The sequence below is a fragment of the Cryptomeria japonica genome, chromosome 6 (genome assembly GCF_030272615.1).
Source record: "Cryptomeria japonica chromosome 6, Sugi_1.0, whole genome shotgun sequence".
In the NCBI taxonomy this organism is placed as follows: domain Eukaryota; kingdom Viridiplantae; phylum Streptophyta; class Pinopsida; order Cupressales; family Cupressaceae; genus Cryptomeria; species Cryptomeria japonica.
In genome coordinates, this window is record NC_081410.1 from 1,536,682 (window position 1) to 1,680,860 (window position 144,179).

Below are 144,179 nucleotides of genomic sequence, written 5' to 3' on the forward strand. Positions count from 1 at the left end.
ATGTATGTCAAGTGCCGGAGTTTGGTAGATGCTCGTAAGGTGTTTGATCGCATGAAAGAACGAGACTGTTTCACATGGAATACGATTCTTACAGCATACCGAAGACATGGGTTTCCTCAGGAGGCAGTCACACTGTTTCACCAAATGCAACGAACAGGTCTCCAACCCGATCAATTCACATTTGCCAACGTACTCCCAGCCTGTGCCAAAATCGGAGCTTTGGAACAGGGTATGGACATCCACCAAAGCATAAAGGAAAGAGGAATTTCGTCAAACGTTCTAGTTTCAACTGCCCTGGTAGATATGTATGCAAAATGTGGAAGCATAGACAAGGCACGTGAAGTCTTTGACAATATGCCTCAAAGAAATGTAATCTCATGGAATGCCATGATTGTAGGATATGCACGAAATGGATTTGTTGAACATGCTTTAGAAACTTTCAAGCAAATGCAATTGGCAGGTGTAAAACCAGACTCCGCAACCTTTGCTAGCATCCTTCCAGCCTGTGCCAAAATGGGAGCTTTGGAACTGGGTATGGACATCCATCAAAGCATAACCGAAGAGCAATGTGTGTCAGATGTTGTTGTTGCAACTGCCCTACTCGACATGTATGCAAAATGTGGAAGCATGCACAAGGCACGTGAACTGTTTGACAAAATGCTTAAAAGAGACGTGGTCTCATGGAATGTGATGATTGCAGGATATGCACAAAATGGGTTTGCTCAAAAGGCCTTAGAAGTTTTTAAGCAAATGCAACTGGCGGGTGTAAAGCCAGACACCATATCATTTGTCAGCATCCTCTCCGCCTGTGCTCAAATGGGGGCTTTGAAACTCGGTACCGTCATCCATCAAAGCATAATTGAAAGTGGATTTTTTTCAGTTATTATGGTTGGAAATGCTCTCGTAGACATGTATACAAAATGTGGAAGCATAGACGAGGCACGTGAATTATTGGACAGAATGCCTCAAAGAGATGTCGTCTCATGGAATACCATGATTGCGGGATATACACTAAATGGATTTGTTAATAAGGCTTTAGAAACTTTCAAGCAAATGCAATTTATAGGTGTGAAGCCAGATTCCACAACATTTGCCAGCATTCTTCCAGCATGTGCCAAAATGGGAGCTTTGGAACAGGGTATGAGCATCCATCAAGGCATAACGGAAGGGGGATTTTTGTCAGATGTAGTTGCGACTGCCCTGCTAGACATGTACGCAAAATGTGGAAGCATGGACAAGGCCTGTGAAATGTTTGATAAAATACTTCAAAGAGACGCAGTCTCATGGAATGCGATGATTGTAGGATATGCAAAAAATGGATTTGTTGAAAAGGCCTTTGAAACTTTTGAGCAAATGCAACTGGCGAATGTAAAGCCAGACTCCACAACCTTTGCCAGCATCCTCTCTGCCTGCACACAAATGGGAGCTCTGGAATTGGGTACAGCCATCCATCAAACCATAATTGAAAATAGATTTTCTTCAAATATCATAGTTGGAAATGCACTGGTCGACATGTATGCAAAATGTGGAAACGTGCACAAGGCATCTGAACTATTTGACAATATGCCTCAAAGAAATGTGATCTCATGGACCACGATGATTGCAGGATATGCACAAAATGGATTAGTTGAAAAGGCTTTAGGAGCTTTTGAGCAAATGCAATTGGCAGGTGTAAAACCAATTTCCACAACCTTTGCCAGTATCCTTTCAGCCTGTGCCAAAATGGGAGCTTTGGAGCAGGGTATGGATATTCATCAAAGCATTAGGGAAGGGGGATTTTTGTCGGATGTTGTAGTTGCAAGTGCTCTGGTAGACATGTATGCAAAATGTGGAAGCATAGAAAAGGCACGTGAGCTGTTTGACAAAATGCCTCTGAGAAATGTGGTCTCATGGAATGCCATGATTGCAGGATATGCACAAAATGGATTTTCCAAGGATGCTCTCAAAATCTTTGAATTAATGAAGTACTCTGGGACACGTCCTGATATTGTAAGCTTTGCTTCTGTTCTATTTGCGTGCAGCCAGGCAGGTTTAGTGGATGAGGGCTGCACATACTTTAATCACATGAGTAACCTTTATTGCATTATACCTACAGCTAATCATTATGTTTGCATGGTTGACCTTCTTGCCCGTTCTGGCTATCTCGAGGACACCCTAAATTTTATCATTAAGATGCCAATTAAACCTGTGGCGAATGTGTGGATGAGTTTTCTTGGTGCTTGTAGATCACATATGAATACAGGCTTCGGAGTATTTACAGCGACACTGCTTTTTGATTTGGATCCTGAAAATACTGCGACTTATGTTCTTCTCTCAAACATCTATGCAGAACTGGGCAGGTGGGATGAAGTTCGAATGGTAAGGACATTGATGAAAGATAGAGGAGTTAAGAAGATCCCTGGATGTAGTTGGATTGAAAGCCATAAAATGGTACATGTTTTTTGTGTAGGAGACAGATCACATCCACAGACACAGGAGATCTATGCAACGTTAGATAAATTGGCTTGGGAAATGAAGGCGGCAGGGTATTTTCCAGATTCAAGGCATTCAATTAATGATGTGGAAGAGGAGGAAAAAGGATTATTTCTCGGCCACCACAGTGAAAAGTTGGCAATTGCATTTGGGTTGTTAAACACACCCCCTGGAACAACTATTAGAGTTGTAAAGAACCTTCGAGTATGCGCTAATTGTCACACTGCAATTAAATTAATCTCCAATATTGTTACGAGAGAGATTGTTGTGAGAGATGCAAACCGTTTCCATCATTTTAAACAGGGACAATGTTCTTGCAGAGATTATTGGTGATGCTACATGAAACAATCTCAAAATTAGGCTTGCACTGAACTAAGGTGCACCATATCATTGTTAGGAATACGGGACTATCTCTCCGACTTTGTCTGATTCTGTAAAGGAAATAATGCACAATGGAATTTCCAGACACCCGATTCAATCACCATTACTATTGAGTTATGACTACATGATGGATGATCAATTGGGGAGAGACTTAATGTCGAGTTGGAGCAGGTGCAAACTATGTGTAGAAGAATTGAAAACAAGGTGATAAATGTTCGATTGTCAAAAGTTTCCTTAGAGGGAGTGCTGGAGAGCAATGTCGAGAATCTAGAGGAGTTAATTGATTAAAATCACAAAATCGTTTCGTCGTCCGTGAGGCCTGAGTTTTATGTGGGGATTTTGTCTTTTGTTGACAAGGACCAACTCGAGCTTGGCTGTGCAATTCTCACCGCAAATAAGGCTCTTTCTGTCGTTGGTCTTCTGCAAGATGAGGTAGCTCTCATGGTGTTTAAGGAAGATGACAGTCTTTTAGTTTTTCTATTATGGGAGCAGAAGAGTAGGAGACTATGAGGAAGGAGTGTATTTTGCACCTGCAGACGGTGGTGTTCCTTATTATGGATTACCGGGTGAAGTAGTTCGAGAAGATTTTTTAACTCTAATTTGAATTGGAGATGACTCATTTGGAGTGTGCTGGAACAAAGTCTGGCGAAATTGAAATTTTCTCAAGGTCTGGTGCAAATGTAAGATTTGGAACGGAAATGCAGACAGTGCATGGCTGTGCCAGTTGGACTTCATGGGGGAGATTGTTGGGAATATGAAGCCCAACAGTCACATGATCATTCGTCTTCTCCAGACTATTCGTTTCATGGCTGAACATGTTTATAAATGGCTGTGTGCAGCCCATGTATGATGTACTGTGAGATTGGATATTGATTAATATAAGTTATCCCTGCTTGAGAGTGGACATAAACAATTTGGTGAATCACTATAATTCGCTGTGTACTATGTTATGTGTCTGCTTTCTGTTGTTTTGTATTATTCATATGGTTTTCTCTGCTTGTTTAATTTTACAATCATAACTGCGGCAATAAGGTTTGATTTATAGTGCACCATATCATAACTCCGGCAATAAGGTTTGATTTTCACTTCTATAAAGTTTGTAAGTTTTTTTTTGTTTTTATGTGTTGTTGGTTATCTAAAATTAGATGCATAGTGTAATGTGGATTGCTAATTGTATACGCACTGGAATATCTATCAAAGGTGTGTTTTATGATAACATGATTGTTTTATTGAATTGTTTTCAAGGAAATATGTATATATGAAATGAAAAGTTGGAGGTGGTGGTGGAGAATGGGAAAAAATAAAAGGTGAGGAATACTGAGGTAAATGAAAAGATGTTTGATCGATAGAAAATGGGAGAGGAGGGTTCACAATCAGCCCTTATAATTTATATAAAAAAATTTAGATTAATTTTATTATCTGTTGTTTATAATTTGCGATTAAATATGTAATTGTATCTAAGTGTTGTAGATTTTGTCTCTTTTATGGTTAGATATTTCTAATACTGCTTTACGTCTTTGCTTGGTGAGATAGCTAATAGATTTGTGACTTCATAAATAGTTTTTAATTTAATTTGATTTCAATATTTTTGGTTTCAATTAGAAACAACCTATTATAATTTATACATGTAGAAGTAAAAAAAGTACAATTGCACCTATGTTCTAATTAGTATAGAGGCATGCATTTGAAAAACCTCACATAATGAGATTTATAGATTGATGTTAGTGGAAAAAGAATAACATTTGCCTATGTAAACATAAAATGACAATTTAGATTGCACTATAAACATACATTCATTCTATTGCAAGGTTGGCATGATGAGATTTATAAATTCATACTAATGAGATGAGGGTTTGAAAGTAGTTGGGAGAGAGCTAAATAGGCCATTTCATAAGTATTTGGAGTGACCAAAGATCTAAAAACAAATTAACTCAAAAGAATAGGAGCTAAAAGAATTTCAAATAAACACTATGGGTGACATCTATAGGCTTAAAAAGAAAATAACAATTATACTCATGATATGATCAAGTTGACTGTGTTATCCATGTGCGTTAAACCTAACAAATCGTAATAAAGGTTAAATTTCATTTGATAAATGAATTGAATAATTTTGTCTTAGTTTCATACCTATCAAATGTTGGTACTAAATTCCATATGCTATATCTAAGGTGTATTTATAATCGTTAATTAAAGCTACATTAAGAATCTTGACTTTTTATACTTATTGAATGTTAAAATCTTATAATATTAGATTCAATTTTTTATGACCTATATTTGTTTTTTACACACATAATATTTAGAGACTTATGAATAGTGTGACTAAGAATGTTTATTAGTCATTTTAAAAATGGAATATTATCATAAGCATGCATGTATGTATATGATGAAGATGGGAAAATGTAGCTTTTGAAAGGAATCTAAAATGAACTTTAATTCATTCTCCCATACAAATGCATTTGATAATTTTATTCTTATAAGGAAACATGCGTTTCTAATTCATTATAAGTTGTTACAATAAATTCATTAATGTTAACAATAGAAGAATAGAATTTGTTATAAAGTACCTTCTATTCTTATAAAAGCTAAATCAATTTGCAACTATCATTAATCGAATCACATCTAAGGACTAAGGTCTCAAGGTACATCCAAATTTATAAATGAATATTTAAATATACATGCATTATAATGGCATGGAACATTTGAATGAAATAAACTGTTTTGTGTTGTGTTGTGTTGTTTGGATTTTGTCTCAACAATTCTTTTGCCTATGCATAAGGTTTTTAGGTCTTCTCGAAATATGCTTTTACCCCTTAATAAAAATGATCATTAATAATCTCATTAATTACATTATAAAAGTGGGCAATATGGTAGCAGTTTTTAAATTATAGGATTTATGTGCCATCACCAACAACAATTACTATCAAGAAAATCAACAAAAAATTGTCAATATTTAGGTCATAAAAGATGATGCTAAAAACGTGTGGAAATGCATACCAAGCAATCACATTATAAATCACAAAATGTGTGAGCAACATAAACACCACAAATCTTAGTTTGAGTTTCCTCAATAAGTTCAAAATGGAAGATTGTGGTTTTCATCTTCTCCTTGACATCAAAAGAGTATTTAGAATTAATCTCATCTAATGTCATGTTTCCTAATGTGAAGCTCTACCAATGAACATGAGAATTTAGCATTGATGATTGTCCTTTGGTTTTACATTGCTTTTCTTATTGGAACAAAGGGGGACTATTTCTAGGGAAACCATCCTTAGGCCATAAGGAAGCATCTTGATCATCATTCATGTGTCTAGTGACAGGTTCACTGAGAGCCTGAATTTTTTATTAGCAAACCTTTTTCAGATTGTAACCAACCAGGTACAAGGTTTTAGCTGATAACTACACTCAATTGACATTTTGACAACCTTTGTCATTGACGTCAAAGGGGGAGTAGTAGGAAGAGAACAATCCAACGACATAGAGATCATTTGCTTAGGGGGAGCACACAATTTTGGTAAGATTTTTGGACTTCAATTTTTGGATACAATTTTGAATTTTTCTCATGGATGTTGCCATCAATGCCAAAGGGGGAGATTGTTGGCATTGCCCACTCCAATGAGAATTGTAGATGATTGAAGGTATTGTCATTGATGACAACCTTGCAATCCTATGGCACCGGCACCGACAGACTCTACACTGGCAGATAGATCACCAGCAGCGACAAAGATGATTACCGACATCCCAGCCAACAAGATTTTAATTATTGTATTTTGTATTTATTTGTAATATCTTTTCGTAAGCCAACAAGGCGTATTGTAATAAGACTCATATATATGTATGAGATCTTGTAGATCATTTAAGATGCAGACATGGGAAGATTATTTGCAGAAGTAATGTGGGAATATTAAGGCAGATTTTGAAGTAAGGTTTATGGTTGTTATATGAGCTTAAACTAGTACTGAACCTGGCATAGCAAATGCTGAACTAAAGCAGTACATTATAGTGGATTTGCATAATCCATTTTGTAAGTCAGTGAGACTTCCTTTTGTAATTAAGCAGTGATCTTTAGGCAGTTGGCCTTCCTGCATGTGCAGACCCCTATTGTAAGTAATATCCATTCATTGGCCAGTGAGTGAATATTGTGGGTCACAAATCCCACCAAGGTTTTTCCCACATCGGGTTTCCTCGTTAAAAATCTTGTGTTATGGTGTGCTTTCTATGTTGTGTTTATTGTTCATATTTACTGCATTGATTCTTGCTTGTCGATACACTGTTTTGGAATGCAATTTATTTAATAAGGTCAGAAAATCTATTTACCGGTTAGATATTGATTCACCACCCTCCCCCCCCTCTCAGTATCTTTGGGAATCCTAACAAGGTCATCTTGAATCTTTGATGTCAAAATTATGATCGGATATACGAAATCACATAGCAATCTTTCAACCTAATTTAATTACATATCACTAAAAAAATAACATGATGATAATATTTCCACTTACCCAAATAATTGGTATAAGAATTTATATGTCAAAACATGTATGTATGATAATAAGTCAAAACATTGTGAAGTCCAACTCATAAGTTGAAAATGAAATCAAGCTAGAGTAGAACATGTATTTTGTAATTTTTTTATTTTAACCTATAGTTCATGTAACAACTCAAAAATTGGCACTCCCTTCTTAGAGTAGTCTAATAATAAAACTAGAGAACTATCTAAGCAATGAAACTTTAATTTTACTATGCTTAATGTATCTATTAGACTATAAACTAATCATTCAACCTAAATCATGATATTTATCTAATTTTGATTTTATTTTATTTTTTTAAAAGACTTGTGTGAGTATCTTAAATCAGGGTCCTGTAAATTTTGATTTTTGAGATTGTTTAAGAAATTTAGGTGTAAAATATTTTGTATATTCACATATCTTACTATTAATTCTAAGTCTACGTTGACTTTGGATTATAGGAGGCTTATTAGATATATGCTCACATACTTTATTCTTATGTTTTATTATGTTCTCCTAATAATAATTTATGTCATTTTATTATATACTTTAATCACACCAATTATGGGTGGTTAAACATTAATGGTTGATAGTAGGTTATGTCACTTTATATTTGTGTGTACTCTTGTACATTATTTATAATATCAATAATATGTTAAATTTGTGCATTAGTGTGTATTCCTCTTCTTTTCTTCTTAATTTTTTTTGATATTAATAAGAAAAACCAAGGTGTTGTCCTTAGAAACAATATCCCAAAGGGCATTTAAAGTTAAGAGTAAAAGGAGCAACACAATAACAATCAACTAACATAAAAAAACTAACCATCAACAACACCCAACGAGCTATCTAAACTACTTAAAGTCTTAACAAAATGTCACCTAGAGCCATAAACATAAGCACTAACTATATTAGTAAAAGTCTTAACATGGGATCGTTTTTGGCCAAAAACAACATTAACAACAAAAAATAAAGTAAAATTATCCCTAGCGACCATCCTTGAATTTGCGACCAGCCTGGCAAAGGACTTTTGACCAATCTTCGGTGAGGAACTTATTCTTCTTAATTTGTTAATCTTGAAATGTACTAATAAATATTAGGAGTATGAAATAATTTTTTTTTAAATATTTGGATAATTTGATTTAAGTGTGTAGATCACATGTTGCACGAAGATTCAAATGATCAAAACTCTGCTAAGTTACAAATGGAAAAACTGAAATAGAAACATTTTTGTAATCATTTTCCTGCTTAATAATTTAATTTTCGTGGTACTCTATAATTGCTAACTACCTAGGGCTTGCAACTGTGGAAGAGATCGTACTTGAATTATTGTCTATCATAACTTACTTTAGATTTCTTTAAAGGAGAATTTAATTTCTAATGCTATATTTAATGTTGAATAAACCAATTAAAAGATTTAAGAGTACACAACATCTAACAAGCCTTATAACGTGTTATTTCAAAGGTAATAAAATCTAAAAAGTGTGTGAAATTTATTCATGATTATACAAGTACTAATGAATTATTGCAACCACCAATTATATGATATTTAAATAATAATACCAAACCATTTTTTACTTTAAAAAATAATATAAAATAAGTATTCATTTCTACAACATATATATATATATATATATATATATAATCCATTTTCCCATTTACAGTGATACACAATACAACTTATTTTTTCATTACAAGTGATAAGTCATAACTAGGGATATATTACCCTTTCTCAAATCACAAAATAGTGTAGAATAATGCATTGAGATATGAACCTATAACAAGGTAGAAATCATAACTACTACTTCATCAATATCATACTACATATTCAAATAAGTAGATTATTATCAACTCAAGACAAACTTATACCTCCATACTAAACCTATATATAACATCATGGTAAACTGAAATTGAAAGGCCAAAAATAGAGAAGACGATAAGAGCATTTTTTATGCAGAGGCTCGGGTTCAACTCTCAACAACATGAAAACATTTCAATGCCAGTCAGGCATATTTCACAACAAAGGACTTCATTCCCTTCACTAAACTCAACACAAGGCTTCTAACATAGACCTCTTGATATTCCAACTTCTCTAAAGCATAAAGACTCATCAAAGATCAATGTTCAACAACAACTCTCACCATACCTTCACAAACTCAAAACTCTACAAGTCAACACCTTGAGACACTTTTGGAATGCTAAATGTGACATGACGACCACACATGGTCACCAAGAATGTAAAAAAATCATATAATAGCTTTCTGCAACCTTCCTGTAGCAGCAGATGAACTCACATAGGGAATGACATGACAATTTTTAGAAATTGGCTCATTTGACCCCTCCAATAATAAGATGATTTTTTCTGATAATAAGGAATTGTGTTCACAACTTCATAATCTATCCACACACCAAGTGTCAAGTCCTTACTCTACCATACATAATTGTACCAACACATTTCCTAACTGTAGATTTGGAAAATCATTTTTAGAACAAGCTATCCTTAAGACAAATGGTCATAAATTACTCATTTTTTCATGAAAATCAATGAAACTTGAATAAATTTAAATTTATTTCATTTACCCAACAAATACAAGTGGTTTCATACCAATACTAAGTTGTATATGTCCATAAAACTTGTTGCTCCTATCTTCACCAATATGATTTTCACTATGAATTGTAACAAATAGTCATTAATAACTTTTGAAATATTTATCATGAAGCCAGTCTCTCTAATAGTATTATAGATTACCTAGTTGTTTAAATTTTCCCCAAGTTATAGCCATATCCAACAATTAAACCAAAAGTTATGAGGAGTTTACCAAAACGGGCAACCCTTGGCAGGGTTTTGACAGTTTTTGGAAAAACAATCATATCTCACAAAATACATCATAAAAATGCAAAAGAATGGATTAATATGAAATATATTTCATTATATATCTTCCTAAAACCATTAAATGTTGAAATTACATCATTTTTGAGCACCCATGGCCCTGCAACTAGTCACAGACCTCCAAAACCATGTGACAGTCAGAGGGTTTGATGAATGTTCTTTGTCAAATATCCTCTAAACCTGTCCACTACCCCAATTTAGACCATTAATTGGTTTTATAAACCATTTTAAACTCCCTCTAACTATTGTAACTACCCCTAGGACCAAACTCTTTCCCTTTTGCATCGTTTTTTTAACTTGTTTTTGCAATGTTGCAATATTGCAACTTTTGCAATTTTTGCAAATTTTGACAAAATAATACCAAACCTTGTGAAACCACTCCTGGACACCTCAAACACCCTAAAATGGACTAAATAAGTCTTGTTACAACATTTACAACCCCTTTTTGGACATTTTGCACCCTTTGAGCACTTTTGACTCTGTCAGGACCTTATAGGTCTATTTGGACAGAATGGCTCTTAAAGCCTTACAAAATGAGTTGTTTTGATTCCAATGGTCCTTGGGACCTTACATAACATGGAAAACATTACAAAATAAAGACAAATACAAATTAACCTTTAAGAGGCATTTCAAAGGCTAGGTGCTCCTGCACCAATTTTTCACCAACCATAGAGCCATATAGGCTCCCACATATGTTAATTAAAAGGTATGACCCTCCCTTTCATGAATAGGGTCACAAAGTGCACCATATTGGAATAATCAACTATGAAGTTCCTATAAAACATATTAAACCAACTCAATAAATAGAGAGATAGAGAGAGAGGGGGTGGGGGATAGAAGACTTATCATTCCACCAAGTAATCTATGGGATTAACACAAGCTTAAGAATGGGAGAACAACACTATAACTTTTGCTTGTATTATTTTGAATAATTTTGAAAAATGGATGGGGCTCCCATTAGTCTTGCTAGTTTCCTTATCATACACCATACTATCTCATAAAGATATAAAAATCAAACAACACAACTTGAAATGACAAAAACATATACTAATAGTTTGCTGGTTAAGAAAAATGTTTTTCAATCAACCTACAAAGGGCTCTTTAATGTTTGTAATATGAAAAATTATAACAAGACACATATTTCTCTCTTTTATTTCGAAGTATAATACTAATTTTCATCTGTTAATCCCAACCTCCAAAAGCTCATATTGCTCAGAGTAATCCATCATAATACAATACAAAATCTTAATCATGGGCATTATAATACAGTAATATCCTAATTTTATGTATACTATCATATATGAATAGTATCAATTCTAACAATAAACTCAACTAAATTGTCAATGTCATCACACTTAAATGAACTAAATTCATGTTTCAATGCACAACACATTGATTTTTTTTTAATTATGGAAAAATTCAAACCACAAGGTTGAACATATTCACATACAACAAACTTAGCACAGTTGGGTTGTTGCCCATACTTGTAATTCTCCCTAAGATGTTTACAACATAAATTGACAAAATCATAAGATTACAGTTTCTAACATGAAATAATAAAAATCTTTAGGATTCTTGAAGTAAATCATCCCTACACAATTTGTATTTCCTAAAGCTTATTACTAAGCATTCTTTCCCCTTTCAAACATAATATCATATCAACCTAAAAAAATGTTCTATGTCTTAATAAACATTTGACAATGAAAATTATTATGAAAGTAATAAAGGTAAAAAGGATAATATTACTCCATAGTGTTTCCAACACAACTCACACAAGGTAATAGATGCACCTACAATGTCAAATAAGATCACATAGAAGCCCTTGCACACTAAGAAACATAACCAATTTACAAGGGGGAATTTAAATTGTTGACTCAATTCAAAGGTTCAAACCAAAATATTAATGGAAGTAACTAATCTTGATATAACATTGAACTATGATCTCATTCTACTACTACAAAGAGAAAAATAATAATTTTAACTCTTTCCAAAACCTACAACTAATAAGGACACAATGAAATATAGACATCAACAATGTTTAGTTTTCTCACTAAAATGGCTTACTACTTAATTGTCAAATATTCACAGTCTCTTATGCTCAAGATCACTTCATTCTATTAAACTTGTGATTGCTAGTAGTAGGAATGGAATGGTAAAATCCCTAACATCTTCTCCTGTGAGAGTTGGTAACGACGGAGACTTTGGTGTAATTATAGATGAGGGCAAGGCTGAAGATAGTGATGACAATGGGGATGGTGATGGAACACTATTGGATATTCTTTTGGAGGCTTGTTTTCCTAGTCTGGTAGGTGGGAGGTGAGCTTGAGTTCTTCTCAACTGTGCGAGTGTGTAAGGATCTCCATAATTTTAAATTAATATAAATCACCAAATACACAAATTTAAGCATAAATTATTGCCATGTGTTCAAATATACATGATAAGAGACATCAAATTATATTTCAACAAAATATTTTGATACATAAGCCAATAACAAGGCATATACTTAAGGATGCATATTCTTTTACAATAGACCACAAGGTTGAATGCATAAAGAACAAGACATGCAGACCACCATGCAAAGAACTTCCAACATTTGTCTCCCTAGAGCACATCATAGGCAAGAATATTGTTGGAATGCCTATCCACCCTACAACAAATCTTTCATGACATGAAAGATACCCAACCTGGCACAAGGAAGACTAATAATGCAAATTTGGCAAGAGTAACAGAATTTGTGTAGAATGATATATCTACATCTGACACTAATGTAATAGTATCATGTGCACACGAGTCTCATATGACATGTACATATGAAGAGATGAGCAACAATATTTGCTTCGCTATGTAAAAATCAATTTGAGATCTTACTTCCATCTCAAACACATTTATTCCAAGAGGTGAGCATAACATGTATTTATCTTAAACATGGAGAAAGCAAAAGAATGCCTATAAAAATATACATAGCTTAAATGAGCATAGAAGTGCATTTAAGAGCATACAAGAACACAATTGAGCAAGCAAGTGCATGAATCCATGCATATCCACAAGTCTACTTAACAAGGATTGAATTCGTTTCCATTCATTGTTTCTTCACCATTCATGCATAGAATTATAATAACATTCATGGGCATGAATTCTCAAAAGAGATCTTATCACAACTAGGATCTCTAAAAAATAAGTGCATCACATTTAAAATCAAGCATATATAACCTCATAAAAGCACATGTATGCATTCAATGCATAGATAAGCATATGACAACTCCATCTTTACTATAAACTGAAAATCTTGAAACATTAAGAGAAGCTAGCAAATCAACCATGATCATGAAATATTTCCCTATCTTATACTCTTCTTATAAAAGTAATACACATCAATCTCCAGAAGATGAACAATCTAGAACTTTGCTATATCATACATATCATTGATTAATAAATTATCATTATTTTCCATTAATCGAATACTTCAACTTTAGTCATTAGCACAACTATAGAGAGAATTTAATACAACATATAGTGTGTTGTTCAACTCCAAAAGTCGTGCTTAACAATGACCACAACTTGCAAAACATTCACTCCAAGAGGAAAAATGAGTCTCAACTCTTGTTTTATGTCCAAATTTGATTGAGACAAACTCCTTCACGTCGTATTAAGGGTTAAGCACACAAAATAAATAATTCCAAGAAACAAAATCGAGGAATCAAATCCCTTTATAAACCAACACTCTACTTGCCCTACAATGAATTCATCAATTTTGACAAGAAATTAACAAGCATTCATCATAATTTGGATGAATTTGTTGTTGTGATCATTACTATTATTGTGGTGTTTCCAAAAATCACCATGGTATATTAGTGTATGTCATGGCATTTGGTAATTTTGCTATTTGTGACAAACTCTAGTTCCACTAAAATTCAAAAACCACTATCTTCTTACACTCATTGCAAGTCCACCTTCTTTCCTAGGATGCTCCAGATTATCCCAACTCTTCAACAATCCTATTACAAGTTCATGATGCTTGAAACTAATTAAAGGTGACCTCTCCTATGAAGGAACTCCTAAAATTAACCCTTACTTAATTAAATGGATAATCCTATGGTTGTTTTGATTTTAACAAGGATTCATTTTCCAATCAAACATGTTTTATGTTAATATTGTCCTAAATCCATATATTTAAGGTTCCTTTATATTATCATTTGATTGATTACATTATACCTAAATATTTTATCAAAATGCCTTTCCATTATTCAAACCAAAGCCAACTAGGGCAAGTTTTGTCATGAACAATGACATTGCCCTTGAATTTTTTGAGAGAAGAACTTGAAATAATCACACCCACGTAGAAGCTTATGGAACATACTTCATCAAAAAGACATAAATTTTGAATTCACTATCAACTTAGAATGAGGAGATGCATGAGATCTAATAAATCCATTTTCATAAAATCCAAGGCAACTTTAAAATTATAATTTAAAACTAAACCTAGGTGCCTATTGAAGATAAACTTCTTACACATGGGGTCTTAACCATACTTTTAACTTCACCTACAAGCCATCACTTTAGAAAGACACCAAAGAAAAAGAACACATTGCTTATACCTCCTAAACACTCTACTATAACACACCCCAACATTGCACCAATACTAAGCATTGTTAAGGGAAACAAATAATAACATCATACATACCAAATAAATGTTGTGACAAACTCACAAATACATTCCCAAGACATTTCAAAACTCAAAGCAATCCAACCACTTATCAAAATCAATACAAACATTATCAAATGCAAAGGGGACCATAAGGTCTATAAAAATTAAAATATAGCTAACTTAAAGGGTTGTGAACCTTATAAATGTTTGATCCCTTCCCAAGAAGGGGGAAGATGGTTGTACAACACTATAATAGGGTCCTAATCAACCCCAACATTAGCTAGGAGATCTTTAATAGTGTCTTAATCAACCCCAACATTAGCTACAAGATCTTTAATGGATGTGCATATTTTGGCTCCAAAACGACAGTACAGATTGACTAACACGCGTGTTAGTCGCATGTTTTACATCGTCGATTTTGCATTTAACAGCTGCGATTGACTACCCTGTTGCTAACACGATGTATGAAAGGTCTGTTTTGGAGCCAGAATAGCCGCAATCATCTTTAATAGGGTCTTAATCAACCCCAACAGTAGCTAGGAGATCTTCCATGGAATTCATCTTCCTTCTAACATTAAAATCCAACATTTGAGAAATTCAATCTAACGATCAAGACCTCTTCTGCATGACTTCTTAATCTCCAATTTAGGCAAGTTCCTTTCAACGAGACGTTTATAACTTGCATATAAGCACTTAGTAAAGTTTTATCTTCATCCCTACTATTAGAGCTTCCTACTTCGACCAGCCTTAAACCCCACACACTAAGCAACATATTAAGCCTAGAGAATGTCAACTAACTCTAAGTATTTAACATTTTTAAACCTAAAAATTAAAACTTAATGTATGTGATTTAAGTCATATGTCCTACTTACCTAGTTATTGATTTTGTCAATAAAGAAAAAGGATCACCATATACAAAACCACCTTTTTGAGCTCCATAGGATGAAACTTGCCCACACTCACCTTATATTGAATAAAAGAATATTTGTCCACCGACTTGAGACAAGAGTGGAGCCCTTGCTTTTGTTCCATGGTCAATGTTGCACCATAAAAATAATAATAACAAAGTGATTTCCATCGAAATTCCTTTCTAATGAGAAACTCCGTGCAACTTTCACACCAGTAGCCCGGAAAGAGATGGAAAGCTGATAATGATGTGATGATGATAATGTAATGAAAGGAAAGCTCTTACTTGTTTCCACAGACGTCAATATAGGAATCTCAAACAATAAAACAAAGAATGCTTCTATAATACTAACATACGTACTTTGGCCTCTATATGTCGAATTGCTGCTCATTCTCATGCCATGCTATCTTTTCGCATATTCTTCCAACTCAGTTCTGTCATTTGAGTTGACTGTGTAATTTAATACTATAGAGCTTGCAATTTAATATTCTATCCAATACGCATTGCCCTAATTTAAAAATAATATTTATATGGATAGTCCATTATGGAGATCTGTGCTTATATAAATTAAAATAGACACTTAAAGGATCACGCACGTAGGTCTACGTCTTTGTCTTTTTCTCTTTTTTTTTTTAAAGATTGGTCCTAAAAATTGTTAGGTGGGAGGAATTTATAACAACAATAAAATTATTGGACGCGTCTATTCTGGTTTCAAAAAGACAGTACGGTTTGACTAACACGCGTGTTAGTCGCACGTTTTACACCGTCGATTTTGCAATTAACGGCTGCGATTGACTAACCTGTTACTAACATGTTGTACTAAAGATTTGTTTTGGAGCTAGAATAGTTTTAGGATGAGGGTAGAGGAATTTATTCCTTAAATTCATTTAGGATGTGGTTCTAATAGAGAGAATTTTCTTTAGTTCTAAAGGAATTTGAATTTTTTTAATTATAGAGGTAAAAATGTATATTAATAGATTAGATGGTAAGTTTGTTAGTTTTGCAAAGATTTATGATATATGAACTTTAAAATTATAAAAAATTAGATTGATTGGTAATAGATGATTTATAAAAAAGGAAGAGTTTTTGAAATCTCACATACAAGGTATAAGCTTTTATTATCTTGAAAATTGTATATGTTCTTAGTGGGGGAGGTAATATTTATCTTTATGTTAGAAAGACAAAACTAACAAGAAGACCACTTAAAACAAATAGGAATAATATTGTAAACCATGCAAGTACCAATAATATTTAAGAAAAACATTGTAGTTAGCACTTACAAGAGTGCTCAAATCTCACATAGGATAATCTTCCAATTTCAATCTTGATACCATTCTAGTTGGAAGTTGATTTACTTAAGATATTAAAAACCTAATTTTCTTCCCTTCGGTTTTGCTTAAGATATTTATAGTTTCAATTACCTTGAAAATAGTTCGTCTTACTTTTATGAGAGCCCTTTTGCTACAAGAACACTATCTTGCCATCATTTTATGTTGTAAATTCCTTTGGGAATACTAGTGTGAAACAATCATGTACCTACGATAGGACCCCACACACTTGTATCCCATTCATTACAAATGTTTTTTTATTGCCTAAACAATCACTCATCTTGAAAAATATTAGCTAAAGTGTATTTTATAATGATAAATTTAGCAGTGTGCATCATTATTTAAATGAACTTTTCAAAAAGGAAAAATAAGATCATCTAATTTTTGGTTTTTTGTAATAGCAACAACTCCTTATTTTCAATAAAATAGCATAATTTTCCTTCTTAGCACTTCTTGTACTGTGTTATGGATGAATGATTTGATGTTATTATTGTGATTTGTGCTTAAATCCTTTAATATGTCTCATTCAAATATGATTGGTGTGAGTAGTTACATGATGGGTGCAGATTGTGCTAGTTGATTTTAGTAATTTGTAGTTGTGAAAACATATTGTTTTCTTTCAGGCAAGCTCTAAATTCAATCCTTTTTATGAAATATTGATGCATTGCATGTTTAGTTGAGTTGTGAGATTTTGAGGTCTACTAGTTGAATGATTTTGTGAGTTATTTAGGTTGCAAGTCTCACATAAAACATTTGGTGCATCACCTCCTAGGATAGGTTTCAATTTATGTTATGCTTCTATCCATTTATCCATAAAGTTAGTTTGCAGGAGATTCATCGAGGAGAACCAGCTCGCTCTGGAGATTGATCCTCAAGATTAGGCAACCCACAGGCTTGAGGATCATTCGATGTTTCACAAGACTTTTGAGTTTTAGACTTAGCATTTAGGTGCAATCCTCCGTGACAACAGAAAGTACAAACAAGGGGCTTGATTGAGGTAAGTTCCTAAATGTGCAATTCACATGCTATATTTTCTCTTCAATCTTCTAACAGATTTTATAGCATAAACAAATTGTTCTACAACACTAGAGATAGATATTTACAAGTGTTTCTTTATGAAAATTGCATAGGGAACATCTCGAGTGCATGCCATCAGCATTCCCAAGGGACATGACCACATTGTAGAAGACATGATTACACCCATTAGGATATGAGTAAACAAATTAAGTCACCATTAACTATGTTTATTGTCATAAACTTTCGAAACACATTTTCATTAGTTTAGAATCTCTTTCAATGAACTTTTATCCAACTTTAGCATCCACAACCATCAATTTAAACACATTTACCTAACTTTATCCCATTTCCTTTTTCCTATTGTTATTGTTATCTTAACTCGTGCATTTTATTTTATTGGTTTGCAATAAAAAAAGTAACTAGTATTATTTTTCTAGTAAAATATGATTTAGCAAGTGGATAAATGCAACTTAGTAACCAAATTCAAATAATTTCCTTATAGCTATTTATTTAATTTGAATTTGATAATCAAAGTTACAATAGACATAATCTTATTCAACAAAATTTATTTGGATTTTAAATTTGTTGAAAATTGAAGCCACCATTTTAAACAATATGAATTGAACATAACTTCAACCTTAGCTATTTCATCAAATTTTACGAATTCGATTTACTTGACTTAGATCATGACATGGATTGAATCAAACATCAACTATATCCACTTACTAAAACTCACAACTTACATCAATAAAAATCAGAAATTATGTAAGAATAGAACCTAATTATCAACACACCAATTTCATCAAAACTACATATGAATCATATCAAGATTCAAGCACACTCATTTCATGAAAATTTACTAGAAATGTAACCTAACCTCAATCACACCTACAAAAATAATTTTATTCAACCTCAAGTTTACTCGAAAATATTAAAATTAAAATTAAACACAATATCCTTATACACATTTCAACTGTTTTCTAAAAATAAATCTCAACTTTAAACACATCTAGCAAATTGTATTGGTGGAAACACATATTCATTGCCTTTTTTCTTTTATTCTAGACTTATAACAACTAGGTTATATTTTATGCATTAAATAATGTGCAACATGGTATATGTTAGAAGGAAGTTAGTATATAATGTTTATTAGGCCCATCCCCAAGATCCAAATCTAATATCACCTTGGTTCATATCCATGGGTGCAAGATAGACCCAAGTAATCTTTCTAATCATAGATTTAAACTCCACACTTTTAAATTTAAATTGAGTTCATGATTATCTCCCTTGTTAGTTGTTATGAGATTTCTAAAGTGTAATTTATTATAAATCATACTAGGGTGGTGTAATTAAAGACTAACCCCAATTTATTTAGATATCACAAGAGAGGGAATAATACATTAAACAAACATATAGTCTAATTATAATAGAATTTATATATTTTTTTATCAAAATACATCATCATTCTAGAAACATATTGCATGTTTTCTTACTACCATTGGTTTTTGGTTTTAGTCATTGAGTCAATTCATCTAGAGGTTTAACCGGGGAGAATACCCTCACGTTTTAGTGGGTTTCTAAAAGGTTTGTAAAAACATCCTATTCCTTACTAAATTCAACATCAAAAGATCAAGGTGAATATATTTAGATATTAGTTCATTCTCATATGTATGAGTTCATGTTTGCATGCTAGTTTTTTGCAAGCATAGATATGAAGCAAAGTAAAGTACAAGACCAATTTTCAAATTTTAAAGTAGCGATTGATTTGTTCATGGATTCTTCCACAATATATTATCTTCATTAATTTTTGATATAATTATTATATTAACATTTATTTAATTTATACAGTCAATTCAATATTTAATCATTCTAGTCCCAAATGTCTTGAAACTGGTTTGGTTGTTTATTTAGTCAACTTAAATATTCTTGTCCCAACCTTCTTAAATATAGTTTGGCATTTCATTAATTGCTTATGTATATAAATAACCCAAATATTTATCAAGTGAATGTGAGGTATTCCCTTGCAATCATAAAATTTAATATGACCTTATTTATATCAAACAAGAAACAAATTAAGACCCAACATGAATAAATCACAAAATTAGCCTCACAAAAAAATTAGACCTAACATTGGTAATATTTAATGCAAATAATAAGCATTGAATTAATATTCAACATGAAAGGATCACAATAAGTTAATCAAATCTAACCCCACTAATCTTTAATTCAACTAACACGAACTGAATTAATACCCAACGTGAATGAGTCACAATAATAATTAAACCTAATCTAGATAATCATTGATGCACACAATAACAAATTTAAACCATGGTAAAGATTTTGCGACAATAACTTTCTTCTAACTAAAGTCTAACCTAGAGAATTGAGATTTATCTTTTAAAAGATAAGAAGCATATATTTTATATTTTTACATAAACAAAACCTCTATTTGTTGAGAAAATCTTGTAATCATAAAATTAACATACCCATACCAAATCCCATTTAGTTTGCTTCACATTTTGATGGAATGTCTTAATATAATTATATATCACAAAACATGACATATTCTTATGCTAAATTTAATTTATTTCTTTGTTCATGTTAGATATTAAAGTGTCCTAACCTTTACAAATTTATTTATTTAATATTTATCATTCCCCCTATTCAACATTGAAAATTATCATATTTTATTATTATTTGTGCTACACCAAAATGGAGAGTGAGGTGTTGAGTCAGCATCATATGTCACATGTTGGTACTTTATGAAGTGTTGTAAAATGTGTATAAAATGTCTATCTATAGTAGGCTTATCTATAGTAGGCTTGGATTCCTAGTTTGACAACATATGACAAAATCTTATGATACATACAAGCCAACAATAGGGACATATACTTTAGAATCTCAATGGGAATATGGTAGGTTTTATTATTTGTCATAGAATGTTTACTTTAAGATAGGGAATAATAACAAGTTTGGTACCCATGTTGAGTGGGTTGAATTGGAAGTTACATGGTAATAAAATTTGTTATTTTTAGCATATTATGAGGTATCTTTAAGGATGGAATTGTATTTTGTGTTCAAGTTGGACACCATCTTTTTGTGGGTTTAGCTCATAGTTTGGAAAATAATTTTTGGTTTCCATCTTGTTCATTTTTCTATAAATTGGTAGTTTATAGTATGGGGATTTGTAGGTACATAGTGTTAGAAATACAATTATTGTTGCATCAAAAGATCGCCCTATTAATGTTTGATACAACCACTAGACTTATAGAATCCATAGGAGGTGGTAAAGCCATGTCATAAACCTGAGCACTGCACTACATTGCACATCACAAGGAGACCAAGGGTGCACACCTTGCAACAATCCCCTCCTTGGCACAAGTGAGGGGTTTGAACTTGTGACCCAGGCTCTGATACCACTTGTTAGAAGTATGGTTGTTGTTGCACCAAAAGATCAACTTATTAATGCCCGATACAACCACTAGACTTATAGAATCCACAAGAGGCGATTAAGCCATGTCACAAAGCCGAGCACTATGCTACAAACACAAGGAGACTAAGGGTGCACACCTTGCAACACATAGGTGTAGTTGGAATGCTGCCAAAAAATTCTCAAGCTTAATTGTTGGTGAAATACTCCTACACAAACTTAAATTATAAGTGTGTTGTAATCTCTAAAAACATTATGTTGGTTTTGAAGTGAGTTTTTTTCTCACAAAAGGGTTTTCCCCACATAAACCATTATTTTATGGTATCATTATTTATCTATTTATGAATGTGTTTCTTTAATTTCTATAATAAGCTTGCATTGTTTTATAAAATTATTTGTACAACACTCCCTTCAAGATCAGTTTAGGATTTTATTTTTGCATATCTTGTTTCCTGACAAGTGGAATCAAAGCTTGATTAACTTTAGTTCTAGTAGTATTGTAGAGGTTTTTGTGAGCTAACCTATATTTGAGTGGGAGCTTGTGTGAAAGAGCTTTGTGATCTTTATTACAAGAAATAAAGATGGCAAGCACATTTGGCAGGGCTGAGGTGAAAAAAGTTAATAGGCACAAAAATTTAGATGTGGATGTTAAAAATTGATTTTGATGTAAAAATGCAAAGGATTTAATTAGATTGTGTTTTGTAGATCCTATTCTTATTAATGTCCATGAAGAATGCACTTCAAAATGATAATGAAAGAAACTTGGAAAAATCTACGAAGCAAAGTCTTTAGTGAACAAAATAATCTCGAGGAAGGAGCTCTAGTCCTTGAGGATGGAAGAAGATGGACAAATTATAAACTAATGAAAGAAATTTGAATGTTGGTGACTCAATTAAAATCCGTGGGTGTGAAGATGGCAAAAGAGGAAAAATGTCCATTTTTTTTTTTTTTGCCAAACTCGTTGGATAGCCTAGTCATGACCATTTGGAGCACTTCTATCACTCTAACATTCTTTTCTTTTTGTTTGTTCTTTGCCTTTTGAAAAGATTGGTCTGAATGTCTCTTTGAATGCCAAAAAGTCTTTTAGTGTTTGAGGAAGACTAAATAAATAGGTAGAAAAAGAGACAAGCAACATAGAAGAATATTTAGATCTTCTACAAAATGTTAAGCCATCTGTTAGAATTGCATTAAGCCTAGTCACTTGCATAATGAATACAAAGTTTAAAAAAAAAAAAGTTTATTCTAAACAAACTATTCTTTATCCTTAAAAAAAAAAAAAACTGTGATCTAAATATAAAACATAGTTAAATGGAAAAATAACCACACCCATAGGTAATCACATTTTATTGACTAATATAATATTGCGTCCCTATAGTTAAAGACAAGAATATTCACCCTTGTTTTTGTTCCTTGGTCAAGTTGCACAATAAAAAGAGTGATCTTCTTAGAAATTCCTTTCTAATGAGAAACTCATACAAGTTCACATTAGTTCTTCCCAAAGAGATGGAATGATATCATGTCATGCAATGAAAAGAAATAACTTGGAAATCCAACACCTCACATGCAATATGGAATTGTCAAAGAGGAAATTGGAATAAACAAAGTATGCCTCAAAAATAGTGACAAGTGTACTTTTAAGTCGAATTGCACATGCTATCTTTTCGCATATTCTCTGCACTTAGTTTTGTCATTTATGGTTGACTCAATAATTATAAGACTATAGAGCTTTGTATTTTAATATTCTGATGCGTACGCATTATCCTAAATAAAGTTATTTAGGAGGAGCTTAGAGGAATTTATTCCTAAATACCTTTTAGGATGGCACTCTAATAGAGATAATTTTATAAATTTTCTAAGGAGTTTTAAATATAAAGTTAAAGAATATTAAATAATATAAAAGTACATTTATTATTTTTTAAAAGATTAAGATTTATTGATTTCATGAAATTAACTTTTTCTAAATTCTATAGACAAGGAATAATCGCTTGTTTCTCTAAATATTGTGCATGCTCTTAGTGTTGAAGGTAATGTTTGTCTTTGTGTTAAAAAGACTAGACTAATAGGAAGGCTACTTAAAAAAACAACAACAATAGTGTAAATCATGGGAGAATAAAGAGGAGGATACACAACACACGAACCAACACAATAACAAAAGTCAAGAATATAAGAAATCATTATAGTTAACAGTCACAAGAGTACTAATGTTACTACTCAAGTTGCGGGTAGAGTAATCCTAATTATTTCCTATTTCAACCTTGATATAATTCTAGTTAGAAGTTGATTTAGTTAAAGATATCAACCTAATTTTGTTTCCTTCTAGTATGGTTTCACTTGAGAACATTGAAACCATTAAGGAGGATGTCGATATATTTCTTACATTAATTCAACTATCACCCTTAGAAGTAAGAGAAATATTGCCATTTGAAGTGATCAATCAAGATTTTAGAGTTAGATTCCATATAAGTATAATTCAATGGTTTAGCTTTGCTTCTAAAAGAGCTTGGTGAATGCTCATACGGTCAACAAAATTATTAGAGCCAACACCAAGACTACTAGCAAACCAAAAAACAATCTTTTCATTATGGTCACAATAAACCCTCTCATGTCAACATTTCTAGGATTGTTGTTTGAAGCATTGTGAAATGATTACATTAACTAGGCTCAGAGGAGAACATTCCCATTTACTAAGTTGATCTTTCATATATTATAGCAGAGGCAGAGGAAATACTAAATCTCATAAAAACTCTAATTTCTCACCAAAACTATCCACTTCCATACCCAAAGTTTGCAACACTATGAAAATGATGGAAAATGACTAAAATGATTTGGAGTAGGGAAGGATTAAAGGTTGGGATGGGAGAAGGGAAAATGAGAGATCATTATAGGGCACAAAAGTTTACAATAGATGAAATAGGGATCTGTGCAAAAATGATGTGGAAGTGGAGGCTGGGATTAGATATAGGAAAAATGTTTGGATCCACCTTAAAATCACATAAAAATGGGAAGCAAATGGTAATGAAGGAACTAGTACCTCAAGGGACTATGTGAAACTTTTGTGCAAAATTGGATACTAGATTTTGATAATTGGTTGAGTGAGAAAATATCCACTTCCACACCTAAAGTTTGCAACACTACTAAAATGATGGGAACTGACTAAAATGCTCCTAAAACTAATATTTACTTAGATTTTTACAATTTATATTATATGATAGGGGTATGGAAGATAGTTAGGAACCATATTTAGGTGATTTTGATCAATGGAGCTCATTTGAAAGTTTCTTAAATTAATTATAATTGATGGACTAGAAAATAGAAAATGAACAAAAAAAATTGAGCTTAGGAAAAATTGAACACAATCAAATAAGGTGCCAACATAATACACAAAAATAAATGGTTAGTTAGGAATCTCTTAATTCCTCTTCTATCTCACTACTTCCTCTTGATATCTCTTCTTAATCTTCCTCATTCAACCTTTTATGTATAATAACTTTATTTCTACACACTCGTGTTCTCTATTGTATTTCTTGTCTAGTTAAAACATAATCCCTTTGTCATTTTTTCTTTAATTTATTGAGGAGTAAATCTAGTAGGTTAAGGAAATGACTGTGCATGATTGTTTCTCTCTTATATTTACTAAACCTTGCCATCTATTGGTCATAAATTTGTTCTCTACTTACCTTCCTATAATCATTGCTTAGTAAAGAAAAGTTGGATTGGATATACATACCTTACATTTGATGTGGTCCTTCAAAACCTCTAGAAATCATTCATTAATTTTTTTCTTTTTAACACACTCCACTCTCAAAAAAGATAAAATTTAATTTTTTTTTATTACAGTCCTTGATCATTTATGTTTTCTTTGGCTTGGAAATTTGGTTAAAGTACCTAGATCTATAAGATTGTCACTATAATGCGTTGTGAGTTCCTATTGGAAAAAAAAACCACATGACAACACATCCCTTCCTTTTCTTCTCTCCACATACCAAACGATACCTAATGAATTATTTTGGTTCTAAGAATAAATATTCCATCACATCCTTCTATTAACATGGAACATGATGAAGATCAAAGAACTAGTTCATTTGGAAAAGTAAATGGTTGGATATCTACCATCAAAATTTCACATATCCATGTTTGACATGAAACTTGCCTAGCTATAGATTTATTTGAGTGAAAATTCATGTATTAGATCCATTTCAAGCTTTAAAGCATTGGATATTCCTTAGAAAACATGTTTTCTTCTATAATCGTTTGATGATATTATGCCTTAGATTCCACCAAGATCACAAATATTTTCGCTGATTCCTTGGTATCTTCTTTCATAAGAAACCCTTTCAAATCCTCCCCTAATACCAAAATACCATCCTTAAACTTGTTTGTTTCTTCCTTAAAAAAATCCTCATTTATGGAGCTTATCTCCTCACTTATTTTATCATTCTTTTTTGGATATTTTCTAGGTGTGGCAAGATTCCTTCCCTTGTTCTCTGTTGAAGACCCCATCATGATGCAGAAACATAATTTTGTAATAAAATACACAAAACAAATTTGAATAATTTAAAATTTATATTGTAACTTACCAAGGCCTAGATCTCAGTTGTGAAGAGAAATCTCTAATAAATTCATTGATTTGGAACCTTAGGAGAAAAAAATGTGGATACCCTACTTCTCAGCAATTCCTTCATTTTTTTCTCCAAATTACCTCAAGGTTAGACCAGAACAACTTCTCTATGTCAATGATTGACCCTCCAAATAAGATTTTTTCCCAAATCAAAAGAGAAATGTGCTTCACAATTTGATCACTTGAACAAAAAATAACTTATTCCTTGCCTTTTGGATGCTAAAATCATGCTCTAATACCACTCGTAATGAAATACTTATACGAGAGAGAACAAATAGAAAATATGCAACAAATACTTCAAATTGCTTAAGAATAATAAATCATTTTGAGTGGGTAAGCTTCCAAAAGTCTCCAAGAAGAACATGATTCACAATATGGTAATCATAAACTAACCACTAGCTTCTATATATGCTAAACTTATGCCTTAGTTGTGGCCTAGTATGACTTAAGCTATTTATACAAAACTGCATTGATGATCATATAACTTAATTAAGAGTCAAGGTAGCCACAAGAGAACTATTCATAACCCCATGAACACCATAGCATTAAGGGCATAACAAAATACCAAATACTCCTTCATAAACATTAATAAAGAAGCAATAAATTTGGGTCAAGAAAGAAGTTCGTAATTTTCCACCAATTGATAACGTGTTTGTCAAACATGCAAAGAACTATTAGAAAGAAACAAATGTAATGAAAAGGACACTTCATGAAAAATAAAATGCAATAATCAACGAAGAGAAGTATAATGATACTTGAGATGATGATCTTCTAGATTTATTATACGACACAAACATACATACATACAAACATGCATACATATGTATATATCCATATATATCCATATATATAAATATATAGACATATGTATATACATAAATACATAACCCTAATAACCTTCCAATTCCTAACCAACATCCATTTTTTATCCCTAAATAATTGAATTAATGTCAAATGCTCAATGTCCTCCTTTCCTTATTTTATTTTCAAAACAAAATAACAATTATTTTACAATTATCAAGATACCAAACTAAATTAAATTACTTGCGAAAAGTATTTTGCCTCGATGACTCCCTCAAGCGTAAATATTTTGGTGTAGACTGACGTGGTCACATGAAAATCGTGCTTAGTGGAAAAATACGACGATTAAATAATAAAAAACGAAGCTTCTCGTCTGGGATAGTCATTGACCAAGCTTTTTTTGACAGCTATGAGTTGTGAGGTAGTTTTGACACCGGTAGGTATTGGGCATAATTAAATATAGATTTTGCCCGTAGTGGCGCGTCTTTTCAAAATGTGTAAGGTGCAGATTCATTCCAGAGAGCTTGGACTGCATTTACACCGTTCCTAATAATATCTGTACAGGAATAGTAGTTATACCAACTACAAACGTACATAAAACCAACTACAAGCATACATAAATGGTTTTGTGCCATTTAATTTCTGCGGAATTTTTTTTTTTTTTTTTAATGCTTTATTTACTGATGAAAGCAACAGATGTGTCACTGAAATCCCCATAAAGAATCTGTCAACGACGTACAGTAAGGACCTGCCTTTTCTATTCAGTCACTCGTCTCCTTGTTAAGTAGGGCCAGCCAATTTATTTTCAGTTTCCATCCAATTAGTCGTCCTGAAAACGAAGTAGAGAGTGTATCCTGTTTAAAAAATGGGGACCCTATTTTCTACTCAGAAGGATAACCACGAGAAAGAACTCCAAGCTGAAGAGGTAGATGCAGCGTGTTTGAGAGAGAGTAAAATGGAGAACTCAAGTAGCATACAGGAAATTTGTGAAGTAGAGGGTTCAAGCAGCATCCAGACAGATACAACTGTAAAAGAGAAAGACACAGAGAAAGACAGAGAAAAAATGGAGGGTTCAAGCAGCATCCACACAGGCACAGCTGTAAAAAAGAAAGACATATGCAACCAAACAGAGATAAGAAGATCAGTTGTGGAAGCAGAAGATGTAGGCATAATACAGACATTGGAAGAGGAAAATGGAGAGGAAAGTCGAGAGAAAGAGAAAGGAGGAGTGACTGAGGAAGAAACAGAGTCTGGAACGAGTAGATCATCCGTGGAAGATGACGCTGCAGTGAAATTGCAGAAAGTATACAGGAGCTACCGGACGAGGCGCAACCTTGCAGACTGTGCAGTTGTTGCCGAGGAACTTTGGTTCGTGTTTCCCTGGTCCACTTGAGTCGTTATTTCTGAACCATATTTTCTCCAATATCAATTTAATGGACAGTTTAGTATTGAGTAATTGCAATGTTACATCTCTCTTGCGTAGGGATTCGCACTAAACCAGTCTCTGGATTAACTGCTCATGGTATTTGACGAGCATTTCACGATGACCCATCTCTTACGAGTGGGGAATCACATAACCCTTACTCTAGATTAACAGCTTAGAGTATTTAATGAGCAATTCATATCGACCCATTTCTATTGAGTAGGGATCCACAACAATCCGTCACTGGATTAACTTCTGAGAGAATTTAATGAGTAATTCACCATAACCCTTCTGTCGTAGATAGGGATTTCGTAAAATCTCTCTGGATTATCTGCGTGGAGTATTCAATGATCGATTCACATTGTTCCATCTCTCGGGGATAGGAATTTACAGCAACCCTTGTCTGGATTAATTCCATAGAGTAGTTAATTAGAAATTCATATTGACCATCTCTTATGGGTAGAAATTCACAATAACCTGTCTCTTGATTAACTATTTTGAGTATTTATTTAATAATTCATATGATCCATCCCATCTTTTCTAAGCTGGGTTTCGCAATAACCCATATCTAGAATATCTGCTTGGAGTATTTAACAATTCATTCACAATGACACAATAAGCCTTCTCTCGTTACATAATTTGTAATAAGTCATCTTTCACGACTTAATTATTGACAGGAATTTTCTCTGTTTCGGATACAGTGTTTTTTTTGTTTGAGAGCCATGTTTTTCTTATGGCTAATTGTAGTATTTAATACGTCATGAGGTTTAGAACACGGTGGAGCTTAGGACTCATGTTTGAGGGGTTTCTATCCGCTGACTATAACATTGATCATCCCCATTGGGCTTGTCAATTAATATTTCAATTTTTATTAATGACTTGTGTTTGAGAGGCATGTTGTTTTTTTGCAGCTTAATTGTAACGCTTACCTTTTTCTGTCCAGTAGCAACACTTTTGCTTTAGAAATTGTGTGTGATCGGTTTCTGTTTAAACCTCTTTTAACATGGGAGGCAATTCAGTTGAGTTTAATTCTTTTCGTTATTATACATTGTATACCCCTTTAACATGGGAGCATTTCACCATGGGCTTGAATGCATCATGAAGCATACACCTTTGGGTTTAGAAGCTCTGCATGAGGCGTTTCTATTCAGCCCTTTCTTACATGGAAGTACATCCGGTTGGGCTTGAACTTTGTCATCGTCAACAACATCATTCTACATTTTAAGTAGATCATGTTCTGGTGGACTTAAGAGGGGTGTTACAATGGACTATTGTGCGTGTATTGTTTTGTTGCATTTATGCGAAAAATGTAATTCTAGTAATCTGACCCTATGCTCAAAGTTACACGGATTAAGAATAAGTGTTGCCCAAGCTTGTGCGCCTCTTGGTTTTTGGGATTTGTCATAAATTTGGGATATCCTGTTTTCTTGATTTTCTTTCCCTTTTTCTTCGACCAAGGGCGTGTTAATTTTGTGAATCCCTGTCATTTTTCTTGATAGCTGGATTTGGACTTTTACCTTTGCTGTACATTTATGTAAGCAATTTAAAAAAAAAAACAAAACCATTTCTACAGGATTTTTGTTACTGTCACCCTATTAATTACACAAGAGGATTTCACTGTTAAGCTTGTAACACCATTCTGCTAGCAAGCCAGTGCAAAGAGTGTCGATTCTAGCAAAATTGCTTAGGATTTGCACACGTAATCATGCCTTCAAATGTACCATATAACTTAGAACACCCCTTCTTTGAAAGTAAAGTTGTCATGAAAAGTAATAGTCCGCAATTACTTGGCTGACTCATTTTTTTTTGAAAACTCAGGACACTGCAAAAAAAGGGGGAAATTTTAGCAACAGCTTGGCAAATTTATCGAATATAAAAAAATATGTTACTTTTAAAAGATATTCTTCAAAATCAGGCATATTACTGAATTTATGGAATATACCACTGATTTCTTTAATGTATAGATCAAAATTAGAGTTTAATACAGTGTAAAATGTAAATTATAGGTGACGTTGACTGGTATTTGAGAATTTAAATATGGAGAAACTTGATCATTTTGACTTATTGTGCATAGATTAATCATTAAATCATTATAGAACCCTGTATATATCACTTCAAATGCATTAGTCACTCAAATTACAAGGTTTAGCTGATTAAAAAATAAAAAATGTTATGGTTGATTAAAATTTTAGCTTATATAGAAAAAAAATGATAAAATTCTATAAAGTTTTAAACATTAACAAGGAGGTGTTGTTTTGACAGTGTATCAAATTATGTGATATTTTGGCAAAATTCAATTATGTAGTTTTTGTGTCAATAGCATTGATCCATATTTCATAAGTAGTAGCTCACAAAAGTCCATCTCACACTGGCACTCATTGCATCTAGATGACGCTTATAGGAGTTGGGATTTCTTGGGATGTCACCCATCCTAGTACTACTTTGACTTGACCATGCTTAACCAAGGAGTTTCCCTCAAGATGAAGACCACTAAGTTTAAGGAGTTTTCCCTACAATCAAACCCACTAAGTTTAAGGAGTTTTCCCTAAGATGAAGCCTGCTAAGCTGTTAAGTGTGCCTGAGTTGAATATTGAGATTGGTGACCTCCTAGGAAATCCTGATATTGCACCCTTGTAAGCATAATCTAGATGCAATGAGTGCTAAGTAGACCATTCATGCCCACAAGATATGGGTTCTTGTGAACCACTACTCATGAAATATGGGTCAATGAGATTGTCAAAAACCTATGCAATTGAATCTTAATAAAACATCACATAATTTGGTTTACTGTGAAAAATCAAACTGCCACCGTATTGTTAACGAATGAGCTAATGAGCTCTATAATGAATGGTTCATAAGGCACAACACTTGCTGAAGGTTTCGCTAATGGGGTAGAAAGCTTAGTTAATGAATGAGCCAAGGAGTTCTATAATGAATGGTTCATAAGACACAACACTTGCTGAAGGTTTTTCTAATGGCGTAGCAAGCTTAGTTGGCTTGACCTTTTGGTGAAACTCCTTGGTTAAGTGTGCTTGAGCTGGAGTAGTATTGGGTCTCAATGCTCCACCCTTGTGAGCATCATCTAGATGCAATGAATGCTATGTGGACCATTCACACTCATGAGAGATGGGTTCTTGTGGACTGCTACTTATGATATAACATACATAATTTTAAGTATTGCAAGTGCAACAAATGCAATGTGCATACCAGCAATTTTACTATTTTACATGGCTGTGATCTGCAAACCATGCTGTATCTCAGACCCATGATTTTACCAGTAAACCAAACCAAAGCCCCAGCAGCTTAGCTCAAAAATAAACTTTGTTTAACACTTAAATGTACCTGGAATTTTCATTCAACACCCTAGCAGAAAAATGTTGACCAAAAACAAACCTGTAAATGTTAAAAAATTGTCATGAAACTCACCTTTTAATGCTGGATGAGTTTTTTGTCCTAGTTTTGGTGATTAAACCTGCATGTTTGACATGCAATTCAGAAAAATCTCGCAGCAATTTTTAAAGAATAGTCGAGGTCAAGTAATATGGCGAGTTAGTTGCTGCAGGTTTTAGCTTGCAAGTACTTACAGAGCTTTATACCAATTGGCAGCTAAACACAAGGAATGCATGATCAAGCTTGCAATACCTTTTGGTTCACCAGCCATGTGAAATTCATTTTTTTACTCTGAGAACACTGGCTTGGGATTTGCCCCCAGCCTAGTCTGGTTGTGCCTCTCATGAACATAGCTTGTTTCATACTGGCATTGGTGACCATGTCAAGCAAGGCTTTAATCTTGATTTATGGCAACTGTTTCACCTTGCAACTAGACCATGATATACGGGGCTAAATGCATGTCAGAATCAGCATTAATGCTTATTAAATTGAATCAACAAATTATTCTTTTTTTGTACAATGGAAATACTGGAGACCTATCACGTGTCATGTATTCTTCTACTTCCTGCATTTGAGCAGTGCATTGCAGATTATCTGGTCCTAGAGATTGGGTTGCTATGCTGTTTAAGAGCCTTGTATGTTGGATGTGTAGTTTGGCCATGTATAAATGATTATGGTTGTTATTGTGATTTGGATGCAGGTGGCAAGCAATAGAGTATGCAACACTTCAGAAAAATACGGAATCATTTTACGAGGGTCAAAAACCAGAAACAGCTGGTGCACGGTGGTTACGTGCAAGAGTGAAGGCTGCAAAAGTAACATGCTATTTTTTGTTTTTTCTTCAAGTCTTGTTTTGTTTCCCTAACTACAAATGCTGTAAATTGGTATAAGGGGCCAATTCATAATTGTCTACGAATGGGTTTTTGGATGGATGCTATTAGTTGGAGCCTTTAATTAGGGCATCTAAAACATTTTCCTTCGTCTTTAAACTATTTGCTTTTTCTGCCATGTAAGTAATTTAATTATTTTGGAGTAATCACAAGGGGATTGTTCTACAGGTGGGCAAGGGGTTATCGAAGGATGAAAAAGCTCGGCAATTAGCCTTCCAGCACTGGCTTGAGGCTGTAAGATTTTACTAGTCGTGAATATTAGTTTTTTCATAGGATGAGTTTCCAGGGGAAAAGTTTTTCCAGCAGTAGTCTGAATCACATTTTCATCTGCTATGCATGTATGTAGATTGATCCACGTCATCGTTATGGGCATAATCTGCATTACTATTATGATCACTGGTTTGACAAAAAAACATCAGAACCATTTTTTTACTGGTGAGCTTTCCTACTTTTATCTGAAGAAATGTTGCGCAATTGCAACTGTGGTGTATCTAAAGTTGAAATCTGAATTTAACATTTCTCTTTTCATGTAATAAATAACGTATGCAACTACAAATGCTCTAACTTCATGGTCTGTTGCTTTTTCTTTAAATTTACAACCTCATTTCAGGCTTGATGTGGGAGAAGGTAGGAACTTGATTCTTGAGGACTGTCCAAGGGAAAGATTACAAAAGCAACGGATAAAATACCTTGGCCCTGTTAGATTTCTTGTGCCACCTTCTCATTCCTTTATTGTCTTCCATAGAAGCAACGTTATTGGATTGTATCCTTCTTCCGGTCCATTGTTCCATTAGGAGTTTAAAAGATTTTGGTATTCATTTTGCAAATTGTACATGGGTTGACATTCTTGTTAGAAGAAGCACATCCTTGATTTTTTTTTGACTTTACTTTTCTTTCTTTTCTATTCGATTCTGAATTGCAGATAGAGAGGGAACAATATGAAGTCATTTTGCAAAATGGTAAACTTATTCACAAGAATAGTGGGCAGCCAGTGGACACCCCTGAAGGACATAAATGGATATTTGTAATGAGTCCATCTAAAAGGATCTATATTTCAAAGGTATTTAAAGCATCATCTAGCCTTTCTATAATCCATGATGTGGCCTTCAACGTTTCTGCTTTCTGTGCTGTGCATAATTGGACCAGTTTCTGCAGTACTTAGATGGCATGAGTTACAATACAAATATTCATTGAAATTGGGTGAGTTACCTATGGGTCAATTATTCCTAACTTTCACTCCTGTTTATGTCCTTTTCAGAAGATGAAAGGGACGTTTCAACATTCTAGCTTCTTAGCAGGAGGAGCTACTTCAGCAGCTGGAAGATTGACTGTAAATGATGGCATTCTTAAGGTGACATGAAGAATTTTGCAGATTTAATAAATTTTGAGTGGTACAAATTTGTCTTATTGCTCAAATTTTTTAGATTTTTATTCTTTCAAAACATGTTCTGATTACATAATTTTTATTTAAATAAATAAATGAGTTAATTATTGCTAAAAATGAGAAGGAAAAGGAAACTACAAGATACAAATGTCTTATGGAGCAGATCAGCTTTTGCATTACAACATTTAAAAGTTTTGACAAAAAATTCATGTAGCTGAACCCAAAAAACTCTCATAATTTATTACACTCCAAACAATCATTAAAAAAAATGGCTATGAAATTATCTTAGGGATTCAAATACTTTTAGCTTGATGGTTTCTTATGTTGTTCTTTATGTCAAGGTTAGAATCCCTTGCAGAACTATTTCTCAACTTTTTCTTCTGCTATATTTTTCTTTAATCTTGGAGGAAGCATTTGCAGGCCTCCTCATTTCCTAGCATGACATTCTTGAGAGGCAACTTTTAGGGTCTCAACTTTGCTGATTACTGGTAGAGTAGATCCCACACAACTTTGTTGACTTATGAAACAATTGGTATCAAATTCGCATTTGCTTGTAAAACTCTGAACTAAATTATGATTGTTAATTCTTATCAATTCCTGTAAAAAGTAGTAAAATGAAGGGACACAACCTAGTTCTCATTTGGATTACCTAGATGAATGCCAATGCAAGAGTAAGATGATTGACTCCTAGAAGAAACCTCTTGATGTGTCTGGGTATCTGGCAACTCATCAAATATTCTCTTGAGGAGTTGCATTGCACTCTTTGCCCAGTTCTACTAATTCTTGATGCAGTTGGGTCCCTTTATCATGTCACATCCTTCTAACTCATATGCCACTGTGCCTTTCAACATTCAGGATCTTCAAGGTGCAAAACTTAGTTCTCATTTGGATTATCCAGATGAATGCCAACACAAGAGTAAGAAGATTTGACTCGTAGAAGAAACCTTTTGTTGCCTCCCTAGGTATCTAGCAACTCATCAAGGATTCTCTTGAGGAGTTGCACTGCACTCTTTGCCTAGTTCTGCAAAATCTTGATATGGTCGGGTCCCTTTATCATGTCATATCCTTCTGCCTCATGTTGGTGATCTGACTTGTAGGTCTCAAATCCCTAAGGTTCGATAGTCTTTTAGGTGCCAGGGGTGTCAAACTTAGGAAGAATGTCCACAAAACCTATATTCAAGTTGGGAAACTAAGGACCAATTATTGAGGTGGGTAATACCTCAATATCTGGCTCTTCTAACCCAGGGGTTTTTCCCTAAGGCACTGCAATAGATATGACCACAAAAGCACAATACTCAGTGCACCCCTATTTTGGTTGTCACTTCGTGCCTATGTGTTGATTTGGGGAACTCAAGGTTAAATACATTACTAAAACATATGATCTGCCATATGAGTGTTTGAGAACGTGTTTTGTGGTAACCTCTTATGTTGTTATATACATTCAGACATGGCAATGAGATTTCTAAAAAATTATATAAAACTGAACAGATGTTTATGTTGATTTATTTTGAGTGTGTTGGGATGGTGGGGAGATGGAGCCAATAGCAGATTGGTGTCTTTATCTAGTTGGACAACAAAGTCTCTAAAATCATACAAAAGGTGTAATAATAGAAACCAAAGGTGACACCTTAATCAAGATACCACAAAAGACCATGCCTTTCAAAATGCACAAGCAAGATGGGCTCTACGCATAAATTCAAAAACTCATTTAAGGGTTGCAAAATATTGAGCGAGTCTACTTAGTAATCCATAAGCAAACCCATCCATTTCCTTTACCATGCTGAAAAGATACCTTGCAAAGGCTTTGCAAGGATTTTACAGTCATTTGGCTAACCAACTAAACAACACACATTCAGAAATATATACCATACATAAGGAGACACTCAACTAAGGCTAGTTTTTGTTTTAATCATTTGATCTACAAAGGTTACAAATGTTCATTACAAATTTTGGATGAACCTAGAGCATTACAATACCAAAATACATTTACCTAGAAGTGGAAATTGAAACCTTAGGACTTGTGAATATCATTGTTTTGTTGGTTTTCCATCTGCTTCTCTTTTTGGTCAATCTAGAAGGTATATCTATCAACACCATCTAGAGATCTTGGGTAAAGAACCACAGTTATTTGTAATTGTATAGGCATCCCATGGCTCCTTGCATCACCTTTACATGGCCATACATTTGAAGCCATGCCCTTTACATCAGCTACAATACAATTTTGTACACTATTTATGTTTTAAAGGGGCCCATAGGTGCCAAGCAGCGTTTGAGAGTCTTCATCTGTTGAATCATATTCATTTTGGGGCCATTAATGGCATATTGGGTCATTCTAGGATGGGAGGTGGGGAATTTCATTCAATTGATGGAGTTTGGATACTTTGCATGCCAAAAGGGCAAATGGGGAAAAATACCTTGAAAGTTCGATATGCATGATTGTATGAGAAATTCCAAAATCATGAAATGCAAAATGGAGTTTTGGGAAGAAAAGTTGGCAGTTGAGGAAAGGATGCATGGATGACCGCACCGAAAATCTCAAAATTCAAAGAAAAGGGGCTTATAGGGGTAAATTGGACTTAGAGGGAAAGGGATGGTAGGGATGACAGAGTTGACAAACAAGACGGTATGAGAAACTTTGAAATCTTGAATTTTGTAAAGTGAAATTTTGGGGATCTTGAAATTCAAGGAAACGGGGCGTAGAGGGGGAAATTAAACTTGGAGGAAAAGGCAAGCTAGGGATGATAGGTTCAATAGGCACGATAATATGAGAAACTCTTAAATCTCGAAATTTGCAAAGTGGGATTTTAGGAAGAAAAGTTGGTAGTTAAGGAAAGGATGCATGGATGCCAAACCTGAAATACCAAAATTCAAGGAAAAGGGACATAGAGGGGAAAATCAGACTTGAAGGGAAAGGCATGCATGGATTTTGACAAGCATGATGATAAGAGAAACTTCAAAATCCCGAAATTTGTAAAGTCACCTGAAGAAAGATCAAATTACAAGGCATTGACCACAAGAGTACCTTTTAACAAATTTAACTAAGGATATTTGACAAACACATAGAAGGAAATTTGAGAGTTTAAAAATGGAGGACTAAAATAATTGTCGCCTATTTGCTTTGCATAGATGAAATTGTCAATACCATAAGAGGTCTTGGTGAGACAGTTGAAGACAAATTAATTGTGCAAGAAGTATTAAGGTCTCTTCCCTTGAGATTTGATGCTAAAGTTTTTGTTATTGAAGAGATAAAGGATCTTGAAAAATTCAGAATGGATGAATTGTATAGGATCGTCACAGCATATGAAATGACGACCGAAAAGGAGAGTTCATCCAAGCAAGAGGCAGCCTTCAAGGCCTCAAAGAAGATGAAGAATAAGGAACCCGAGCCAAGCAATAGTTCTGATGATGAGTTAGATGAAGAGGAATTTTATTTTGTGAGGAAGTTGAAGAAAGGATTTGACAAATATAAAGATAAGTTGCCTATTAAATGTTTTGATTGTGAAAGAGTAGGACACTTTGTTGCTAAATGTCCATATAATAATAATAATGATGATGACAAAGAGCATACATAACACAAAGAAAGATTGCAAACATCATCAACATAAAAGGGACTACAAATCTTGCAAAGATGAGAAAAAGAAGAGCTTTCACAAGCACAAGACAAGCCCCTATTGAATAGAGGAAAGTAGTTCATCCTAAGAGAGTTTCTCTGCTAGTGATAGAGAGGAGATTCTATTCATGGCAATGGAAACAAAAGATGACATCTTGAAAAATGAAGACAAGGAAAAAGAAGAGGAGTTAGAGGGGGAAGAGAATGCCAAAATAGATGGGGAAGTAGATTTAGAGGAAGAACTCATATGTGCCCTAAGTGAAATTAAGAAACTTAAGAAGAACCTGCAACAAAAGCTACAACTTCAAGAGGACAATGAATCTAAGGCAAAGTTATCGCAAAGTATTGAAGAGCCCAAAAGAATGATCATTGATCTAAAAATTCAAATTGAAGAAGCATAAATGATTTAAGAAGTGATAAAAATTCAATTGAAGAAAAAAAAAAGAAATTTGTAAGAGGTTAGAGTCCGAAATTGTTTCCGTAAGGAATTAACTATTAAAAACAACCTCTAAGTCAAATAGAAGTCTCAAGTTTGAGAAGAGTACTGAGTGTTAATTTTAACACTTTCAGATTGATATAAACTCAGAAATTAACATTTAGTTTTTAACTAGTTTGATTAGCTGAAAGATTTAGAGATTTCTAGATTTAGTGATAACATAGAAATGAACAAAATGAGAACAAGACACAGTTACCCTGGGAAAACCTCCTAGGAGGAAAAACCCAGCCAGAAAAGATCCTCGGATCTGATTATGGATTATAGTCATATAATCATTACAACACTTATCTCAAGTACTTGAAGATGCAGATGTTGCTGTCACAAGAAGGATGGCAGATTGAGGTAGCTGTCTTCAACATTAGCTCGCTGTCACAGAGATGATGATTGCTGCCACTTGGATGATGTTCGCTGCCCCTTTAAACTAGATTGCAGTCCTTCAAGAGGGTTTGCTGTGCTTTCAAGGGAATTCACTGTGCATCTATTGAAGTTCGCTGGCTTCTAATGATGATTCACTGACTTCTGAATATGCTTCGCTAAACATAGAGATGCTTTGCTGTAGGATACCGAAGTATGAATATAATTGCTTCTTTAACCTTCGCAGTTAGCAGATGTATATTTCGCATGGAGAGATGATGTGAGTGAATAACAATGTGAGGTTCACATTTATTTATATGTGGAGCGAAGTCTTAGTTAGGCTGGCTTTACTTTATAATTATCTTTATTTATTATTTTCCCTTTTTAGCGAATTGCCTTGTTGAATAGGGTTGGCCCTATTTAGGAACACATTGAGTGTGGCGTGAGGTTTAAGTTGCCGTGAGGTATAGGGCCCAACCCTACATGTTGAAGAAAGGGGCCAGCCCTTTGGGCGGATTCCAATGTTGCCCAAGGCAATTGGAATCCGCTATTCCCTAATTACAATCAGCACTCCCTCTTAATTAGGGAGGAGAAACATAACTATAATCTTCCATCTTGCACACAAGCAAAGAATGGATTACATAATCAAAATATTGTAGTTTTCCATGGCCCTATTTAGGAACACGTTGAGTGTGGCGTGAGGTTTAAGTTGTCGTGAGGTATAGGGCCCAGTTCTACACGTTGAAGAAAGGGGCCAGCCCTTTGGGCGGATTCCAATGTTGCCCAAGGCAATTGGAATCCGCCATTCCCTAATTACAATCAACACTCCCTCTTAATTAGGGAGGAGAAACATAACTATAATCTTCCATCTTGCACACAAGCAAAGAATGGATTACATAATCAGAATATTGTAGTTTTCCATCTTGCACACAAGCATACAATGGAACTACATGATATAATCTTCCAGCTCGCACACAAGCATAGACTGGATCCACCTTACATTGCCCGCAGAGGGTGGAGAGGATCTTTTCTACCATCTTACATTGCTCGCAGAGGATGGTTAACAAATACTCTTCTCCCTGAGAAGATTACAATACCATCTTACATTGCCCGTAGAGGATGGTTAACAATTACTCCTCCCTGAGAAGATTACAATACCACCTTACATTGCTCGCAGAGGGTGGTTTGATACAACACAATGTATCACTGAGGTTGAGACTCCCTCTCAATCAGGGTTTCATTTTCCAAAACACCGAGTCTGTCCCTGAAGTACACAAACTTCACTTTGGACAGAGGCTTGGTAAGAATATCTGCAACCTGCTCATCAGTGTTGACATACTTCAGGTGAATGGCGCCTCTTTGCACCATATCTCGAATGAAGTGATAATGAGTTTCCACATGTTTTGACTTGTCATGAAACACTGGATTGATAGACATTTTGATACAACTCTGATTATCACAATGAATAACTGTAGGATCCCAAGGCTGACCAAACAGCCCAACAAGAAGCTTACGAAGCCATACTGCTTCTCTAGAAGCTACGCTTGCTGCAATATACTCAGCTTCAGCAGTACTTAGTGCCACTAAGGATTGTTTTCTGCAAGCCCAAGAGATCATTGCGGCTCCTAAGCTGAAACAAATGCCAAAAGTGCTTTTCCTGTCTTTGACGCTTCCAACCCAATCTGCATCTGAATAACCTTCCAGGGTTATTGATGTGTTAAGTGGATACTTCAGCCCATAACTAACTGTGCCTCGCAATTATCTTAGGATGTGTTTGCCTGCAACAAGATGAACATGTTTGGGCATGCTCATGAACTGGCTGAGAGCATTCACTGCAAAGCATATGTCTGGTCTAGTGTTAACTAGATACATCAGTGATCCAATCAACTGCCTGTACTCCGATGGATCTGCAAAATCAGAGTTAGCTGCAGAAACACTTAACTTCTTTAAGTTAGATTCCATAGGAGTAGACATAGGTTTACAATCCATCATTCTAAATCTTTTCAAAATATCAATAGTATACTTTCCTTGACTTAGAAAAATTTCATTAGATCTTTGCCATACTTCTAGACCTAGAAAGTAATGCATTAGACCTAAGTCTTTCATTTTGAATTCTGAAGCTAGTTCTTTCTTACATCTAATGATAAGTTCATCTTCACCAGTAAGAAATAAATCATCCACATATAGAACTAGGATTAGCATTTCATCATTGGATAATTTAAAGTAGATGTTAGAGTCAGCATCATTTTTACAAAAACCTAAACTTAACAAGTATTTATCAATTCTTTCATACCAAGCACGAGGGGCCTGTTTGAGGCTGTACATGGCTTTCTTCAATCTGCACACATGAGTTATTCTATCTTGAATCTCTTAACCCTCAGGTTGTTCAATCTAGACTTCTTCCTCAATGACACCATTAAGGAAGGCAGTCTTAACATCCATCTAATGTAGCTTCCAACGTCTAGCAGCAACAATAGCTATTATAGTTCTAATAGAAGTATATCTAGCAATAGGAGCAAATGTTTCTTCATAATCTATGCCTTCCTTTTGAGAAAAACCACGAGCTACAAATCTAGCCTTATATTTTTCAATGCTACCATCAACATTATGTTTAATTTTAAATAACCATTTAGAGGAAACAACAGATTTACCTTTGAGTCTGGACACAATATCCCAAACATCATTCTTGATGATTGACTGATACTCTTCATCCATAGCAAGCTTCCAGGCATGATGGTTCAAGGCTTCTTCAACATTGCAAGGTTCAGATTCTATGAGATTGCACATCAATGCAACGTAGTTGGAGAATACTTGAGGTCTCTTGGTTTCTCGGAAGGTGCCACTGGGAGCAGCAAATCTTTCAGCTTCTTGAATGGTGTTTCTTACCCAAAGTGGCCTCTTTTTGGTAACAACAATGTCACTAGGTATGTCAATGGGGTTCATAGGCACTGGTGGAACATTATGTTCTTCTTGAGGTGGAGGTTCAACAGGCTCCCTTTGAATCTGAAGGTTAGAATCAACATTCATATCTTGATTGTCATTAGCTTCATCAATAACAAAAGAACCTTTTGATTTCTTAAAGGCAATATCTTCTTCAAAAGTAACATCCCTACTTACCTCAACATACCTTTGACCAGGAATATAGATCCTGAAGGCCTTGGAGGATTCACTGTATCTGACTAGCATGCCTTTCTTTCTGGAGGGCTCCAACTTGGTTCGCTTTTCCTTGGGCACATGAACATAAACAGGACTTCCAAAAATTCTGAGGCGCCTGATTTTTGGTTTGGATCCTGTGAAGGCTTCTTCAGGAGTCATGTTCTTTATAGCACGGTGAGGACATCTATTCTGAATATATACGGCTATTCCAGAAGCCTCAACCCATAGAAAGGTCTGCAAATCTTGATCATGAATCATAGCCTTTGCAACCTCAACAATAGTTCTATTCTTTCTTTCAGCAACTCCGTTTTGCTGAGGATTGTATGGAACACATAACTCCCTCTTAATTTTTGACTCAATACAGAAATCATAAAAACTATCGGAGGTATACTCACCCCATTGTCAGATCTTAAACATTTAATTCTTTTACCAGAGGAGTTTTTAGTCAATGCCTTAAACTCTTTAAATTTACTTAAGACTTTATCAGATTCTTTAGATTTTAGGAAGTATATCCAAGTTTTCCTAGAGAAATCATTTATGAAGATTACGTAATAAAGAAATCCACTAGGAGATGCTATAGACATAGGACCACATAAATCAGAGTGAACAAGTTCTAGTTTATCCTTAGCTCTATTTTCACTTTTATGAAAAGGGCTTTTAACAATTTTACCCATAGCACAACCTTTGCAAGCATTATCATGAATTTGATTGAGTTTAGGCATACCTTTGACTAACTTTTCAAGAGAGGGAAGTGCTTGATAGTGTAAATGTCCAAGTCTTCTATGCCATAGCTCACAAGATTCAGGAGCCTCATTAACGAGGGCTTGAATAGGGTTAGTGGAGAGCTTATATAAACTATCATATCCATTACCAATTACACGAGCAGATTTAAAATTAGATTTCTGTAATGTCCCCACCTTTTTAGCATCTCATTGGAGTTCTTAGCCTTTACATTCTCCGAAGGCTAAGTGGAGAAATAAGGAGAAATTGATTAAATTAATTTCTTATTAAGTCATTAAATAAAATAAAATTAAAAAAAGGTGACTTTATATTTAATTAATTTAATTAAAAGTGACTTAAGTGATTTATTTAAATATTTTAATGTTATTATAAAGTTATAAAGTAACTTTATAATAATAAAGTCACTTTAATATTATAATGTGTGAATATGTCTTTAATCCCACATTGGCCAAGAAAGTGTTCGAGCTCTCATAAGAAAGAATAAGAAGGGACTTAAGAGCTCATTTTATATCATCCATCCAGAGAATTGATATTTGTTTGTTATGAACTTGGGAGAAGAAGCCAAGGGTTTCTGATTCAGTTAGCCATTGGAGAGCGACAATTCTTCAGTGTTGCAACCATTTGAGGTGGTGAAATATCCACTAAATTTGGCATTTCAGGAGAGCTTCATTCTGGAGTTCTATTTGGGCTTTAAAAAGAAGGGAAGTCATCTAGGGTATGCAGATTTTCGAATATATATTAATTGCAGACCTACAGTTTCATTTGGCAGCCATTAAAAATCAGAATTGAAGCAATCATTTCAAAATACAATTGCTGCTACAGTACCCGCGCTACAGTACCGCCGTACGGACTGCTACAGTGCCGCGTGAACAGTGCCGCGTGAATAGTGCCGCCGTACGGATTGCTACAGTACCGCGTGAACAGTAATTTTTTCAAAAAATTAAAATTTGCAGTTGGCAGATTTTTTTTAAACTACTGGGACAGCAAAAATCAGGTTTTTATCTTACATTGTAATGAATTTGTTTTCCAGGCATATTGGCCATAAAACAGAACAAACATTCCCTTGATAGTTTAATAAATTAATTCCAGCAGTAATATTATTGTTCCAGTATTATTTTAAGCATAGGAGTTTATTCCAGTATTGTTTCATTGCTCATTATTACCAAAAAAACACAAAAAAATCTATAAACATTCAAAAACCAAAACAAATTCAAATCTACTGCATTCAAAAGAAACAATCAGCAGAGGAGAGCCAAGTTGGGTTCTTACAATTTCTTAGGCCAAGCAAGTACTTTTCCCTCAAAAAATGCAATTTGATAATCTTTATCTTTTAGAGCAGAAATGGAAATTAAGTTTTTTTTAATTCCAGGAACAAATAATATCTCACTAAGGTGAAGTGAAATACCAGAGCCTAAATTTAGAGAAGTAGTGCCAGAACCTCTTACCGAATATCGAGCATCGTCACCAATTACCACGTGAAGACTGGTATCCTTTTCTACTAAGTCTGAAACATGATCACGGTAGCCTGTGATGTGTCTGGAAGCACCACTGTCAATCAGCCATGTATTACTGTTTGTGGCTATGCTGCTTGATAGGGCAGAGATGAATAAGAAGTCATCATTTTGTTCTGAGATTTCATTTAGGTTGGCTTCTCTTTCAGTATGATCATTCTGACATTCTTTAGCATAGTGACCAAATTTGTCAAATTTGTCACATCTGAAACATCAAACACGAGAGATATCTCTTGGTTTCTTCCAAGAGTGTTGAGAACTAGTTGGTCTGAATTCTCTATTTCTCTTTGGATAATGCTTCTTCCAATTTCCACCTTTCTTGCATTGGATTGCAAGCATGTGTTGGTCATCTACATGAGGACTTTTGGTTTGCCCTCTTGTGATAAGGCGCGATTCTTCTTGAATGCAATCATTCTTTAGGCGATCAAGGGTAGGTAACTCAGTTCTACCGCTTATGGTTTGAATAAAAGACAAGGGTAGGTAACTCAGTTCTACCGCTTATGGTTTGAATAAAAGACTCCCATGAGTGTGGTAAACCATTTAGGGCAATCATAACAAGGTCCTTGTCTTCCATGTTATGTCCAATTATACCTAGCTGATTCTCTAGTTCTGAAATTCTCATAAAATATGAAATAACAGAATCTTCTTTTGACGTTTTGATATTAAGTAGTTGCTGTCTTAAAGTAATTGCCCTACTGAGATTGTTAATTTCATAGGTACCTTGTAGATGACTGAACATTTCCCTTGCAGTTGTGAAAGAGGTAATGGGGGTGACTAGGTGGTCTTTAACTGAATCAATGAGAAGTTTTCTGGCCTCGACAACATCCTTTTTGAATTGTTTTAGCTCAGCTGCATCTGTAGGTTTAGTTAGCTCTTTCGCTTCTATGAAGTGAAGAAGATCTTCTTCCTCTAGAGCCAACATGATTCGAACCTTCCATGCAGCAAAATTGAGATTTCCATCAAGCCTATCTTCAACTTTCAGCCCCATTGACCTGCCCTGTGAATGAGACAACAATCTGGAAATAAAGGAGTACTAAATTCTGAAATCTGAAAGTTGATCTAGCCTATAGCTCTGATAACTTGTTAATTTTAACACTTTCAGATTGATATAAACTCAGAAATTAACATTTAGTTTCTAATTAGTTTGATTAGCTGAAAGATTTAGAGATTTCTAGATTTAGTGATAACATAGAAATGAACAAATGAGAACAAGACACAGTTACCCTGGGAAAACCTCCTAGGACAAAAAACCCAGCCAGAAAAGATCCTCAGATCTGATTATGGATTATTGTCATATAATTATTACAACACTTATCTCAAGTACTTGAAGATGCAGATGTTGCTGTCACAAGAAGGATGGCAGATTGAGGTAGCTGTCTTCAAGATTAGCTCGCTATCACAGAGATGATGATTGCTGCCACTTGGATGATGTTCGCTGCCCCTTTAAACTAGATCGCAGTCCTTCAAGAGAGTTTGTTGTGCTTTCAAGGGAATTCGTTGTGCATCTACTGAAGTTCGCTGACTTCTAATGATGATTCACTGACTTCTGAATATGCTTCGCTAAACATAGAGATGCTTTGTTGTAGGATACCAAAGTATGAATGTAATTGCTTCTTTAACCTTCGCAATTAGCAGATGTATATTTCACATGTTGAGATGATGTGAGTGAATAACAATGCGAGGTTGACATTTATTTATATGTGGAGCGAAGTCTTAGTTAGGTCGGCTTTAATTTATAATTATCTTTATTTATTATTTTCCCTTTTTAGCGAATTGCCTTGTTGAATAGGGTTGGCCCTATTTAGGAGCACGTTTTGTGTGGCGCGAGGTTTAAGTTGCCGTGAGGTATAGGGCCCAGCCCTACACGTTGAAGAAAGGGGCCAGCCCCCTTTGGGCGGATTCCATTGTTGCCCAAGGCAATTGGAATCTGCTATTCCCTAATTACAATCAACATTGAGATCTTAGATGATATCATCAATTGACAAAAGTTACCATTTATTAAGGTAGGGCTTGGTTATGATGAAATACAAAAGACTACTAAAGAAGATCAAGATCTCAAGGAGCCACCAAAGAAGGCAAATGAGTAAAAACCAAAGAGCTATGCTAACTCTCTCAAAAGTCCTATAAAAAAAATGAAAGCAGCAAGAAGGAGAATCATGTCCCACATAAACCAAACACTCCTCCAAAAGGTAAAAAGGACAAACTCAAAAAGTACTCCCCTCTAAGGCAAGCCCACATGGCCAGGTTTCAACATTCTTTCTTTGGTTATTGCTTTTTGTGTATTCACTTTTTTCATAAAGGAATAGAATGTAAGACGTGTACAAGAAATTTTGGTTGGAACAAGAATATAAGTCCTTCTGAGTTTTCAAGTGCAATAATGGATTATTTGCTCCTTTAATGGATTATAGTGTTATAATCTATAAGTGCAATAATTTCGGACATACAACATGTTTTTGCAAAAGTGGTTTTGTGAAACCACCTAGACATAATAAGGTGGAGGATACTATGGCGAAACAAAAGGAGAAAAATACCAAAGCATGGAAAAAGAAGCAAGTAGCAAGAAAAGAAAAAGAAGTCCATGCTTGCACATTCATGCTCAAAATGAGGGAAGTTAGTGGTGTTGATGTGTTTTTTATGACACCTTAAACATAGAGTAAAATACTAAGTATCCTATCCTCTCTTGAACGAGGAAAACTTATATGCTAAATGATATGATGAAGTAAGGCCTCCTTGTTCAAGAGAGGATAGGATACTTAGTATTGTATTCTGTGTTTGAAGTGTCATAAAAAACATATCAATGGAATTGGCACTAGAAGTAGGGCTCATGCTGGATCGGTATCAATTCATTTTCATCGAAAAGATTTCAAAGGATTCTAAGATCTACCTCGGGATCAAAGGAGCTAGTGGAATTGGGATTTCCCTCCAAGACAGGGCGTAACAAGATAGCAGCTTCATCAAGTGAAGGACCATCACGTGGAGGAGATCTTCCCAATCAAGTTCAAGGAATCGTTCAACCAAGCAATCAGCAAAGTTTAATTCAACTATCTGTCCAATCGAGCATTCAACAAGTTTCAGTTCAAGCAAGTGTAGCAAATCAAACAAATGCTCCAATGGCTTGGTGTTCTGCAAATGCTTCTCCTCTTACTACATTTTCTGATTATCATGACATGCCCAAGAATCCAAAGCATATTTGCTCTAAGTTTTAAGTTGGTGATATGGATTAGATTGCTGATGAGCACATCAAGATTTTTGAGGATACTCTTCAAAACAGGGACATCTAGTATGAGGACATTGCGTGTTGACTATTCTCGTATTCTTTGGGAGAAGAGGCATTTTATTGGTATGTTAATCTGCAGGTTGATTCAATTTGCAATTAGCAAGGGATGAAGGATGCCTTCTTGGCAAAATTCAGGTTGCCAATCAGCTCGGCTGAATTGTATATGCAATTTGTTGAGGTAAAGAGACAAGGGCATGAACCAATCAACACCTTCAACAGTAGGTTTCACAAGCCTTACACAAGATTGTGTGATCCAATTTGAATTACGCTGCAACACTACTAGTTTATTATGCAGCCTTGGATGGTTTTACATCCATGTTTTTGAGAAGAGCCAACCCAGCCTCAACTAATCTAAAAATGACTTATGCGGAAGAAATCAAGGTTAATGCTGATATGGGGATGAACACTGCTGGACCACTCAATCACATGGGATATATTGCTATGCCAAATCAAATTCAAGGAATTAATCATTGGCACATCACACTCCCGTGATGAATCCCATCCCAACCCCTATCAACCAATTTGTACTTCATCCAGGTGTTCCTCTTTCTCAAACACCACCATCACAACCAGTATACCTTCAAAATGCAACATCATCGACAAGGACTCAAGAGGAGAGAGATGAGAAGAAGGAATTGGTTAAGTGAAAAGATTGTCTACGAAGGTTACACTCTTGAGGAATCAAAACAATTAGTTCCAAAGCATGCAAAGGAATTACCAAGAATATCAAGGAAACGACCAAGGATTCCAAGGAAACATCCAAGGATTATGAGGAAATAACTAGGGATTCTAAAGGAAAACTAGGTCATGGAATACTGCACCCAATTATGGAAATGTGCCATCACCCTTCGACAATCCGCCAAATTCCAAGAACCGATCGACAAAGAAGGTGTTTCTAGCTGAAGCAACTTTATCAAGTTGGTGTAGGTTGCACAATACAAATCGACATTTGAAATTACAATGCCCTGAATTCAAGATAGCTGTTGATATTTTCCAAAAGGAGATGTGTAGAGTGAAGCACAAGAAAATCCTCTTGTAACAAGATATGAGATAGTTCCTACGATGAGATATGATCGAGCTTTGATCATTGAGGATTTTAAGTTTCCTCCAGACTTTGACAATGGTATGATACAAGACCAAAATGGTAGATTTTTGCTAGCATCAACAAATAGTCCAGTGGAGACGCCAAGCTTCCAATTTCCACCTGCATCTACAAATGGACCAGTTGAAGATTCAAATCATATTTAACTTCCTCTTAACAATAGCGTCCTAGTGGAAGGAGTAAGAGAAGTTCAAGTGCTCCAATAGTTGTTGGGAAATCCTAGATCCCGAGTCTATCAAAGGAATTATCGATCGCAAGATCCATTGATCACGTCAATTCCTCCAAATAACTTCTCAATTTCACCAAATCCGAATGCAAGCAACACTCCAAGCTATCGAAAGAATTCACCTGAATATAGGCAGAATGTTGCTCATCGGTAAGGGTGAATTGAAAAGGTTGAGCTAATGTGTGTTGGAGTAATTCAAGAAAGTGAAGGTGAGTTGGTCTCTGATTGAGTTGATGAGAGTGCCAAAAATTAGAGAAACATTGTTGGGAAGTTTGAATGATAGCACCATCGCAAAGAGTACTACTCAAAATACATCAAATGTTTCGAAAAATACATTAAGTGCTCCTCAATCAAAATGTAGCTCAAAACATGAATGTGGTCCAAAGTGCACCACCTACTCCTCAAAGTGAACCTGATGTTACTCAACAACCACCAAATACTATCTACATGGTTCAAAGTTCATCGAGCACACCAAAAGAAAAAAAGTTTAGATGCTCAAAAGGAAAAGTGATGGTCTTTTATCAAGGAAAAGATGAACTTGCTCCATTTATTCTATTTGTTAGAATTTTTGGAAAACTTCTACACAACTGTTTGATGGACTTGCGTCCAGCAATGTGATGCCTTTGGCCATATGTAGAAGGTTGGGTTTGACTCCTACTTACACAACCAAGAAGGTGACTCAATTGGATAATATGGAAGTCTTAGTGGTAGGAGAATTGAACAATATCCACATGCAACTAGCAGCTAATCCAAGGATTCAACATTTTATCGACATTTCAGTGGTGGATATTTCAGATTATATGGTATGCTCCTATGTAGAGATTGGTCTAGAAGATTGAATGGATATGTAGCTATTGATTTTTCACACATGTGGTTGCCATGGAAAGGGCTTCCAAATCAGATAAAGATAGACAGTATGCCAAGGTTGAATCTCATGATAACAGAGTATGGAGAGGATAATGAACTCTTGTTCCTAGAAACGGACCTTGGTCTTTAATGGCCCAAAGTGGAGGAAGCCTTAATGTTGTAAAGCACAAAGGAAGAAGACAATTTGCAGGAAATTCCCGATTCTATGGAAGTGCTTGTCGAAAGTGATTATGAATCTTCTTTTGAAGAAGGTGATGTCATGTTTGAGAATTTCAGAAATTTTATTCTCAAGAATGTAAAACAAGGAATTGAGCTGGGTAATCATTCTTGCATCCAAGACTTGTTATTACCAAATTGGTGCAAAATACATAATGCTTTTCATTTCGAGTTTTCGTGTGCAATGTGTAAGATTGCTTTGAACCAAGTCCATAAGAGAATTTGGCAAACATCAAGATTTGAAAGTGTCGAAGTGCTTGAGAGTAATATGAGCCGTTCTGAGGAAGCATTGCCAATGGTAGAAGAGGTCGTGAATGATAAAGTTGAGCAAAACCAAGATCAAGTTTCACAATAGGTGCGTGAAGAACAAATTAGTTATGGTCAAGATAAATTCCAGAAGGCTCAAGAAAATAGCCAAGCGTGGACATTAAGGTTTGATGGATCCAAGTCCAAGGAAGGAGCTAGTGTCAGTTCTGAGTTGATCAGTCCATCCGGAGAAGCTTACATGGCTGCTCATAGATTGCAGTTTCCATATACCAACAACGTAACTGAATATGAATCACTTGTTCATGGATTGTTACTTGCCATCAAGAAGGGAGTTAAAGTTTTGCATGTATTTGGAGATTCCAAAGTGGTCATAAGGCAAGTAAGGAAGCATTATGTTTGTCATGACAAAAAAATGTGTCTCTACTGCAATCGAGTTTGGGATCTTATTGAAAGTGTCGACGCCTTTAACATCAAGTCCATTTATTGGTCAAAGAATCAAGTGGCGAACTCATTGGGTCAAGCTGCAAGTTCACTAGAACCACTCACTATGAAAGGATTGAAGAAATTCACAGTTGAATTAACTCTAGTACCCTCGGTCTTGGACAACATCACTAATTTCCAGGCGTTCGATGATGATAAGCATATAGCAGAATTCTTGACCAATTTAGATGTGTTTTTAACTCAGATAACTGATGAAGAAAAAATTGAAGAAGTTGAGTTTGATCCAGAAGGGACCATGAACTTGCAAACTAATATTATCCCAAAGGGAATGATACAATTAGAAAGAGTCTTTGATTCTGATAGATTAAGTTCACTCAAGTATCAGAGCACGGATGGAGGCAAATGTGAAACTGTGAATTTGAGAACCAATGAAGAAGTGAAAAATGTTTTTATAGGAAAAGTGCACACACCTGAAGAGAAGGAAGTTATACTTAAGAGTATGAGAGAATTTCCTGATGTGATTGCATGGGGTAATGAAGATTTGAAAACATATGATACCTCCATCATCACACATACAATTCCTCTCAAGCCTAGAAGCAAACCCTTTCGACAATGTCAGAGGCCGGTCAATCCACTATTGGAACCACTCATTTATCAAGAAGTGAAGAAGCTGCTCTCTGCAAGGATCATCTTTCCAGTAACACCAATCTAGTTCCAGTTAGAAAGAAGAATGGTGAAATAAGGCTATGTGTAGGTTTTCAAAATCTCAACAAGGCATGAAAGAAAGACAATTTACCCTTTGCAATCATTAGACAAAGTACTACAAATTGTGAAAGGATCACAGATGATGCCTTTCTAGATGGTTATTTGGAATACAATCAAGGGATACAATCAAGTGATGGTTGAGCACGGAGATAGATTGAAAACTGCTTTCACACCCAAGTGGGGCACATTTATGAACCTTATCCTTTCTGTAAAGCTTATCCTTTCTTAACCTTATCCTCTGTGAAGGCATTTATGAACCTTATCCTTTTCTGTAAAGCTCATCTTTTCAACAAATTTATGATTTAGCAGGAGCCCATCCATAGTTGTTCAATCTTCTATATATTGTAATGAGTTTGCATATACTACTCACTCTTTGGAGTCCAGCTCTGCAGAGCTGTATGGAGCTATAAAGAACTGTGAAGTTCAGTTATAATCTTTTAGTCTGATCAAGATAATTTTGTTTCTATTTCTGCTCCCTCTATTTTCTACATTTGGTATCAGAGCTGTTTGGCTGTGTGTAGCTGTGAGTGAAACATTGAAGTCGTTAGGTGTATCTGTAGTTGCAGAAGCCAAGGGAGATTAGCAGAGAAGTAGTCCTTGCCTGATCTCAGCCAAAGATAAGATTGTGACCACCAGTTCAAGTGTGATTAAGTCATCCCTACCAAAGTGTATTTATAAACGTCAAAGACTTTGAGCCATTGTGAAAAAGGAATCCAATGAAATCAAGGTTTCCAAAAGCAAGTTACAGCCAATGAAAGTGCAGTCCAGTAAGTTAAGGAGGGATTGTGGATCAAAGAATCACCATGCAAGGATGATTCATGAAGGATATAATCAGCGAAGTTCTTCTGTGATTCATCTCTCTAGAGGCAGCGATCCATTATTCATGAGCTGCAAGTCTCAGAGCAGCATCCTTGAGAGCAGCATCGTTGGTCAGCGAATTGACTTGCATAATCTGTGCATGACAGCGAACAGACCTCTGAGATCTTGCAGATAAGTTAATGCTATTGTTTGTGGCCTATTTTCATGTCAACATTCTGCTGTTCTGAGTTATCTGCTGCTGAAGCAAAATTGTAATGTTACATTCTGTTTGTGTAATAAAGATTAAGATTTGTTGCTGGGTTTTGACCTCCAAGAGGGAGGTTTTCCCAGGGTGCTCTTGTGTTCTGTGTATGCATTGTGTTGTTTTCTGTTCATTGCTATCAGTCTGATCTAAAAATAACAGATTTTCATTGTATTATTCCGAATTGGAGTATTCTATATGAATATTTTAGCTAGGAGTCATTACAAGCTCTCAAGGCAAGTCTTTTGTAAATATTTGGAGATGTCAGTGTGAAGAGGTTTATACCCTTCTTTGCTTGGAATCTTTTTTTAACTCACCTTGGTTTTTCCCGAGACCAATTTCTTTGTGTATGCTCTCTTATCTGATGTGTCCTGTGTCTTTTTCTTTCTTGTCAATTACTTATAGATTTCAGCACTTTGAACAGCTCAATCTAGTACATATAAACGCTGTTTTTATTATCCTGTACAGAAACTTCTAGTAGTTGTGAATCAAAAAATTCTGAGATCTTTGCTGGTGAATTAAGTAATGGAATAAATGTACCCGTTATGAATCAAAATCTCTCTGAAAATGCTGAATTAGGGAGAGTCATTAGGACACGTTACCCCTTAAGTGCCTAGCCTTGGGCTCATAGTGGTCATATGATTGATACCGACTGACACCACCCGAGTTCTTCCCGACTATTTTGCATGGCATTGTTTTACTGCCAGGAGATTTTTGATGTAGTTTAAAATTTTGTGTAGCCATTTTGGCATAGCACTTAAAGAGAAATTCCTGTAAAAGATGTCATCAATTTTTTTTTTTAATCTGTCACACTGTACTCAGAACGCATATAAAATTCTAGTCTTAGCTAATCTTTCTTTTTGAATAATTTGACTCAATTTTAGCAGGGAGAGTATCATCAACATAATGTGCACTATGAATCTTCTGATAGGATTCTCAAAGATTTGCTTTTTATTTTACTCTGTCAGACAGTGCTCACAACCTATCCAAAATACTAGTCTTAGCTGATCTTTTTTTGTGAACAATTTAATTCTATTTATCAGCGAGAGACTAATCATCAATACAATGGGCAATACAATCTCCAAGCGATATGGTAAATTGTTTCTCTTAATAGGATTCTATTTTCTAGAACTTTAAACAAATAACCCAGTACATCAGCAGCAATGGCATAAAATATAGGGGCTAAATACATTCTATCTAGAGAGAACTCCATAGTTTCTACAGAGTACAATTGATACTTAACTTCATCCTTGCAAGAAGCATTAGAATAAAGTATCGTGTGAGTAGATCTGAACATTGGACTATAGCTTAGCAAAGAACAACGCATCAAGATTAATTTCTATGCAATCCTATCATATTCTGTTAATTTTCTTATAAAAATAGTTTTCTTCCCTTGTACTTTGGGTTCAAGGTGACCACATACACAGTAATAAGATTGTACAAAATGAACCAAAGCTTGGCTTGGGATGATTTTAAAAATGTTTCTCCTTTTCTTATGCTGAGCTTGACAGTCAGTATACTTAAAGGTTTGTTTTGGCCTTTGGAATTGTTAGAATAAGTATTATTCCTGTATTTAATTGTCAATTAGGTGTAATATTAGTTAATTAGATTGTTTCTAATTTTGACGATTGTTTCATTATGGAAACATTGTGCTTGTAATTGCTATATGTGCATTTGATTCTTTTGTGAATGATACAAGCAATTACCATTAATTTCAGGAATGGAAGCTTATTGCATATGCTAAATTTTAGCTTGTCTATCAGCACACATTTTGCCAATTAGTTTTTGTCTTCTGACGCACACATCATCTGGGTTTTCTCAGTGATAATTCTTGCACAGACTTTTCGTAGGAATTCTATATTGATGCAGTATTGTACAAATTGCTTTTATTTGTCCAGCTGATCATTTATGGTTATTTATAATTATAGGTTCTATTCTTCTTGAAACCTACTGTGCCAAAAACCATGTGCTATGTAGTGTTCGCATCTCTAAATTTTATAGGAATCACACTCTTCAACTCTACTCACTTCAATTGCTCCAAATTTCCAATAATATATCCAGAGGTTTCATAGTGTTAATATCAGACATACATTTAATTTCATTCAAGTTGCCTCTGTTATTTGTTTCTTTTAATCTTAATTGCTTTTGATCATGTTGGTGGCTCCATATGCTTTGGACATAGCAGTGAATTTACATTAACTTTTTTGCGATGCAGTCTATATCACCTTACAGTGGGCATTACCAACCAACTGAAGAAAATTTAGACAAGTTCACTAGTTTCCTTGTTGAAAACGGTGTTCATATGACTAGTGTGGAGGTTTGTGTTACGATCAAAGAAATCCTATTTTTATCTTGATGCTTTATGTTCTATCAATATGGCATAGGTGCAATTTAACTGGCATTATATTTATTGGTCCTATGCTTTTAACAAGCTTTTCTTTTATTCTTATGCATTTTTGGTTGCTTCTCCCATGCAAGCCTTATTTTAATTCATTTTACCTTTTCTGTGATTGGAAGATCGCGAGTTGGGACTTTCAAGACCTTGTCCTCTTTGGTAGACCCTTTTTATGCAAATAAATTATTTACTTACCCAAATTTTAGTGGGCTAGAAATGTGGCTTATTAAGTAGTAGTTATAAATTGAAGTATGACAAAAATGTTGACAGCAATTAAATTTCATTCAGTTTTTTGGTATATATATTTGAGTTTTAACTTTTATGCATGTATTCTTTACTGCCCCTTTTTTGTTACAGAAACTAGAACACAGATGTTTGGTTGGATTAAAATAAAGGCAAACTTGTCGTAAGCTTGCTTTGTCTTTCTTGCATCTGAGGTACATATTTTTTTGCGGGCTTACTTTTACTATAAATAGATGTTTTGACTTTTTAGATCATAAATGGAGGCAGGTGGAAAGAATCGAGAAGCACCTAATCATAAGCAGTCTCAAAATTAAGACTGCTGTTCCTTATGAGATTTTATAGGTTGAAACAGGTACTTTCCCCTTGGAGACATTGGTGATGGTTCGATTATTAAGTTAGCTAAAGAAGATTCAAAATATGGACAACCATTGCTGGCTTAAGTTAATTGTGGAGATGAACTAACTAGAAGAAAGAACAAATGGATGAAGCAAAATGACAAATGGGTGAAGAAGTGGGATGTTAATATGCACGAATATTTAAATACTAATGAGGAAATAAAAAAAGTCTGTGAGAGAAAAGCTTAGGAACACCATATGGACAAAAAGAACAGGATGGAAAAAGCTTAATATATCAAAGAATTTGATCCCATGTGGGACCATGAGGAAAAAGCCTACATAGTAGTGAATATGAAATGGAAAGAAAAAATATTGATAGCCCAACTAAGGACTAGTTGACATCATCTTAGATGTGAAATTGACAGATGAATGATACCTAAAGAGGAATGGGAAAAGAGAATTTGTCACTTTTGCAGTAAAGGAATGGTGGAGATAGAATGGCATTTGGTTATCGGAGAGGAGTTCAGTGGTGGTTGGGGGGCAATAGTGCTTTCTGTGAGGAGAGCCCGGTGAAGCGCCCCTCACATCCATTTGTTCTCCCATCCATCCTAAAGAAGGCTGGGGAATCAATACAAAGAATCCGAAATCAAGGCAGAGCGCTCCAAAGAAGACTGTCCCTCTAGCGGTTGGCTGTCCTAACTCACTATAGCATTTGTTCTACCGGGGCGCATTTGTTTAGCTTCCTTTCGGATAAATGGTCCCTCGTTCATTAAGTAGGTAGGGGACAATCTTACTTTCTTGAACTCCCGTTTCTCAACAATAAAGTATTATTCCTAATGAATGGAGAAGAGACTCCTCACTTTCCTTCAGCCGGCCAATCAAAACTATTGCCCCATCCACTAGCCGGAGTGCTTAGCCTACATCGACATCTGCACAAGCTATGAAGACACCTTGAAAATTTATAATTTAAGAACCTTGTTTGAGGAGGCAAGGGTGGGCAAAATTGCAAACCTTTTGATAAAAATTCACTGCAGAAGGTTTGATCTCAAGAAGAGATTACAAACTTTATAGGGCTTTGGTATTGGGAGGTTGTGTGCTGTCTTGGGTCCCATAGGGTGCTTTGGCCTCATGGACATTATTTAAAATCTTTCATTCATTCCTCCATTAATGTTCAAACTTGTAGCCTTTTGTGAGGGAAATGCGTTTTTTTTCTTCTTGTAATTCATCCTATGAGGGAATTATGCTGTCCTAATCTTGGAAACCTCTTCATAAGGAGGTAATTACCTCAATAATGAGTGCGCCATTTTTGTTGAGTATAGATGATCCATTCCTCTAGATTGTGTCATTAGAATAAGATTGCTATATTTCATTTATAATGGTCAATTTAGTTGTTGGGACTATATTTGGTTTCTTCATCTTCTTTGCTTTTTTTAGTTTTCAATTGTTTTCGTTATGGAAAGATCTCTTGTAATCTCCTATTTAAGGAGTCTTCTACTCCTTTGTAATATATTAATTATCATTTCCAAGTATTATAATTCGTGCTGTTTAACCTCTGGCTGCCTTCCAACATGATGTTGGGCAATGAAGTTATCCCTCCTGCTATCTGAAGTGATGGAAAACAAGGCAAACTGCATCTTTGACAATTTTGTAGGAGAATTTTATTTGAAAATCCCAAACAATATAACACCCACGATTTTGTGAAGAAATCGTCAAAATTCTACAAAAAAATGAAAACAACCAAGACTAAATTTGGGAGAAACCCTAGGCACTAAGAATCCACAATTTTGTTTGAAAAAATTGTAAAAAAAGTAAGCAACATATTTGTCCCGTGGGTAGTGTTGTGACATTTTCACACATCACCTCGTTGCAAATGGGTACCCCCACTTTTCACTTAGATTAGGTACTTTAGTTAGGTGTTTTGGTTTTAGCTTGGTAGCAATCCCTAGTCGTTAACCTTTGCTAGTGAGGAAGAAGTGTGTAGGTTGAGCATGAAAGTTGTCGTCTCGCAAAATTGTAAAAATGTCACGACTGTCAAATGTTGTCATGTTACGAGGTTGTTAGGAAAGAGGTCAAGGTGAGCGAAAATTGAAATTTCCTTCTAGGGATTGTTTTTCCACCCTTTGAAGAGTTGATGAAACTAAGTGTTAAGCAATGGAGTTTGTTTGAAGACAAAGAAATTTGGAAACTTGCTTCTATCTATCGATTTTCCCCTCCTGGAAATTGAGAGCTAAATGAAAGAGAAGTTGGAAATCTTCCTTGTGGAGATCGATTTTCCACTTTAGGAGGAAATTTTTAAGGCAAAATTTGAAGGAAAATCAAATCTTCCTTCTACCTTGCAAATTTCCACTCTTCCTTCTAAGGGTTGATTTTCCACTCTTTAAGCAAATGATGAGCAATGCAAATAAAAAATGGAACAAAGAAGGTCAAAAAACAAGGAAATTAAATCTTCCTTCTACACATCGATTTTCCACTCCTTCCTTCTTCATGGCAAATTTCCATCCTTGCTAAGTTGAATGATGAAAAAGGAGGAAGTGAAATTCTAAGGCAATGAAAATCAAATCTTCCTAGTGGAGGTCGAATTTCCACTCTTCCTCCTAGATTAAACATTAAGTGAAGTTTTTTAAGGATCAAATCTTCCTTGTGCCTTGTGTTTTTCCACCCTTCCTTCTAGGGTGCGAATTTCCACCACAATATTTGATGAATTTTTAAAGAGCAAATCTTCCTTGTGCATGTTAAATTTCCACTCCTTCCTTCTAGGCATCGATTTTCCACTCCTCATGTTGGGTGATTGAAGGTGATTAAAAGATTGAATATGAAAGAGCAAACCTTCCTTGTAGGGATTTTCCACCCTTTCTCTAAGTCGATTTTCACTCCTTCATTTGCAATTTAAACTTAAGCGCTTGATATTGTATCATTATTTGAATGAAAAATCGCATGGAGATGAGGATGCCGACTTGACAATGAGGAAGGCGAATTTTTAATGCAAAGCAAAAACATTTTCAAGACAAAGTTAGCTTGAAAACGAAGATGAAGGGGTGTGACTTGTGTAGCAAGGCATATAAAGCAAAGGAAAGCGCTATTCATTTAAAAACAAATTCAAAATTCACTAAGCAAATTAGTAACAAGAAACATTTCCAGATTCTCAGTCAGGCAGAATTGAAAATATAATCAGATTTTTTACAGCATTGAAGGGTGAATCTAAAGGTAAAATTCATCAAGCATAAAGGGAGAATTAAGAATCAAATTTAGGGGCGGTGTTGTCAAGGAAGATTTAGTACAAATTCAGGGTGAATCTGATCAAAATCAGAAGCTTGTCAAAGGAACATCAGACCGTAAGTCTTATATGTGCAGAATGGGAGGCATCATTTTCCTAGTGAAAATCATTATTTCCAGTGATTAGCGAGTCTATTTTGTGATGCAAGGGTTTAAGCTTACATTTTATTGTAATCTTGCATTTCATTTTTAATCCACTTTCATGATATCTTCTTTGTCTTTCAGGTATAATTGCAATAGGAGTGAAGAAGAACTTCACAAGGAACAAGAGAAGGCAAAAGTGTGGAAATGAGGATTGATTGCAAGGTCAGCTTGTCGAAGGACTTTCAATGTCATTCAAGGAGGTAGCAAGAAAGGGTTTCACAATTTGAGTTAGAGTTTTAAGTGATCCAAGGAGGTGAATCAAATGAAAGACTCAACCATAACAAGGGATTGCATTAAGCAAGAGACTAGAGCCAGCAAGGGAGGAAGATTTTAACAAAGCATGTGCAAGGATGTACACGAGGAAGGATACCATTACAACATCTTGAATTTCTTTCAGAAATCCAAGATCATATGTTCAATATATGAATTTACATCAAGGAGTTCAAGAAGATGAAGAATGATGCATCAAGACTCAACATCATGAGGACTTCAAGTTTAACAATGCAAGGAAGGACAAGATTCACACTCCAAGAGTGACAAAGAAGATAATCGAGTTCAAGGCAATGAATTCTTTAACATGAGGATGCAAATGCATCATGAAGAAGAAAAATTCCCAAGTATGGAGATGAAAATGCAAATGTGACTAAGTCGAATAGTTTCAAAAGAGTTAATCAAGCCTAACAACTTGATCACTTTGAGATGATGCAATCTGGGAATATGCCCCATCTTCATCCCATTGAGCAACTGGATGATGTTGAGTATCAAGAGATATTGCTCAACTACATACTTTGTGATGATCTGCAAGGTGGGCTAAGGTGCCATCCTATTCATCACCAACCAATCAGATCGTGCCCAAATACACCGAACTTTACCCATCCAAAGGTGGAGCAAGTGATGCATGGCACTTCATTGAATATTGTTTATCATACCTAACCCACTTTCTCATTTGTTAGAGTTCAAGTTGGACATGTGTCCTAAATGATGTAATTATTTCATTGGTCAAGGAGTTTGTTGTAGCAAACCCTAATCAGGGTTTTATTGTTGGATCTTGGCCGTTGATTTGAGAATCAATCTGAGCCTTTGAATTGTAATGAGCTCTCTATATAAGACTCAACTCTCTCGTTTGAATATATAATAGCCAGATAGTTAAAAGTGGCAGTAGAGTAGGAGAAAAGGAGATTGTCGCCAAGACTTTGTTGCAAGAAACATATTATTTTCATTGAAGATATGGTGAATTTCATATGTTGATTCAACATTTTGCATGGTCTCTACTTATTAGTTTTGATGTTGATTTGATGGATGGACGATCTTATTGTTGATGAATGGTAAACCTATGTTCATACCACTTGGAGTTTGTTGATTGCAAATTGTAGTGCGTGGTCAAAGTGAACTTGATTAAAAGCTTAACTTCAATCATTGTATGCTCATTGTTCAATAATGTTGGTGTGCATGGGTGATATGAAAATCATTTTGAGGAGATTGCAACTTCTTTGTGTAGTTGTTATTGCATGGCAAAGCAAAGCTTGGTTTGGTTGCACCTAATCAACAATCATTTCTTATATTTTTTAGGATTAGTATAGGCTTTTTAAACCCTTATCTCTTTTGCCTTTTATTTCCCAAGCAGTTAAGTTAGTTTGCACGTTCCAGCAGAGCTCAAGCAAAACATAAGTCCCCTTGTGATTCCAGCAAAATCACATTATACACCGAGTCTATCCCACATAAAGTTGCTTGTACGCAGCAGGAACCTTGGAATCATCTTGTTTGATCACATAGCTTAGCATTCGAGAGGTCTTTGTTCAAGAGAGGATAGAATCCTTAGTATTTTATTTTGTGTTGCATTGTGTCATAAAAAGCACATCAATAGGTAGAAGCAGAGCATCGGGGAACTATTAAAGCAGCGTGTGAGGCAATATGGCTTCAAAGAATGCTTTTTGACATGAAAATGTCTCAAGTAGTTCTTTCACCCTTGTTTTGTGACAACCAAGGGGTGCTAAAGCTTGCCAAAAATCCAGCCTTCCCCGAGCGAACAAAACATGTAGAGCTTCATTGTCAATTCTTATGACAACTTGTTGAAGATGGATTAGTGATGTTGTAGTATGTTCCAAATGAGGATCAGATTGTAGACATTCTTACCAAGTTGAGTTTAGACAAATTTGTAAAATTTTTGAACAAACTTGGTGTAGTTAGTAGATTGACCATTAAGGGAAGGTATTAAAATAATATTGCCATATTCAGTTGATAATGGTCAATTTAGTTATTAGGATTGTGTTTAGAAACTATCTTTGTTTCTTCGTGTTGTTTGATTTTCTTAGTTGTTGATTGTTTTCGTTATGGAAATATATCTTGTAATCTCTTATTTAAGGAGTCTTTCTCTCCTTTGTAATATAATAATGATGTGTATTATTATTAACATATTTATACAATGATGTAATATTATAATAATGTATCATTATTTTATATGTATTTCAATATTCCAACAGCTCCACTGTTGCTCCCTTACTACTCCACTGCTGCTCCCTTAGTACATCATTTTCTTAAGAGGACAATTCAAGGAAGTTTGAAATTTTTTGAAGTTTGCTACAACACGAGATTTGGTAAAGATGTTAGTGTGTTGATCAAGTGGAACGATATTGGAGCTGAATATTCTATTGGACATCTTTGCAAATGTAGTGGCACTTAAACGTGTAGAGTGCGTTCATGAAAAAACTTGATTTCTAACAAATTTCAACAATCCTTGATTCTTGTATAACAAAATTATTGGATGTGTTTTAGGAACAGCCATGCCTGTCAAGATGCGATGGCAAATTTTTGATAAATGGCTTGTGTGTGGTGATGAGAACATACGGACATATGTTTTTTTCCTGGCCTTTTCTATGAGATCTGAAATCCATTGGAACTTGCCAATATCTTTGGGTGCATTGTTTAATGAATGTACACAACATGGCATCTAAAATATATGCTTGTACTTTTTTTGCACCTTTATACCTGCTGCTTTAGATATCGGGGTAGCATCGGTAACAACTTGGACTACATGTGATTCCCCCACCTCTTTAATGTCTTCACATAGCTGGTTATGAAGAAATTCTGCATTTTTTTTCTTTCCTTGAAAAATCTATTGCTTTTAAAAATCAAGGCCCCTTTGTTGCATGTTACCATGACTTTAAGTAGCAGACGATTTCTAGTGTTTGTCTACCCATCCAAAACAATACTGCATCCTTTTGTAGCCTACACTCTTTTCATTGGTGCAGTTTGTTGCTCTAATCGAATTTTTTCTTTATCAATTAGAGTAGTGTGAAGCTTTACAGATCCAGGTGGCTTATACCCAGCTAGTCAATTATTGATAACTTGGACCATCTCGTCAAAGAAAGGTGAGCGGGCAACATTAAAGGGCATTCCATTTGCATAAAAGAAGTGTGCAATGTTGCATCATCTGCTTCTCGACCTTGCACATCAAAAAGTATTTCAATGGGGTTTGAGCTGCCAACGTGTGGTCTCTTGTGAGAATGGTGTGCTGCTACATATTTCAATGGGTGCAATGATTAGTTTCTCCTTTATATATTCAAACGCCTTCTGACACTTTTCTGTCCACTCAAATCTCTTTCTGTTTCGCTGGAGGTGGTGATTGGATGCTATTCTGCAAAAAATCATCACAAACTTTGTGTAATACTTGGCTAAACCCACGAAGCTCCTTACTTGTATGTTTCTTGGTACTGGCCATTCCACTATAGCTTTATTTTTGCTTGGTACACTGCTATTCCTTTTGCAAAAAAAAAGTGTCCCAAGTCCTGTACCTCTTTTTGGAAAAAGGTGCATTTGGATAGATTTCCAAATAGTTTATGCTCACGCAAACGTTGAACGACTACTCGTTAAGTGCTGAAAATGTTCTTCCTCAACCCTTGAGTAAATCAGAATGTCGTCAAGAAATACTAACACAAATTTGCCTAAACGATCTTTAAACACATTGTTCATTAAATTCATGAACGCTACTGGTGCATTGGTGAGTCGGAAGGGTAATATTGTGAACTCATAGTGTCTGTATCTTGTTTTGAATGTCATCTTATGAATATCTTCCTCCTTAAGCCACAACTGATGATAGCCTGACCATAAATGAATCTTGGAGAATGCTGTGGCCACTCTCATTTGATCAAATAAATCGTCAATTCTAGGTACGGGGTACTTATTCTTGATGGTGAGCTTATTGAGCATTTGATAATTTATACATAGGCGCAATGTCCCATCCTCTTTCTTTACAAATATCACAGGGGTTCCCCATGGTGACACACTTGGCCGTATTAATCCTTTCCCAATGAGTTCTTGCAGTTGTGCTTTACAAAATATGATAGTTACATGCAAAAGATGCTCCACCCCGTCGCCATGCGTTGACTCAGCCGTCACTTGGTCAAACTCTCACCAACAGTAAATGTGCCATCATGCTGCCATGTATTCAATAGATTCTCGACATGCAAGTGGACCCCATCGTCATAGGAACTTCTATAATTTTTTGGGTTGTGCTTCGTTAATACAAAATATTCTCTTTACATGTCGCCAACTCATCCTTTATGAGAATATTTCCATTTTGGGCCCACAAAAGACATTTTGGAAGATTTTCCTGCCTTCGAAGAATTTTAACAAATTTATCCGCTTCTGCAGGGATCCTATACATCTAGAATTCTTGGAGAGAGAAAATTCTTGAAGAGAGAATTTTGTTGTTAAGGGAAATTTCTGTGCATAGTTCGTCCTGAAGGGTGAATGAAGATTTTCTTGACCATTGACCATTTTCCATGCTTAAGGAATTTTGTCTTGTTCTAAGCTCTGGAGAGAGAAAATCTTCTTTCTTGGCCAATTTTCCTTGTGCCTTGAAATTCTTCACCTTGGGCATATTTCTTCCTTGAGGAAGGAATTTCTTCAATCCTTAAGCCAAATCTCACATTTTCCAAGAATTCTGTCCTGGAGGAAGGAAATTCCAACACTTAGTCAATTTTTCGCTTCCTTGGAATTTTGTCTTGAAGGAAAAGAATTTCCAACATTTTATCAATTTTTCACTTTCCTGGAATTTTGTCCTGAAGGAAGAAATTTCCAACACTTAGTCAATTTTTTCACTTTTCTGGAATTTCTTCATCTTGGGTGTAATTTTCTCCTTGGGAAGAGTTTTTTGAACAATTCATTACGTTTCCTATTTTTTAGGAATTTTTTCCATTTTGAGCTTTGGAATTCAGGAGAGAGAAAATTCTCTCCCTTGACCAATTCTGTCACCGCCTCGGGATTTTTTTCCCGAGGGGATCTTCCTTTCTCATTCTTATCCTTGACTTCAAATTTCCATGCCTTGGATTTCAACCTTCAATCTTGGTTGTTGGAATAACCCTGTGGAGGAATTTTCTTTGGAAGGAAAGTTCCTTGATTTTAAATTTCCATGCCTTGGAATTCAATCTTCATTCTTGGGCTTTGGAATGACCCCGTGGAGGAATTTTCTTTGGAAGGGAAATTCCTTGACATCAAATTTCCATGCCTTGGAATTCAACCTTCAATCTTGGGCGCTAGAATGACCCTGTGGAGGAATTCTATGCTTTGGACAAAATTCCATCACCCCCTTGTCTAGTGCTCTACCCTTTGATTGGGCGTGGAAATCACATGATGTAGGAATTCTGGTCGAGGAGGAAAATTCCTCTTGACCCTCAGTTTAGTGCTCATCACCTAATTGGGCGCTGATTTGGGGTGGTGTAGGAATTTTGGGTGTGGAGGATTTCTCAACTTTCAAACTTCTCCTCCATGAAGGCATTTTGGTGCAAACTCTTGTTTTGGAACATGTTCATGTCAGAAGGATTCTCATGATTTACTCTCCCGACACAACCATTTTTGAGCAATTGTCGGATTGGGATGCCATATTTGGAATTGAAGTGATTTTCTTGCCTTAGGAGGATTTTCAACGCCTTTCCACTTTTGGAATGATTTCCACACAACCATTTTTGGCTCAAAAAGCCTGCTTTTTCAAACTTTTTGGATTTAGACAAGTATTCAGGAGTGCGTAGTCTTCAGTGTTGGGACCCTTGCCTGTGAAGATCCTGCCAAAAATAGACTTACTAAGAATGGTAAGTATTTCAAAATGTCAAAATTAGGGCAAAACAGGACAAAACGACACTCACTAAAAATAAAAATTGCTAAAAATAGTAAGTTTGATTTTCAATGAAATAAAGACAATTCAGGAGGTAGTGAAATCCCTAAAAAATTCCTTAAAGGGTCTTGATTCCAATGCAATGTCCAGTTTTTCCAAAACCCTAAGGAAAGGGCCTCAAATCTAAGTTTAAAGGGCGAAACCCTAAAATGGACCAAACGAGTTCCAGACTTAGTCAAATTTGCTCAAAGGACTTGCAGACTTGATCAAATTCACCCAAAACACTTGCAAACTGGGGAGACCATAGAGACTGCTGTGAAAAGACCCAGAGAAACATAACCTAAGACCAAGAGGACCTAAAGTAGGGGTTCCACATTGCAATGGGGTGATGTGTGAAATCGTCACAACACCCCCTAACTTGCATGACACTTTGGCTAGTGGTGTATTTGACTCTTGTGAACTGATAGATGCATGGTGACTGTAGCACCATCTTGGTCAAGGGTTCATAATAAGCATGTAGGAGTGCAATCAATGTCCACCACCCGTACTTGGTATAAGGAATGAAAGAGTTGTGTACTTGCAACTTACCCTTGGGTCCAACTGACCATTGGTAAACTTTGGAAACTAAATTACAAGGTGGACATAGGTGTAATCCTACCATAGGAATCAAACCTAAGTCCTTATTTAGCTGAGGGTGCTAGGTTTTATCATACTAAAGACCCAGTTTAGACATAATCACAATGATCTTCACACAAAGACTAAGTCTCGGAATTACAAAATAGAGCTTTTTAACATGAAAAATACAAACTCTCTCTTACTTCCCTTATTATGGTTCAGACAAGTTTAACTAGCTGTACATGAATACTTTATTTCAAAGGAAAAGCTTAAAATGATATAGATTGAGCTTCCATTTGGGTTTAAGAGCATAGGCAACCATATGGAGAGGGGTGTTCATTGTGTTTTACCTCTTTGTGACAATAGGCTTGATCTGATCCGTATAAAATTGTAATCTAGGGTCTTTGTTATGAATTGCTTGCTTCATTTGATAAAACATGTTATAAAAAGTCTCATAAATCTCTGCAAGGCTAGGAGAGTTTGTATCTACATACTTGATAACCTCCACATTAAGTAATATGATAGAGCAAACATATTTGCAAGCAACATTTAAAAATTATGACATTAACACTATTAATAATGTAAATTAAAATTTGAAAATAAAAAGTAAAACAAAGTAGAAACTCAAACATATTAAACCACCAAGCATCATTAAGTACCCTTTCTCTCACCACTTTCCTTTTTTTGTATCTTTGATTGAGCCCACTTTTTCCACTCTCCACAAACCAGCATGGATTGTAGAGAATCCTGCACCTCCAACATCCTCTCCAACAAAATAAAATAGCTAGCATATAGTCTCAATTGGTTTGAGGAATTCTTTCTTTGAATAGGATGGAAACAGTGCAAGTGAAGCTTAATGGTTACATACAAACATTTGTATGTCTCTAGTTTCGACCACTGCTATCTTCACCCAATCTATTATGTCAGTGTTTTTCAAAGCATTATGCAAAGCGTGTACATAGCATGGAGTCCAAAACATATGTTTGTAAGTACTCTCAACCATCAAACCAACTAACTTACAAACACGAGCTAAATCTGTCACAACTTGTACAATATTAGAAAACCCAACCTCCTCTTTGGTCTCCTTCAAAAGAGCAAATTGGTAATCAGCATCCTTGTGATTTCCAAAACAATCAATAGCTTTAAGAAAGTATGAACTAGCATGACATGTAACTATAACATTAATGAGTGACCAATGTTGAATATTAGGCCAGCCATCCATGACAATGGAACGATCAATCATCATCCATGTTTGTTTCATATCCATCAATATGTTCATCTTTGAATATTGTTTGTTGAGGTGGGAGGTACTTGTGTATGTTCTCCAAGGGGAACATAAGAGTGTAAAACTACCATTGCATCTCTCAACATACCTTTGAAATAAGGAGACCTTGCAAAATAAAATGAGATAGCATGTGCATAAAAAAAAACTGGCCATTGAATCAATCAGTTGCCCACATTTTTGAGAATTCATTAATCCTACCACTATACTTTTTTCACTTGCAATAGAAGTGGCCTTACTCTTCCCTCTATCACAACTTTCTTGTACTGATGAATTGGGATAGTCATATTGATCAATAGATTGCAATGTTTGGGATGAATGTTTCCTAGCAGTACAAGTAATTTTTTCCTCACTCTCCAACCAACCTAGTCATTTCATTTTCTTGTTTTAATGTTATATCTACACAAACTCTAACCCTATTTGCACTCTCAACCATAAATGTTGTGTAACCTTACTATAGCTCCCAAGACTAAGTTATTGGTTTGGGTTTGGGTACGCAAACCTGGTTTGTGGGTTTGGGCAAAATATTTTTTGCCCTTTGGGTTCATGGTTTGGGTTTGTTAGTATATATATATATATATATATATATATATATATATATATATATATATATATGCAAAAAGTTTAAAGAAATATGCAAAATTATAAAACTAAATATATTTAATAGTATGCCACTTCATCATTGATCAATGCCAAATGCTAATTGATAGTTCAGATTTTCAACATTAATACTATGTCATATGCTATATAATATATCTATATCAATGTATCATATATGTCTAGGTGAACGATTCAAATGAAAATCATTACAATTACAAAATTGACAATTAAAAATAACAATTGTCTTCTATCTTCATCAATCTTCAAAAGGATCTAGATCAAGATCATCGTCATTTGCTTCAAGTTCAAATTCAAAATCATTTGAACCCAAAGCAGTGCCACTCTTGCTAGGTGCATCAGGTGTAGGTATATCATCATCATCATCCATAGTGGCTCTAGCCAGATCATCATTAGTTGCATCCAAGTTGGTACACTCAGGGGTTACATCCCAATGCTTCATTGACCAATCCTTGTATTGTTGTTCCCTATGTGTTAGAAGACTCAAATTGGAATGAATATAAACCAAGTCTTCTGCTCTTTTTGAATCCAACCAGTTATGCTTTACTGAGTAGATAAAGGAGAGTATGTACTCCAATTCTGTTTAGTAGCAGAAGAACTTGCACCCTGTTGAAATTGGAGAGAAAACCAACAAAACTTAAAAATAAAAAATGCAAAATAAATTAAAGGATGTTAAGTGCTAAAATCTACAATACAAATGTTAAAAGTAAAAAGTAAAAAAAGCTTAGTTGTGATAGAATCTTGATTGTAAGAGGTTGGAGGAACATATAATCTTGACCATGGAGGTACCACCATGTAGTAGCATCCATTTTGGATTGGTCATTAATATCACAAGGACTATGATTTCTTCCTAATATAAACAAGCCAAACTTTCTCCTAACACTTTCCACCAGTTCAGGATCTGTTAAGAGTCTAGCGAATGCCCGTTTGTACCTAATAGCAACTTCAAAATCTCTATATGGGGAGTTCTCCTTGGCAAAGAAAGTACATCATTGCTATAGTACCTGGGAGATAATGCGTGTGCAAGGAGGTGCAGTGGTGTGGTCATCTTGTTCCAATGATGAAGAATGATTTTTTCCACCCTCTTGAAAAATATTTCTTCAAGGTCATTCTCTTTGTTTTGCTATTATGACTTTGATTTTTGCTATCATGGTGTCTATGCCATCATAAAATTCCCCTAAACATGTTGTATCTGTATCGGCAAACCTGATCATACTCATGATAGGCTCGATAAAATTCAAGACATTCTACACGATCCCACAAATTGTCATCCAGGATCAATGACTTAACCTTTTGGGCCCTTTCTCAATTTGATTGCTTCCAAACACCCCATTGGTTACTAATAACCACAACAATCAATGCCTGTTTTACCTTCAAAAGTCATCTCATCACTATTGTATGTGATGCAAATCGGGTCTCAACAACTTAGGTTCATGTAAAAAATATGTCAATAACATATTAAAAAATATTATATATGTTGAACACAATGTACCACTGAGAGGGGGGGGTGAATCAGTGGTTCCTAAAAATCTTTTCTCTTTAAATCAAGCTTTGAGTATCGGTTAACAACCTAAACACTAAGCAATCAAACCGGTAAGATATGAGAGGATATCAAAAGAGGCAAACACACAAAATAACCCACAACACCAGATGTACGGGGAAAACCCTATATGGGAAAAACCTCGGTGAGAAATGCTGCTGGAGTCTATTGCTCCAATCCAACCTCACAAAGAAACAACAGGTTACAAATGATTTAGGGCACCAACCCAAGGAGCACCAACCCCTGCACCAAGCACCAACTCAGTGTAATACAATGAAATACAATTTTAATGCAATGATAGAACCTAGTTGCAAATGAGTTCTGCAACACCCGATCAACTAATGTCTGTCGGTTATCACCTTCCTCTATTTCACTAGTCCTTCTACTGCCGGTTATCAGATTGCTCTCTCTGATCTCTTACTGATTACTCTCTGCCTCTCTTCTCTTTCTCAAAATCTCACCCTACACAGTATCACACTTGGATGCCTTCCTAACCATTCAATCTCTACCGGTACGCTTGACTGTTAAGATTATAACAATTTACCTGTTACTTTGTCTTTGCCAGTTAGAACCTCTCACCTGTTCAGCCTGCTAACTCCACACTCTAACTCTCTGTGAAAGAACTCTCAGGCAGATAGTCTCTCTTCTTGCTCAAGCTCTCTTCTTACTCTCAACTCGCATCCAACATCAACATCTTTAGTCTCGATTTCACATATTTATATGTGAGGGTTCCCACCAAAAGCAACATTCAAACGGTGGCGTGCTAGGGTTTTCCTCTACCAACTCAATCCGTATCGAATCTGATCGGATCTGCTTTTCTGAAATGATGATCAACATTATGTCAATCAACATCGCCATATCCTTGCCTTCCAATGCACGTTTTCTATTTTTAGATGTCTGCAACATGCTTTTCGACCTTTCTTTGTACATCACCATTAATGCTTCAGTTGTTTCCTTCGACCAGCAACCACAAGGATCAGATTGTCTTGCAGATTCAGATCAATGATCTTGCCTCTCTGTCTTCCTCGAGCCGCAACATCCTGCCATCGTTCCATGATTTGCAGGTTCTTCATTAATGCTGACCTTCTCGTCAAACTACCATGTCGATGAATACTTCACCAACCTCTGCGTGCTCGCCAACTGGTGTCCACCTGTCATCCTTGTCGACATCCACCTATGCTCAGATTGCAAAGTTGGTTTGACATCCTTAACCGACCGAGACATACTATTGGTTCAACTCACCTTACCGGTATAACCTAACTTCACCGGTGGACCTTCATACCTGCTGACCTCTTCTATGTTGGTGGATCCACTTGGCCTTCCATCAAACATGTTGGTCCATCCACTGAATCCATTTACCGATTGCATTATACTTCTCTTTGTCTACCGGTGATCACATCCCTCCGTTCTTCTTTGCTTCTTTGCTTGCTTGCCGGTGGTCCCGCTTTACCGGTAGGTGCGACACTTCATGTGTACCGGTAACATACCTTTTCTGTCTACTTGCACACTCCATCCTTCATACCGGTTGACATCACTATTTACTTCACCCATACTGGTCACCACTACTTACTCACCGGTGACTATTCCATACCGGTTGATATCAATGACAACATAATGCCAACAATATACATATTAAACATGGTATAAATAAAATTACATAGATAAATTAAATTTACCCTCAAGGATTCCGAATTCGAGAAACTCTTGGAAGTGGCTTGTGACATATGGTGGTTTGTCACAAACATTTGGATCTTATCACCCTCTTGGTATATTCCTTCGCCGACTCCATTTGAGTGCCAATTGCTTGCATGACCAAGTTAAGGGAGTGTACGGTGCATGGTGTCCAAAAAATGTGCTCATATCTTTGCTCAACCAAAGCATTTGCAGCCTTGCAAACCTTTGCATTGTCTGTAATGACTTGGACAACATTTTCATGACCCACCATCTCTATGGAATCAAAGAAGATTTTGGAAATGAACTCTGCATCTTTGAGTTGCCCCTCACAATCAATTGCCCTCAAAAACATTGCCCCTTTGGGGGACACTGCAATAACATTTATTAATGGATGGTTTTTGCAATCTTTCCATCCATCAGAAACAATTGAAACACCCGATTCAACCCAAGAATCTCTAATCGGTTTGAGTGATGTCTTTACAAAATTCTTCTCTCTTGGCAATAAGGTGGTGCACACCTTTTCATACCCTGGACTTGTGAAAGTAGAAGGAGCACTATTGATTGCCGCCACCATCTCCCACCAATATGGTGGTTTCACCAAGTTGAAAGGAAGACCGTTGGCATAGATGCAACATGCAATTTTTCGCTCTGCAATATCTCTTGCTTCCATTTTAAATGCCATGTCCAATGGGCCTCTTTTGCGGGAAAGATTGAGATTTTCTACTTATCTTGCATAGAGGGCATCTCCAAGAAAGGATGTTGGGAGGACTTTATTGGTAGTGGATATCTTTGGGTAAAGTCAGTTGGTTTTTTGCTTGCAGATGGATTAGCTCTTAGTTTTTCTCTTTGTAGAGCTTGATCAACTTCTTCTTGTTCTCTAATGAATCCTGCCATTTGTGTGGCAGACAACCCCTGCTGATTTGGCTCTTCACACATAATAATCCCTTTCCAAACAGGGCCACAAAAGTGACGTCTCACTCAATAATGCAAGCACCTATAATTGGTTTTACAGAAATTACAATTCCATTCATATCCCCCACCTCCTGGAAGTTGTTGAAGCATTGTAGTATAATTCCATAAAGGATATCCTCTATTAATTTTAAATTTTTGGTTGAGTCTTGTAACCCCCACCCATTGAATTGGAACTGGTTGCCATTTTTTTGTTATTATAAGAAATTACACATTTTGAAATTAGAAAAAAATAAAAATAAATGCAAGATTACACAATGTAAAAGCTAATGAAAGTATGAAAAACATCATAAGAAATATTAGAACTTGTTTCTCTTTTTTAAAAAAAATTTAGAAAAAAAAACTTGAAAAAATTCATTAAAAGACCAAGGCTTAAATGCTTACCTTAGATGATTGAATCTCCTTTGTGCAAGCTCTCCTCCTTCCTCAAACACTCCAGGAACTATCTCCTTCAAAAATAATCACCCGCCCTTCAAAATGCCACAATGAAAAAAAAAGAGAGAATGAAATGAGCAAATTTAGGTTGAAATGATGTTATAGGGGGCAGATTAGGGTTTTATTGTAAAGAAAAAGTAAAAGAAGTATTTTTTAATTTTTAAGTCACTTTTTAAGTGACTCTGGTGGCTCAGCCTGAGTTCGCACCTTGGTTCATCTGGGTGTGTCCCAGGGGCCCTGGGTTTGCTGTGGGTCCGCATTCACCAATGCACAGTGAACCCAGGGCCCTTGGGGTGCACCTAGGCCACACTCGTGTGTACCCTGGCGCGGACCTGCACCTGCACAAACCTGATCCAGATATGGCAGGCCTTCTGCACGAACCTGGTAACTTAGTCCCAAGATAATCAGAGTTGTAAATGTGACATAACCAATGCTTTCCGCACTATTTTTACCCTTTTTAATGGTTAAATTGGTGGCAAATTGAAGCAAGGGTCTTTTTAGGGTTGAAAGGGCCTTTCTCAAATTTTTGTAGAGAGTGAAGGGCATGTAAAATGGTCTTATGGAGTTTCAATAGAATCTATGTTTGGATTTTCAGAATGAGAAGAATGGTTTATTCTGTTTACTTCAATTTCTTCACATTGTCATCTGGGTGTGTCCCAGGGGCCCTGGGTTCGCTGTGGGTCCCCATTCACTAACACACAGTGAACACAGGGCCCTTGGGGTGCACCTAGGCCACACTCGTGTGTACCCTGGCGCGGACCCGCACCTGCACAAACCTGATCCAGATGTGTCAGGCCTTCTGAACGAACCTGGTAACTTAGTCCCAAGATAATCAGAGTTGTAAATGTGACATAACCAATGCTTTCTGCACTTTGTATTTTTACCCTTTTTAATGGTTAAATTGGTGGCAAATTGAAGCAAGGGTCTTTTTAAGGTTGAAAGGGCCTTTCTCAAATTTTTGAAGAGAGTGAAGGGCATGTAAAGTGGTCTTATGGAGTTTCAATAGAATCTGTGTTTGGATTTTCAGAATGAGAAGAATGGTTTATTCTGTTTACTTCAATTTCTTCACATTGTCATCTTTGCTGCTAGTATTCATTTTGTGGTGTTTTATTTATCTCAACAAATTGAAACCAAAACATTATAAACTAATAACAATTCCTCTGTAACAAGCTAAAAGATGGGTAAAATAGCAGACCTTGATGCAATGGTTGCAGCTGAATCAACTGATGTCTTCTAAAGCTTCTTTGAATCTTTCATTTGTAAGTTTTTAACTTGTTTGTAAATAGTGATAAAATCTTTCAAGTCATTGCTGCATATAGCCTTTAAAATTTCTTGATTGTTTCAAGCTTTAACTTAGGGAGCTAGGCTTATTTTGTTATTCATTGTAAACAATGTAAAGTTTGCAACTTGAGTGTCATATGGAGAGGCATCCCCACTCGTCAAACCTTGCCCTTGTAAGTCTAAAAATTAAACCATGATATTGATATCAAATATTTTCTCCAGTGAATGGTGTAGTCTCTAGTAGTAACATGGTCAATAAAACTTAAAACATAATGTATCTTTTCTTTTTGCGCATTAGGGCAAATAAGGGGCATGGGAGGGTTTGTGAGACCCACACACCTTTTCAATCGAATAACTGTTGGCCTCAAGTCCTTTTTTTATCTAAATGTTGAAATATTATGTCTTTACTGTAGGGGGCACTTGACCATCCCTTGGATGATTGAGGGGCATCTGAGACATTACCGGCCACCTTGGGGATGGTTAGGTGTCCCCTTAAAATTTCTCATTGTCCTAAAATTTTGGGATGCGCTTCGAGATGTTTCTTGGTTTTTGCAGTTTGGGAGGGGGGGTGAGGGATGTCAAGGGGACGTCCTCTAATGTCCCGCCGTCCTCGAATGCCCAAGGGGATGGAGATGAGTGTTTGACGGGTGGGGACGTGTGCCCATGTAACATAGGAAAAAATCATGGTAACTAGGAGATACGTCTCCCACCACCTGAGATGTGTCTCGGAGTTGGAGACACGTCTTTGGTATCGTCCCAACGCACATGGTTCTTTTAGCTGCCGTCTTGAGCTGTCTCCTAAGTCTCCTGACCAGAAATTGATGTCTCTCACCAAAAAACTTTGGGCAAAATGTGTTAAAAGATACAAAAAGGAAGGCAAATAAATAAAATAAGCCTACATAATGTTTCATGCTGATATTTTTGGATGATACAAAAATCCATGCAAAGTTATAGTAATCGGATCTACTGACAGTGTAGACTTTTTGAGAGGGGCATAAACATTTGTATGATTGATTTCCTGTCATTGTAATGGTATAAAGATAAACTGCCTTTACTATTTACTGTTCTTGTATGATTGATTTACTGTTTTTGTTTTCAAAGTTCTCTATCATGATATTTTCTGAAAATTATTAAATTATTTTTTTAAAAATGGCATCTTCAAGTATCCTAGTCTTCTATTTATAAAAAATAGCCGTACTGGTACAGGGTACCAGTTTCTGGCATCTCCAAGTACCCCCTTCTCCTGGTGACTATGGCAAGAATAGATGGATTGAGTCATTCACATATATTCTTCTTGATTCATCTTCTTTCTTTCTTTTTACCTCTCGTTTCAGTTTTCCTCTGTAAAATTATAGAGTGCAAATGATGAAACCATAAAATGCACGTGGCTAAGATATTTGGGTCTTACAGTGCAAATTTCTAGGATAGGGGGCCTTGCAGACCCCTCATAAAGGCTCTAGGTTATTTACTTTAGTTTCAAGACTTTGTTGGTACTTATTGTTTTTTGACAGGCAGGAGATGGTCTGATGCCCCCAGGATGCCAGAGGACCATTTGGGGTGACAGATCATCCCCAAATAACAGTTTGCAAAGAGGACACCTTTAGGAATGCTCTCTAAATTGGGGGATGTCACAATTTTTTATAAAATAAATTGGGATGGGAATGGCATATCACATTTCTGTCTCCATGTTCCAAAGACATCCTCAAGTTGGGGACGTCTAGCTATTCCCAGGTATGTGTCTCTGTACACTGATTACTTCCTAGTTACATGTTCACCTAAGCTCTACAGTCCTCAACACCCTAATAACTTTATATAGATCATTATTTCTCCAAGTATCACCTTCCCTTCTTAACATATACGGTGCCCCATCACATCATGTATGAAGGGAACAATCCAACCAAGGTACCAAATATTCTTCCCTTGGAGGAGAATGTTCATGAGCCTCTGTGATGCAAAAAAGTTGATCAATGTTTTAGACTTCATTGGGATTTGTATGTAGTTGGCACCTGCATGCCTTCTCCTTTCGTAAAAGAAAATAGATCGACCCACTACAAAAATAAAACGCTTTCCAGCTGTTAATTCTTCACATCCATCAAAAAAATCAGAAATGAATAAAGGAACATTAATTTTCTGACGTGTATTCCACCAGCAGCTGCCTTTCAAAACAGGTGAAAACTAGGGAATAAAGACTCTACCGTTTGCTGCCCAAAATAAAGGTTGAATCCCAAAATAAGACTGGAATGAAACGGTTATGCCCCTGCATCACAGACATTCGTAGGACAAAGAGTGCATATAATAATAAAATGCTATTTTTCAGGTTATCTATTTTGCAGAATGCTAATATCTCTGAAGATAATCGAGAATGCATATAATAATAAAATTCCATTTTTCAGTTTACCTTGTATGCAGAGTGCTAATATTCCCGTATATATCCAAAATGTATATAATGGTTAAATTCCATTTTTCAGATTATTTTGTTTGCAGAGTGCTAATATCCCTGAAGATATCCAGAATTTGGATTTAAAACATAGGACAATAATTTTTTTCATATGCAGATAATTCTAGAAACTTCCGATGAATAATTAACTTGCTTGAGTCCAGGATGTGCTTCTTGAACTTCCCTTCAGTCAAAGAAGCCTCTGTTCATTTTACTTGTCTTAAGACATCTCGGTGCACTTTGCTTTTACATTGTTTTAAAAGTTAGGTGTTTCAAAACTTGTCAGAGAATTATGTATGGAACAGAACAGGGGAAGCACTGAAAACTATTTATTCTTCTGTTTAGAATGTCGCCCATCTTTTAAACTTTTCATGGAGTGTTAATTATATTAAATGCCCTTTTTCAGTTTGTAATGAAGTAATTCGGTGACGGGAAATTCTGTTTCTCAAAAGCGGATTCAGCAGAATAAATTAAATTTTTAGCATGTGTTTTCAGTACTGCCCTTGTTCTTTTCCATACATAACTGTCCTCAGTAGACCACTCGAACTAACAACTTTAACACTTAGCACTTAGTCTATCAGCATTTGTCTGCTGTAAGATTTTATGCACTACTTTCCAACAGCTAAAACATTAACAGTTAAGAAATAATTTTTTGAATTCTATCACAGCATGAAGGCAGGAATATTGATACAATACTCACTAGCATGGAATATCATACAGCTGTGTAATATGATTGCTATTTTATCAGTTTATATTATTTGTAGAAGGTAATATGTTAATTAGATCCTGGAGAAAACAGCCATTTTTTTTTCCCGTTCCACTATCTTCAATCTTATAGAGTTGAATATCTGTAACTTGGTGTATGAAATAATAGTTCCTTTTGCCCGGCATTTTAACCGTGTTATTTAATGGCAAGTCATTGTCTTTTACAATTGTTCTGAAGCTGAAGTGGTAACCATTTTTCAGATGACAAGTTACGAGGAACAATCAACTGAACTGGAAAGTTTTTCCAGAAATGGGCATGCAGCAAACTCAGAAGTATGTAGGAAAGAGCAGTCGTCGTGCGAAAATGGGGAAGAAAATTCTGAAGGTACACATGCAGTCAGTAATGGTTCGCACACTGATGTTAGTTTAATACTCCATAATTGGGTGGATGTAAGTGCAACATCCAAAAGCAATAAAAACAAGAGACTCCAAGATCATACAGTGAGCCTAGTTGCTGAGGGTAAGGAAGAAATGGAAAAATGTCCAGATCTGCAAAAGAGTCAAGATAATGTTTATTATAAAAGAAGCCTTTCAAGCAAGGAAATTGAAAATCAACTTACAGAAATCCCTCGTAAAAAATTACTTGAAAAGCTTAGTTCTCAAAAATCATCAAAGTCATTTCAGCTTGGAAAACGGTTATCTCGTAAGTGGTCAACTGGAACTGGTCCTCGAATAGGATGTATTGCAGATCTTCCCCCAGAACTTCGATTCCAGGCATTACAGCAAGTAAATTTATCACCCAGAGTCATGCGTCTAACTTCTCCAAAAGATCACTCCTCAGATTTGTATCACTGTGGTTCGTCTCCTAGAGGTTCTATGTAGGAAGTGATCTAATTATCAGCTTGGCAACTGCTGCCAATTATGTTTGGTTTGATTGAGTATACACAACTTTAGTATGATATAAGTACTATTTTTAGTGTAATTATCAGGGTGAGTTTTGTAAGCTTTCTTTTAGTATAATATGATTTGAACTCATTAATAGCTTCAAATAGGTTGTGTAATGATTGGCAGAAACTTACGTTATTGAATGATAATATGCATTTGCTTGTAGTGGAAGCTTGCCTCTAAAATAATCAGCTGATTTCTTTATCTATCAAGAAGATAATTCAAACGCTTTTGCCTATAATTGTTTTTTACAAAATAAAATAAAATATTATTTTAATGATAATTAAAAATATTTTAGTATAATACATTCCATTTAATTCTACCCACTTCCTATTTACATCAATTTAATCTAAAATTAATCATTTTATTTTACAATGTACAAAATTTTATTAAAATGATTAAATTTAAATTAAAAAAACAAATTAATAGATTGACGGTGGAATGTCCAATGTAAGATGAATATTCATTTCATCTTAATGCGACTGTTTTCATTCTTCTGGCATGGTTAATTTATATATAAGTGATTTCATTTTTTTTAATATTATTAAGATGTGTAGTGGAAGAAGTTTTATATATTCAACATCATTGATATTATAAATTTGTTTGATTTCAGATTTTTTAAAGCTACTTTATTAATGATAAGTTTTGTTGTATTAGATTGTTTAATTTTCTTTCAATTGAGTTTTTTAGTTTTATTCAGATTTATAATGTTGGAAAAGTAATTTTGATCAATTAAATTAAAATTAATAATATTTTTTTTAGTATTATAATTTTATTTTATTTATATTTTTGGGTGATAGGGCTCAATTTTTTAAGAAAGAAAGATAAAATTATGAAGTCCAATAAAGTAACAAAGAAGTGTAAGGACTAACAACATTAAGATTGTTAAGCAATAAGATTGCACAACATTGATAATCACATTGACTATTGCATTTTCATTAGAATCACAATCAACCTAAAATATTTTGTAAAAATTAGGTAATGCTAACAATCACTACTCTATTATCTTTTGCTTTAGTGGTTCAAAACTCTTTTATGCTCCTAACATCCACTCCAACTCTTTCTTATTACCCTCATTATTTTTGTCAATAGTATATAGATGGCATTACAAGTCCTAATGAACTTCATGCAAAAACTTTCCAATTCATGAAAAGATCTAAGCTCTCTGATATCTTATCAATAAGTAAATCTTTTCTTGAATTGGACAGTTTCTACATGAAGTTCATTAGGACTTTCAATGCCATCTATTGACACAAATAATGAGGGGGGAATTAGAAAGAATTTAAGTGGATGTCAGGAGCATAAATGAGTTTTATACCATTGAAGCAAAAGGTAATGGATTAGTCATTGTTAGCGTTACCGAATTTTTACAAAGTATTTTAGGTTGATTGTAATGTTAATGAAAGTGTGATAGTTAACATAATGATAAATGTTGTGCATCGATAATCAAACATTACAATATTTGAGTTGCAAAGGAAAGTTGAATCAAAGACACATGATATGGGTAGAGTTCATGTATAGTTATAACATTTGTGTTGAAGCATAGGAGTGGCAAATCTAACAAGGTTGTAGATGCATTGAGTAGAAGGAGGAACTTATTCAGATAAATGATAGTAGTAGTAGTAATGGATTTTGAAGAACTCAAACAAATGTAGGAAGATAACCTAGACTTTGTTGAAGCCGAGAAAGCAAGTAGGGAGCCAATTGAAATAGATGTAAGTAATTGGATTATTTCATTTAGGATGGCATGCTATTCAAAGGAAGTCAATTATGTATTATTGGAAGCTTATTGAGGCAAAACGTGACCAAGGAGAAACATGGTGGTGAATTAGTAAGAAATTTTGACATTGATAAGATAATGGATTTGGTAATTGTGCACTATTTTTAGCCTCAAGTACTTGAGGATGTAAGGAGGTTTGTTCAAAAGTGCATTATTTGTGAAGTTGCAAAGATGAGTAATCAAAATATCGGATTGTATCAACCTTTAACAATACTAGAGAGAACTTGGGAGGACATTAGCATGGACTTCATATTATGGTTTCCAAGAAACACAAAGAACACATGATTATATGTTTTTAGTAGTAGGTAATTTTTTCTAAGAATGTGCATGTCTTTCTTTGTGAGAAGGCACAACGCTGTACATTTTTTTTTATCTATTTTCATGGAGATTGTGAGATTGCATGGATTGTAATGGATCATAGTTTCAATTAGAGACATAAAGTTCATAGGTAAGTTTTGAAGCACCATGGAAAAAGATGATGAAAAAATTAAAAAATAGTTGAACATTTAACCCATAGATAGATGGACACACAACAATGGTAAACATGAGTTTAGGCAACTTGTTGTAGTGATTAGGAGAAGATAAGTTAGGAAATTAGGATATAATTCTATCACAGTTTAGGCAACTTGTTGCAATGATTAGTAGAAGATAAGTTAGGAAATTGGGATATAATTCTACCGTAAGTAGAGTTTGTATACAACAAATTAGCAAATAGAAGCACACGAAAGACACCATTTGAAATTATGACTGGATTATGGCCTAGAATAGTAGGGAAGCTTAGGGATATCAATAAAGAAAATCAAAGGAGTGCAAAGGTAGAAGAATTTGTAAGGTACAAAGATAGTATACTATTAGGTCAGAGAACAATTAGACACAATGAACAAGTACAATAGGTAGGCAGATGACAAGTGGAGACAGAAATATTTCTAGTAGGCATAGATGACAAGTTGAAAATGAGAAAATTTGGCCCATATAAGTTTCTCAAGAAGTTTGGTTTGGGAAACATTGCTTATGACGTTGAGTTACTAGAAGCTCTTGGTATATCTCATATGTCTAACATAAAAAATCTTCATTAGTACCATAAATGCCAATCAAATAACAAAAACCATGGAACTTTACATACAAAAATAGCCACCACAAAAACCATAGAAACAAATAGAGAAGATCTTGGCTAACATAATTAGATGTGACACTAAAAATATGTATTATAAAGAATACTTGGTTAAGTGGAAGGGAAGACAACGTAAGACTCATTATGGATCTCACAAGAACGGATTAATTCGCTTGCTAGAATAAGCTAGAATCGAGTCAAGTCAAGCAATAAATTTGGGTAATTCATTAATGCACCCCATAGAATTGTAGGGAATCCATGAATTAATTAACCCGCTTGAGTAAGCTAGATTAAGCTAGAATATACTAGTCCTTCTCCACTTATAGTTACTAGAATAAGTCCTGCTTACTTTCCACTCACTATATTAATCAACCTACTAGAATAAGCTAGAATAATCATGCATGCAAGGTGGGGGGAATGTGTGCAGATGTTTGGGGGGTTATATTGCCACCAACCCACCCACCCTTGGCCCCATGAATCCTGGGAATTTCCCATAGTTCGTTTGGGTGGACATAACTTCTAGATGATTTTAATGTACCAATTGAACATGTTTCCACATGTTGCTCTATGGCTTGGGCAAAGATTTAGTGAGTCATTGAGATTTTTCCCTTCTCCCCAACCCCCTTTTGTCTTCCCACCCACCTTGGCTAGGTGAAATTCCTTGGATTTCCTCTAGAATTTGCAAATTGCAAGATTCACTTTTCAAACAACCTTGGGTGCTTATTGCATGTGCATCCTACTATATATTACCATATTTTCACTGCATAATTTATCATTCAATCTTGTGATAGATAATCAAAGTTAAGTAATAACTTACGTTTACACTATATCTAGAGGTAATGAATTTGAATCAAACTGTCGAAAGCTATCATTGATAAAAGATCACAGTTCAAAATAGTTAACACCCAGTTCACCATGTGAGGTTTGTGGCACCACCTAGAGACTTGTCATATTAAATCCAACATATTGTAAGGTAGTATGCGACCAAAGAGATCTCCAATCAAAACAACATTGTGTTTCTTCAACACCTAATGCTTCATCTCTAGATTTTGACTGATCTACATGTTTCACAAGACATCGAGATTTAGAGCACCTTGCAAGTGATGTAGATCATTCCTAAAGCTTGGAGTTGATATATAATCACATCTGGAATCATTTGGAGAACAACTAACTATTGTAGAAGACATGAATCAATAATCAATCTTAGGAGGACATTAGTTAACAAAGTCATAGAGTGAGAGTGATAATAGTTTTTATTATATCTTTGCATATAAGCTTGTAATCTATATGTCGTAGTTTAGTGATCCATTTGCAATCTTTTTGTGATTGTGAATCAATGTGAAATTGTTTTTTGTTCAATTTTTTCTCTATTAACTCTAATTTGCATGAATGAACAATCTTGTAACAATCGCTCCTCAATTGCTACTAATTTTTTCACAAGTAGCAACTTAATTGACCAAGCTTCTTGTTTTAGCTTAGAAATGTTGAATTCATTATTTCTTCAATCACCATAGTGGTGGCAAATCTATGCCACCACATTATACTTAACTTAAAGGTGGTAATCTCTTAAGGTTAGCCCCCTCCCCCCCCCCCCCCCCTCTTTAAACCTATTCCTATGCATTAATGGTTCATTCATGACGGCCTTACGTATGCATCCTCTCATGGGAATTAGAGGCTTCATAGTTCGCCCTTGAATATTAGAGGAAGTTCATTCTCTCATGTCGTATGAGATCTTTGATATCTCTTTAATCCCTAATTATTAATTAACTGCAATCTATTAACTTAGTACCATTACAACCTCTTCATGGACAACCTCTTTCAACCCTCTCACTGAACCACTTAACGTGCGTCCAGTTTGGGTTCGGCTCATCAATCTCCCTCTTCATTTTTGGGAGCACTCTTACTATGAGGCGATCGACAACTCTATTGGTCGTTTCCTGAAGGTCGATGATGCTACGTCCTCAATGGAACACACTACCTTTGCCCGCATTCTTGTTGATTTCGACATCTCTGCTCCTCTCCCGGGTGATGTGGTTCTTATGGTGGGGGATAGGCCTTGGTCACAACTACTGGATTTTGAAGGCCTCCCCTTTTGCTGCAGAAGATGTTTCTCTACTGGCCATCTTGCTTTGGGTTGCTCTTCTCCACAACACAAAGGGGTTTCTACCTAGTGGAAGAATGCTACTGCTGACCACTTAACAGTTATTGCTACACATTCTGCGTCTGCTGGCTCCTCCCATGAGGATGATGTCGTGCCCCCCACAACTCTTGTTGCTCCTACTGATGTTTTTGTGGCTTCGTCTCTGGAGGTCCCCACTTCTGCTTCTCCTGTCCTGCAGCCCTCCCCTACTGCTGGATCTGCTTCTGCTTCTACTGTTCTGCCACAACCTGCTGCTATTGCTATTCTGTAGCCCCCTACGACCCTCTTCCAACCTTCTGCTGTCACCGATGTTGTTGACCCTGCGGGGGCCCTTCCGGTGGATGTTAGCATTGCTTGGTCTGTGGTTGCTCTCAAGCATAAGGGGAAATATTTTCCCCTGCCCCATACCCCCCCTCGTGGGGGTTTGGGTGGCCTGTTCCCCCCTTGAGTGGGGTTTGTTCCCTGATTGTTTAGGTTCCTATGTTTGTTCCTTTCCGCCTTTGGGCTGTGGTTCTCTTCCAACATCATCTCTCTTGATGTTGCTTTTTGTTAAGGGTCAACACCCTAGTTAATGCTGCTTTTTTAATCAAAACTTAGTACCATTACAATACAAGATAACCATTTTCCATTAGATAATGTACAAACATAGACAATTAAGTAGAGGTGATATCCTTCCATAATTCTCCAATTCCATAGAGAGCGAGCACACACCAAAAGATTATTGGCTCATACATATCACATATACATATCTCTCCGCACTTTAACATATCTCACATATACGTAGTGACTAGCTTCAACATGCGGCACACATACTTGGTGACTAGCTCTAACATACATCGTATACACAACGATCAACTCCAACGTACATTTCATACATAGTGACTAGATCTAGTGTACGCCATATACATAATAACTAACATATATAGTGAGAGACTAACACATCCACAAGGGCTAACTATCACTTGCCCATAATGCATCCAAAGTAAAAGGAATGTTGATGTATTATGCACTACGTTGTGGGTTACATTCTTTTCCCCAATCTTCTACACCAATGAGAAAGTAGGAACAAGATTCAATGGAACCTATACTACATCGAGTGTCCATCCTCATTGCAACAAAGTCAAGTATACCATTTACACATCAAGATATCCCAAAATTATATTGAGGTGGGTGTAAGGAAAACACAATGCGGAAATGCCTTCCATCGTCTTTAATTCAATGGGGAGAGTAGCATACGTAACTTTCAATTTCAAATTAGAGTCACTAAGATGCACATTGACAAGATAGCAGAGCAAACAAAAGATTCATACATTTATAGAGAGAACACAAAATTTGCATGGGAAAACCCTTACAGGTAAAATACCCACCACCAAAGAAGAATCACTTGTATTACAGTAAAATGCCAATTACATACAAGTTATAGATTAACCTCTCTCAAGTGTATATTACACAGTCTCTGCTTTGGTAGCATACAACTAGATCATGTTCAGATCCAGATTACACAGTTACAGATATTTCTGCAACACAATCTCTTCAGCATCTAACAGAACCATCAACTTCTAACCCAGTCGCCCTCAACATCCGACCATCGAATCAGTCTCCACCGACTTCTGGTCTGCCAGACAACTGTTCGATCTCTCTGACCTCAGTTACAGGTGTTTCTGCAACAAGTCTTCCATACCTCTCCCTTCATTTCTTGTCACAGTCGCAACCGTTTCTTTAGAAGTTTATACCTCTCTGTCAAGAAAACAGTCCGTTTCAGTTACATGGCTCCAATTGTCGAACTTCCTTAGATTGTCGATAACACGCCATGTTATTTCCATCACTTCTTTTGAGTTGTTTCAGTTTCCACCATTCATCAACAGACAACTCGACAAGTCAACATGAGTCCATCACGGTCCGACCTAGTCTTAAAAGACTATCAGCAACTATTCTCATTCAGACCAATCGTTGGCTTCCAATCGAGCTCCTCAAATCTCAGCTCAGACCAATTATCGACTTCAAACTCTACATGAGTCAGTCGTGGTCTCACCAAGACTAATCGACAAGAGTCTCTTCGATACTCTATGGGGTGGTGGGGAGAGCAAGTCTCCTTGCTTCCTCATTACCCCACAGGTCCTTCTAGGAGCCTTCAGATGCCTCATGGGGCGGCGGGGAGAGTGACACCCTCCTTCCTCTGTTATCCCACAACATCACTATTCAACTGTTGTTCATTTTGCATGGTGGCAAGGAGAGTGACACTCTACTTCCTCTGTTATCCTGCAACATCACTATTCGATTGTTGTTCATCGTGTAGGGTGGCGGGGAGAACTTTCTCTACACCCTTCATCTTAATCTTGCACTACACCTGTAGCCATAAGAAAACCCTTGCGGGGTGATGGGAGGGAGACCAAGCCTCCTTACTCTCGCTATCCCGCAAGGTCTCTTGTTTGAACACTGAGTCACGTAGGGTGGTGGGGGGAGAATAAGTCTCCTTCCCGCTATCCTGCAACCCTTACCATCATGACTTTGCCAACTTGTGAGGTTCAATAGAAAAGGCCAAGTTCCTTTTCCCTGTTGTCCTGGAGGACTTCGAGCAGTGGTTAGATAGGTGAAGCATAACACGAGGGTTATCGATCACTTGTCAATAACACGAAAGTTATTTGGTTGCCTAGTTGATCAATAACACGAGCGTTATCAACCCCGAATTGCTGATTCAGAAACCAAGTGCCATCTGTCCGAGATTTGCACCAATGAGTTTGAGACACCCATTCTCAACATTCTCCCACTTGACGAAGAACTTACTGGTATCTCCAAAACATTCAAGACTGAACATCAGCTAGAACAAACAACCAAGATAATTGCTCCCATCCAACTGACAAAACCATGTGATTAGAAGTAACACCCACAACAAGTGTTAGCAATCCAATCTTACATACCACAAAGGTATCCTTCATTAGTAAACTCATACCAATAGCATAATCAACCCATAATCAACAATCATAAGCTCCATGTGCAAATCAGTCGATGAAGACTAAACACATCCATAAACTCCCACTGCATGGGTAATGCCGGACCTGAAAAGGAACCAAAGAAACATACAAAGTCTATCAATCATAACACATATAAGAAGTAACCATGTAGTACCAAGGACCATCCACAAAGATAACCACATCCTACAAACAACACTCCTGCAAGAAACATACTCCTTCTACATACTCCTCTAAGTATCAACTGTGATAAGTAAGATCTCCTTTTCAACCCCAAAATAAGATCAAACTACTACATTTCCCATTTTAGGAAATCAGCCCACTACCATCCCCTATGTTAAGGGAATAATCATGCTATCCATCTCTCACAATGAATCTTCTAGAGTTATCTAACTTCAGCTCAAGATCCACAAATTTGAAAGAAAACATACAACACCTGAGAAACTATGGGCCAAATCTCTCAAGGGATAAACTGTCGAATAGACCAAGAGTGGGGAACGAGAATGCCCCTCCAAGATTCCTAAGTCATCTTGACTCATCCAAGAGAAATCTCCTCATAGATCTCTGTTGAATTCGCATTCAACCAAGATGTAGGCTCATCGAACTTCCAGCAAAAATCTCATCAAGAGTAACCATTTCAACATACATCTCTCATTTCAAGAGAACTATAGCCTCATCTAAGTCTCTATGTATCCATGAGTGCCGACAATTGATTAATCCATGCCAAACTCCAAATGCATCTCTACATTCCCATGAAGTTCTTAGACATATGAACAACACCCCCAAAACAAAGAGAGCTTATCAGACCACAGTCAAAGCTCCAATCTGTAGAATTGGGAACCCATCATGACACCATGATCTTACCATCCCCTCTTAGGAGATCACATGCCCCAAGTGAACATACCATAGTCTCAAGAGCAATGTATCATTCCAGACTCTAAACTAGTATCAAGAGTGCACCGTGACATAATATCAACATACTCTAAACCAACATCACCCATCCTCAAATAGTGTACATGCAAATGTGAAAGACCCTTCTGCAGCAACAGGATCTAAGGCGTCCTCCAAACATTTGCATCACTAAAGAAGATCATTCACCACTCAATGGTGAATACAAAGTCATTGCTAAAGCTCCCACTGCTCCGTGGTACTGAGCTCTCCAAGCATAATGACACACCATCTCCCAAATTTAAAAATCTTCCAAGTCTACACACACGTGTAGTCACACCAAGTGAAACCAAGACCTCCAAACCAAGGAAAAACACTATGCTACAGGATTCCATAAATGACTATCTAGGTACTGATTTATCATCCAACCTCTTATCTCAAAGAAACCACACTAATGCACCAACGACCACAGACAAGGTCAGTTAAAAAATCAACATATGTACTGAATCAGACCTGTGGATATAGACAATCCACTTCCGAGTTATCCCACTGCAACTGAATAGGTGATTAGCCCACACAACCACATAACTCGAAGATCCAATCAACTACATGCAAACTCACTATCACATTAGCTACATGCAAAATGAGATCTCAAAGAGCATATTGATATAGACAATATGACTCTTGTCAATCATGCCCACATTGAGCACCAGAGTCTAAGAATCCATCAAGCACCACCACATAAACGCTCAGTGACTAATCATTGTCAACATCCGCATGCAGAGAAAGCATTTCACCTCCTCTCATTATGCACAAAGCATCCATGTAGCACTGCAACTATCTCATCGAGTAGCAACCTATAATATAGCTCTTCAGCAAAGGCACAAGACTCTTGGTATTCTAAAGCACCTCCATGATCAATCCATGCTAAGCTCCAAAATGCAAGACTACACTATCATGAAGCTCTCCGACTAAAAGACCAAAGCACTCAATATCAAGACTCATCTCTATTGAGATGTCATGTTGACAAGGTAGCAATGAAGGCATTGGGATCACTCCTAGAAGACTCAGTGTCAGAAGCATTCTCCTTCTCCTTCTCCTCACAAGCCTTTCAGATCAAATGACCAATTTGCCCACATTTCTAGCATCTCGCCTTGGACTTCTTTTTTGGAGACTTTGATCTCCCCTATGACTTGGACTTGGAATTCTTGCCCTTCCGCTTACCTTTTCCCATAGATCTTCCCTGCACAACCAGAGCATCCTTGACCATCTCATAAGATTTCCTTCGTGCTTCCTCTGAAAGCAGTGAATAAACCCCCTCTTCTATTTTGAAAGTGGTTGTTATACTTCCAATAGCCATCACTAGATGGTCCCATGTGTATGGGAAGGAACCCAACATAAGCATTCAACGATCCTCATCCTCAATCTTATCTCCCACAAAAGTTAACTATGCAATGATCATGTTGATTTCATTTAAATGATCTTCTACTGATGTCCCTTCGCTCGTCTTCAAGGAGTATAACTTCTTCCTCAGGAACAACTTATTTACCAGAGACTTTCCCTGATAAATATCACCAAGTTTCTTCCACAAAGAAGTTGATGTCTTCTCCTCATGAACATTCAAGACAACAGAATCCTCAAGGCATAATCTGATTAGCCCTTTGGCCTTCCTATCTGTGAGGTCCCAATCTTCTTGTTTCATGCTTGGTGGTTTTGATCCAGACAATGCAACCCAAAAGTCTCTAACAACCAACAAGTCTTCCATCTTGAGTTTCCATAACTCGCAGTTCCTGCCATTGAATTTCTCAATGTCCACTCTTCCTGATGTGCTCGCCATCTCAGTCTACAATTTCAAACAAACCTCTACAAAAATCCCACAATAGAATTAACACAAATAGCCCGTTCTGCCCCCAAGGATAACACAACTAACTACTCTGATACCACTTGTAAGGAAAGAACAACGTGGAAACGCCTTCCACCGTGTTTAATTCAATGGGGAGAGTAGCATAGGTAACTTTCAATTTCAAATTATAGTCACTAAGATGCACATTGACAAGATAGTAGAGCAAACAAAAGATTCATACATGCATAGAGAGAACACATAATTTATGTGGGAAAACCCTTACGGGTAAAATACCCACCACCAAAGAAGAATCACTTGTATTACAGTAAAATGCCAATTAAATACAAGTTACAGATCAATCTCTCTTAGGTGTATATTACACAATCTCTACTCTTACAACATACAACCAGATCATGTTCAGACCCAGACTACATAATTACAGATGTTTCTGCAATATAGTCTCTTCAACATCTAACATAACCATCACCTTCCAACCCAGTCGCCCTCAACATCTAACAAAACCATCAACTTCCAACCTAGTCGCCCTCAACATCTAACCATTGAATCAGTCTCCACCGACTTCTGGTCTGCCAGATAATTGTTCGATCTCTCTAATCTTAGTTACATACATTTCTGCAAGAATTCTTCCAGACCTCTCCCTTCAGGTTTCATCACACTCGCCACCATTTCTTTAGAAGTTTATACCTCTCTGTCAAGAAAATGGTTTGTTTCAGTTACATGTCTCCAAGTGTCGAACTTCTTTAGATTGTCGATAACACGCCATGTTATTTCCATCGCTTCCTCTGTGTCATTCCAATTTCCACCAATCATCAACAGACAATTTGGCTGGTCAACATGTGTCCATTGCGGTCCCAGCTAGTCTTAAAAGACTGTCGGCAACTATTCTCATTCGGATCAATCGTTGGCTTCCAATCGAGCTCCTTAGATCCTAACTTAGACCAATTATCGCCTTCCAACTCCACATGAGTCAGCTATGGTCCCACCAAGACTTATCGACAATAGTCTCTTTGATACCCTGCGCGGTGGCGGGGAGAGCAAGTCTCATTGCTTCACTTTCTCCCCGCAATATCTTCTTCATGCCCTTCATCAAGTCGCGAGGTGGTGGGGAGAGCAAGTCTACTTGCTTGCTCATTACCCCGTAGGTCCTTCTAGGAGCCTTTGGATGCCTCACAGGGTGGCGGGGAGAGTGACACTCTCCTTCCTCTGTTATCCCACAATATCACTATTTGACTATTGTCCATTGTGTGGGCTTGCGAGGAGAACCTTCCCTACACCGTCTGTCTTAATCCCGAACTACACATGTAGCCATAAGAAAAGCCCCGCAGGGTGATGGGAGGGAGACCAAGTCTCCTTCCTCTCGCTATCTCGTATGGTCTCTTGTTTGAACTCTTAGAGTCACGTGGGGTGGCGGGGGGAGAATAAGTCTCCTTCCTTCACGCTATCTCGCGACCCTTACCACCATGACTTTGCCGACTTGCAGGGTTCAACTAAAAAAGGTTAAGTTCCTTTTCCCCGCCATCCCGCAACACTTCAAGCACGTCTTAGATAGGTGAAGCAAAGCACGAGGGTTATCGACCGCTTGTCAATAACACACAAGTTATTCGATTGCCTAGGTGATCAATAAAACGAGCGTTATCAAGCCCGAATTGCTGATTCAGAAACCAAGTGCCATTTGTCCGAGATTTGAACCAGTGAGTTTGAGACACCCATTCTCAAAAGTTGGTCCAATTATAACCTACCTATTCTTGATTTAAAACTCTTTTTCCTGCAATCCATCAGATGGCTAAGAAAACAATTTGGTCCATCATTTGCATGTTGCTAACCTTACAACCCATATGCTACTGGCGGAAAACCATCCAACTTTGAAGTGTACACCATACGTCTATCACTGACATGCCACTGGCCGCATGACCCACATGCTCTTGGTGGAATCTATCTAGGTCTCTAGAGTAGCATGGGGTATGCATCATTGATATACAGATGGCCCTAAGGACCACATGATCCTAACAAAAATAGTTCCACTATCTATGTGGTATGATCAATAGTTTGCTAGCATAATATGCTCGTTGACTATTGTCAATATTGAGTGTGGATGTTTATCTCTAGACGAGACATAATATTTTTATTAGTGATCACCTTATATGGAGAAGGGTAGTCTACGTATTAGACATATACAACCTCTACCTATATCCTCTTAGGGCCCTTACTCCATCTATAGCAGTAAAAGGTAGTGCTAGTACCCTTCTCAACACTATAAATGGATGAGAGGTTTCTATTTGTTTAACACTATAAATGCATGAGAGGCTCCCAATTTAAAACAAATAGATTACAATTGATTAATCTAAGAACTTATATACACAAAGTATTATAGGTATGTGATTAAATTTTACAAGTGTATAAAATCACTAAGATCCAACAAAAGATGGCTTCTACTTAATAGACAAACAAACTATAAGATAGCCAATCCATTCACTTCATTCAACTCGCTTTGAAAACACATCATGTATTGAATACAAGTGATCAATTTTTCTTCTCTTTCATACCACCTAATACCCATTTTGACCTCATTTCAAGCCTAGTCAAGAGAGGTGGTCAAAACAATTGTGAACAACTCCACAACTTGGGAGTTGTCCACCCCTAGACCCTGCTCCAATGAACTTGAAGTCATAGGGGCATCCTTCACCCAAGGACCACCTACATACCCGCTTCCAAATGGATCAAAGTCACATTTAGTTCTCCTCACTAGGTCTCTCAAAGGGCCTACAATAGGTTCTCAATGATTAATGTTTAATTAATTAATACCACATAACAATAGTTGGGAACTCATAACCATGTTTATAGTATACCAAACTATATTATAACACTTCCCTTTAAGTATATCGAGGTTTGGACTCTAAGTCCTCTTGTGAGTATTCACAAACCAATTTGAACATTCCAGGGTTTGTTTTATTGACATAGGGACTAACTTATTACTCAACCTAAAATTACCCTAATTCGTGCACTTCCATTCAAAATTCAAATAATAGATTTAAAGTGAAGGTTCTTCTACCCCTGGGGTCAATAGATATCTTATAGCCATATAAGTGTTTACCCCAATACCCAAATACCATTCTAAAGTTATAAAACATATATTCTCATTATTGCAGCAAATAGGTAGGATTAAATGACATTAAAGGAACTTAATGAACACCTATTGGAATTTCCTAAATAGTCCATAATTACAAGCATCTTGGTATCTTCTCAATATAACACTAGATCTTACATTTCCAATATTACAAGTATCTAAAACATCATCAATCTTACAACATTGGTGTAGCCTTGCCTTAGCCAATATTCCTACCCAAAATACCATCACCTAATGCAATCATAGTACCCTTCATTCATTCCCATGATAGTTCTAGTATCAAGGTCTCATATTTAAAAATATATTTAGACATCATGTAGTCATATAAAGTATTTACCATAGTATCAATGGATTGTTAGCATTAAAGATATGTTTAGCAAAGTGTTGTTGTAGCACCACAAATGAGGTCAACCTTACAATATTATACTTGATTAGTACACAAGGATCATATTAGTTATATGACATTCCAGGTTCATGTTATAAGGTTATCTTATAGCTAAAAATTTGATCTAGAACTATTTGCCATAGTATTTCTCGTAAAGTTCAAACATAAAGTTATTCAAATAATTAACTCTTCCTTATAGTAGGTACTTAGTTAATAAATTTCCCCAAAATATCCTATTGGTTCATCTCCATGGTGCAAAGGTTAGGTTGATTACTTAACAATAAATTCTCTTTGTTTGAACAAACAATACTTAATCACTGGACATTGACATACTGATGTAAAGAAAATAACTTTCTAAAATATCTACTATCTATATTTAAGTGTTGCACTACTCCTATAGTAGCATGCCATGATCACTCCCTACATATGTTCCAATATAAAGAGCATTTAATTATGTAACCTAGAATATCAATACTAAAGTCACAATTTATTGTAGCACTTTTGGAGTAATACCCTGTACCCTTAGGTTGCTCAATGTATAAAATTTATGGGTAACATACATCCAATTGCATTACCATTCACTTGTGCTAAGATATCATGAACAATTACTATAATAGCTCAATAAGGTGTTTCTCCCCACCACATTACTACTCTTAATTCACTTAACTAATAATATCATATGAGAATATAACCTAGATGCCATAATAATTGTTTGCTTTAATAGGTGCAATATTATAGTTTCTCAAAAATTGTACTGCTAATCAAGATAACTCTTACCATGTTTTCATGAAGAGCTACAATGTCAAAATAATTAACATTTCACTTAAACTTTATATGTTCCCCATATAAATAAGATACACATATCAATTCTATATCAACTTGCAACATAGGAAATAATCCCATAACTCACACTAACATATTGATGTAAAGAAAATAAATTTCTAAAATATTTAAAGACATGCTTCATAAAACATTAGTGTAAAGTTAAATAGTACATTAGAGTTATCCCAACACCTTTGCCCAATTAATGTTGTGCTAAGCAACATGATTTTTCTAGTATGTACCTCTCAAACCCTTTTCAGCCATAGAAGTGAATTATAATTCAGAATTATTTATGTTATTTATGAAATAAATATGGTGGAGGGGTGAACTTATATTTAGAAACAGTGTTGAAAATATTTCCAATGTAGCTTGTAAATTCTCACATTTGATTACCAAGACAATTCCCTATTGACACCATGTCTCATGTCCCTCCCATCACTTGTTTTCAATATTTTATTTTTATTTATTTTCCACACTTAATTGTTCAACAAAGGTGTTTTTGATGGGTGATGTGAGAAATCCTTTCTTTGGACTCTCTATTCATGATTGCATCAAATATACCGTAGGTAGATATAAAGAAACTAGAAAGCATAATGCAAGAAGGCCCAAACTTGAGAACCCATAATCAGAATAAGTTGATCATGATCGATGAGTGGAAGATAATTTTATGACTAAACATTTGAAGTTTCCCGAAGATGAGAGGGAAGTGACTATAAGTCTCAATCCTCTACCCTCTTCCCTTTAATTATATGTCTTGTGTTAGTGTTTAATTTCAAACTATTTTTAACTTTGTTACATTGTTGTTTCTTTAATCTAAATCTTCACTTTATTTTTCTTTTGATATCTTTTCTACTATTTCTACTTTATTCTCATAGATGATTGAGATCTTCTAATAAACCCACTTTACCCTTAATTAAAAAAACATACATAAAATCTACAACTCTTACTTAAACAAAGTCAAAATTAGAATGTATCAACTTAACCATACAAGGTAAAGTCTCCTATACCCAAGAACAAACAATAAAAATAAATAAATATACAAGATGTATTAATATCGAGCAAGTTCCAACACCATAGAACAAGACTCAGCCAATACTACTAAAAGCTGTGTGTATACAGAAAGTAACAACTCACAAGTCGCCTAAACATATCAATGCAAACAATTCATTTTATAGTACTCAAGCGAGTTCATCTCTTCTCTAGTGAAATATGTAGATCTCAAGGAAAGAAATATTGCTTTGATACAATAGACTGAAAATTGTTTTATAGTACTCAAGCGAGTTCATCTCTTCTCTAGTGAAATATGTAGATCTCAAGGAAAGAAATATTGCTTTGATAGAATAGACTGAAAAGTTGTTTATGCTGTAGTAAAGTCAGCTAGCAGTATTCATTTAACTTCTGTTTTTCAATGCCTGATAATCCTCTGGATTGCCTGCTTTCCACTCACTGGATAACTATAGGGAGGGCCATTTTCCCATAGAAGATCGACCATCTGTTTTAACATTTTATCTGTGGGATGATAGGCATCCCAGAACATATAGTCTTCTTCATTCCTGCATACTGGGTATTCTGGGGTGCATATTAAAAAACCACCAAATTTTCCAATGCCACAACAAGCCTGGTTGACATACTTGAAACCTTGCACAACATTGAAAACAACAATCAATCTTTAAATGACAAATCACAGAAATTCTAGTTTATAGTTATTTCTGCTTACCAAAAGCTGCAGGGTTATGGAAGGCATCATAAAGTGGGATATACATATTGTTGAAGAGAATAGTCGAATCAGGAAGCTGGTTGTTGAGTTCTCTTAACTTTAGTCTTAAGACCTTATTATAGTCTATGGCAACTTTGTTAAGAAAATCAATGCAAGAACCATTGCTATTATATTTATTCAGCTGTGAGGGAATGCATCCTATTGCACTCAGTCCGGCCACCACAATATTCCTTGCTCCATTAGAATAAAGCCTCTGCTAAACACAACCACAATACCCAATAAATATTCACCTTCAATATATTAACCTTTGAAAAACATTACACATAATTATAATATATCTAACCCCAAATAGCTAAGATGTTGTAAACATAATGAACTCTTTAGTATTGCTAATTACCTCCACTTGTTTGAGAAGTTTGCTAATCAGATTGTCTCTATATTCGTACTCGTTGTACAGCTCTGGAAGAGGTGAGAGAAGAGAATAATATGTATTTAGCCAATCATTGTGTGCAGTAATGATGTAGAAGACTGCCTTTGATAGTAACCGGTTTGCACCTTCTTTTCCTATGGTTTGAAAGATCTCCTCTGTAGTTTTTATAAAATTTTGGATCTGATCTTTCAAAGGGATAACTTCACCCTTCACATAGCATTCATACAGGTGAGGAATACATTTCTATATCAAAACAAAACTAAAAATAAAAGGATATATTAATATACATAATGAGCAAACTAAATTAATGGGATAAAAGTAGAGTAATAAAGTAAAGGACAACATGCATTGAGAGATTCAAGAAAAGTTAAAGACCCAAAACATAGATATCTAATATCTAAAGTTATTTTTGAGAACAAATAACCATACTGGATAGACCCATAAAGGATATACAATTTAAAAGGTCTATTGGTACTTACAGAAATGCGTCCAGAGTAATTCTCAATTCCTGAAGCACCAGATGCATAATTCACTCCTTTGAGAAGATTTTCTCCCTTGGTATTGGGATCAGCATAAATGGGTATGAGGGGGAGCCCTAGCTTGAAACCTGAAACATAAATAGTGACAAAAACTGTCTAACAAACACCACACACACACTAAAAAAAATGACTCTGGATTTGAGCTTCTTACAGAAATAACTCATCAAAATTAATAGTGCTTGTGCTTACTGAGAAAATCCATGGCATTGAATCCATTAGAAAATCTTCCTGTGGGTATTCTTCCGGGAAAGTCCCTGCCATAAGGCAAATAGTTGGCTTTAGCTAGTGTAGTAAGATTATTGTTATTTCCTGCATCTGCAAGAGAGTCTCCAAAGATAAATAATGCTGGCACAAGAGGCTCAATAGTTTTTCCTTCAGATATAAAACCCATAGTCATTACTGTTATCAGTACAACAACTATGGAAGCCATACAGATTTAATGTAAGCAGAAAAGTAATACACACAATAACAAAATCCAATTACTGTGAAAGTGTAATAGCTGTATCGAATCATAAAATGTAGTTGTGATGATGGGTGTTTGCCAAACATGATAAATATTGGAGGGAAACGTTGAATTAGCTGAGTGGATGAAAAATATCTTTAGGAGATTTGGAATCCTTCTAATTTGTTGTGGAGTAATTTAAGCCTCGAATCTCATTTAGCAGATCTTTGTAATCACATAAGAAGAATTTAGCACGGTGGCGGGGTTTGTCAACCTATTCTGCATGATTCCAGATCCATTTGATGCGTAATTCAATGCTAAGAATACCCATCTCACACGTTGTGCTTAATACTTGGCATCAAACAGAGTATATACTTTATTACCAGAAGGGAACTACATAATCTTTCAAAATTAATCTAGGGTAAACACATATACAATCACTTAAGAATTATGTAATAATGTTAGTGAAATAAATGCTTGAATTTAAATATGTAACTGTAATGAAGTTCAATTTTAAATTTGATGGCAATGTTAGTAATTGATTTGTAATTTATTAGTATTTTGGTAAGATTAGACAAATGTTTTGGGGTAATATATTTTTTTTGGTTGTTTTTGGCTCAGTTTTGTGTTCATGGATTTGAACTCTATTCATAAATATAGGTATTATATTTAAAAATCAATTGCACAATTTTTTTTTAAGAATCTAATCGCTTCTATATCTTAAGTCTATATATAAAAGGGGTGGTGTCAAACATGATATAGGAGTTTGCTAGGCATGAAATATTATCTTTCAAATGGTCAAACTCATGTTACCAATTCCATGGTTTGATACATATGATTGAAGACAACAAGAAACTGCAGCGATGCTTGAGATGTTGATGTACACTAATGATGCAATTCATCTTATTTTGGCTTTATGTTGTGTTGCAATTCGTTAATTTGATCATTACATCATGTTTTGGCTTCATGTTTATTATCTTGCTAAGAATGATTCAATAAAGTCTAATGTGATCATGAGAAAGAGATTTAGCAACAAAACCATCTTACCTTTGTGTGAAATTTTATTCTTTTTGTTGCCTTGACTAAGATTTCACTTTCCATTCATGGCAAGTTGATCTATTTGAAGTTTGAAAATGGCTAAAGAGATTTTATCTTCCTTTAACTCTATGTTGTCTTTTCTCATTGACTTGTTATAGGTGGCTAGATTTCATATAAATTGTATGCGGGAAAAGCGGGTCGATAGAACTCAAAATGCGAAAAACGGAGCTCTAGGGAGCCTTGCTCACACACTCACAGGACTTCTTGGTGCAAGCTATAGAGTAATGAAGTATCACTCAGCTTCCCAAGGTGGGTCCCATGGTTCTCTATCTTACACGGTCCCTCAAACCAATGTTTTTGCTCTCAGATCACTGAGCAAAATGGTTTAGGGATGGCAAATGCAAGAACGAGGGATGCTTTTTATTGGTTTTAATATGAGATGCATCCTAAGCTATGCATGATTCTAGAAATGCCATAAACTAGCTATAAGATGACAAGATTAGTAAACAATACTATCCTAACATACTATATTAGTTTATGATTGAGCTAAATGATAAAGAAAATATTCTAAACATGCATATTTAGACTATTTCTTATTGAAAAGAGAGGCTAAATGATGAACATATATAAGATGTGAAAGTTTGAATGTATTTGAGCATAAGTATGATACTACAAACTTGGATTATGAAAATGGAGGAATGAGAGCTCTATTTATAGCAAAAATAGGGCAATGGATGGTCAGGATTGAACGAGTTGATCAAGGGTTGAGTTTGAAAGTTGGGAATCCATGTTTGCAATTTGCATCAATGAAATGATGACAATTGTCAACATAGGGTTGGGTTGAGAGAAGGGGTTGGAGGCGTTAAATGCCTGAGAAGACCTCATGGTCATCTAGAGATAAGGGTTAAGCTTAAGTTAGGCTTACCCATTGGATTAAGAGTTAATCCAAGGATAAACTCTTGTGCAAATGATTAAGAGATAATCATGGTCAAAGCATTAAAGGCTTGATGAGACCCTTGGGTTGGATGAAGGTTAAGTTAGGCAAAAAGTCTCTAACCATGTAAGAGGGTTGAATTAACCATTAATGGTTTGGGAGACTTTGGAACATTAAGTGGTTGAAGACTTGAAGCCTTTAATGGTTATCAAAGACTTTAAGGGTTTGAGAAGTGACTTCCCTTTGTTTAGGGATATGACAAAGTTTAGAAGATGGGTTAGGTTAATTTAGAAATGATTAGAAGGGTCTAGAAGAAATTAGGAATAGGTTTTAGAATGCAAGTGGGAGATGTAGGAAAATGCAAGTGGATAGAGGGATAATAGGATTTAATTGAAATAAAATGAATTTAATTCAATTTGGTTGCAATTTGGGGAAATTAAATAAATTAGATTTATTCAATTTAGGATAAACTATTTAATTAAATTTGAATTTAATTAAAAGTGGATAGGGGATTTAATTGAATAAAATGATTTATTCATTAAATGGGTATAGTGAATTTAATTGAGTAATTTACTTAATTAAATAGAGGAATGCGGGTAATTTAATTAAATTGGATTTAATTAAATAGAGAAATGAACATAAAATATTCATTTAGGAATATGGTCATTTTTATACGTCTACATTTTGCCCCTCTTTGAAGTGACGTGTGTGCACATGTTATTTCAAAGAAAATGATGTTTTACCGTGATTTATGATCAAATGAAATTTTTGCTTTTATGATTTTCAAGTCGTGCCCCAGATTTGATTTGATGCGTGATGCCCCCTCGGGAGATGAATCAATATGTTGAAAATTTTAATTTTTATTTGGTGATTCGTGTTTGGTGTATATGATTTTGTCTATGTGAAATGTTTAAATTGATTCATCTCCTGATAATTTACAATTTTTAGGGTATAAGGGAGCCTGCGAGCAAATTACATGTCCAGTTTCCTAATCCTAATTTCATTTTCCTCCTATAAAAAGGGAAAAGTGCTTTGATTTGATTCATTTGTGCATTGTTGACTTTGGAGAAAGAGAATTTGGAGAGAAGTCAAAATGCCTATTCCGTATTCCAGGCATCGTTTTGAGCATGTTCGGAGGTACCGGAGACCTGCCGCATATGGACCACCAGTAAGTCAACACTTTTGACCCTTTTTTGATTTTTGATTTTGTCATTTTTGGTTAGTTTTTGATTTTTGAAATTCGGTTTTAGCGGTTTAGCGCGTTAAAGCCGTAATTTAGCGCATACGAAGATTTAGGTAGCGCATAAAGCTTAATTTTAGGGCTGCGTTCGAAATAAAATAGTGTAGCGCATATAAGGTCTAGGGTAGTGCAGGGAGGGAAAATAGCGCATGTCGAACGTAGGGTAGCGCGTCGGGTTAACAAGATAGTGCGTGAGTAAGACCTAGCGCATAGGGGTCACAGGGGTTCGCATGGGTAAGGGGTTTTAGCGCGTAGGGTAGACCTAGCGCATAGGGTCAAATAGGTAGCGTCAGCGAGGTATAGGTTAGTGCATAAAAAGGTTTTAGCGCATAGGGTAGGTTGGATGGCGCATTGGGGAAAAAGGATAGCGCGTAGAGGTATTCTAGCGCATAGGGTAAATAGAGTAGCGCGTGGGAAAAACAACTTAGCGCATGGGTAGATTTTAGTGCGTAGACAACCTGTTTTAGCGCATTAGGAAAAATTTTGTGAGATGGGGGGATGTGTGAAATTGTTGTGTTTTGCTGTCATGGTTTTTATTGATTTGTCCAATATGAGTGTTGATATAACTTGTTTTGATTTGCGATATTGTAAGTTATGCATAGATATTAATGTGTTGGTTTGATCAAAGCATGATTTGTTTTTGCACTTTGTTTCAAGTTCAATGTGTGAAGCCTGATTTGTGTTACAAGCTGATATGGGTTGGAAACTTGAGTTGTTTTACAAGCTGATATGGGTGGGAAACTTGAGTTGTTTTACAAGTTTATGTGATTTGGAGACTTGAGTTGTGTTACAAGTTTTGATATGGTTTTTAATAACTTGAGTTGTGTTACAAGCTGATATGAAATGATAGGATGTTGAACTTGATGTAGATGAGCAAATTGTTTCATGTTGTTGATGTGATTTTGATTTTGATATCTTTGTTTTGATGTGGAAACTGATATTGGACTGGTTTTGCTGGTTGACAGGAGCGATTGGGCGTGGTTCAGTCGCGTGAGCGATTTCCTAGGCCTTGGACTCTGATACCACGGTTGACACAAGCCGACCTGGATATTATTGAGAGATGCGGGTTGACGTCCCTGTTGGATATGCCTCGGTTCATTGTGAACCGGTGGCTACTTACAGCGCTCGCAGAGAGGTGGCACAGCGACACGAACACCTTCCACTTTGCCACAGGTGAGATGACAGTCACACCAGAGGACTGTTACAGGATTCTGTGCATACCAGTAGTAGGTGCACTACTACCATATGAGCAATCGAAGGAAGGTGGCATAGAGGCACTTCGCCATATTTTTCATGATGAGATAGTATGCGGATGTGAGATCCCGTGGTAGGAGTTCCTAGACCTGGATTATGCACCGCTTCCATTAGTACTGGCAGGGTTTATCGGTGGATTCCTTTGTCTTGATCGCAGGTCAAAGGGATTCTCTATGGGATGGGGGCTGGTGTTAGAGGACATGGTTACACAGGGCCGTAGGTTTGCGTGGGGATCGGCTATGCTAGCCCATTTGTACAGGGACTTGCACGAGGTGGTATACCTAGGGTACGACAGTTTGTCAGCTGGCGTGACGCTCTTATAGGTATGGTGCTGGGAGCACATTCCGGCCGCTAGGCCATTAGCAGACAGAGATAGGCCCGTTGGTTGTGCCTATGCTTATGGATACAGGGGTCTAGTTGTCCAGCAGAAGCTGGGCAAACTAGAGCATTGGAGGAGAGTTTTGGATGACATCGATACGGTCATATGGCGACCGTATACAGGGTGTGAGGTGTGGGCGGAGGACGGGCTGGAGATGCCCTACGTGTTTATGACGAGATACCTAATTGGGAGGACCCCATTTGTTATTGAAAGGTTCGTGGTGACTAGAGTTTTGCGATAGTTTGGTCGGCAGCAGGGTATACCTGAGGGGGCCTGTTTATATGCACGACGAAGGTAGGACATATCAGATTGGGGCCTGACCATTGATAGTGCGGTGGCGGTGGAGGAGTTTGTCGGTTTGGCGGGCCAGATATGGGATTATGCCCCAGAGATTTTGGATGCAAGCATGACTGATGAGTTTGCGAGATTGTTCGTTGCGCGGGCAGTGGCGAGGATTTAAGATCCAGAGGAGATGTGGCCAACATTTGATGATAGAGGGAGGAGAGGAGATAGAGGTTTGGAGAGAGCAGTCAGACGGGTGGTGATAGACAGGGGGAGAGGCAGATTGGCTATTGGAGCCGGTGGAGAGGGGAGGGTGGGGGAGGTTCTAGCTGCAGTGGGGGGGACAAACGAGGTGATACGACCAGCTTAGAGGAGGACGGATGTGCTCCCACCTCCAGCACCGAGGACAGGCAGAGTTAGAGGGGATGCCCCTGCACAGGTACCACTACGGGTTCGGATCCCCACTCATGTTGAGGATGTACAGATTCAGACCCTACAGGTGACTATACAGTAGCTGCAGGCACAAGTTTTGACATATCAGCGGCAGATTGCGCAGTTGACCACTGAGCGAGACACGAAGATAGAGCGGAGGGGACGAGCGGAGGAGCTTGCAACGAGCGTGCAGAGAGCAGCGGCGGGTGGTTCGATGAGAGACACCCTGAGAGAGCTATCTTTGAGAGCTCGGGAGGCGGAGTACTACCGTCGACATTATGAGGCTGCGGTACCCCGGGATCGCCGAGTACAGAGCTTCACACAGTCGAGATCTAGTCGATCTCGAGATACTGGGTCGCGGTCCGAGAGCCGAGGTGTGACAGGGCCATCGAGACAAGATCCCCCTGGAGATCCAGGGGTGGGGACATCTGGAGCCAGACCATCTCCATCAGGGGATAGCCATACTTGAGAGACGTGGTCTTTGTTGTATTTTAGATCATTGTATTCTTTGTACCGGACACAGAGATGATAGATTTTGTACATTTTGATCATTTTTGAAGAGATATATATATATATATATATATATATATATATATATATATATATATATATATATATATATATATATATATATATATATATATATATATATACGACATCATTATCTTTGATCATGTGGTGTGTTATATGGATGTATGTGCTTATGTGTTCTTTTCTTTACTTTGCAATGCTTAAATATATAATGTAATGTATGATGTAGGATGTATGCTTTTAATATGTTTGTGAGATGTATCTTGAAAATGAAATGTATGATTTTATATGCTGTGAAATGTATCTTTGAGATGTATGATAATGATATGCAACTAATTGGAAAATGATATGCAACTAATTGTAAAATGATATGCAACTAATTGTTTTTGGTAGCATCCTCATTCTGTATTTGCCATCCTGGTACAACCATATGTTGTTTGCTTTCTTTGTAGGTATCATCATTGAGCATTGATTTGTTTAGGATATGTTGAAAATTTATACAAGCACAATGGTATAATTGAACCATAATGACTTGAGAAAAATTTACATGATATTTGATTTTGCAAGATAGCACAAGCATCAAGGTATAATTGAACCAGGATGACCTGAGTGCGGATTGCGTAAACAGACAAGATTAAATCATTTGTATGCGTGAAGTGGAATCATGCCTTCAGTGATATTCGATGTATCACATCTCGAGGCAAGTATTCACACAGTACAAGTGATCGCCTCCCAGACAGAAGACTAAGAAAATATTGGAAGTTCCCTATGATCTCTAGCTTTGAAGCATTTAGTGAGAAAAGGAAGAGAATCCAATAATTTAAAATTTTCAAAATGCAAAAATAGTCAAGATTTTTATGCGATAATGCAACATTCAGTACTTCAGAAAATCATCCATCCTTGGTATTTCTGTGATTTTTTTTGTTTTATTTTGCGATGAAGTGTAGTGTTGGTTGTTGGATGCCATGCTGCTGAGTTTTGTAAATAGTTTTGATGTCTTGAATGTTTGCAAATTTTTTTGACGATTTATTGCCCCTAGCTGAGTGTGTCTCTTGATGTGAATATGTACAGTGATTTCCAAGCCATGGTAGAATATGGTAAGAGGATAGATATGGATAGACCAGGACAATGACTATGCTAAGTATGTCCTGAATGGATATGTGCTAAGTGTCGGGTGATGGCCGATAGTGTTTTTAAGGATACAGATAAAATGGTATGGAGATAGATAGAGGAGCCATTCTTTCACAAGAGCGCCTGTTTACCAGGTTTTCACCATTTGTTTTTATTGTACTTTGTTTTTTTCTTTTTCTGGATTTTTTGATTTTTTTTTGCTTGTTTTGGCTTTTTCCGTGCACTAGGCTACTTAAGTGTAGTACTTCTTCAGATGGATGCTGTTAGTTGGTTCGTCGAGCACATCTCCTTCTGAAGTTGTTAGCTGATAGGCACCTGATCCATAGACTGATATGATGACATAGGGACCCAACCAGTTAGGTTCAAACTTCCCTTTCTTTTCTCGATCTTGCTGATTTCTTGGATTTTCTTTGAGGACTAGGTCTCCAATTTTGAAGTTGCGAGGGATGACCTTGTGATTGTAGCTCCTACACATGCGTTGTTGATATGTTTTGAGATGAGTGTAAGCATGTTGACATCTTTCATCTAATAGTTCGAGTTCTTGCAGTCGGTTAACTCGATACTCTTCATCTGAGATTAAACCTTTCAAAGAGACTTTGAGAGATGGGATTTCTACTTCCAGGGGTAAAATGGCTTCTGATCCATATACCAATGAGTATGGTGTTTCTCCTGTAGGTGTGCGGATGCTGGTTCTGTATGCCCAAAGTGCTGGATTGAGTTGGATGTGCCAATCTTTGCCTGCATCATTCACTGTTTTCTTTAGGATTTTTAGTATTGTCTTGTTAGATGCTTCTGCTTGACCATTTCCCTGTGGGTAGTATGGTGTAGAGAACCGATGTTGGATTTTGAATTTTTCACATAGTTCTTGTACATCTTGATTTTAAAAGGTCGTCCATTATCTGTGATGATTGAACTTGGAATACCATATCTGCAAATCAGATAATTTAGGATAAAAGAGGCAATTTGTTTCCCAGTCATTGTGGTCATGGGAACTGCTTCTATCCATTTGGTAAAGTATTCTGTTGCCGTTATAATGAACTTATGTCCATTTGAAGATGAAGGATGAATTTTGCCAACTAAGTCTAGTCCCCATTGACAAAAAGGCCAGGATGTTGTAAATGGCTGCAGTTCCTGTGCTGGTGCATGTATCAGATTACCATGGATCTGGCATTTAGGACATTTCTTGGTGAAGTGATATGAGTCTTTCTCCATTGTAGGCCAGTAGTATCCCATCCTTAGAATTTTTTTAGCAAGAGTAGTACCACTTGAATGTGTGCCACAAATACCTTCGTGAAGCTCGTGTAAAGCGGAATCAGAATCATTATGATCAAGGCACCGAAGAAGAGTACCATCTAGACCTCGACGATACAAAGTATCAACGGTAAGGGTATAACGGGCAGCTTGCTGAATAAAGTTACGTTTTTGGTTACGGGATTGGTCAATGGGTAAGATATTGTTCTTGAGGTAGTCGTATGTTGGTCCATATAACGGAGAATCTGAACCAGTCAAGGCATAGATAACATGGGATTCAGAATGGTCATAAGCTAGGGAGAACAGTTGCTCTACCAGGAACTCGTAACGACTCTGTTGCTCCGGAATTTGTAGTAATGAAGCGATAGTAGCCATTGCATCGGCTGCTTTGTTGTTCAACCTTGGTATTTGCTCAAAGGTGATGTGCACAGAATACTGTTTGAAGTCATCCACCATTCACTTGTAGGGTAGCAGCTTGTCATCCTTTGTCTGATAGTCGTTGTTGATTTGATTGATGACTAGTTGTGAATCTCCATAGACCATTAACTCTGTGATTTTCCATTCGACGACCATTGTGATGCCTATAACCAATGCCTCATATTCAGCCACATTATTTGTGCATGGGAACATAAGCCTATATGATCTTGGTATAGTGTGTCCTTCAAGAGTGATGAATAGAATGCTAGTACCTGAACCATGTTGTGTGTAGGATCTGTCAAAGTATAGAGTCCATTGATTGGTAGAAAGAGCAAGAACGTCCCTGTCTGGAAATTCAATTTCCATAGTTTGTTTTCCTGGTAGCAGTGCTTCAGCCAGCTGATCTGCAATTGCTTTTCCTTTGATGGCTCATCTTTCTATGTATTGGATATCGAATTCACTGAGAATCATGACCCATTTAGCCAATCTACTTGTAAAAGCTGCCTTGCTGAGTAGGTATTTGAGAGGATCAATTTTTGCCACTAGCTTAATTGTGTGCGCTAACATATAATGTCGGAACTTCTGAGATGCGAAGACCACTGTTAGGCAAGCCTTTTCAATGAATGTATAGTTGAGTTCATAGCCATTCAATGTCCTACTGATATAGTATATGGCTCGTTCTTTCCCTTGTTGATCTTCTTGTGCCAATAGTGCCCCCAGCGATATATCTGTTGTTGAGATATACAGGATAAGTGGCTTTCCTACGACTGGTGGTACCAGAACTGGTGGATTCATCAGGTACTATTTGATTTGGTAAAAAGATTCTGCACACTTGGTTTCCCATCTGAATGGTACATTTTTGTGTAGTAAATGATTAAATGGTAGACTTTTATCTGCTAGCTGAGCGATGAATCGCCTGATTGATTGAAGTTGTCCTTGTAGAGATCTGAGTTGATTGATATTCTTTGGTGGTGGCATTTCCATAATGGCTTGTACCTTTGCTGGATCTACTTCGATACCTTTGGCTGAGACTATGTAGCCTAGTAACTTGCCTGATGTAACCCCGAAGACACACTTCTTAGGGTTGAGCCTGACTTGGAATTTCTCCAATCGATCAAAGATCTTTGTTAAGATGCTTAGATGTTCTGCTCTGGTGAATGACTTAGCTAGTAGATCATCCATGTAATCTTCCATAAATGTGTGCATCATGTCATGAAAGATTGTTGTCATTGCTCTTTGATAAGTGGCCCCTGCATTCTTTAAGCCAAAAAGCATAACATTCCAATAGTACGTTCCCCAAGGACAGGTGAACGCGGTTTTATCTTGATCTTCTGGGGCTATTTTGATTTGATTATAGCCTGAGAAACCGTCCATTAGTGAGAGCATTGCATGTCCTGCTGTGAGGTCTACAATTATGTCGATATTGGGCAGAGGAAAGTCGTCTTTTGGATAAGCTTTGTTGACATCTCTGAAGTCAGTGCATATTCTGATACTACCATCTAGTTTTGATACTGGAACGATGTTGGAAATCCATTCTGCATAGTCAATGGGTCGGATGAATCCGACATCTAATAGTTTCTTTAGTTCAGTTTTGACCATGAGTGCCACTTGTGGATTCATCTTTCGTAGCTTTTGCTTGACTGGTTTAACTCCTGAAGAGATGGACAAGTGATGCATGATCAAGTGTGGATCTACTCCGAGCATATCGACATATGACCAAGCAAAGTTAATTTGCTGTTCTTTAAAGAAAATGATGAATGCTGATCTTCCTTCCTCTGTCAGAGATTCTGCAAGGTGTATGTTTTTGACTGCTTCTGTGGTACCAATGTTGATTGATTGAGTGGGCTCAATCAATATGGGTGATTGCTCATGAAAGTGCTCAGGAAGAGTGTCAAGTCTCCCATCGTTAGGTGCCTTAAAAATATTTTCACCCTCAGATGCGTCCTTTAGTTTTACTTTTTTGTGATCTAGAGCTGCCATTGTCTGGTTTTCAGCATTAGATCTGTCATTTGATTTATTTTTGCGACTGAGAGACTTGGCACTCCCTGATTGGCAGACATCGTTACTTTGTTCACTGGTAGAGCCTGTTTTTGGATTTACAGTACATAGGTAATGGATAATAGATTCATCATCTGGGAAAATCGGTATATCATGGATTTTAGGTTCATCCCAGTCGATGAGGTTAGGAAAGACAAGCGGTAAGGAATTGTTAGGTGGATCAAGTTCTACTACTGTAAGTGTTAGGACAGAGGTTTCATCGTGATGGTTCTTGGTTTTAAAGAAGTCTAGTATTTCGTCAAGGTCTTCGATGGTATTATCTTCCGTATAGACTTGTTTATAATGTTTCTGTTCGCTTTCCTTGGTGTCATAGATATTCTCCGGTCCAAATTCAAGAGGTCTATCTTTGGCGTTATGCTTTTCTTGAGAAAGGGGTATGGTGTCAGTATCATTAGGGATATCTGTAGTAGCATTTGAGCAGGTACCCCATTCTTATTCATTGGAATCAGTCTCAGAGGCATCATCCCAGATTCTATCAGTGCTGTAAACTGGTATGTTGTATGGTGAAAACAAATCTTTGATGATGGATACCATTTTGATAGTTTTTGTTGATTCGGTCTCAGATCTTGCTTCTACTTTCTGTATTTGTTCATAGACTGTGCCTCCTCGGGGAGAAATAATGGTATCCGGAGATGATTTTCTTGGTTCTTGAAATAGTGGATTCTAAACATCAACTACTGTTGCAGATATGGCCTTCTTGTGGCTTAGAAGTTTTTCCTAATGTAATTTATGGTCTTGACGTTCTCGTGCCTTGCGGATTATTTCTGCTGATTCAAAGAGTGCTTCCTACCAGGATTCTTCTTTGTACTTCTTCTTTACTTTCCATTGAGGTTTTGTAGTTATACGGAGTGAATTTCTTAATAGGAAAGTGAGCTCACAACCCAATCCTATTTTGTCTCTACTGGGCTGTGAGGGAAGATCTATGGGTTCAGTGACTCCTTCTTTGCATTTCCCAATAGGTCCTTTATCGTCATATCCCATTTGCTACATGATTAAGTATCCTTTTCCATATAGGTGTGTAGGTAGAACAATGTCCAGAGCTGCTGCCTATTATCTTCTTCCTCATCTTTGTATAACCAGCTAAGAATATCCTTGTCTTCTGATTCATGTGCTAGAGTGCCTAATTGGATGAAGGTACCATCAAATTTGGTGATGGGCTGAGTTACCAGATGCGTTGATGTAGTAGGTAATCCATGAGATCTGGGTGATGTTGGCAATTTGGCCAAACATAAGGGCTCCAAAGAATATTCTCCCATGCCTTGGTCTTTGATTTGCATTTTCTGCTTGAAATCTCCAAATAATGAGTTGGGCTTTGCTGTTTGTAGATCTGATGTTGAAGATTGTTGCTTTTCTCTATTATGAGGAACCAAACTGTCTTGGGCTACCCCCATTGCGTTGCAATGTTGAAATGGATTGTGATCAGCAGATATGGAGATCTCTTATCCGTCATAAGGAAATTTGACACACTGGTGATACGTAGAAGGTACTGCTTGCATTTCATGTATCCAAGGTCGTCCTAACAAAATATTGTAGGTGAGATCTATGTCTAAGACCTGACACATAGTATCTTTTTGTACTGGTGCCACTTAAATGGGTAACATCACAGTTCCTTTAGATGACCTTTCCTTATCATCATATGCCTTTATGGTAATCTTCTTACAGGGATTAATAGACTCTTCTGAGAAGCCTAATGCATGAATAAGCTTTAAAGTACATATATTAAGTCCGGCTCCTCCATCTATTAAGACTCATTTTACTCGGTGTTTGCAAACAATGACTTCGATATGGAGAGGAGTGTTATGCGGATGGCTCAAGGAAGCATTATCATGCTCTGAGAAGGTGAGGTTATGAGGTCCAGTCATATTGGCAACCATGGCTTGAAATCTGTCTGTATCCAGATTTTGAGGTACATTGGTTTCCAATAGCGCTTGTTCTAATATGTTTTTGTGCTTTGGTGATAGTTCAACAATTCTAGTATAGATATTTGAGCTGGAGTTTTGCGTAGTTGGTTAACCAAGTCATATTGGATTTTTGGTGTAGTAGTTGTAGGCGCAGTATGTCCTTTTAAGACATATTTCTGAGTTCGGGTTGTCACATTGACAGATTCATGATCACGCTGATCTCGGATGGTGATGACATTTACTTGATGATCTTTAGTTGATATGTGATTTATGGTGTTGTTGTAGATATGGTTGATACGAGCTCCACCTGTATCATCCGAGGTTGAAGTTCCATCTTTGTTGTAATTTGGGAGAGGATTTTTAAAGGCTCCGTGATCACCATTTGTTTTGAGACCATCTACCGTTAAGTCACCTCGATCAATCATGTCTTGCACCATGTGTTTCAATCTCATGCAATCGTTCGTCCGATGACCCTTGTTACGATGGAAATCACAATCGTGTGAATCATTCCACCAAGGTGGTTTGATTTGGGGTTCATAGTTGCTGATTGCAGGCAAGGAGAGAATTTTGTTTGCCAGAAGTTCTCTGAATGCTGATTCTAGTGATTGCCCCAGTGGTGTGAAGATACACTTTTGGAAATTGTTCGTGCTGTTGCGTGAATTGTTGTTAGGTCCTGGATTCATGTTTTTTCTTTGAGTATCATTGGTGTTGTTTGTGTTGAGTTGTCCTTGATCAGTGTTTGGTGCATATGTGTTAGCATTTTTAGGATTTTTTGTATTTTGAGGATTTCCGGATAATGCAAGCACTGGTTGTTTAGATTTGGGATCATGTGATTCATTGTTGCCTTCGTTTTCGTTTCGAGTCCAAAATCAAGATTTGTCTAGGTTAGTGTTATTCTGGTTATTGTAGTTTGATGAGTTTGTTCCTTCCTTGTAGAATTTGAGTGTTCCCTTTTTGACACACGCTTCCTCTACTTGAATGCCATTTTCAATCAATTTAGCGAAAGACGGTATGCATTGAATTTTTAGCCTGTAACTCATTTCACCATTTAAATTGTCAATGAAGATTTCCATTTTCTCCTTTTCAGGAATATCTCGAGGATATCGTGATACCATACGTCGCCAACGTTGAAGGAATATCATGAATGTTTCGTTGTTCTTTTGTTTGGTGTTGCAAACATCTAGCATGGTTATGGCATGTTGAATGTTATAGGAGTATTGTGTCATGAATTTATTAACCAATTCATCAAATGATCTGACAGGTGGTGTAATTTTGGATAACCATTCCATTGTTTGCCCTCCCAGGTTTCTTGGGAATAACCTCATCAGATAGGTGTCATCATGAGCAAACTCAAGACTCATTGTGCAAAATTCTTGAACATGATCCCGAGGATCACTTTTCCCATCATATTTATCAAATTTGGGAACGTCTGAGTTTGGAGGAAAAGACACCATGTTCAATCTTCTGTCAAATGGATAAGGACAGATTTTGTTTAAAGAGTACCGCACTGTTGTCCCTTGTTGCATGTCATGTATTTGTCTTTGTAACATTTTCATTTGTTGAGTAAGAGCAACCACAGGCGCATTATTTTGCTGAGGAAGAAACTCTTCCCTTGTATTAGTTCGCAGCTGGAAAGGTGTGTTAAATGGTATATTTTGCTCTGGAGTTTCTAGCTCGGGCATATGCATTTCGGGTATACGTTGTTTTAGAATGTGTTGCTCAGGTATGTCTTGTTCAAGGTTATGAGTTTCTTCTTCTTTTTGTTGTTCTTGATATGCATATTGTTGAGATCCAGTTCTAAAGATGTTTGTGTCTAAATCTTCAGGAAGTTTAACTCCTTTACTTGTGAGCATGAGCAAATATTTTTCTTTGTCGTTTTCCATAAGCCTTTCTACAAGTTTTTGGAATGAAGGGTTTTCCTGACATTCCCGAAGAAGTGCTTCAGAAATTTCATTCTCTTCTAGGTGCGGAACTTCAAAAGGGTTTGACAACCTTTGATTCGTACTAGACTTTGCGTGTGTCTCGCTTTGTTGGTTTCTTTGAGAGCGAGTAACAGGCATTTTAGTAGAAACTTTCAGTGATGAAGGGGACAAAATCCTCGTTGATATGTTGCTCGGGGGTGGGTGGTTCTGGTCGAGATGTGTTATAAGTGATACACTCGTCGGGCAAGAATGCCGGATTGATCTTTCCTCCGCGATTTATGATTTGATTAAAAGCAGACTTTTGATAATAGGCTCTTGTTTTTAAGGGCTCTTTGTCAAATTCGTTGGATTTGTTTTGGATATAACGTTTGACGTGATGAAGGAATACCCGATGAGATTTGAAGAGTTGACGATTGATGTATAAAAACTTATTTCTCTTGATGAACTTGGAAAAACTAGGTTGTTGTTTCTTCAACGTGATGTTACGATAAAGGTTCTTTCTTCTCAGAATATGGGGATTAGTCATGCATGAGTGATCAATGGTTTCCTTTGATTTGTTTAGATTTGGTTGATCTTGTTTGGAAAATTTCAAGTCTTACTCTATCAAAATGAAGGTTTAGATGCCCCTTCATGACAAAGCGTATCAAATGATATGGATAAAAGCCTCCCGATATGGAGACTTGATTTGACAACTTGAAAATTTTAAACAAGTGTTTTTCAGATAAAATTTGTAAGATGGTAAAGGATTCTGTTGATATTGATGATGAGGTTTCCGGATTATGATAAGATAGATATGTTTTATCGTGCGATCAGTTTAGGATTTTTACAACGTTTGTTTTGACACAAATTTAGCTTAAGAAATAGTTTTTAACGATTTGTTTTCGCTACTCCGCTTTGATGAAAAATGTTGTTGATAACGAAAGGCTTTTGAAAATGTTTTAAATTTTTTTAAAATTCCTCACTGTTTTGCCCTCTATCTATATGTTTTTGATCACCCGCTAAAACAGGGACGAAATGCGCTACCAAAATTACTCCACAAGCTAAAAGAATGACCACACGCGCTAAGCTGCCCCCAGACATGCGCTAAAGATTTGACTGTTCAAAAAAATTGTTTTCTACCTGTTTAAAAAGTCATGCGCTATCCTGGGTCTGTGACGCGCTAACTTGTGAACCTGATGCGCTAATATTTTGCTGCTACGCGCTAAGCTGATGCTTCCACGCGCTAGACTGTTTCTTTGATGCGCTAAATATTTTAATACTGGTTTGATTTTGAGATAAAACGCTACTGTTTGGAACAGACGTGCTAACTTGATGGTTGGATGCGCTAACAAAAGTACCTCACGCGCTAAGAAGTTGCTCTTACGCGCTAAACTGCCTTGTTTTTTCCTTTGGTTGGTTTTTGTAAATTTTGGATTTTTGTTGGAAATTTTTCAAGTTTGATGGATGATTTTCTGAAGTAGTAAATGCAAGCACGACACAAAAAGTACAACCATTTTGCCTAATCTAACAAAAAGTGTATGTTCTGCGAGGATGTGTTCAAACCCCCAATGTTTTAACAGGTTTGGATACGAATAATACACTTCAGAAAGACTCTTTATTCATAGGTCATAAATATTATCATAGCCCACTAGTCTTGATACTCCGTCAGCTCAAACAGCCATGTCACGCCCTAGAGGGCGCCCATTTTTTTGCCTTTTGCCAGAAATTAACTCAAAGTGAATCGCTTCACAGTTGAGTAGTTATCTTGGGAGATATATGGTGAGTAATCTTGGGGGCGGATTCTTCCCCACCCTTGCACTATGATGTTATAAATGTCTGGTTACTAACTCAGTTCAAAGCTTCTATTTCTATGGCTCGTAATCAGGCTTCCTATTTGGCCGTCAGTGATAAACTCCCTCAAGAGGCTTCCCAACCTTTAGAACAAAGGCTTTACGTATCTCAAGGATACTGGGGGAAGGCTAATCACTACGCGCAACCATTGAAAAAGACTTTCGTCACTTTTCACTTTTGATTATAGTGGGTTGGAATACTTGGCGTCAAATCTGTTCCCCACTTAGGTCGTTCCCTTCACACTGGCCATAAATAGCTTTAAGAGTTGATTTCAACTCCTCAGGGAGGCAGGCCTGCTAAAGGATTTAAAATGCTTTTGAAGGAAAGAAAGCTTTTTAAGAGAGGTTTGGTTTTTTGGATCACTCAGTTAAGGGGAGAGCATATACCTTCCTCTTTCGATTTAAGGCAATCACAAATTCTTTTTAAACCTTTAATTCAATGATTTTCTATCCTCTACTGGGAGATGTTGCTCCGAGAAAAGCATGGTGTGAATTTTATTTCCTCAAAGCAATAATTATTTAATCTAAAGAAATAACCGAGTCAACAAAGCAAAAGGTTCGTTTTGGGTCAACAAATAAAAATCGGTAAACAAAAGGGCAATAACTTCCCTCTTTAATTGCAACAAAGCTTTTTGAAGTGAGGTTCTTTCCTTTGCAAAATTTTAAAAGTGAATCCTTTTATGCACCAAAGGATGGTGAGGTTCTTTTTAAGCCTGTTGCAAAAAAATGAAATTTTGTGTTGTTCTTTTTAGAGCCCAAAGTGAGAAATTTTCTCCTAGAAAAGCAAGAAAAGATTTTGATTTGTTGTTCATTTTATTTTCCCAAAATAAAAGTGAGTTCAATTTTATTTAAACAAGAAAAGAAAGAAATTTGAACTTTGGCTAACTTAGAAAAGTTAGTAAAAATGTAAACTACTTTAATTCTAGCCTAAATAGAATGGATTCAAAACCTGCAGTCAACTGTCAGTAACCTGTAGAAAACCAGTCAATTTGTTAGCAAAAAGGCAAATTCCGTGGACTTCCACAAGTCTAAATTTTAGTTTCTGTTACAAATTAGTTTTCTCTTTTCCGTCTGTGATGCGCTACAGAACAAACTGTACACACTACAATATAATAGAGATGCGCTAAAAGATGGATATGATGCGCTACACTGTTTTCGGGATGCGCTATTGTGTGTGCCGAAAGCGCTGCTCTATTTTTCTTCCACGTCGAGACCTATAGGAAAAATTAGTAACCTTATGCGCTGATAAATAGACTTTACGCGCTAGATGATGGACTCCACGCGCTGAATAGTAAACCGAATGCGCTAGGCTGTTAACCGGATGCGCTAAACAGTTAACTTAACGCGCTAATTCATTTTTCCCGCGTGCCTGCAAAAGTGGTTAAATTCAAAAACCGATTTGATATATGGGGTGATGCCCCACAGTGGGCGCCAGAAATGTATGCGGGAAAGCGAGTTGATAAAACTCAAAATGCGAAAAATGGAGCTCTAGGGAGCCTTGCTCACACACTCACAGGACTTCTTGGTGCAAGCTATAGAGTAATGAAGTATCACTCAGCTTCTCAAGGTGGGTCCCGTGGTTCTCTATCTTACATGGTCCCTCAAACCAATGTTTTTGCTCTCAGATCACTGAGCAAAATGGTTTAGGGATGGCAAATGCAAGAACGAGGGATGCTTTTTATTGGTTTTAATATGAGATGCATCCTAAGCTATGCATGATTCTAGAAATGCCATAAACTAGCTATAAGATGACAAGATTAGTAAACAATACTATCCTAACATACTATATTAGTCTATGATTGAGCTAAATGATAAAAAAAATATTCTAAACATGCATATTTAGACTATTTCCTACTGAAAAGAGAGGCTAAATGATGAGCATATATAAAATGTGAAAGCTTGAATGTATTTGAGCATAAGTATGATACTACAAACTTGGATTATGAAAATGGAGGAATGAGAGCTCTATTTATAGCAAAAATAGGGCAATGGATGGTCAGGATTGAAAGAGTTGATCAAGGGTTGAGTTTGAAAGTTGGGAATCCATGTTTGCAATTTGCACCAATGAAATGATGACAATTGTCAACATAGGGTTGGGTTGAGAGAAGGGGTTGGAGGCGTTAAATGCCTGAGAAGACCTCATGGTCATCTAGAGATAAGGGTTAAGCTTAAGTTAGGCTTACCCATTGGATTAAGAGTTAATCCAAGGATAAACTCTTGTGCAAATGTTTAAGAGATAATCATGGTCAAAACATTAAAGGCTTGATGAGACCCTTGGGTTGGATGAAGGTTAAGTTAGGCAAAAAGTCTCTAACCATGTAAGAGGGCTGAATTAACCATTAATGGTTTGGGAGACTTTGGAAAATTAAGTGGTTGAAGACTTGAAGCCTTTAATGGTTATCAAAGACTTTAAGGGTTTGAGAAATGACTTCCCTTTGTTTAGGGATATGACAGAGTTTAGAAGATGGGTTAGGTTAATTTAGAAGTGGTTAGAAGGGTCTAGAAGAAATTAGGAATAGGTTTTAGAATGCAAGTGGGAGATGTAGGAAAATGCAAGTGGATGGAGGGATAATAGGATTTAATTGAAATAAAATGAATTTAATTCAATTTGGTTGCAATTTGGGGAAATTAAATAAATTAGATTTATTCAATTTAGGATAAACTATTTAATTAAATTTGAATTTAATTAAAAGTGGATAGGGGATTTAATTGAATAAAATGATTTATTCATGAAATGGGTATAGTGAATTTAATTGAGTAATTTACTTAATTAAATAGAGGAATGCGGGTAATTTAATTAAATTGGATTTAATTAAATAGAGAAATGAACATAAAATATTCATTTAGGAATATGGTCATTTTTATACGTCTACATAAATGATTTTCTTTTGTTTGTATGTTTTTTATGAATTAGTTCAATATATCTCAATAGACTAGTTCGATAGGTTCAATGCCCATCTACTTTAATATATTGAAAAGTTTCAAGCATCATCAACATGTGTACATGTAGCTCAAATTCTATTGCAATATATGTTTACATGTATATTTCTTATTAGGCCAATAGTGTGATAGGTGCATGTTAAGTCGTATAGTTGGCATAGTTGATTTTTTTATGTTTTTCAACAGTGGAATGGAGATCCATGTGATATAAAATGATCAATTGTGTCTTTTTAGTATATTAATATGTCTAGTGCCTTAGCCATCAATGTAAAGTATGTGGATACATAACATGAAGTCTATAGGTGGTTTGATCTATAGAACCTCCTTATTGTGAATAATTATTTTTGGAATATACATTCTCAAACTAGGGTGCTCATCAACTATGTCTAGCATTTTTAGGCTTAGCTTGTAGCTAGGTTCCTTTCCTAGTCCTCCTTCTAGATCTAGCTTGCTATCTTAATATTTTTAATTTTCATTTTACTAGTATTACTAAAAGTCATCATTTCCTATTACTTAACATAGTTCATAGCTTGTCATCTAGAATATGGATCGCTATGCTTTCATTGCCATTGCCGCTGCCCCCAACGACTCTCGTGCGCAAGGTTTTTTGATATCTCCTGTCCTTGCAGCATTTGCTACTGCCCTTCCTATGCCTCATTCTGTAGGGGAGTGCCCTCTTGCCATGGTTCCCATCCCTAGTGTTGTTGCACATGGTGGTGTGGGAATTGCGGTTGCTGTGGGTGGCTTGCGTACCCCCTCCCCTATGGGTTGTGTGGGCACCTCTAATCTGAGGTGTTCTACTAAGAGTGTTGTCGTGGGTATTGGAGCTACTCTGGCTAGTTTCGTTGTTGCTTCCATTGGTGATCCTGTTGCGGATTCTAAGGTCCCTTCCAGACTTTTTGCAAGTGGACGTAGCTTTTCTCGTGTGGCCAAATCTACCGCCCTTTTCCTTGTGTCAGGAACTCTTATGTGGTGGTTTGTGGACTGGAGATTATTGAGAATATTGATTACTACCAACGCTCAACGTTGGTATGCATATTTATGGGTTTATGACCTTCTCTCCTAGATCTCCATCACTAGGTGTGTGATTCCTGGAAACCTCTAGTTGCCTACAACATTAATATTTTCCCTTGTGCTAAAGGCTTTTTCATTACTATTTTTGCTTCTTCACATGATCATGATTTGGTGTTGGGAAAGCTCTGGGCTTGGGGAGATCACTCCCTCTCTATAAAACCTTGGAAAACTTCCTTTAACCCCCTTACTGAACCACTTAATGTGCATCTAATTTCGGTTAGCCTACCTAATCTTCCTCTTCATTTTTGGGAGCACTGAGGCTATTGGTAACTCTATTAGCCAATTTTTAAAGATTGACGATGGCACGTCTTCCATGGGTCATTCTACCTTTTCTCTCATTTTAATCGACATCGACATTTGCAAGCCTCTCCCTGGGGATGTGGTTCTGATGGTTGGGAACAGGCCATGGACTCAATTGTTGGATTATGAGATCCTTCACTTTTGGTGTCAGAGGTGTTTCTCTATTGGTCACTTAGCTTCAGATTGTTCTCTCTCTCTCTCTCTCTCTCTCTCTCTCTCTCTCTCTCTCTCTCTCTCTCTCTCTCTCTCTCTCTCTCTCTCTCTCTCTCTCTCTCTCTCTCTCGCCACAAAGGCTTTCCTACTTGGTGGAAGGACGCTATTGTTGATCACTTGATGATCAATGTCGTTTATTCTAATGACTCCTAACAAGAGGAAGAGGACTCCTCCTGGGTTGAGGTTGTGCCTCTTACTGCTACTGAAGCTGCCGTTGAACCCTTTAATGCTACGGAATTGGCCTCCTCTAGCCTTGAGGCTCCTACACCTACTACTATTGTTCTACTACTTTGATCTACTCTTGTCGAATCTGCTCCCGATGCTAATTTGTTGCAGCAACCTACTGCTGGTGCTAACTCTAACTCTGTGGGGCCCTTCCTGCCCAATCCTTCTTTTGATAGTCTTAATGACAGTATTGATGGAAATAGGGTAGATAACTAAGTCGGGGGAGGGGGGGGGGATGAATCAGTTGTCACAAAAAGTCACACTACTTAAACTTATTTTTAGATATGATAATTAAACATGAAAGTATAAATCAACAACATACATCACCAAGATTTTGTACATGGAAAACCCTGTTAGGGGAAAAACCACGGTGGGGATACACCCACAATATAGGTATACTCTGTTAAAGAAGTATTACAATGGGGAATGCACATGCATTCAGGTACACTTCCTAGAGATCACTTCTCAAAAATAAAAAAAGGCTTACTACCCAGGGAAGGTTGACTTCTTGTATAAACAATCACAAATCACATCTTGAAATTATTGACTCTGAAATAACATCTCCTTAATGTGTGGTTCAATTCCATTAAAGCATAAAATAACTTTCTTCTCTGCTATCAAAAGATGTATACATTCAATGCACTTACACTCATACTTATCCACAACACCCACACGAATACAAAGTTATTGCATTTATTTATACATGACATCAACCTTGGAGAAATCATCAAGGTCGGGTCAATACTCACCACCTAACTACAAAAATACAACAACATTGAATACAATATTACATGCGGACCAAGCAATGGCGGTCAAGACAACATAGACCTAAATATTCCACCTCGAAAATGTTACACCTTCAAGAATTACACCTCGACATCCGCAGCATGCTACAAGCATCCGGTCGGCCAAGAGCATGAAGAACACTAATGTACAGAAGAAAAAAATTAATTACGGGCTCAACGATCAATGCGGACCACCAACACAAAAGGAACACAATCCAAAGACATCCACAAGCATCATGAATTACCATAGCAACATCTGCACCAACACAAATTACTAGAATCATCAACATTTCCATACCGAACCTCAGGAACACTAACTGCAATGACTATCAACCTTGAAAAATCACTTGTAGACGAACACACCATGAACCACTTGAATTGAGGATACAAACCAACGTCCCAAACATACTTCCAAATCTGTAGAACAAGATATTACAATGGGGAGCAATGTAGATCAAAATACTGTCACCATGTCACCATTGAACTAAAAAATCAGCCACAACATAGATACCCATAACTCAATCAAATCTCTATGTGGACCTCTTAAACTTGAACCAAATCAACTACATACAACCTTATACAAACCCTTTAATCTGCAAGCTCTGATCTTTATCATACTTACTACGCTGACCAAACTAACTCACTGAACTTCACTGCAATACTGTCTCAGACAAAGAAATATGTTGGCAGCAATGACAACATCTCTCAAATATCTCCCAAGAACATATTTGCAACATCCAACCAACAATATCCTCCTTTGGCATTTATGAAAACACATAATGTGAAAAACTGACACAATCAATGACAAAGAAAAATATTAATAGCTCCCCCTTAGACCTTGCACACTGCATCACACTTTTTCATCTCTTCACAGTTTTTCACATGACTTTCTCCCCTTTTGACATCAATGTAAAAACAGGGACAACTTTAAGATTTAGCACCCCTTGGACAAAAGTGTAAAACCCTTGCGAATCAGGCTCTATTTTTGGGGGAAAATTTTCATATTGATGGCGATTTTTTTTTTCGAAGTAGGAAAAAATAATAATTTGTATTGGCGATTTTTTTCTAGGGTACGAAAATTCCATAAAATTACGGTGAATAATACCTTGTTCCGTGGAGAACATATATATTGTAGAGGGCTTGTAGAGATATATGAAAGATTTAAAAAAAATTAAAGGAATTAATATGGTTAGAGAAGGAATTATTACAATCAAGAGCTTCAACTATTTATAGATGAAATTGAACACGAGTTTTGCAACAACATGAGACTCTTTCCTTGTTAACACGAACATACCAAGGTTTACACTTTTCAAAAGATCTTTGACTAATGCTAATTTAGTTAACACCTTATCATCCATTTTTTTTTTGTACAATTTAGTTTGAGTCATGTCCAAAAGGTGTTTTGGATGCGGATCACGAATTTTTGACCCAACTCTTAATTTAAGAAAATCTCTAGCATTAGGTGATACTCTCGTATTATCATGCCAGAATTTTTCGATCAAAGTTTTGACTTCACCAGTAAGTTTCATATCAGATCTTGGTAGTCTACGACTAAAAGTTTACAAATTGTTTGTCGGATCACTTTCAAAGTTAACTCTTCTCTTTACAGCTCTTGACAAAGTTTTACGATGAATATTAAGATATCCACTTATGTTAGTCATCATTCTTTTATCAGAATTTATTTTGCTTACTAAAGCTGTTGTTATTGCTCGTCGTGTCACATTCCTATATTTAGAACGACTTTTCTTTCCGATTGTATCAAAGGCACTAGCAACATTCGATACAACATTTTTTAAAGACTCATCCTTCTTCTTAAGTTTGACATAAAAGCCTAATTTCTTCATCACTTTTCTCATTTTAGTCATTTTAATTAGTTGTAACATTAATTGACATTGAAACCCAAATTTCTTATTATAAAAAAATTGTCTAAACAATCTATTTGCATGTGTTCTAATCCGTCTCCATGAAACCAAGCTAGGAAGATTGTCTAGCACATCACTTTTAATTTAAAAATATTCATGAACATTTCATTATCATTCAAACATGTTTCTTTTTCACTTGTTGTTTCCATGTCTACATCCATATTATTGATTTCAATTGTCAGTCGATTTTCAATTTCAATTGGTGTTGCAATGTCGGTTTCAATGTTCGTTTCAATTTGAGTTTTACTTTCATTTGGGGTTTGATTTTCAATTGAGGTTTGATTTAATGAGTAACCTGCTTCTACTAAATCACCAATTTGTTCATGAGAATAAACATGAGACTCTGAAGACATACCTGTATCCAATAATGAATTAGAAGATGCACCTAAATTTGGTTCTATTCTGTTTCCTTCTTCAGCATTTATGGTGTCCTCGATGTTCTCATTTTCTGAAACGATTGTTGAACTTGAAGCTCCAACATTGTTCAATTGTTTAATTCTTTCTCTTCTTTCTTGTTGACATTTTGACTCCTCTCTATTTGCTGCAATGTCTTCAGCTGTCAGAACCTTCCTTCGCCTCTTTTTGCATTGAATTGATCCCATGGGTGCACCAAAATTCAAATTTGAATGGATCTCCTTGTCAAATCGATAACAAGACAAGAAAAGAGAATTATTTAACAAAATATTCTCTCTGTAGATCAAACCTGTTGGATAATGATTGAATAATCATTCAATCATTGAAATTTGTCCTTGTGGGCTAGTTTTTTACCCAACAGATCTTTTAAGAAACAGGCGCTCGTTATTTGATTGAAACGGGTGTCCGTTTTTAAATCGGTACACATTTCTAAAAAGCGGGTGCCCGTTTCGCGTTCAATGGTACAAAGCGAAACAAGCACCCATTTTTTGAATTTCAAATAATGGGTGCCCGTTTCATAAAATTTCGAGTGGGAAACAACCCTCTGCCTTGGTTTTGACTTTAGGTTAGGCTTGGTGGGACCAAGCCTATGCTTGGACCTCCAAAAAGATGGCTAAGGCAAAAGAATATCAAATTTCTGCCTTGGCCTAATTTTTTGAGGGCCTTCCTGATTGATTTTTTTGATGAAACGAAAACCCATTAGAGTTCGCAGTGTCTTGATTTCAAAAATGTAAATTTAATAGTGATAAGATTATTTTTACTATTTTTTCATTATTTATTAGTCAATAGTGGTACGTAAACCTAAAAAGTTGAGGTTCAGTAATACTTTAATAACTTTTATGTTTTTAGTTTTTTAGAAAAATAAATTATATGACATAAATCTACATACAATTATTTTTAATATTAAAAAAAGAAAATTAAAAATATGAAATTTTAATCAAATTATGGTGGCCGTACACTTGATCTTTTGAAAATATACTTTATTGTCAATTAAAAATTAACAAAAAAAATATATATTCAATAAAAAATAAGCAAAAATATTCTCATCAATATTTGGTGTCTTAGGTATTGTTTACTAGAAGGATTTGCAAAAAAATATTTATTTGTGTCAAAAAATGGTGGTTGTACACATGTGTGGTATGGTCCTGAAACATGCATTTTGAAAAAGTGGTTTTTAAACATGCCTACTAAAAAGCAATTTATACCATGTGGGTATTAAAATAAATTACATATTTGAAAAGTAGTAGACTCTGAGCACTACATTTTCTATTACTAAAGGTTTTTGAAATTCAATCTCTAAGTGCCTCAAATTTTGACATCAATCGACATAAAATTTGAAAAACAAAGAAAACACTTCCACTTTTTGCCCAAAAGTGGGACTCAACTTCTTGCAGCCACCCATAAGAAGTTGTAGAAAAGGTATGACAACTAGCACTCATATATACTCAATGATCCCCCATCAAACATAAATATTCATATGCAACAAATAAATGACTAATACAAAAAAATACTTTATAGTGACATGAAGTGTTATTCCATTTATCTAATCTTTGTTACAATTAAATCAACTAATGTGGTGAAGAAAAAAATTAAACAACAAAATACTTGTCATATTTTATTTATCAAAACCTTTCAAAATGTTTATAATTGATCAAGGACACATATGATTAGAAACATCTGCTTCTATAGCTAGCTTTCTACAAGTTCTAAGTGAAGATAAATCTAATGATGGACAAACTAAGAACAATGAAAATCCTAGGAAGCTCTACATATGTATTCATAGAGTACCCAAAATGACCAACCATTTGAATTGATGAAAAAATTCTACATATAATTTTGCAACTAATTGAGCTACAAAAAATAAAATAGGCAAATTTGGCATAATAGATATTTTCCATGTCCTAGTTTTAATATTCATCAATTCTCCATATAAAAAAATCTCTTCAAAATCTACAAATATCTAAAGAAGTGAGAAATTATTCATTTTGCATTCACCATACCTCAAAGAATGAATATTACATTTTAAATAATTTGAGTGCTAGGTAGGGTTTAAACTATGAAAACAATGAGAGTTTTAAACTATTAGAGGTAACTCATGCCCTATGTCTTAAGGCACCAAAGAGTGGAAATTGTATACACATAAAAATTGGCTATGAGCAATTAAATAAATATTTTATATTTATTTAATAATCATTCTTCTATCAAATAGTTAATTTGAAAAGATTAATTTATTTAATTCATTTTTCGTGTCTTTCTATTAATTAATTCATTTATCCTATTCTTCTAATTAATTAAATATCTAATATTTAATTATTCCTCTAACCAAGTTAATTAAATATCTAATATTTAATTATCTCCTCCAAACAATTAAATATCCAATATTTAATAGTTATTCTCCTATCCTATATTCTCAAATATTAAATAATTCTTAAATTATTTAATCCCTTTTCCAACTCACCCTCCATCTCCACTTCATCTTCCCTTTGCCAACTCATCAAACATGTGGCTAAGGAAATTAAGATTTCTTAATATTAATTCATCATTTATCTCCAACTTCCAAACTTAACGAAAATTGTGTACGTACACATATTTCATAACCATTTCCTATATTCTCTCCAGTTCCCCTACATCTTAGGAAGGACTTGAGTCCACTTGTCCTTTCATGCCTAAATTTCCTCCAACCATCCCTAGATTCCCTCAGTCAGCAACCCAGTCAAGGTGAGATGAGTGACACTTGTCTTCTCCTTCCCCCTTTCTCTCAACCTTCACCTTTGCTCACAACCATCCTAATCTGCAGGTCTAATCATGACCGTTGATTTGAGCCACATCATCTTATCCTCTCAAGGTTTATAAAATCAAGAGCTTCAGTTGAGAGAGTTAGTCTTCAAAATAGTTTTCAATCAATCATATGCATCAGTGAGTTTTTGAAGCAATTAGCAAATAGCAAATATCATTTTAGCAATATAATCATATATCATTATCATTTTAGCATAATCATGTAGCATTTGCATATCATAGCATCAATTAACTACAAGTTATCAGTCCATTCTTCATATGCCATCTTGGAAGCCAACAGTGCATTGTCTGAGAGCACACCATCTACAACCAGGAATAGTGGAGTTATGACACAATGAGACATAAATCATGAAGGTAAAATAATGTTTTATTTTAGTATGTATTTCATGTAGTTTCATTGGTGGATTTTGGATTTCCTGTATGCATTTCCATTGTATTTTGTGAAACTAACTTATTACAGGTAACATTCTGAGGATGAAATTCAAGCTCACACATTTTGGCACCCACTGTGGGGCTAGACCTCACATATACCTTTAAAAATCTCAAAAAAAATGAAATTAATGCATTTGTAATGCAGATTCACGCATGTGTGAATTCTGATAGTGCTTTTGTTCGACAGGTTAGCGCATTTGCATCATAGGTTAGCGCATATGTCATATAGGTTAGCGCTTTTGCCTGAAAAACTGCGCATTTGCATCATAGGTTAGCGCATATGTCATATAGGTTAGTGCTTTTGTCTTAAATTTCGTGCATTCACATCACAGGTTAGCGCATTTGTGTCATAGGTTAGTGCATATGTCAAAGAAATCGTGCTTTTATATGCACATAGCAGCGCTTTTGTAGTCTAAGTTAGCGCTTTTGATCTGCAGGTTAGCTATTTTGAACAGAAAAATAGCGTATATGTTAGGTTAGCGCTTCTGTTTACAAAACTGAAAATTTTCTTGCAGGTCCGAAAGTTCAGGAAATTTGATTTTTTAGATTACTAACATGCATGTGTAGGATGGCATTTAAGGCAAATTTTATGCATTTCCTCATCTAGTTAATTAAAAGTCTTCATTTTGGGAAGTAATATATCATATATTGTTCATCTAGCTTAACTAAGAGGATGAATTGATAGCATGCAACTTGCATTTTTGATATTTTCTCTAAATAGTTGCACAGAGACTTTTAAAAGGGGCTAAAAATGAATACCATGCTTGTTGGAGCAACATCTCCAAATAGGATTTAGCCAACAAATTGCTTTGAAAAGGTTAAAAAGAACGCTTGTATTTCATGTCTCGAAAGTGGTAGGTATATGCTATCCCCTTAATTGGGTGACCAGAAAGCCAAACCCACTCATTTATACTTTCTTTACTTTCAAGCAATTAAAACCTTTAGAGGGCCTGCCTTCCTGAGCTGCCTTGAGGGGGCCAGTGAGAGGGGAATGATCTAAAGTGGAAACAGGCTAATACCGAGTCCTTCCAATATAAATAAATCGTGTTTGTGACGAAAGTCCCAAACAACATGTGCTGATAAGTTCATACTGACACTATGTTTCCCGATAAACCCTATGGAGCATAACCTCTATAGGCTGGGAACCTTCTGTATTTACAGAGTTAAAAGTGCCGCATGTATGGCCACATGACCAAAAACCTTTACTAAAAACCACTTGTACTAGTTGCCAAAATCCTTCTAGTTGTTGGCGCAGGAGGTTGGACCTCTGAAGCGGCTCAGACACATACGGTTCCTAGTAGAGATGTAAAGTTTGCCATGGGGAGTTTTTCATGGAAATTGGTGCTTGGCTGCCCCAAAGAAGTGAGTGCCGAGGGTGGAGCCAGTGGGGTCAAGCATCTAAATATCCGCTTTGAATAGTGTAGCCTCGGGGGAAACCCCATGTGAGATTCAACAACTATTGTATCAGCCTGCCATAAGATTTGTACTTGCTTGTGCATTTTGTTTATTAAACATTGTGTCTTCTATGTCTATAATATGTTCCAAATGGTCAAAAATTAAAGAAGATTATCATCTACAAGTGAGCAAAAATCCAACAAATTGTTGAAAAAAATTGATCAAAAGGGTAATACAAAGACTTTCCAACATTTGAAACACCAGATCAAACCAAGTGATCAAGAGTATATCATCCAACTATCTCAACGACAACAATACCTAGATAGGTATTCAAGTTAGTCAAGTCATGTTTCCATATCAAGAGACTTTATCCATGTCATTTGACATACTTTGTCATAGGGGCCTATCGAACAAACCCTCTATTTGACTTAGTGAGCTTGAGTATCTGAAAGGAAGTATCCATCAAGTCAACAACGTCAACCTATCTAAACTGAAACTTTGATCGCTCATGTGACCATCCCTTGTCGCTTGAAAAAGAAGAAGCTTATTCAAAGGAAATGAGTCCTAGCCTAAATCAAGATCAAGATATCATGGCTCTTCAATCTAATCCCATTTTTGATCAAGATCCTACCTATTAAGAATCTTATGATGATCCCCTAAAATTCCGGTATTCCATCCACAATGATCCCCTTTTATCTCAAGAGCAGAGTCCCATTCAACATCCACCTCCTAAGCAAGAGCATGGTATCCCTTCCATCTCCTTCACTAATCTAATTCAAAATCAAGTGAAAAACACAAACTCAAATGATCCTACTCCAAGTCAAGATCAAGATCAAGAAAACTCTTCATCCTCCAAATCCATTTTAGGTCCTTTCGTTCCAAAGTCAAACTCTTCATCCTCCAAATCCATTTTAGGTCCTTTCATTTGAAATTCAAACTCTTTATCCTCCAAATCCATTTTAGGTCCTTTCATTTCAAAGTCAATCTCTTTATCCTCCAAATCCATTTTAGGTCCTTTCGTTTGAAATTCAAACTCTTTATCCTCCAAATCCATTTTAGGTCCTTTCATTCCAAAGTCAAACTCTCTATCCCTTCCATCCATCTTGGGTCCTTACTTCCCTCCATCCACCATTCCATCACCTCAAATGATCTATAAGAAAGATCAACAAAGGCATGCACCTTTGAAATTTTTTCAAACAACCATCTAAACATCTTTTCAAAACTATTCTTCCATCATTTCCTTTATCTATTTTGGGTTCTTATGTCTCAAAATTCAATTTTCCTCCATATCTTCATTACTTCTTAAGTTGTGTACCAACACTCATCTTGAATTCATTTCCATCTATTCTCACACAAATCTTCAAACATTATATCTATTATCCAACACATCTTTTCTATCCTTCCATCCCTTTCATTCAATCCTTTGCATAAATTCACCATCTGTGAAATAGGCATTTGTGTCATTTTGTCACATGCTTGCCCATGCTCGAATCTCATGTTCAGTCCTTTTCCTAGATATCTATTCATGATACACTTCATAATTCAAGGTTGTTCCTCTTTAACATTATCTTTTGGTTGGGATACACACTCAATCCATAAAAGAGCCACTTATCGTATCTTGGTACTGACATCTTTTGATTACTATATCTCATACACTTAATCAATTTCTCTAAATCATTGTGATCTCTTAGTCGAAGACATGGCTAGTGAAAAATCTAAAATCTTGCTTCAACGCCACTGTAATTATCAAACCCATGTAAGTTTCATTACTTACAAGCCAATGCAATCAAAATAAGAAAAGAAAAAGACAATATCAAAAGATCTAAAGCATGATCAGAAAAAGAAATATCTAAAATAAAATAAAATGAAATATCAAAAGTTTGGCTATGGGAAAATGCGAATAACTCCATCGGGGGTATGGACGCCTGGCTGGCAATGGAGCAATATTTGTGATATTACAATGATAACCTCATTGGAGCTATGGATTCTTGTTGGCAACGAGGCTCTATCTAGGATGCTTTTGAAGTCAGGATAACTCATGTAGCTAGTCACGTTGGATTCTAAAGATTACAATGATCATATGAGCTAGAATGAACCCAATTGCACACACATGGGTAATCAAAGACTAAGTACCATGATCCAATTTGTGATTCTTCTTCCCTTTTGAGTCTACTTCCCAGTTTCTAGATATGTTTGGTTGAATTTATCAGAGGTTCTAAGTGTGGGTTGGGTCTCTATCTTTGAAAAGTTCAGGAACATTTATTCAGGTGGTGCTAAATACTGTGACAATCTTACATATCACCTCTTTACAAATGGAGACTTCTATACTTGGGGTCAAAGTTTCATCCACTCTATTCTTCATACCACATCTCCCATTATCCTTCCTCCAATATCCATTACTATATCTAAGTTCATCCAGTGCTATCTATGATCTTGCTTCATGCTAATCTATACCATCTATCCTAACTATTCATTTCTTCCATCATCTATCACTATCTATGATCTTGTTTATCCTATCCATATTCGATCTCCATCCATATCCCCTTTTTCATCCTTGATCTTGATCAAAACTAAGGACAAAAACATGATTTCAAAAAAATCTCTTGACGTGTCTCCTCATAAGCTACCTCCATCTTTCACCCATTCATCTTCAGCTCAACAATTCATCCATTCCTTGTCTTGCTATACATTGGGGAAACCAAATACATCTTTCTTCTAATCCAAAAAGCTCAAAAAATAAAAAATGTCCAAAAACTAAAAAAAAAAGAACAAAATTGAAAATCAAAGCATGAGCGCATGACCCATCCATCAAATCAACAATAGGAAAACTATCTTGAAGTCTGCAATCAAATTGAATCAATCATCAATTATCAAATCTATCAAATCAAATTGAAGCAAATTAAGCTATCAAATCATTTTTAAAACCTATCAATCATGGTTTTCTATCAATCACTGAGTTCAATCAAAACTCTGCTAAGCTCTTGCATTAGAAACTAAATCGGTTTCTTACAACCAATCAAATCTATCAAATCAATCAATCAAGTAATCAAATCAATCAATCAAGCAATCAAATCAATCCATCCAACAACATCAATCAATCGATCAATCAAATCAATCAATCAAGTCCTTATTTCATCATACATGTGCATCAAACACATTAAATCTAATCATTAAAGTGATTTTTAACTTTTTGCACTTATGAAATACTGCAATCAAACTGATCACATGTCTTGTTAATCAATTCATCACTCGAAATCTATCAACATCAACGTGTCTTATACAGGGATAGGTATAGTCGAAACTAGACAGATCGGTATTACATGGGGTACTCACTCTTTGAAACCAGACATTCTTATCAATCATTGAACAAATCAAAACAATGACATAGATTAGTATGACTGCTGGATTCTGTTCTGGGTAGTCTTATCTGTATCAATTGATGACATGACATGTTTCATCTCTCAAAAATCAGGAAAGACAAAAAAATAAGAAAAATAAATCAAAATGTGCAATAAAAACAAGTGGTTAAAACCTGGTAAACAGACACTGTCTAAGAAGTAAGTTCCTCCATCTATGAGATCGCTTTGCGCACCTATCCACTCCATCTTATCACATCCATTATTGCCATCTATCTTGCCTTATTCATTCCACATTCTGTCTTTCGCATCCATTTCTTTGAACCATTTAGCAAGAAATATGCAGCTTACCAACAATTATCAATCTTTGACATACTTGTCGTAGTCACTATCTTAGATTTTATCAGCATCGATCAATCTGCATTGTATCACTCCATGGTTTGGATCTTGATCAATTCATACATCCATAATATTTTTTTGTTTCCACTGGGGGAAAAATCCTAATTGCTTTTGCTAAGATGATCTTTTGAATCTTTAAAATCCAAAAACATTCGAAAAACTTAGAAAAATCCAAAAACATCTAGGGTTTTGAAATAGATAAAAAGTAACAAAGCAATGAAAATCAAGGCATTTCATCAATAATTGAATCGTAAAACTTAGAAAATGAAGAATCAACTAGCAAGCTATAAAGGATTATCAAAAATCATTCATCAAGATGATTATATCAGTTAATGACCATTAGAACATATGAATGACATCCAAGATTCAGTGTTGATATTTATTGCTAATCATGTACTCTATGCAACTCAAGGATGCCCATGACTAGAGAAACTATGATGGGGCATGATTATTATTTTTGATTGTTGTCTGTGGTTTATCTCTTACTACGGTATGAACTTGTCTCAAGATGTGATCGGCAAAAGATCAAGGAGGACGTTCCAAGTCATGCATGAAAGGAGATAATCCTTGTCTGTTCTGCAAGCAATACTTAAGTCAACTTGATCCATTATATCAAGCTACTTGTATTAACTTGCTATATCAAAATCCATGTAAGGAATACTTGGGTCATCTTGAATCATTATGTCAAGTTGCTTGTATTATCTTACAACATTTAAAGCTCAATGATGAAATCAAAGCACTGTTACAAGATAGCATATGAAGAATGGCAGTACAATTTTTAGTTAGATCATTTCATTAGCTCATTATTTATTTGCATTATAAGCATTCATTTGTCAGTTGCATTATAAGCATATCATTTCATTAACGGATCAACGGTCATAAATAAAGATTGAATATACTTGGACAAACAAAAACAATTTGCATTTGATCATTATAAGTGCATTCATTTTTTAAGAATCATTTTAATCATTATCCATTTCATTTAGTTGCATTTTATCATTACATTAGTTTGCATTCAATTAAGTGCATTTCATTAATCATATAGTGTATCATCATTATTATTTGCATTATCATTCCATTAAAGATCATTTAGTTGCATTCTTTGCACTTAGATTCATTATAAGCATTACATATAAACTCCAAAAAAACAAACATTTCATATAGATCATTTACATCATCATCAAAAAGCAAATCAATCATTCATTTGCATCTCCATATAGATCATTTGCATATCATTTAAGTCAGTAATCATTTTTATTTGCATCTAAGATTATCAAAATTGAAAAATCAACAAAAACATTTATCATTACATCATCATATGAAGTATCATCATCAAATAGAGTAACATGCATAAAGATAATCATCAAACAGAGTAACAAGCATAATAAAGATCATCATCATAAAGAGTCCATGTTTGCATATAGATCATCATAAAACAATAAAGTCCAAGTATACAATGAGATCAGATCAAAAGTACAAATGCCTCATCAATACAAATCAAGTCAAGAATCATGACTGCCTCTCGAGCTTGTGGGTCTAACACCTGCACCAACATCATCATCCAATGGAATCATTCTTCAATTTAATATCTTCATCATTCATTCAACTATCATCTATCAAGTCTTATACAGGATGTATCTTTCTTGAAACCAGATGTTTTTGATCATTTATCATGTCTTATATAGGATGTATCTTTCTTGAAACCAGACGTTTTGATCATCTATCATGTCTTATACAGGATGTATCTTTCTTGAAACCAGACATTTGATCATCTTTTGTCTTATACGAGATGTGTCCTTCCTGAAACCAGACTTGATCTCAATCCAATCAATCTTATCAATCTAATCAATCTTATCAATCTGCAATCTATTCACTCATCTATCTTTCATATAACATTCTTCTTCTATCAAGAGATCATCCATGCCTTTAATGCGCAAATGATCTCTCGAGGGGGCATCATCATCAAATCAATATCCAAAAATCAGTATCTGGGGCACACAATCAGGATTTTCAATCTCTATCAGGCATTATCGAGACATAATTTAATCTTTGAAACAATGTTGTCTCAACATCATTTCAAAGAGGGGCAAAATGTATACACATAAAAATTGGCTATGGGCAATTAAATAAATATTTTATATTTATTTAATAATCATTCTTCTATTAAATAGTTAATTTGAAAAGATTAATTTATTTATTTCATTTTTCGTGTCTTTCTATTAATTAATATTTTATTAATTCATTCATTTATCCTATTCTTCTAATTAATTAAATATCTAATATTTAATTATTCCTCTAACCAAGTTAATTAAATATCTAATATTTAATTATCTCTTCCAAACAATTAATATCCAATATTTAATAGTTATTCTCCTATCCTATAGTCTCAAATATTAAATAATTCTTAAATTATTTAATCCCTTTTCCAACTCACCCTCCATCTCCACTTCATCTTCCTTTTTCCAACTCATCAAAAATGTGGCTAAGGAAATTAATATTTCTTAATATTAATTCATCATTTATCTCCAACTTCCAAACTTAATGAAAATTGTGTACGTACACATATTTCATAGCCATTTCCTATATTCTCTCCAACACCCCTACATCTTAGGAAGGACTCGAGTCCACTTGTCCTCTCATGCCTAAATTTCCTCCAACCATCCCTAGATTCCCTCAGTCAGCAACCCAGTCAAGGTGAGATGAGGGACACTTGTCTTCTCCTTCCCGCTTTCTCTCAACCTTCACCAATCTGCAGATCTAATCATGACCATTGATTTAAAGCCACATCAACTTATCCTCTCAAGGTCTATAAAATCAAGAGCTTCAGTTGAGAGAGTTAGTCTTCAAAATAGTTTTCAATCAATCATATGCATCCATGAGTTTTTGAAGCAATTAGCAAATAGCAAATATCATTTTAGCAATATAATCATATAGCATTATCATTTTAGAATAATCATGTAGCATTTGCATATCATAACATCAGTTAACTACAAGTTATCAATCCATTCTTCATATGCCATCTTGAAAGCCAACAGTGCATTGTCTGAGAGCACACCATCTGCAACCAGGAACATTGGAGTTAGGACACAATGAGACATAAATCATGAAGGTAAAATAATGTTTTATTTTAGTATGTATTTCATGTAGTTTCATTGGTGGATTTTGGATTTCCTGTATGCATTTCCATTGTATTTTGTGAAACTAACTTATTACAGGTAACATTTTGAGGATAAAATTCAAGCTCACACAAAAATAACTGGAAAACCATGCCAAAATGGGATGTGGAATGGGAGAGGTCTTACAAAATAAATCCAATGAAGAATTGTAATGGAAGATGTTAGGGAAAAGTTGAATGACATGTTGGGATAGGAAATCTACTATCTTGATAAGGAATAGAGGAAGTGTGAGTGGATAGAAATGCATGTGAGGTAGGGAAAATTTGAAAACCCTAAAACTTTGCATGAAATTAGATATCTTAATCTAAAATCTACATGCAATTTTTAAAATTTTGACAACTACAACACATTATAATTAGATGGAGAATTACAAGGGATAGCTCATAGAAGATTTTGATGAAAGGAGACCCACTTACAATTTATTAGATCTCAATTATAAATAGAGGGCTAAGTAGAGTCAAGACACAAAAAAGAAAAGGATTTAAACAAAAATTTACATCACGTAATTGAGTACCAACACAAGTTAAGGGTCATGTTGAAGGATTGTGTTTGTATAGTTAGTTTCCACAAGGTGGAAGAACAAAAAGCCTTCAATATAATCTAGATGATATACAATTAAACTTATACAAGATCTTTAATAAAATCAACCCAATCATATAGCATACTTTCATATGAAATATGATGTACAAAATAACCAATATAAATAAACTGTTTTAATTGCTTAACATCTTTATAAGATGTTTTGTTTGTGATATTATTAGTTGCTTCAATTTTTATTTTTGAATTTTATTGATTGAAAGAGAAAGCCTAGAGGAAAAAATTATCCATCTAAATCACTTTTTAAACTAATACATACTTAAAAGGAATACACAGTGTTAAACTAAAGGAATCTTCTTTATTTACATAGGTCCCCGAACCAAGAATCAACTATTTTCATATTACATTTATTTAAGTTATATGCTCGTTTAATTGAATTTAGAAACTTCCCTAGTTCACCTTCGAGATACCCCACAACCATCTTCCTTATCACTTGAACGAAACATCTCTAGAATATATTTTACTACATTCCAGGGAAAGGCATATCCTTTCTTGTGGTTTCTTAAAGTCAACACATGTACACATTATTCCAGTGAAAAGAAAACATATATACATTGTATTCTCACTTCAGAAAGATATATATACATTATATTCTCGTTCTGATGATCTCCAGACGAGACATACACACATAGTCTATATAATTCTCATCAAACATATACCATACACAGCCATTGGCATATCCATCCGTATGTACAAACCTATTTCAAACACAACTACAACTCCAATCCATCATGTTTCTTCTCCAACTGGTTTAGATATTTCTGTACTTAGAATCTTCTCTCTGCAAAAAACAATGATCAAATCTTCAGCAACTGATGAAACAGATTCTTTCACGATGGCCTCAAGATTGAATGGACAGAGAAAACTACAATTCTATCCCTAAGAAATTAAATCAACTATATATTACATTTCTTGCTGTTCTTTTTTGATTCAATTGTGTTTGAATTTTCGTATCAATATTTCGGATCATAATATGTGATCCATCATCAGAATGTTAGAGAATTCAAGGATTAGGATGATGATAAATCATAAAGTATGATCCTTGATGAAAATTCAAACACAATCAAATCTAAAAAGAACAGCAAGAAGCATAATATATGAGCCACCCACCTCGATCAGTGAAAGATAATCCAGAAGACATTCTTCTTCTAAGATCTTCATAAGACCCTGAATTTTTCGCCAATCTTCTGAATATGCTGTTACTTACAAATGCCTCAGACTTATCAAGAACATATTCAGGCTCTTCTACTTCAGGAATCTCCTTTCTCTTCCTTTTGCTAACCATGACATTTGGAGCAGTGACAAGTTCCTTCATTGCAGTGAACAATCCCAAAGATGTAGACATCAATATGCCTCCAAAAGTCATATACACAGGAACATACTCTCCTTTCAAAAACCTGCAAAACCCAATAACAATATCAATTGATCTCATTATTGTTTGTAAATCTTATCACTGCTATAATCTACAAAACTCAATAACAATACAAATTGATCTCATTACTGATTTAGAAAAGCAAACGACCTTTGATACTTGTTTGAGATTGCAACCATTTTGTTTCTTTGTAATGGCTTGCACAAATATTAAATCTACCTAGCTTTCTGGTTTTGATGTGTTCTGTCTATGGTGATTCGTTGTGTATATATAGAACGTTGATGAAACCCTCGAACTTCTTAGAAAATTCTGGATGTACTCTATTTAATAAAATGTAGTAAAGAGGCTCAAAGAACTAGTGTCCGGGACAGAGTCCACGCACTCCAAACTCTGTGGAATGAATCTACACCTTATATTGCCCCGTTTGTTACGTTTTTCTTTTTAAGTGAAGGTGCTAGAATTCATTAGAGTTTTTAAGTGAAGGTGCTAGAATTCATTAGAGCTTTGTCCAAAAAGAGAATTGATTTGGACGTGAAAGCAATAAAATACTTGCTCTTAATTGAGAAGCGTCATTGCGTCAATATTTCAGTGGCGTACAAGTCTCCATCAGATAAAAATAATGTGTGCTTACGTAGAATGTCTATCACGAGTGGGGTATGTGCACAACTCAAGAAACTTGTTTTAGGCAATTATGCGGAGTTTAGAAATTAGGAAAGAGTCTATTAACCGTTCATTTCTTGCACATCAAACCTTTCAATTATTAAAAAAACTCAAAAAACAAATAATTAAAAGTTCATTAATAAATTATACATTTATCTATAGTCGCTCATTTTTTAGTTTTTTTGAATCATAATTGGTCTATTTGTGAGCTTTTATTGGTACTCATAACACACGACTACTGGGACATTTGTTCATAAGTATTGGCGATTTTAAGACATCCATCATTGAGGCATCTTTAATAGGTATCAATCGACACTTTGAAAAGTGAACATTTTGACCCTTGCGTGCATAACGGATCCCACAACGTGCATCGTTACTACCCAAAAACCAAAACAATAGTTGTAAACAAAATCCGATGTACCGTTTAGAATCTATGGGTGCAAGAAGTTAGCTATAATGGCTACTGGTTCACTTCCCCTATTGGTAGGTTTTTTTTGTTAGCGTAGGGATATAAAGCTTCTTTTTTGAGTTTTGTTAAAAGTTATTTGGGTTTTATTTGTTTTTTAATTTAACCACACAAATAAAGATGATTAGTATAAAATTTTTCACAAGGGCTAAATTTCTAGGATTTTGTAGTCAAAGGTGAAATCGATTTAATATCTTATTATTGAGTTAAACTCAAATGTCACTCTAAGACTACGATCAAGCAGATTGGAGGAGATATTAAAGTAGCAAAGTAATGAGTGAAGATGACTTGTGAGGTAATCATAATATGGAGTATTCAAAATGTTGGCATCAATGGAGTCTTCATTTTGATTGGCGATGAGTGATGTAGGAGCATCCTCAATTCTTGGCAATCTTGCATCAACTAAAATCATTTCTTTTCAATTTGTTTTCTATTTTGTAGTTTCAGAATTTCTTTATGCATTTTCTTGCATTTGCTCACCGGATCTTGCGGAGATGGATTTTGCTTGTGGACATGATCATCTTCCTTTCCCAAAACCGCAGGATGTTCGGATCATTTTCCAACAAGTTATCGCTTCTGGATTCCAAGATAGTTTTCTGGCTTAGAACCCCGGAACCGCTTGGACCTGTTTGTTATTGGCAAATCTTGTGGATCCTTTTCATAGCTTGCGGAGCTTCAGTTAGTTCATGCCAATGTTCCTTGGTGTATGACCGACCTTACCCCTAATCGACACTTCTTCCGTTGGATTTTTCGAAGGATTTTCTTTGGTGGAAGTCGACCTAGTGGTTTTACACGTTTCATCATGTTCATTGTTGTTTAATTCTTCTTGGGCTGACCAAATCCCTTTAAACTATATAAATCAATGTAATTTAGCATCATAATTTATTCAAGAAAATATAGAATATATATCTTAAGATTTAGAGGTCCGAAGTTGACCGATTCTATAATTAAGCATGTATGTTGGAGGTTAGTGAGCCGAATCTTGTAGCCTTGATGTTGCTAGTTATTTGTAATCATTTTTTCATGATCTAATTCATTCAGTTATGCATTGCCTCTATCATCTTGTCTTTCTTTCATTGTGTTTACTCTTTCTGCATGGTCTGGATTGTTCTCATTGAGGTCCCTCCTAGCCATGACTGCACCAAGTGGTATCATAGTGAGATTTCATTCCAGATATTATGTTTTCTTGAAGATCTTGCTGTGGGGTGGCAGATTGTGTATCCGACCTGCAACTACAGATGATTGGCATGAAGAGGAAATAGGAATGGTGGATCACGTGGGAATGCAAACCCTGCTGTGATGGAAATGTTGAGAGGAATTGCAGCCCAATTGGAAGCTGTTGAAACACCCCAGAGAAGAGGTCGACATATGGAAGATGTGAGTGAAGATGAAGAAGAAGAAGCACTGACAGAACAAGTAGCAAACCCACCGACGATCAATTTGGATGAAGAGAGGTTCTTGAGGGATTTGAGTAGGGCGAACACTAAACCGGAATTTACCCCACCAAAGTATGATGGACAGTTGGATTCAAATGAATTAATGGATTGGATCTTGGAGATCGAGAAGTACTTTGATCTTGAGAATATTGCAGAATAAAGAAAGGTGAAATATGCCTGTACCCGGTTGAAAGGTCATGCATCTCTTTGGTGGGAACATTTACAAGTTGATAGACAAAGAAGAGGTAAAGAGAAGATCAAATCATGGGAGCGGATAGTTGCCAAGTTAAAATCGAAGTTTATGCTAGTTGATTACCAAGTAAATCTATTTTGGAAGTTACAGAACTTGAAGTAGAAAGAGTCTAGTGTGAAGGAATACACTGAAGCATTCTACAAGTTGAATATCAGATCCAGACATGTTGATGATGAGGTTGAATAAGTTGCAAGATATTTGAATGGATTGCGGATGTCTATACAAGATAAACTTTGTTTGATCGAGTTAAAGAGTGTTGAAGAAGCTTACCAATATGCCTTGAAAGGAAAAGAGAAGTTGAATAAAAGACATGAGTAGAGACAAAGAGGTAGAGGTAGAAGGTTTTATGGAGGAATATTTCAAGGAGGAAGATGAATTTGTACAGATTAGAACAAGGACAAGGAAGTAAGCAAAGATGGTAGTTCATATCGAAAGGATGACAAAAATTTCTACCAGAGAAAAGAACTTGATGGTTACTAGAATAAGAGTTTTGGGAAAGATGATAGAAGACAAGATAAGAGAGTGTTTAGAGGAACTTGCTTTAAGTGTCGAGGAGAAGGACATCATGCCTTTGATTGCAAGAAGACATAGAACACTGGAAGAACAACATTGGTGGAAGAAAGCCCCATCGGATCAGCTAACAAACCAAAAGATGGAGAACTGTTGATGATGAGGAGAGCTTTGTGTCATACCAGAGAGGATGAAGAGCCCTTGCAGAGGAGAAATTTGTTCAAGCCCAGATGTAAGGTATTCGGTAAGTGTTGTAAAGTAGTTATTGATAGTAATAGTTCATATAATCTTGTTTCAGAAGAGATGGTGAATAAATTGAAGTTGGAAAGGTTGAGACACCCTAAGCTTTACCAAATAGATTGGATTTAGGACGATCATAAGTTGTTAGTGAGTGAGCAATGCTGAAAATTGGAAATTATCATGATAAAGTTTTGTGTGATATTATGCCTATGGATATTTGTCACTGTTTGTTGGGTAGACCTTGGCAGTTTGATAGATATGAAATACATCATGGGAGAAAGAACATAGACACTATTGTAGAAAATGGGATGAAACAAACCTTGTTACCCTTGGAGGAGCCCCTAAAGAGTGAAGTTTGTACGAATGTTAGAATCTGTTTGGTGGATGGAAGGAAATTCTTGGATGGAATGAGACATGAGAATGTGTGTTTTTCCTTAGTTCCTAATAAGACTGAGAACCCGGAGCCTAAATAAGAATAACCAGAGGAGATAAAGGAGTTGCTAACAACATATAGAGACATCATTTTAGATAATGTGCTTGATGGATTTCCACCCGTGAGCAGTATCAATCATTGGATGGACCTGATTCGCGAAGATAGTTTGCTTAACAAAGATGCACATAGGTTGACATCGACAAAGAATGAAGAGTTGAGTAGAAAAGTGCAGGAATTGTTGAAGAAAGGTTTGATAAGAGAAAGTTTGAGTCCCTGTGCTGTACCAACAATGTTATCACCTAAGAATAATGGAGAATAGAGGATGTGTGCCGATTCTAGAGCAATAAACAAGATCACGGTGAAGTACCGGTTTCCTTTGCCTAGGATGGATGGCATAATGGATTGTTTGAGTAGAGTTAAATACTACACAAAATTATAGTCTTGAAGAGTGGATATCATCATATCAGAATCATAGAAGTAAATGGGTGGAAGACAACATTCAAGACAAATGAAGGATTGTATGAATGGTTGGTGATGTCTTTTGTGTTGGCTAATCCACCAAGTACTTTCATGAGGTTGATGAATGTGGTATTGAATAAATTCTTGGGTAAGTTTGTTATTGTATATTTGGATGACATTCTGATTTTCAGTAAGACAAAATAGGAGCATTTGTTGCATTTAAGACAAGTTTTGCAGAGGTTGAGAGAGGAGAAGTTGCTGATAAATCTAAGTAAGTGTATTTTCATGAATGAAGAGTTGGTCTATATTCAACATTTATGATATCTGCGGATGTATTGAAGATGGATCCTGAGAAGGTAAGTGTAATTGTTGAATGGCCTACAATAGAAAGAATTGGAGAGGTAAGATCATTTCATGGATTGGCTAGTTTGTACCAGAAGTTTATAGAAATTTCAGTCCAGTTTGTAGTCCTATGATTGAGACAATGAGAGGAGATAGGAAGGAATTCAGATGGACAGTCGGAGAAAATAAGAGTTTTGAATTATTGAAGCAAAAGGTCACTGAGCAACCTGTGTTAGCTTTACTGAAATTCAACAAAGTATTTCAAGTAGGTTGTGATTCAAGTGGGAATGCAATTGGAGTCATGTTAAGTCAGGAAGGAAGAGCAGTAGCTTATTTCAGTGAAAAGTTGAATGATGTAAGAAGGAGATATTCAATGTATGATCATGAATTTTATGCCATAGTTCAAGCCCTGAAGAAGTGGAGACACTACTTGTTTCCTAAGGAGTTTGTGTTGTATACTGGTCATCAAGATTTGCAGTATGAACAGTCAGAGTAAGTTGAATTAGAGACATATGAGATGGGTAGAGTTTTGCAGAGTTACACCTTTGTGTTGAAGCATAGGAGTGGGAAGTCAAACAAAGTTGCTGATGCATTGAGTTTAAGAAGAAATTTGCTGACAGAGATGAGAGTGACAATATTAGGCTTTGAAGAGTTGAAGACCTTGTATGATGATGACAGATTTTGTAGAACCTTGGAGAGCATGTAGAGCACCGGTTATTGTAGATAGAATTCAGTGGTTGGATTATTTCATTCAGGATGGGATGTTATTCAGAGGTGTTTAGTTGTGTATACCTAAAAGTTCCATGAGGGAGAATCCGATAAAGGAGAAGCATAGTGGAGGATTAGATGGACACTTTGGTGTTGACAAAACTGTAGCACTGGTGAGTGAGCATTATTTTTGGCCTCAAATTCATAAGGATGTTAGGAAATTTGTGCAGAGTTGTAGAGTTTGTCAGACAACAAAAGGTAGTAGTCAGAATGTGGGATTGTATACACCTTTGACAGTACCAGAGAGACCTTGGGAGGACATAAGCATGGATTTCATATGTGCATTACCTAAGAAATATAGAGGGGATGATTCTATATTTGTGGTGGTGAATAGATTCTTGAAGACTCATTTTAAACCTTGTAAGAAGACATCAGATGCAGTCAATAATACATTTGGACTAGATTTCCGACTGAGGTTTCCGACGGAGAAGGTATATTGTGGCCAAATTTGATTTTTTTTTGAAAAAATGTCCACATTCGTTGTAATTCTGACGGAAATTTCCCATTTGGTTTCAATGAAGAAGGCATTAGCAATGAGAATTTTCTTTTTTTCAAAAAAGTGTTCGCGTTTGTCGTAATTCTGATGATAATGGCCATTACTTAAAAAGAAGAAGAGGGGAATTCATTTGTGCATTGCAATCTTGCGTAGGCGTCCGTGGTGACTTCAACCCCCAAGAACATCAAACCTACATCGAAGGCATTTGTGGCATTGCTTGCAATCCCGCGCATGAGGTAGATTCAAATTGCCCTAGTTTTTAATTTCATTTTGCAAAAAATATACATGTGGTGGTTAATTGCCCTAGTTTAATCTCGTAAAACCATAGAACTATGATTGAGGAGTGAGCATTCAATTTTGTAGCAACAATCCCTTCCTCCCATATACGCGCGTGTTGATTGTTCACATGAGATCACATCTCTTTGCGGCATTGTATCAAACAATTCATGAGCCTTGTCCATGTTTCCACATTTTGCATTCATGTCAAGTAGGGCATTTGCAAGTACAACACCTAACAAAATTCCTCTATTCATTATGCTTTGATGGATGTCCATACCCTGATCCAAAGCTCCCATTTTTGCATAGGCAGGGAGGATGCTGGCAAAGGTTGTGGAATTTGGCTTTATGCCTTCCAATTTCATTTGCTTGAAAGTGTCTAAAGCCTTTTCGACAAATCCATTTTGTGCATATCCAACAATCATTGCAGTCCACGAGACAACATTTCTTTCAGGCATTCTATCAAACAATTCACGTGCCTTGTCTATGCTTCCACATTTTGCATACATGTCTAGTAGGGCAGTTGTAACTACAACATCTGAAAAAATTCCTCTATCCTTTATGCTTCGATGAATGTCCATACCCTGTTTCAAATCTCCCATTTTGGCACAGGCAGGGAGGATAGTAGCAATGATCGTGGAATTTGGCTTTACACCTGCCGATTGCATTTGCTTGAAAGTTTCTAAAGCCTTCTCAAAAAATCCATTTTATGCATATCCGACAATCATTGCAGTCCAGGAAACCACATTTCTTTGAGGCAATCCGTCAAACAGTTCCCGTGCCTTGTCTATGCTTCCACATTTTGCATACATGCTAACAGAGCAGTTGCAACTACATCTTACAAAATTCCTCTATCTTTTATGCTTTGATGGATGTCCATACCCTGTTCCAAAGCTCCCATTTTGGCACAGGCTGGGAGTACACTGGCAAACGTAACTAAAGAAATGCAATGATCAGCTCCAAAGACATCAAACCACTACTAACAAAACCGAGAGTCTAAAATATGATAGGGAATAATGTGAGTTGTCCTGAAATAAAATATTTTATTTTTAATTTCAACTAAAACATAATTACTCAGCCATTTAATGTTATTAATAAGCGTTTAATTTATGAAAGAGATAAATGGTTGGCCACAAGTACATGAGTTACTAAATGCACACAAATAAGTGAATTTGATATTCAAAATTATCTACAATGAATTGAATTCTTGTCCATTAGTCATTTATGTTTGCAATAAGCATCTTTGTTTGTTTTTCTTAATCTTTATTCATAGTTTTGTGCATATTTCACATTCTATAATTAGGATATCAATTGCTATGGCTGAACACTAGCATGATGTTTGTGTTGTGGTATAGATGCGTGGAAACATAATTATGTGATTGTTATATTATAGAGATCATAAATCTAGATATTGCATATTAGTTCTAGCTCTTCTTGGATTGAGTCTAAAGTTGACATACAATCATAAAGCCATTATTAGCAGATCTATCCATTTCTAGTAAAGACAATTGAGAAAGTCATTTTGATATTGAGAATTTCTTATTTGTTTACCTATTGATCATTATTAAGCCATAATATTTAGGTCTATTTATCTCTCTTGCAAAACCTCTGTAAGTGTCCTAGATTGTCCCTACTACTCACTCTTCAATGAAAAAGTGGAGTTCTAAAGATTTGTTGCACAAGATGGTGTTGAACGTATCAACAAGGCTAGCATGGAAGGCATGTTCAAGCTTCCACTTGTACAACTTACAACAAATGATTTGTTGATAGAATAAATTCTTGAAATAGGGATACAATCAAAAGACAAGTAAGTACATAGAAACCTCCTCAGTTGAAAGTAAAATCTATGTATAAAAAGAGTACATTGAATCCCAATACATAAACACAATAGAGATACCGATGGAGACTTAATTGGATGTAGCATGTCGCACCAAAGTTGTTAGAGTATGCTAAGCTACTACAAAATGTTTCCTAAAGCCACATTGGTATTTTACCTAGATCATTATCTATCAAAACTAACTATAGTAATCCTTTTGAGGATTCATTTCATGGTGCTAGATCTTCATTTAGTTCCACTTCTTGTTGGAGAAAAGAACAGTTATTTCTTGAGGTAGATGAATATCCCATCAACAAAGGACAAGACCCTTTCTAGAATATAACAAATTCTACTCCAACAAAAGATCATGGGGATTTCACTAGAGATATTGAATAAGAGATAGACTTCTACTGCTGCATTAAAATCATTGGCATGTTCTTCATTTATTGATGTAAACTCTCAGTGATGCCACCACAACCAACAAAGGTGTAAAAAGTTGTTTGCAATGCATGGATTTTTAGGATTGTCCTTTGAGAAAACAAAATTAAAGTATGGAAGTAGGATCTACCAGCTCCTGAGGGAATCTTGATGAAAAATAACTGTAAAATATTTGGGCAAGCTTATATGCAAAAAATCATGCTTCTTGATGGGTTTATATACAGAAATAAGCACGAATTAAGTGGTAAAGGGACTTCTGGAAACAAGAGGGATATAGAGGTAGTGGAAGTGAAAACTTCTGGTGTTCTGTCTACTCCATCTCAGAATGGGAATGGTGAAGGTGTTGTAAGAGGAGCTGAGAAGGGTGTTGGAAGAAGTGGGGTGTTTACATTCCCCCATTTAAGATGGCTCAAATGATGAAAGATGTGGAAGACAAGAGCAGTGTGGAATACCAGTGCATGACATGGGATGCCCTTCAGAAGAGTATCAATGGGTTAGTAAACAAGTTAAATGCATCTAACATCAAGAACATCATTCCAGAGTTGTTTGCAGAGAATCTCATCCATGGGAGGGGTCTATTTTGTAGGTCTTGTATGAAATCCCAAATGGCATCCCCTAGATTTACAAATGGTTTTGCTGTGTTGGTTGTTGTGGTAAATACAAAATTTCTTTAAGTTGGCAATCTGCTTTTGCGAAGAATTATTTTGTAGCTTAAGAGGGCATACAAACGCAATGACAAGCACATGTTGATAGTAGTAGCCAAATTCATAGCTCATTTAGTGAATCAACAAGTTGCACATGAGATCATTGCCTTGGAACTTCTCACCCTTTTACTAGAGAACCCCACATATGACAGTGTAGAGGTTGTTGGTGGGTTCGTGAAAGAATGTGGTTCTTTGTTGCAAGAACTTTCACCAAAAGTTCTCTATGGGATTTTTGAAAGATTTAGAGGTATTCTCCATGAGGGGGAAATTGACAAATGAGTACAATTTTTAATTGAAGGCCTTTTTGCAATTCGCAAAGCTAAGTTCGAGGGTCATCCGACTGTGTGTCCAAATTAGTTAACACATGAAGTTTTCCTAGAAGATGAATTTGATCAAGAAGCTGGTTTGGTTGTTTTCAAGCCAGATCCTGATTTCTTAGAGCATGAGGCAACCTATGAAAAACTGAAGAAAGATATCCTTGGAGATGCTTCTTCAGATGAAGCAGAAGGGGAGAATGATTCAGGTGATGATTCAGATGATGACGATGATGATGATGAAGAGGAAGGTGAGGAAGCACTAAGAATACAAGATGAGACAGAGACAAACTTGGTCAATTTAAGACGTACAATTTATTTGAAAATCATGTCAAGTGTTGATTTTGAGGAAGTTGGTCATAAGCTACTAAAGATCAAGCTTGAACCTGGTCAAGAGAGAACATACCTTCGTTATTATGGTCTTCTTGGGCAAAGATTCTATATGATCAATAAAATTTATGAGGAATTTTTTGATAAGTGTTTTGATAAGTGAATATCGAAGCTGAAGATAATGATCCCATGGAAGATGACGATCATGAGCTAGAAGACACAATTGAAGATGATGGTACAAATACATTGATCCATGACTCATTTAGTACTCGCACAGCTGATCATGATGATGAAGATGACCTTGATGTTGTTCATGATGTCCCTCTACTTGAGAAGGCATCTAAGGCCCTTTACGAAGGCTCACAGGCAACTCTTCTCTCCGTTGTATTGTTGTTGGTGAACTTGAAGGTTATGAATGGTTTATCCAACATAACAATGTCACGTATGTTAAGGTATGTCATATATGTCATAATAAACTATGAATCATGTTGTACCATTAATATTCTTTATTATAACAAATTATATTTTTTTGCTGTAGATTGATAGGTGAGTTTTTGTTACCACCATCAAATATTCTACCTCGCTCATACTGAGAATTATCTGCCGTTATGAAAGATATTGGAATGGAGTATCAAGCAATAGATGCTTGTCCCAATGATCATATTGTGTATGGTGAAAATGGATAACAATAATAACAATATTGAAAGACTAAATGGATTCAACCACAAAACCCTAGCCTAACAATCAACAAAGATCCACCATAACATATGAAGATTACCTAAGACAATGCAAATCACATGAAATCACAAAGATTATACCATCACATGTCCAATAGGGTTTTGACCTCCATTCTTCCTATCTCCATTGA

General features: G+C 35.9%; 4 protein-coding genes across 5 annotated transcripts in view; 2 read left to right on the forward strand and 2 right to left on the reverse strand.

Annotated features, from left to right (window-relative positions):
* The window catches only part of LOC131029416 (pentatricopeptide repeat-containing protein At3g24000, mitochondrial-like), a 4,252-nt gene extending 497 nt beyond the window's left edge, over positions 1-3,755 (forward strand). Inside the window, exon 1 of the mRNA XM_057959892.1 lies at positions 1-3,755. This exon is cut by the window's left edge and continues 497 nt beyond it. Within this exon, the coding sequence (XP_057815875.1) occupies positions 1-2,805 (2,805 nt within the window). The 3' untranslated portion in view covers positions 2,806-3,755.
* Positions 3,756-27,630: 23,875 nt separating this feature from the next.
* LOC131077543 (IQ domain-containing protein IQM3) lies at positions 27,631-77,342 on the forward strand. 2 transcript variants are annotated; one of them, XM_058015056.2, is made up of 9 exons: positions 27,634-28,356; positions 32,502-32,616; positions 32,860-32,925; positions 33,038-33,126; positions 33,302-33,389; positions 33,614-33,751; positions 33,950-34,042; positions 54,380-54,481; positions 76,481-77,342. In XM_058015056.2, exons 1-9 carry the CDS (start codon positions 27,854-27,856, stop codon positions 77,099-77,101), a joined length of 1,815 nt encoding a protein of 604 aa, XP_057871039.1. In that variant the 5' UTR covers positions 27,634-27,853; the 3' UTR covers positions 77,102-77,342. The 2 variants fall into 2 exon arrangements, with proteins under 2 accessions (XP_057871040.1, XP_057871039.1); XM_058015057.2 differs by lacking the exon at positions 54,380-54,481 and having other exon boundaries at positions 27,631-28,356.
* Positions 77,343-93,652: 16,310 nt separating this feature from the next.
* On the reverse strand, positions 93,653-95,330 carry LOC131077578 (GDSL esterase/lipase 7-like). The gene is made up of 5 exons (XM_057959858.2): positions 95,123-95,330; positions 94,874-95,001; positions 94,362-94,637; positions 93,965-94,217; positions 93,653-93,885 (listed from the first exon to the last, which is right to left on the reverse strand). Exons 1-5 carry the CDS (start codon positions 95,328-95,330, stop codon positions 93,653-93,655), a joined length of 1,098 nt encoding a protein of 365 aa, XP_057815841.2.
* Positions 95,331-132,406: 37,076 nt separating this feature from the next.
* On the reverse strand, positions 132,407-133,600 carry LOC131077513 (uncharacterized). The gene is made up of 3 exons (XM_058015022.2): positions 133,521-133,600; positions 133,109-133,395; positions 132,407-132,779 (listed from the first exon to the last, which is right to left on the reverse strand). Exons 1-3 carry the CDS (start codon positions 133,547-133,549, stop codon positions 132,766-132,768), a joined length of 330 nt encoding a protein of 109 aa, XP_057871005.1. The 5' UTR covers positions 133,550-133,600; the 3' UTR covers positions 132,407-132,765.
* Between the last annotated feature and the right edge of the window lie 10,579 nt (positions 133,601-144,179).

What these genes read in the sequence shown, in the direction of transcription:
- LOC131077578 (XM_057959858.2), bottom strand. Translation starts at nt 95,330, where the DNA reads ATGACTATGGGTTTTATATCTGAAGGAAAAACTATTGAGCCTCTTGTG. An exon ending in CAATGCCATGGATTTTCTCA is followed by an intron (nt 95,002 to 95,122) that starts GTAAGCACAAGC and finishes TTTATGTTTCAG; the next exon opens with GTTTCAAGCTAGGGCTCCCC. An exon ending in AACTTCTCAAACAAGTGGAG is followed by an intron (nt 94,218 to 94,361) that starts GTAATTAGCAAT and finishes TGTGTTTAGCAG; the next exon opens with AGGCTTTATTCTAATGGAGC.
- LOC131077513 (XM_058015022.2), bottom strand. Translation starts at nt 133,549, where the DNA reads ATGGTTGCAATCTCAAACAAGTATCAAAG. An exon ending in ATCTCAAACAAGTATCAAAG is followed by an intron (nt 133,396 to 133,520) that starts GTCGTTTGCTTT and finishes TGGGTTTTGCAG; the next exon opens with GTTTTTGAAAGGAGAGTATG.
- LOC131077543 (XM_058015056.2), top strand. Translation starts at nt 27,854, where the DNA reads ATGGGGACCCTATTTTCTACTCAGAAGGATAACCACGAGAAAGAACTC. An exon ending in GTTGTTGCCGAGGAACTTTG is followed by an intron (nt 28,357 to 32,501) that starts GTTCGTGTTTCC and finishes ATTTGGATGCAG; the next exon opens with GTGGCAAGCAATAGAGTATG. An exon ending in TAAATGATGGCATTCTTAAG is followed by an intron (nt 34,043 to 54,379) that starts GTGACATGAAGA and finishes TTTGCGATGCAG; the next exon opens with TCTATATCACCTTACAGTGG.